This window comes from Rissa tridactyla, chromosome 8 (assembly GCF_028500815.1).
Source record: "Rissa tridactyla isolate bRisTri1 chromosome 8, bRisTri1.patW.cur.20221130, whole genome shotgun sequence".
NCBI lineage: Eukaryota > Metazoa > Chordata > Aves > Charadriiformes > Laridae > Rissa > Rissa tridactyla.
Window position 1 is genome coordinate 24868967 of NC_071473.1, and position 141719 is coordinate 25010685.

Consider the following 141719-nt stretch of genomic DNA (forward strand, 5'->3'; position numbering starts at 1 on the left):
GGCTCCCCTCTGTCACTGCTGGCGCGGTGTAATATTAACTGCGTGATAATCATTCACACCCTGGCTCTTGAGGTGGAGAGCTGACCCAGCAAGCGGGGCAAGCTGACCCAGCCAGCTGCCCGAACCGGCCTGGAAAGGTTTTTACAGTTTTTGCTGGAAACTTGACCATAGGAAGTTCCATCTCAACGTGAGGAGGAACTTCTTTCCTGTGAGGGTGGCAGAGCCCTGGCACAGGCTGCCCAGAGAGGTGGTGGAGTCTCCGTCTCTGGAGACATTCCAAACCCGCCTGGACGCGTTCCTGTGCCACCTGCTCTGGGTGACCCTGCTCTGGCAGGGGGTTGGACTGGGTGATCTCCAGAGGTCCCTTCCAACCCCCACCATTCTGTGAGTCTGCGAAACAGTCGCGTGAACGCCCGCGCCCACAGCAGGATGGACTCCGCACCATGGCTGGGAGGGCAGCGAGTGTGTCTCACAGGCTCCAACCTTTTGGGGCTTCACAGCAACCAGTGGCAGCGCGCTGGTGGGTCTACTGGGCTGCCCTGCCAGCATCCCCCAGGGTGGCCTTTTCTGAGCCCTTTCCCCAAAACCCCCCAGCTCCCGCACTGCCTTTCCCGCTGCCGTCCTCTTTCCCGACTACTCCCAGCCGTCGGCCGCCTGTCAGCTTTATGAAGACGTACCCCAGCGTTTTTCCTTAGGGTGTAATTTGCCCTGACAGCCGCCCTTCGTGCTGTTGTTTTCCCAGCCAGCCGGTAATGGGATTAGCCGTGTGCAAATCCGGAGGTGATGGAAGGCGAGTGGGTGGAGGGGGGGTGTGTGCATGGCCCCCCCGCCGTGGGGTACCCCGTGTTGCCCCGACGACGGCATCTTGTGGGCCTTTTGATGGGATCACGTGCCTGGCAGCTCCCCCCAGCCTCTGCTGGGCTTTTTTTTTTTAAGGCACCTTATAATTTTCTTGTCAAATTAGAGTCCCATTTTGAGCTGGGTTGGGCATATTTTAGAAAACAAATCGTTTTGGCCGAGCGGGCCCTTGACTTGCCCAAGCGCAGGCTGAAATATGAAAAATGAGGGCAATTTTACAGGGCATGCAAGTGTTGCGAAAATAAGGGATTGGGATGCCACCAGCCCCCCACCCCGGGTCGTGCCTTCACCGATGCATCACCCCCCCCCCCCACTGTACAAATGTGCTGGGGGGCTGTGATGTGAGAAGCATGGGACACCCCCCCCCCCCCGGCTTCTCCAGCAAGATGGGGCAGGAGGGGAGCCAGGAGCTGCCGCCCTGGCAGATGGGCTGCTTCGCTACGCGGAAATAGCTGTTTTTTTTTCTTGCTGTGTTAGCAAAACAAACCCAAATCGGCTTATGTTACCCGCCCTGCTAAAATGCCAGTGACTTTTCCAGTCATTGCTTGGATAATTACCAGGGGCCGAGTTGCTTGAGGAGGGTATTTGGGCAGGTGGCGTGTGCCCATGGCTCCGGTATGCCTGGGAGCTCTCGCCTGGAAAACCTGCTCCAAAAGCTTGGGAAACACTTGGAGGGGGGGCCTTTGGGGGCTGCGAGGACCTTGCACCAAATACGCCGCAGACGGACCTGGGGAAGGCGGCGCTGGCTCTGGCCCGTGCTCACTCAGGGACCGGGGAGGGGACTCTGGCCATAACAACACCACCCAAACAAACAAACGGGACAGCCCAGGTTTTTCCGAGGGCTGTTGCTCTGTCATCATCGACGAGTGCTGACGCCTGATGCTCCGGGATGGAGCCTCACACACAGATTCCTATCAGAGGGCACAGACAGCCCAGGCGTGGTCTGCTCGAATAGGGTAAATTAGCCTGGAACAAGGTCTCCAGATAAGATAACGCTGTGGTTTGCTGAGGAGGCTGTTCTCCCATGGTGTTGGCCGGGTTGTATCCCTGGCAGGCTATGAACCTTGCTTTGAAGTGGTGCTTTGCTGGAGACACTGCCTCTGCCCCTCTCCTGTGGCTCTCTGCCCAGCGCCAGAGCTTGCCCGCGGCCCTGGGACACAGTGCCATGGGCAGTGTCCCACTGCAGAGGGACAAGCTGGCCACTGCTCACCGCCACTCTGAAACATCTTGTGGACAGCCATGGTTTTGGCTGCCGGGGGTGGCTGTGGGTGTTAGAAGGGGTGGTGACTCCAAACATGGGGCTGCTGCAGCGTTTCCAGCCGGCTCCCTCCAGCACGGGCCGTCAAGGGCTCAGTTTATTGCCCCGCTGTGGCGCGCTGATGGCTTTCACACACCGGCATTAGGGGTGTTTATGGACTCGCTCCCTGTAAAACCAGCAAGAGGCCGCATCCCACAGGCTCATGAGGTGCCGCCGTGCTCCGGGAGCCCCTGCAGCCCTTCCTCCCTCCCTGCCAGGCTTCTTCACCGTGCTGCCGCGCGTGCCCACCCACTGATGGGATGAGAGCAGGGCGGTGGCGATGAGCAGGATGCGTGCACAGCCCCGGCAGGGCGTAGAAACTGGGGCTACTGACCCATGGCAACCTTCTTCCCAATATTGTCTGGCCGTAATTCCCGGAGGTTTGCACAGCACACCACATGTCGGCTCACCCCTTCGTGAAGCCGACTGGCAGTAGCCCAAGGCGTGAGCATCCCCGCAGCGGCGCTGGCCAGGCTGGACCAGGGGGGCTGGGGAGCCGAGGGGAGGGGGCGGCTGGGCTCTGCTTCAGCTGGGTCGGTCGTCGTGCGGTGCCATGTGGGGTCACGGGCTGCCCTGGCTGGGCCGGGAGCATTCCTGCCGCAGGCTGAGTGGTCCGCAGGGACCGGCCGCAGGGCTGGGCCAGCTGGAGGAGACTTGCAAGAGGCCAGTTCTCAGCTGCCCGCCGGCACAAAACCTGCCTTAAAAGGGAGCGCAGCGAAAGACTGGCTGTCCTAGCCGGGCAGGGGCCTCAAAACAGCCTGGCACCGTGTGGGAGGGGAAGCAGGGCCACCGGAGAGGGGACAGGACATGCCCTGTCCCCCATATTTCATCAGGGTGCCAGCAGTGCCCTGCATGGTGCAGGGAGGGGGTCCAGGCCTGGGCGCCCATGGGGTGCTGCGGCTCGGTGCTGGGGGGGACGCGGTGTGGCTGGAATACAGTGCTTACATGTGCGTGGTGCCTCAGGGTGGGAAGGACGGGGAGGAGGCAGGGCGGAGGCAGCTGCCCTTGCAGGACACCCCTCTCCTCCCACGCTGTGAGACACTGTCTCGGCGTGACTCACACCTCAGCCGGTGGCGGGCTTCCCAGCGATGTCTCCCTGCCACGCTGCTGGACGCCCTACCGAGCCCAGCGGTGTGCCGGAGGGGGTCCCCAGCCTGCGGTGGGGCTGCCGGCAGGTGGGGGTGACACTGGGATGAAGGGCGCAGCGGGGGAGCATCAGCGAGACGCAGGCTCCCGCTGGGAAGGGAAACTGGAGCCAATCTGAGTCATAAAGCAATCCCAGTTGAACCATGAACTGCGCCTCCGGGCACAGCTTGCCACCTCTCCTGCACCCATGGGTGAGCTGTTTGTGCCCTGCGTTTCGGGAGGCAGACGCTAGGCGTCTTGGTGCTGGGTTTCACAAGCCCTCGTGACCTTTGCAGCGCAGCAACGCGCCCTGGGGAGGATTGTTTCATACAAAACAGACCTTTTCGTTTCCTTCTCAGCCAAGCACAAAGGAACAGCGAGTCCTTGCTCCTAATAAAATGACAACAGTCAACGACGTGGATGGGCTGGCTCTTTGGGGTGAGCAGAGCCACGTCCCACACCCACACCATTCCAGAGGTCCTGCAAGAGCGGGGTTACAGCCCTGCGCCTCCCCCCTGCTTCACCTCGTACCCCACACTTCCCCACGGGCAGGAGACACTGCCCGAGGGGCGACTTCCACACTCCCTTGGGAGACAGGGATTTGTGCTCGGAGGGGGTGAGCCCTGGTGGTCAGCGCCCCATAAATCTTCATCTGGGGGTGCAGTTAATCGGCAGATGCCAGTCACACCTCTAGCCCTGCTCACAGCAGGGGTCTCGGCCACCCGCACAGTACAAGCGTGGGCAGGGGGTCGGGGTGCAGGGGGCCAGGGCTGCAGAGAGTGGGGTGCAGGGGGTGTGGGGTGTAAGGGTGCAAAGGGCACGGGGGGTGCAGGTGGAGGGATTGTGGGGGTCAGGATGGAAGGGGGTGCGGGATGGAAGAGGGTCAGGACGGAAGGGGTCCAGGATGAAAGGGGATCAGGATGGAAGAGGGTGCAGGGTGGAAGGGGTGCAGGAAGGAAGGGGGTCAGGACAGAAGGGGTGCAGGGTGGAAGGGGTCCAGGTTGAAAGGGGGTCAGGATGGAAGAGTTGTGGGACAGAAGGGGGTCAGGACAGAAGGGGGTCAGGATGGAAGGGGTGCAGAATAGAAGGGGGTCAGGATGAAAGTGGTGTAGGGTGGAAGGGGGTGAGGGATGGAAGGAGTGCGGGATGGAAGGGGTGCGGGGTCCCTGGGAGCCCTTGCAGGGCTGTGCCCCGGGGCGGCTGCCTCCAACTGCGGGCGGGGCCGCACATCTGGGCGGGGCCGCACATCTGGGCGGGGCGGGCGAGCAGTGACTCCGGCGGGGCCGGCGCCGAGCATCCCACAGCCGGAGCCAGCGGCCAGCCGAGCTGAGCCCAGCCCAGCCGCCAGCATGCCCAAGTGCCCCCGCTGCCAGAAGGAGGTCTACTTCGGTAAGGGCTTCCCGTCCCGTCCCCCCCCCGGGACCGTTGGGCTGCTTAAGCCGGGGTGCCCCGATGCCGCACTCTGCCGGGATTGGGGTCCCCGGCGCACCCTGGTGCTTACAGGTGCCTGTGCACCCCCCAGCGCTGAGGGTTCCTGGGTGCCCCGATGTTGTGCGCCCCAGCGCTGCGAATTCTTGGGGTGCCCCGAAATTCGTGCGCCCCAGCGCTGCGAATTCTTGGGGTGCCCCGAAATTCGCGCGCCCCTGCGCCGTGGGTGCCCCGGGTGGCCATCCCTGTGAATCCAGCCGAGGAGGAGGTGCCCGGCTGCACAGTGTGGGGTGCGGTGGGTACCCCCAGCCTGCAGACGGGGCCACGGCATGGGGCGGGAGCTCAGCCCTGGTTCCTTCCCACAGCATCACCCACAGCCCCCTGTCATTTTGGAGCCCAAAGGCCCGGCCAGTGCAGCTCGCTGCTCTGAAACCCTGGGTGGGCAAGCAAGCACCTTCCCGAGGGCAAATCCTGCCCTCGGGCATGTTGCTGGGTCAGTGGGTTGCCCACATGTTGTCCTGCGTGACTTAGCAGAGTAAGATGACAGCCCTGGGGTGTTATTTTCAAGCCGCCATCGCAGGCTGGCCATGAGCCGCCTTGGGCTGCTTTCTGCTGCTGTGCTTCAGGCAGGTGTCCCTACCCGAAGCTCCAGGTTCCTGCACCTTCTGGTGCCATGGTTCTGCTGTCCTGCCCAGTGATATTTGAGGGGGTCTGAGCCTCTTGCCCTGCCGGCAGCAGGAACAGGCAGGCTCCGGCTGCCAGACCTCCCCGCTTCCCCGGTTTAGCTGCACTGGAAGGGGTTTGCTGGGAGCAGCTTGTACGCACTCCCTGCTTTTTAATTTACTAGAGATGAGGGAGCTGGAACCCGAGTACCGTTGGTGACTTCTGCTCTCTCTGCCTTATTTCCGCTCCGCTTGTGTGCCCGCCCCAGCTTCTGCTTCTGCTCTGCCGAAGAAATGGGGGGCTCGAGCAGAGGGGCTGCTCTCCCTGCCAAAGCACCGTGTCCCTTAATGATGCCCACCCTGGGGGGTGTGTGCGGGGGCTGGGGGGGTGCTGCCTTGGAGGGCTGCTGGGGATGTAGCTCCTGTGGCTGGGGAACATCTCTCGCTGCCTGCAGCCAGGCTTTGAGGTGTGGTTTTTTGGCACAATACAGTTTGTGGCTCCCTCCTGCAACAAAGAATCCTGGGGCACCTCATTTACCCACGTGGCTCAATACCAGGAGCTACCAAGGCGCTGGTGTCAGTGTCTGCTTTTCCCATGTCCCTGCAGATCTGCTTTGATCCCAGTCGGGGTGAGCTGGCTTTGCTGTGCCTACAGGTGCAGCCGTGGCAGCGCGGGGACGGGGCCGTTTGACCAAGGAGGGGTTTGGCCCCAGCCCTTATCAGGCGGCTCTTACGAAACCATCTCTGTTGATGCAGAGGCCAAGGAGGGTTCCAAAGTGGGTGGAGGACCAAGCTCACTGCCTGATTTTTGTGCTTGGAGATAAGGAATGCTGGCAGAGAGGCAGAGCAAGCACCCCGGGGCTCTCGGAGCCTGGTGGTCCTACTCACGCGTTCCTCGGGCTGTTTTTGGCCAAATCGCATTTGTAGAGAGCAGGGGTGAGGAGGAGATGATGCTGAGAGGACTTGGGATGGGGTCTGCAGGGTGACCACCAGCTTTCCAGGGGAATCTCGCCCGGGTGGCGGAGAGCCGGAGGGAGCCCTGCTGCAGCGAGCCTTGGCGGCGCTCCTGCCTGAGTGCTGGGGCAAACACTTGGGCGAGAGGTGGGGAGGCTGAGCTCCTTCCAGAAACCCTGGGATGGGAGGGCCCCACCATGGGCTAGGCGCGGGTTCCTGGACTGCCCGGGGGGGAGGACTCTGCGGCCCCCGCCGGGCTGCGGGCACAGGAGGCTCTTTGTGGCGCTGGGAGATGGCAGCGGGGCTGCCTCGTGACATTTGGGCGCTGCCCCCGCTCCCACCTCTGCAGCCGCCTTGCATAAGCTGTTGTGGACGTATTTGGACTCCAAAGAAGAGGTTCTTCAGGCTGCCGAGGGCCCGCCCCCGGGCCATGTTCTCGGTCCCATTGCTCGACCTCCTTTTGCAGGCATTGGGGACAGTGCTCGGACAGGGTTCCTGTGGAAAGCTCTGCTTTATCACTTAATAAATCCCCAGGAGTGCAGCTGCCAATATGAAGAGCTCATGCATGCGTCTGCAGAAAATACCCTCCTCCCCCGCTGTGCCGCAATTAAAAGCCACCCTGTTCTCCATAAACATGTCACGGCCCCAGCAAACAGCACGTTGCCCTTCCGCGGCCGCCTGAACCCCGGCCAAGCTCCAGCTCCGCTCTGGTTTGCCACAGTGTGTGCAAAATCAGAGCCTTGGCCAGACCGCCGGTGTCTGGAGGGGACTGGTTTGTGTTGGGGCAGAGCATGGCGATGGCTTTTCTTCCCCCAGTCCTTGCCAGCATCCCCCCTTCACCCCTGCAAAAAAAGATTGCTTGGGCTCCAGCGGGCTGGAGAGAGGTTCATCCCCTTGCAGGCTGGTGTTGGAAGGGGAGAGGTTGCCAAATCTTTGGAAGATGGGTAGAAGTTGGTCCATCCGCATGGATGTGGTGGTGTGCAGATCCAGGTACCTGGGTATGTGCATGGTGATGTGTGTGCACAGTGAGCACTTGGGTTTGAAACACATCGCCTGCTGTCCCGGACAAATAGACTTCAGAAAATGCCCCAAAATGTCCTCCCTAGGGTTGGTGGCAGGGAGGCCGACCTGCCAAAACCGAGCTGTTGTGCCCGTTCAGTGCCTCAACTAACCCAGCTCCTTTCTGTGGCAGCCGAGAAGGTGACTTCTCTGGGGAAGGACTGGCACCGGCCTTGCTTGAGATGCGAGAAGTGTAACAAGACCCTGACATCTGGAGGCCATGCAGAGGTGAGGTTTGCTGCCCGGGAGGTCCCTGTCCCCCCCCAGCTAGGGGCTGCAGGGGCGGTGGGGCGGGCAGAGGGCTGTCGGGGACGGTCGGGGCTGATGCTCTTTCCCTCTCCCTGCAGCACGATGGCAAGCCGTACTGCAACCACCCCTGCTATGCCGCCTTGTTCGGGCCCAAAGGTAGGGTTGCTGTGGCTGGGGCTGTGGGAGGGAGGGGAAGGGGGCTCGGGGTTCCCGTCTCTCAGCGAGGTGCACCCCTCTGTGCGCTCGCCATCCCGCAGCGATGCTGACCCCGCTCTCTCCTGCTTCCAGGGTTCGGCCGGGGAGGAGCCGAGAGCCACACGTTCAAGTAACCCTCAGGTTGGTGCCTCCCCTCGGAGCTCCCCTTCTGCCTCTGGCTGCGCGGGCTGGCCGGGGGGCTGTGTGTCCTCCTCCAGGCAAGCGGGGAAGGCAGGCATTCCGCTGCATTGCGCCGGTGCTCGGGAGCAACCTGCTGGGTGCCAGCTCCTCCTCTCCGCCAGCCCCATGCGGCCATCAGCTCTGGCAGCGGACGCCAAAGGCTTTTTGCTTTGTGGCCGGTCGGGAAAGACAGGGTGTGCCCCGGAGCACCGTTATCCCTGGGATGTCTCCGCTCCCAGCCTGACTTCATCTGCTCCTCTCTTCCATCCCTCTCCAGGTCTGATGGCCAGGGTTCCCAGCACAGCCCCCGAAGACAGCGCAAACGCACCCGCGACAGACATGCATTTTTTTTTTTCATTCACTCTATACTAAACTAGCACCTTAAAAGCAATAAGTAACCGAGGCTGGGGCTGGTGTGGAAAGGGGGCTCCGCTCCAGATGGAGCACTGCCAGGTTGGGGGCGTTGGGACGCCCTGCCGGCGAGGAAATTTGGCCGGTATGGCTGAAGGCTGCCTGGAGAGGAGACCGCACCCTTCCAGCCAAAACCCAGCCCTGCTTTTGGCATCCAGCTGTCGTGGCTGGGCCCACAGTTGTATTCTCCGTCTTTAATAAACCCAGACCGAAAGATGCTTCCCCCATGTAGCGGTTGTGCTCTCTGTTAAGGGAGGGGGGTCCTGCGGGACTCGTTTACAAAGCACTTGCCACCTGCTTAAGGACCCCATGTGGCCTCTGTATGGAGCCCCACACTGTGTGGTGACTCCGTGGGCTTTTGCTCCTGGCGTGCATGGGGTCCTGCCCATGGTTGCCCAACCCAGGGGCTGCCCGAGCCACACAGGGCAAGAGCAGCCCCCGGGTGCTGTGGGCACCGGGGCTGAGCATGCCCCAAGGGAAAGGGGTGGTGGGTATCGTGTTGGGGGCTTGTTCTTCCTGGGCTCGGGGGGAAGGTCCTACCCCACCCACGGCCCCGCTGGGTCTGTGTCATGACATTCGCAAGAGCTTAGAGCGGGGTGGCTCCTGCCATGAGCCACCTCGTTGCCTGTAACAGGGTTAGAGCAGAGGCACGCAGAGCTGCTGGGCAAGGGTCTGAGCCTGCTGACCCGCGGTCTCTCCAGCACTCACCAGCCTCCTGGCTCCATCCCGGCCCCTGGCAGTGCCTGCTGGAAAGCCATGCCCGTGGGCAACCCCCAGCTCTTTGCTCCAGCATCTGAGATGGCACTTTGCAGCCCTCGGCTGGGGCAAGGAGGTGGTTGACTGCCACATCAGGAAAACCCGGTGTTTGCTGCTTTTGCTCTCAGCAGCCCCACGGAAAGGCCACATGAGGCGGAGGTTACCGGCGAGGCCGAGCCAGCCTCCCTCGGTAAGAAAAGCGAAGGCGCAGCGTTACAAAGCGAGAGCTGGCTCGCAAGCGCTGTGCTCCTTCGTGTTTCAGCCTCTTTGCCCCGCTGCAAGAACAGAGCCGACAGATGTAAAAGATGTCGGCTTGAGGGATGTTTCTAAAATGGTTTCTTAACCATGTCTTTCCCTAACCTGAACCACCACATTTACATACTCAGAGATACGTCATAACGCACTGGGGTATTTTTGTCTAGGGTTTACACATGCATTTCCTTAGAGACTGCTCTGCATCTAACTGTCACGCTGGCCTTCCTGGGACTTGGCCAAAACCCTCAGGGGTCAGGGGGACATGTCTAATGTCAAAGTCTTCGGTGTCAAAAGCAGCCCGACCTGATAAGCGCCTTAAAACGTCCCGTGTGCCCGCTGCCAAAAGGCTCAGCACCCACGAAGCCCACTTGAGTGGGACGAACTCGCCCAGCCGGCGCTGCCTGGCCTCCCACCCGCTCAGCACAACGCAGGCGGGGGTGTCTGTGGCAAAGGCAAACCCCGGCTACTGCTGTGCGGCCACCGCCGTGCCTCCCAGCTAGCCAGGGCTCGCAGGGCCCCCTGCCCTCCCGCTCCCACCGCTGCCCTTGCCAGCAGCCTCCCCGGGATACCAGCACCCGTGGTGCTGCTCTGATGGTGCCCAGCCCGCCCCCGGGGCACCGGGGACACGGCTCTCCTCCACGAACCCAGCTTCAAAGCAGACTAGTGATACCATCTCGGCAGCCTCCAGCGTGCCAGTGAGATGGCGTTTACCCTCAGCGTTAAAAATAACGGCAAACGCAAGCCTCATCACCCTCTGGGCTTGCATAAGTGTGTCCAGCTGGGAAAGGGACCTGTGAATTGGGCTCCCGGTCTTTCCCAACAGGGCCCTGCACCAGAACTTTTCAGGGGCGGCAAATTCCAGGTGCAAGGGGCCAGGCTAGAAGGGAGGAGCAGGGAACCAGTGAGAGGTACGGAAAAACAGGTTCTGCCTTCTGGCCATCCAGTCCTCCAGCTGAAAGCCCTTTCTGTGGGCAGTGGCTGCAGCTGGGGCAGGAGGCAGGGTGTTGCTGTTCACCATGTGCTTCGGTCCCTGCCACCGATTTGACACGTAGGTGTGGTGGCTGGGGACGGCTCTCCCTGCCCCAGGGTGCACGGAGGGATGTAGGAACTGTGTGAGGTCCAGGTGGCCTCAGGAAACCTGCAAAGAAGCTAAACCCGACCCTGCAGCTGCCCCGCTCTGCGCCGTGCCGGAGGGTCAAAACTGGAGGTCCCTCAAGCAAGTTCTGGGGACAAGCCCTTGGGTATTGATTTCCCCCCAAAAAACTCCTTCTGACTGGTGTATTCCTCTGCCTGCCCTGCAACAGGCACTCCCACTGAGATGGCGTTTAGCCCCAGGACTTGCCATCAGGATACTCCCCTCCGAGTGCGGTGCTCGTACAAGTTGTGCTCTCTGCCTGTTCCGGCCTTGATGCCGCAAGGTTGGGCAGTTCAGGCACGGGACACATCTGCAAGGAGCCTTGGTCAAAGAAAATACATGACAAATCGATTTTTTTTTTAAAAAAAACCCTCACTTTGCTCTTTGGAGAGGAAGCAGGAACAGCTGTATCACATTTGGGTAGGAGATCTGCACCCGAGCCAGGCGCTCCCCTCCGAGGTGCAGGGAGCTCGGCAGCGGCTGGCGTGCCGGGGAGGTGGGCTGTCAGCAAACAGTATTTTCTCCCTTGAACAGTAAATCTCCGCGGCCTGGAGCATGAGCTGCACAGACAGGCAGCAGCGTGGCTTCCAGCGCAAGCTCATCTGCCATGGTCTCGGCTCTGAGTCCCAGTGGGAGCTGGGAATGGGCACAGACGGTCCCTCCCCTCCCAGCGCAGTGATGTCCTGGCTTTGCTGCTCCTGCAACAGGGAAGCTGGTGAGAGCAGGATGCTCAGGGCAAATCCCAGCCTTTTTGGGGAGAAGATGAGGGATGCCGACTTGATGTGCCCTACTGGGTAGTCTTGCAGCAGGGAGGAGAGCCTTGGGGGGTGGCTGGCAGCCCCCACGTCCCTCCTGGTCACCAGCCAGCAGCCACGGGGCTATCGCTGCCATTGCAGGTGGGGTCAGGGCATGGCCCCAGCCCCAAGGTGCCCATCTGGGAAAGCAAAAGGTGCTGGGTGATGTCCAGCATGGTGATGCCCAGCACGAAGGTCCCCAGCTTTGACAACCTGAAACACCAGCATTGCTGATCCCGGGGGAAGGGGCTGTGCTTCCTCTGCCATTATTTCGGAAGCTTGGGCTGAGATCAGTGAAGTTTGCGGATTGCGGGGTGATAGTTGCTATAAACACTTCATCACTGTGACAAAAAAAAAACCCAACACAAACAACATCACCCGTTCCTCCGGCAGCTGGGTGCGGGCGAGCCCAGCGCCCTGGGGAGGGAAGCAGAAGAGGTTTTGGCAAAGGACAGGAAACAGGACGGGTTCAGAAACTAAACTGCTGCTGTTCCCCGCCCCAGCTCTGCGGCTTTCTGTACAGAAGAAAAAAGGAGAGGGGGGCAGAAAGGGGGCCGGGGGGGGTCCTTCAAGCTGATCTGCGAGAGGCGTTGGTGTTGCTTCAGCCCCCAGTGAAGGCAGATTGCAGGAGGGGCGGGTGTGGGTCGCCTCGCCCTGCATCTTCCTCCCATCGCAGATGGGGCAGACCTTAATCCGAAGCAGGGGACAGATGCGTCCCTGAGCCCGCAGCTGGTGAGGGGACGGCTTACTGGAAGCCTTACAGAAGTTGCTGCCCTCAGCATCGCTGCCTAGGGCTGTCCTAGCAGCCGCCGCAGCCCAGGGACAAGGCTGTGTCCTGCCAGCATCGCCGCGGGAGCCATCTGTGGCTCACATCTGGGCTAACACGTGCTGGGGAGCCGGGGGGGAGGGTCTGGTTCAACGCTGTCTCACTGATCTGCTGGTGAGGCCACTGACCCTCCCCTGCCAGCACTGATGGGGACACTGATGTGACACCTTTCGCACTTCCCTTGTGGTGATTTTGCGTCTCACCGGTGCAGACTCCGGTGCCTCGGGGCCATGGCAGCCCTTGTGGCATGGCAGGGGGGATGTCAGTGGTTTGTTTCCCTGATGGTGTGTTTCTGCAAACAAAGCTGTGTCCCCCTCAGGGATGGGCAGGGCTGGGGGAGCGTGGCACGGGGGCTGCGGCTGCAGGGGCTTCCTGCTCTTTTTGCTGTGCGGGGCTCATGGGGTAACTGGGTGGTACCCAGCTCCCCACTCTTTTGGGTACTTTTAAGGCTGATTTGTGTCAAACTCACAGAGTTCTGCTATCTTCTAGCTCGAGAAAGTGTCTGCCCGTCTCCTAACACCTCAGAAATCTGCATTCCTATCCGGGCAATGGCGAGAGGGGGCCGTGCAGCCGATGTCGGGCAGCAGGAGCTCTGCAAGCTCGCGCGGGGAGCGGGGACTTCCCAGCCCAGCCCTGCAAAGCAGCAGGTTGGGGAAGCCCCGTGCCGCCAGCGGAAACAGCTTTGCAGAGGTGGCAAAGAGGGGGTCAAACCTCATTCCTGATGGGGAACAACATCCCCAAGCAAATAGTGAAGCAGCTGAAGGTGCTGAAGGCAGAGGGGCTGTGGGTAAAAGGGAGGTGACCAGAGGCATAACGAGAAGCAGATGAGACCATGAATCATGGTACCGGAGACTGAGGTCTAGCCAGGGAGCAAGGAGAGGAGGGGGTGGGCTGCTCCATCATCACTGCTGCTGCCAATCCAGTGTTGGAGAGGAGCTGGGGACGTTTGCCAGGCTGGCTTTTCCCCAGCAAGGAGCCTGAGAAGAAACGTTGGCATGCAAGTGCTAGAGATGGATTTTACTTCTCTTGCGTTATTTTCAAGGAAACAGGGAGAGTTTCCAAGGGGGAAGATCTTCCCACTGAAGCCTCTGTCTTTCTTCAGTGAGTCTTGGGTTAAAGGCCCAGGGGATAAGAGAGCAGGTGGAGTTTCCCTCCATGCAGAGGAATGTCAACTTGGCTATTTAAGAAAAAAGGAAAGGGTGAAAGTCCCGAGAATGGAGAATTGTATGATGCCAGATCTTTTTTTCTAATCTTTTGCTTATCATACTGAAAGTGCAGATGCTGTTTCAGAGGCCCCGAAACACCAACGCCTCTCTTAAGCATCCAACTGCTGGGACCTGACCTTGAATTTTGGCGCTGCAGCCCCCCCCCCGGCCTATTACAGACTTAATTGACTGTGTCCAGGAAAACCTGCACTAGGGTATTTGTGTAGCCGTTATGGTCCCTCTCGGTGATCCAGTGACCTTCGTGATGTGACTTAGTGTGCCAAAGGTGTGCTGGCCATCCCAGCAATACCAGCACCCCTGCGAGGGTGGTGCCAGGAGGCAGCTCATTGCTCTTCATCAAGGAGATGCCTATTTGCGACCTGACGTGGCTGCTCTGAGCGTGGGGACGGCTGAGCTCCATCAGCAGAGATCCCAGGGTGGCGGGTGAGGAAGGCACCATCCTCTCTCCAGCCAAGGAGGTCTTCTCGGCTGGCGGAGACACGAGCCCACAACGGGTCATCAGCAGCAGATGCTGGGGCTGCTCTGTGCCCGGTGGGAGCTGTGATCCCCGACCCTTCTCCAGGCGGCGTGGGGCTGAGCATCGCTGCCCCACATTTGCCTGTGTTCACTCCTCCGCTCCTTCCTGACAGCATGACATTCTGTACAGAGGTACAGACTGTACCTTTGCCCACTTGGATTAACCCGGCATCCCAGCGAGGGGGGAGCGCGTGTGTATAATAGAGCCGGCAGAGCATTGGGAAGGAGCTGGAAATGTTTGCGATAGGAAGCGGTGCATCCAGCCTGGTCTGCTCAGGGTGTGGAGTGCTACGGCCACCCAAAGCCTCCCTCCACGGGCAAGGGCAGCAGCTGCTCTCTGCTCTGATGGCTGCTCCAATGGCTGCTGCTGGAGAGAAAAGAGGAAGGGAGAGGAGAGGAGAGGAGAGGAGAGGAGAGGAGAGGAGAGGAGAGGAGAGGAGAGGAGAGGAGAGGAGCTGAGCTCCGGCGGCCCTGAGCTGGTGGCGGAGCGTGGGAAGCACCGATGCACAGCCTGGGGGCCCAGCCGGGAGGCAGGCTGGCTCCTGCCTATGCCTTCACGGGGATAAAAGCATTAAAAGAAATAAATAAAATAACAAAAATAAAGAGCAAAGGAGTTGTTTCCCCAGGAGGAGAGCTCACACCTTCCCCTTGGCAGGGTTGTGCCGAGGTGACACCAGGAAGCCGTGCTGCTGCCGGAGCGAGCAGAGATTGCCGTTATTGCATACAATCTGCATGAGGCAATGGGATGCGGCCGTCAGCTCTGGCAACGGCTGCAAACAGCGGGGCCGCCTGTGGCGGCGGGTTGCCATGGCATGGATGCAAACACGCGCCCTTGGCCCTGGCTGAATCACCCGGGGCGGAAATGACCCCAAGTGACACATCGCGCCGACAACGGCTGGCTGCGCGGCATCAGGCGAGCGCGGGGAGCCGACAGAGCCCAAAGCCCAGTGACTTCTCCCCAGGAGGAGCATCCCTGGCCTCTCGGTACCTACCTGGACCTTCCCTTCCCTTTGTGGTACCCACGGCTGCTCCCACTGCTGGGACAACCCGCAGCGTGCTCCTCCTGAAGGTGCCTCCATGGTGGAGCAGAGATGGGAGGCCCAGAGGAGCAGCTGGGCAGGTCAAGCTGATAAGCCATGTCCATCTTGCTTCCCCCTGTCATACAGAGGACCCTGGAGGCTTCCACTGGGTTCCTGTGACATCAAAGGTGCCCACGGTGAACACCAGAGTGTGTGTCAGTCAGTCATTGCTCGTTGCATCGTCAGTCCCCGTGGGATCGGGGATCGGGACAAGGGAAGCGAGGGTGACCTGGATGCAGCAAGGGCTCTGCTCCCAGTGGGATGACATTGCCATCCCTGCTGGGACAGGACGCCGGGTCCATCACACTGTCACCTCCTTCATCTGTGCAGAGCACAAGGTCTATCTCTACAGCAGGAAACCATCGCCTTCCCATCGGCTTCTCCCACCCTGGGAAAACCGCCCAAGCAGCCGGCAGAGCAGATAAGCGGGGCCTCGCATGTCGGGACAGAGCCCCCGCCGTGCCGCGCCAGAGAGCCTGGGATTTGCCGCCTGGCGTCCGACTCTCCCATGGCCGGGTGCCAACCCTCCGCAGCGCCAGGCGTCTTGTGTCAGCTGCGCCCATGGGGCTGTGTGCTGGGGGAGCCACGGGACCGGGAGATGCCGGCCAAAAGGGTGACCAGCCCGGCTCCGGGGCGCCATGGGGCTGGTCCAGCCAGCGGGATGGAGAGGTGTTGTAGGGGCTCTTGGCGTGCCGCGGTGTCCTGCATCCCAGCTGCTGCTCCCACATTGGGTGATGATGCTCGCTGGCCGGGGGACTGGTGCGTTGGCTGGGGCACAGGAGCCCAGAGGCAGGGGTGAAGGGCAGGACCACCCACTCGTGCGTGCACTGGGTGCTGCAGGAGAGCCCTTGTCTCGACGGCGGCAAAGCAGACAGCTGCCCCAGGGAGAAAAGGCCTAGAGAGAGGAATGTGTGTAGGGACAGGGATGGCTTTGAGCAGGGTTTATGGAATGGTCAAGAAAACACAGGAAATTGGCTCCAGATGAAGGTCCTCCTGCCCGGAGACTGCAGCGGGGACGGGGAAATAGAGAAGCAATGTGTCATGGAGGGACCAGACAGCGCCCGATAGCAGCAAGGTACAGAAAGCCGAGAAGGATGCCAAAGACAGCAGAGGATTATCCAGGTCCGATAAGGCACTGAGCAATACAAAAGGACTTTATGGGCTGTTGGGAACCAAAGGCAAGGAACCGTATGGAGATGCCAAACCTGTTAGGAAGGCGAGCAAAGAACTGGATAGAGATCGCTGAGCTAGAGCTGGACAAGGGATAATGAAAATGCTTTCCAGACCATTAGGAAAGAAGGAGGATGTGAGACAACAGCTGCTAGAGAAGATATTTTAAAAATCCTTAAGCCTGGATAACTCACACCCAGGGGTCCTTTCAGGGACGGCTGGAGCAGCAGCCAGGATCTGCGGGACCGGGAGAGCATTAATGCTGTGCTCGGCGTCAGAAAGGGCCGCACTCCCCAGCACCGGGGTGGGAGGCAGGAGGGGCCGGAGGGAACGAGGGCAAACGCAGTTCACGTTAGCAAGTGGGCTTTGCTGAAGGTTTTGTCAGACCGACCAACGCGATTTCTCTCCTCGTTGTGAGCAGCCGCTTGGCTGCAAGAGGCCATTCCGTAGCCAGAAGGAATTTTATGTGGTTTTGTTTTTTCATGGTGTTCAGATGGCTGGGGAAAAAAAAAAGGGAAAAGCATCATGCTAGATTCATCGCTAGCACGTTAAATGGGTTATGAAGTGGTTAATTGGCCAAGAAACCATCAATGGAGGTTTCAAGTGGGTCTTATGTGCAGGCAGGGACAGCCCCATCTCAGGAGGATCCCTGCTGTGCTGGTGGAGGGGACCAGCATCCCTGGTGGTGCTCCCTCCCTACTGCCCGCAGCGGGAATCCACCTTGGGGCCAGGTTTTGGCCATGAAAACCCCAGCCGCGAGATGGGCTCTTCATCTCAGGGACTCAGGCTGCGTCCCAAACGGCAGAACCGTTCCTCCCCTCGCTGCCCTCTCCCAAAGGATGAATCCCTGGCATTGCATCAATTAAGAGCTTATACACCTGGGGACCTGGGCTGCCTGTGTCGCACGCCATGGCATGGAGAGGAAGGTGGGAAGCCTGGGATCGGAGCCGATCCCCTGCTGCCAAAACCCGCTTGGCCCAGAAAAGTTTTCTTGGGCGGATGGCAGCAGAGCCACATTTTTGGAAAAGCCAAAGAGGGGTTTTGCAATAACTCTTTCAGCCAGGCAGGGTGGGGGAAGCTTGGTGGAGGAAGATTTTGGCCGGCCGGGAGCCGCGTGTGTGGCTCGGGGTGACCCTGCCTTGGCAGCCGCGGGTGGCAAGCGGTGACCTGCGCGCGTGCCGTCCCCCTGGGCACTCCCCATTCGGGTGACTTCCCAGGGGAGGCGAGCGGTGAGTTCTCTGCCCCAGGGCATGAGCAGAGGGGGTGTAAACACGGTGAACACCGTCGAGCCGGGAGAAGCCGCGGAGACGGCGGGGGGGGCCGCCCACGCGTGTCGCTCCCCCGGCGGGCGCCGTGCTCCCTCCCAGCCGCCAGGGGGCGCCGCAGCGGGCGGGGCTCAGCGGAAGTGCCCGCCCCGCCCCACGCTCTGCGCATGCGCCCGCCGCGCGCCGGCAGAGGGCGGGAAGCGGCGGCGGAGCGGGATGAGGCGGCGGCAGCAGGAGCAGGAGCAGCAGGGTCAGCAGCCGGGTCGGGGGCTGCCGGCCGCCGTCGGTGCGCTGTGCCGGGCCCTGCCACCCCGCGCCCGACCCGCCCCCGACACCCTCCGCCGCGCCAGGTTCGACCGGCCGCAGGCGGTGAGCGCGCGCCGCCCCGGGGCGGCCTTCGCCGGCGGAGCCCGCTGTTGCCTAGCGGCCACCCCTCCACACACACACTTTCCGCGCCCTCCTGGGGGCACAGGGTGGGGGCAGCCAAGTGGGACTGGGCCCGGGGACAGGGACGGGGGCAACCAAGTGGGACTAGGCCCGGGGACGGGGACAGCTGTGTGGGGCCGGGGCTCGGGTGGGGAGACCTTAGTGTGGGCCCCAGCCGGCACTGCGTTGTGCTACTCCTCAAACTCGCTGCTCTGGACAAGGCATTGTTTTCTGGTGGTTTTAACATCAAGCTTGGTATTTCACCGTGGTCGGCAGCACTTTCCTAGTGGCACCTGAGGTTTTCTTCCCTTTACTGTACACCAGCATGGGTCTTTCTGTGTCAGGGCTTTACAGAGTGATGCTTGCAAGGCCTCCAGCTCACACACAGGGTGCTCCACTCGCTCGGTTAGCTGTTTTAAGCATTTTATGAGTGTTGACTGAAATTCCAACTGTAAGAATCATTGTTTCAGTTTGTCAGCATGCTGTCCCTGTGTGGCCGAGAAATGATTTCCGGTTCCAACAACTCATTGTGTGCTGCCTCTTGTTTGTGAATTTTTGATACGGTCACATCTTTTCAGCGTCTTCAAGTTCTTGTTTGACTATGGACGAGTTGTGCAAGAGGTGACCTGTGCCTTTGTCATTTAGGCAAGCTCAACATCCGCAAATCCATGGGCCCCGATGGGAAGCACCCATGAGTGCTGAGGGAGCTGGCAGATGTTATTGCGAAGCCACTCTCCATCATCTTTGAAAGGTCATGGAGAAAAGGAGAGGTGCCTGAGGACTGGAGGAAAGCCAGTGTAACTCCAGGCTTCAAAAAGGGCAAGAAGGAGGACCCAGGAAGGTACAGGCCAGTCAGCCTCACCTCCATCCCTGGAAAGGTGATGGAACAGTTAATCTGGATGTCATCTTTAAGTATTCGGAGGAAAAGAAGGTTATCGGGAGTGGTCAGCATGGATTCACCAAGGGGAAATCATGCTTGACCAATCCAATAGCCTTCTATGATGGCATGACTGGCTGGGTGGGTGAAGGGAGAGCAGTGGATGTTTTCTACCTCCACTTCAGTAAGGTTTTTGGCACTGTCTCCCATAACATCCCCATAGGTAAGCTTAGGAAGTGTGGGTTAGATGAGTGGACAGTGAGGTGGATTGAGAATTGGCTGAATGGCAGAGCTCAGAGGGTTGTGATCAGCAGCAAAGAGTCTAGCTGGAGGCTTGTAGCTAGCGGTGTTCTCAAGGGGTCAGTACTGCGTCCAGTCTTGTTCAACATATTTATCAGTGACCTGGATGAGGGGACAGAGCGTATCCTTAGCATGTTTGCCGTTGATACCAAACTGAGAGGGCTGGCTGACACACCAGAAGGCTGTGCCGCCATACAGTGAGACCTGGGCAGGCCGGAGAGTTGGGCGGAGAGGAACCATATGAAGTTCAACAAAGGCAAGTGTGGGGTCCTGCACCTAAGGAGGAATAACCACGTGCACTGGTACAGGCTAGGGGTTGACCTGCTGGAAAATAGCTCTGCGGAGAAGGACCTGGGAGTCCTGTTGGACAGCAAGTTGACCCTGAGCCAGCAATGTGCCCTTGTGGCCAAGAAGGCCAAAGGTCTCCTGGGGTGCGTTAAAAAGAGTGTGGCCAGCAGGGCAAGGAAGGTCATCCTCCCCCTCTATTCTGCCCTAGTGGGGCCACATCTGCAGTACTGTGTCCAGTTCTGGGCTCTGCAGTTCAAGAAAGACAAGGAACTACTGGAGAGAGTTCAGTGGAGGGCTATGAAGATGATCAGGGAACTGGAGCATTTCTTATGAGGAAAGACAGACATCTGGGTGTGTTTAGCCTGGAGAAGAGAAGACTGAGAGGGGATCTCAGCAATGCTTATAAATATCTAAAAGGCGGGTGTCAAGAGGATGGGGCTAGACTCTTCTCAGAGGTGCCCAGCAACAGAACAAGAAGCAATGGGCACAAACCTGACCATAGGAAGTTCCATCTCAACGTGAGGAGGAACTTCTTTCCTTTGAGGGTGGCAGAGCCCTGGCACAGGCTGCCCAGAGAGGTGGTGGAGTCTCTGTCTCTGGAGACATTCCAAACCTGCCTGGATGCGTTCCTAGGTGAACCCAGGAACCTAGGTTTCTAGGTGAACCTGCTTTGGCAGAGGGGTTGGACTAGATGATCTGTAGAGGTCCCTATCGTTCTGTGATATGTGGTTATATCAGAGCAGATATATTGGAAGCCATGTTCCTGTATGCCTGTGCCTCAAAGTAGGAGTGCTGTGTCTTGCTGTGCAGCCAGTGTTAGTAGCCCTTCTCTTTTTGAGTGCACCTTACTGTAGGTAGCGTTTGTAAGACAGCTAATACATGAACCTGCCTGATTCAACAGTGTTGGCGAGATGCAGGTGTGCTCCTCCGTGTAACACCTGATGCTCAGATAGGGGCTTAATTGCCTAATTAGGACTAAATATATGGCAGATATTTTGCCTGCTGATCTCCTCCCACCCTCTCTTTCTTTTGCAGAGCCTGGATTTCTGGAGGCTGCTCTACACTCTTCTGAAACAAATCCATGGAGGCAAGTGGACCGAGTCTGATGCCATAGGTAACCTAGTCAGTCTGTCTGTGTGGTTTCCATCTGTCCCGGGAAGATACTGGGACTGGTTTTGTAGCATCTTTTCTTTGGCTGCTTTCTCCCTGTCAGGAATGCTCCGTTTTGAATACCTGTGCCACCAATTTACTGTTATGTCACAGCTGTGCAGGTAGGTTAACTCCTCTTTGGCTTGCTTTGTCCAGGAAACCGGTACGCTCTTGCATCTGCTAGGGACTTTTGTTTCCCTGTGACATTTTACTGCGGGTAAATCTCTGCAATGATCTTATGCATTCGCAGCATCTGCAGAGATAATTGCAGAAATAGATTTATTTTTTGTTTCCCCTTTGATTCCTTCTTTCCCCATTCCATGTATGATGCATGGTTCTGTGGTTAATTTTCTAGCAAGTCCTATGTCAGGGAATATGAACCATAAGGACAGTGTTTCGGATTGGAGTTCTAGGCAAAACAAAAAATAAAGTGTGTCTGAATATCTCTGTGGGCAGGGCCACTATTCCAGAGAGAAGCTGAATGCATGTTGGCTTCTTGCAATGACAGAGCACTATTTACTTCTTAAGTGTGTGTTATTCCGAGTAGGATACGACTCCCCAGACTTTGCTCTTGAAAGCTGTCTGTCTAGAGCCCTTTTGTTGTCAGAGTAAGTTTTGAGAATGAGACTGTCTGTGATGGATAGAAGTCTCCTCAGACTAAAGTCACTTTAAATCCACTTTTGCTTTTAAAAACAAACAAAAAAAACTAAGCAAGATAGCTTTAGACGTTGAAGAGCTGGGAACCCGATGGCTCTGTAAATGGAGTTAAAAGTGGCTAAGCATTGCAGATGATATCTCTCAAGGAGTGTGGAGCAAAACCAGCATAGTTTTGTTGGTAGCTCAGCAGGAAATCAGCATGGTTCTGAGTTACTCACAGGACTGCTATTTTTCATTCAGCTGTTCTTGCTCTTCTTCTCATCCACAATCTGCTGTGTATGGTAGCTTGATTTATTGGCTGTGTCCTACAGCTGCTTTGAGGTGGTCCTGCACAAATGCGGCCTTGTTGAATCCTGGCTGCTCCCATGTTAACTGCTTGTAGCATTTGGAGACGGGATTTCCATGTGCATGTGGCAGGCTGCTGGCTCTAGAGAGAGCAAACCCAGCCTCTGCTGGTAGATTGCAAGGTAGCAATGTGTGGTTCTGCTCAGAACTGCTGAGCTGGTTTTTAAGAAGCTTGTTTAGTCTCAACTCAGTGATTAAAGCTGAGAGTCAAGTTGGATAGCTGTTCAGTTTTTCAAATTGCACTAATTACCTTTGCTTGGCCAAGTGAATGAGTTGTCCGCTGTGAAATGCGATCAGTATTTTACTGCGTGCCTTCTCTGTCCCTGCTCTGGAACGCTTATGGTCTTCATGTATTTATTTCACAGAAATGAAGTGGAAGCCTTGGACATAGGGACTAAATAACTTTCTCAGGTTTGCACAGGATCCTGTAGCACCACAAAAAATTGAAATGGATTCCTCTAATCCATGTCTAGTGCTTTAGTCCATTGATCAGGCATTCCTTTCTTTGTTGTTTTTGTACAGCCTCTTAATTATCTGAGCTAAAACAAGGAGAGCTGCAGTTGCCAGATCCCAGAGGAAGGCTGTGAAGACTCCTTCAGTATGAGGGTTACTGTGTGCATTGGCATAGGAACAGCTTTCTGGAAAAGAGAACCTATACTCAAATGGTCTTGTACCCTTCCTTTTGTTTAGGCTAAAAGATTTTCCAAAGGAAACACAGCTTTGGCCTGTGGTCTGCGTGTGGTGTTGGGGTCAGAGTGGTTCTTCTCACTACTCTGTAGAGCGAGACCTATGTTTCAAGGACTACGTTACAGATATTGGGCCGTTTGCAGTTGTGAGGTGCTAGAAGAAAACAGTGTGTTGCAAGGACAGAATGCTCTTACAGATTTTGCACATGGAAAAGGACAGATTTTCCCAGAAAATTTTTCCTTGATCTGGGAAGTCCTTTTTATCTAGTGGCTTTTGAAGTTGCACCCCAGTGTATATTTCTGTTTTGAGTTAGTAGTTTTCATTAGTCAGTTTTTGATTTGATCTTGTCATGTAGGTGAATTTTAGAGATTAAATTTGCTTTGAATAGGACAGCTACTAGTCTTTCCCTTGTTATTGTTGTGATGTGATGTTTAGAAAAACTTTCTGCATCGTGTTTTTAAATGGTTGATGTATTTTATTGCCTAGCTAGCAAAAAAAGAAAATATTTGAAAAATCACATCTAAAAAGAACCCACACAATTTGACGTTTTAAAATGTAGGAACTATTGCATTCTTGGGAAAAGAAACCAGAAACCCCACCGAAGCCTATCAGTCAGTGGTCATAAAATTCTGCAAATGGCTCTTTCGGTTTCTCATTTTGGAAGAATTTTTTCTTCACACAGCAAAAAACACTTACTGTAAACTTTGCTGGGAAGCCATTAATACACTCCAGCCCCTTAAACATGTCAGAACAATGGGTTTCTCATCAGCAGAATATGAGTCAGTTAGCTGTGTAATAGTACTCTGAGCATAACCTTACCGATGAAGTCGTGATTAGTGGTTTCATGCTGCTCTTTCTTCCCAGAGGCTGAGCGCTGATAGACTTGGTTAAGAACCTAACAACCATACCAGGTAGCAGTGCAGTATGCGTTTAGATAGTTGGAGGAAATGTTTCTTTTCTGGAGTCTCAATTCACTTTTTATAGTATGGGAAAGAGGACTGGAGTGGCAATATATTTTTGTTTGTTTGACAAATGAAGCAGAAAATGTTCTTCTGCAGTAGTAGTTTCCCATAACACCAGTACCTATGCAGGTGTTTCTTGCCTGAGTGCATGAAGTAATGTATTTGTGCCTGTTCTTGGACTTGATTTAGTTCTTTTCCATCTTAGCCTGCCAGGCTAATGCATAACCCTTATTTGAATATCATGTTGTAATTCACTGAAAATATTCTGCAGGATTCACAAAGAGGAAGAACACAGCTTGAGTATAGTTTTAACAGAGCTGAACCCTAAGGTTTATTCACAGCTTGGTCTTACTTGCTGAACGTACTCTTATAAATATGTGCAGGCAGAAGGGGATTAGTTGGAAGGACTGTGAGGGTCTCTCTGTCTATAAATTGCCTAATCCTAATGAAATGTTGTAAGAAGATGTTGTCAAAGAGGAGGTGTTTGAGTGACTGCTATGTTTGAGTTATCTGCTATCTGAGTGATGTTTTTTTCCTCTCTCTCAGCTGCATGTTATGGAGGAATCCATCTTGGTCTTGAGTACCTATTTAGCCTCTACTGCCATTTATCTGAGAACCGTTTCAATGTAAGCAGAGCTTTAGCGATGAGAAAAGCTAAGTGACTTCTCTAAGGTCGTGGAAAGGCTCTTTGAGGCCCAGTTCCAGATCCATGCTTTGACCACTTATCCACAATTCCTGCCTGATACTCACCAATCGTACCCTCTCATGTGAGGACAATGTGTTGCAGGGGGAGTGATGAAATATGGGGAGATAAAGGACTAAACCAACGCAGAAATTCAGGTGGCAAAGTGCTTTGGTGGATCTGGTCCTGAGTGGTATTTCAGGGCAGGGAAATGGTGATAAAGGAAAAAAATACCTGGCTTGCTCTCTGTTCCTTCTCTTTTATGTGTGATTTCTTGGGGAGCACCATGAACTGCAGATGGCAGCATGTGAAGCTTGTTTGCTTTGAAAAAGGAGGAAAGTTATGTACTGATGTTCCTTCCTTTTGGAGTATTTTTGCCTTTACCTGTTCCTTTCTTGACAAATGCACAATGAAAAGGAAAGGGCAACATGAAAACCTAGCTCATGTGAGAATGTTCAAGAGTGATCAAAATGAAATCTCTAATCTGAGTGTTCTCCCTGTGCATGAGGGATTGGAGTGCGTATCTGCAGCAAGATTTTTAGCAAACCATGTGTGTTTCTGCCACCCTGGCATCGTGAAGGGAAGCTGCTTGTTTTTACATTCACAGGTTTCTGCAAAAAGAGCATACAGAGTGATTTAGGGTTTGGGTCTCCTTTTTCTGCCTGTAATGCAGAAGCAAGCTAGGTTTAAAACCAATTGTCCAACTGTCATGCATCTCTGCAGAAGCTCTGCGATGCAAAACACTAGTCCTGCAAAAAATTAGTAGCTCTGCACCATCGTGTCACCTGCTTAATCATGCTTCTGATCTTATTTTTTGTTCTTCAGTCATGGTTAATGTCTTTGTCGGGAATTCATTTGTAGATGTCATGTGGCCAATCATGTATTCTTGCTTCTGTTGCTGAAGATGTGTAGTAATCTGTGTAACAGTTTCAGCTGCATATTTGGCCTGAGGAACACTCTGGAAGTAGGCCTGTCTCCTTAAGGATCCACAGTCTTGTTTCCCTAAATCCTAAAGTTGGTCAAACAGTGCAAACAATACACCTTCCTCTGGTTTGTCAAGGCGCAAAGGGCTTGGTGGCTCTTTATGACTACCAGCTCCTTTCAGCCTCAGCAGAGCTGTAGGAATGTGCTGCTCCTATAGGGTTACCATCACAGGTCAGCTTACAGCTCCTCCCTGTGTCTTGGCTTTGTATTGCTTTTTTGTGGATAAGACTTCTTTCGCATTTTGCAAATCAAGTTAAATCAGCCACTCTTGCCTGTGAGAGTCTCTTGTAACTAACAAATTCCTTTTGAAAGCAACAGGATTTTTTTTTTCTTGTTTTTTGTTTTGAAGTTGGTCATTATGTGGTTTTTGAGCTGCAGCAGTCGATGCCAGACAAATGCTAAAGGGATATTTTTACCACAAGTGGCAAGGAGGAGGCAAATGAGTATGTAATGTGATGAATTGGTATGTTAATTAAGGAAAGCAGTGACAATCCCTGATTGCACGAGGCTTGTACTTCCTGTTATTTTTATGTGTGTGAGTGTCTACCTTTTTTATGAAACTCTATGGAGATACCGAAGCATTACACTGGAAAAGGGGAACAGCTTTCTTCCTTACTTTGTAAGTGGATCAAACTGAGGGTTCCTCTAGCTCCATCCAGCTGTGGCAGCTGTCAAACTGGATGCCCAGGGGAAAGGAAAGAACAAATACAGAAGGATGCTTTCAGGGGGGTATTCTTTCAGCCTCCAGTAACTTACATCTCAGACTTCCCAAACCAGAGAGGATATCTTTGAATTTCATAAACTTCTATGAACTCCTCTTCTGTAAATCCAGTTCCTCCTTGAGCTTGTATAACTCTCAGTGTCCATAGTGGCCAGAAATTACAGAGCTCCTCTGTATGCGTGAAGAACATCTCTTCAACTTGTTTTTATTTGCATGTTTGCTAACTTTGGTGCTCACAGTCGTGTATTGAATGTCGCACAAATAAATTATTCCCTATTCCCCCATTCCACAGCACTTATGGTTTTAAATAGTTTTGGCATTTCTGTTCCCAGTCATCTTCTTGGCCTATGTAATCAGTTGTTACAGTGAAGCTGTTCTGTACTTGTGATTGCACTTGTCCTTTCTCTTTGTTTTTTTCCAAGTCTTCTGTAACCTTTTTGAGACTCAAGAAATAAAATAACACTGTGAACGTGAGATGTGGGGTCACAGTGGATATAAACAACAATATAATATTGTTCCCTGTGATCTGTTTGGTCTCCTTTCTAGGTTTCTCACACTCAGTTTCCTTTTGGATGCATATGAGAACCAAGTGTGATATTGTATTCCTGAGTCCAGTGGTCGGCTCCAAGACCATTGCTATGTCAGTAAAGTTAGGATTGTTTTTTCGCTTGTGTGCATCAATTTTCATTTTTTCTAAAAAGAATTTTATCTTGTTATTTTAAAGCTTGGGCTCATTAGGTTCTGCCATCCTTCACGATCTGCCTGCGTTCCTTACTACTGAGTAATATCACATCAGCACCAAATTTTCTGTCACTGTCACGTTGTCTGTGTGTCATTTTGAGTTGGTTGGACAGCAACTCCTTAGCAGAGAGCCCTCATGTGAAACCACCATTTGTTCCTACACTCTGGTTCTTGTCTGCTAGGCACTTGTCATTGATTCAAGGGCCTCCCCTCTCCCTCCACCACAGTGGCTTAGTTTCTTTGTGCCAGTTGAACTCTAAATGTCCTGCCACTGGGAACTCTAAATGTCCTGCATTGATTGAATCTTCCTTAAATCGCTTGTTGTTGCCTTTGGAGAACTCAAGTAGCTTTTTGAGCAGGACTTTCTTTTAAAACAACTGTTGGTTCTTCCCCAGTATGTATTACTTATCATTGTGCCCCCTAATTATGTTCTTTATTATAGTTTTAACTTAGTACAGAGCTGAGGCTTACTGGTTAGAACCCTTTTTAATAACAATTTTCTCTGTGTTTCCTCAGTATTTTACAGTTCTGTAGTGCCTGTCTAGTAGCTGTCACGTAACATTTGCTGGTGTGAAGGAGTACAGATCAGAGCATTCCTGAGAATTAAATAGTCCATGTGGTCTGGTATGCAGCGTGGTATGCTGCATTATCTCTGCCTGCTCACTGGGCTCAGAGATTTGCAGCAGGCTGTAAAACTCCTATCTCTATATTCCAATTTCATTCAGGAGTAAAGTGACTCAGTGTTTACTAATTTATAGCATGTTTGGTGGCTCATAAAAAATGAATAGGTGAACTGGAGTCCTGTTATAGTGGGGAGGGCTATTTACCTTTTTTGCCTTTGTTAATCTCCCAGAGGCCATTACTGGTCTTGATCTTGACTTTGAATTTCTTCTTTTTCCTTAGCAGTGGTTCCTGTAGATCAGAATGGGGCAGCATAAGGAAGGCTTTTACCCTTTACCTCCTGTCCTTTATCAGTTGTTGATAAAGACTGTAGTCTCCACTGTCCTCCACTAATCATAGGCTTGTTTAAAAATCCTGAGCTCAGAGGAGGCAGCAGTTTCTGGAACTGAATGGGTAAATACATTGAGTAGTGCAGTGTGTTATTCTTCATTGTTTTCTTCTTTTCAGATAACCAAATTAGGTTTGTAAAATCAGCGCTGTGGTACCATGGCTATGGCAGGCCAGAACTCTATCGGCTCCCCTCCGACGGCTCAGCGGGTAGTCGGGAGCTGCTGCTGGCATTTTCCTGGCTATTGCACAGAGTCAGCCTCTTGGAGCAGCTTTTGGCTCGGAACAGAGTAAAGACTGGGGATGAAACCTCTGTGTGCACGGTGAGCATGTTTGTGTCCTTCCATCTTCTCTGTCCGTAAGTAATGTTCTGTGACAGCAGCCGTGTTGCTGCTAGTGTGTAATGTGTGGTACCTCAGTGTATTTACAAATAAATACCTTAGTTCAGCTTTAAAAAAAACTTAAAGGGGCCAGCATCTGGGACCTGTTTTCTTTCCCTTCTCTAAATTTTCTGTGTGCAGGTGATCTGGGTTCCTTCTCTTTCTCAAACTCCCACCCCTTGCTTTTTATTTCCAATATAGGTGAGACCAGTGTGGAGGAGTGCAAGTAAGTAAATTTGATCTCTGTGCGTCTCACTTTTGTGCTTCCAGACTGTAGCATGGGTGGTGCTGCAGTGTGGGCAAACAGGTTTTCTGTGAATGCTGGCTATGTTGACATTGCATAGAGCAAGTAATCCTAAGGCAAATAGTTCTTTTTAAAAACATCAAGAGCTCAAATGGCAGCTACTGCTCTTGGGGTAACTAATGACCTTGTAGCCTCCTTGAGAGCACAGTGGGGTATGTTATTGTTTCCATCAATAAAAAGATGTTAGCACATAGGAAGCCTGCTCTGAAGTAAGCTAAGGATAGCTGTATGTCTGCGTTAGCTGCAATATGTAAGTGATCAAAAGAAAAAAAAAAAAGGCAAAAACCCCCACAAAACCACAGTCTAATAATGTTTGGTAATACCGCTTTTAAATTCCATTCCTTGCATTTAAGAGCGCATGTGCATGTATAAACAGTTGCTCTGGAGGGCAGAGAAGCTCAGGAGAGATGTTGATGTTTTTTTCCATGTTTTATCTCGTTTGTTGCAAATAAACTGTCCCTGCTCTTAACATAGCTGATAACATAGGCTGAATTGAAACTGATCAGTGCAATGTGTTAGTGTGGCCCAGGCCTCTCTGGATGGTTGTGAGTTTTAAGTCATTTTCACCTGGTCAGATGTTAATTACTGGTTAGTTTTGTTCAAAATTACAGGCTCATAGAATTCTCATTTTTTGGCAGAGGATGCTGTAGGTCAGAAACCCTACCTGCTGATATCTTGTAATGTCTAAGACCTCGTGGTCTTCATGGTCATGTATATGTGCTCCCCAACACTGTAGGATGCTTGGTTTTCTAGAAATTTTCTAGGAGACAGCAAAGCAGGAATGCGAGAGTTTGGAAACTTCCTTTTTGGAAGGAAAATACTTGTACAAATGGAAAACAGTTCAAAGGGAAGAGTCACCTTTGTAACAACATCATTAACAGTGTTTTGAGAAAACGGACCCCTCTTGCTAACTACAGCTGTTTGCTGCACAGAATAGGGAGCACAAGAGGCCATTCCTGGTGTACTGGGTGTGTGTGGTGGTGCCTGCCGGTGATGTGGAGGTTGCCTTGAGGCTTTAGGAAAAACATACTTCTGGAGAACATTTCACTTTAAACTTCTCTTTCTTGTTTTTCTTGTATGGTAGCAGATTATTTTTTGTGTCTGTAATTTCTATTACAAAAGAGCAATGAGTGAAGTGCAGCAGCGAGATGAATTCAGGAAATGGGGCAGCACCCGTGTTATTTTCTCGGAAGGTCTTAAGTTTTGCATTTGCCAAAAAGAGCTGAAAGAACTGTGGTAATACAATGTTATCTCTTATGGCCACACAGAGGCACACTAAGAAAATTACTGCTGTGCCTTTCACTGCAATTCTAACCTGCTCTACCTGTCTTTCTCAAAAAGGATGGAATACATATTTCATGTTTTTATCCAATAAAAAAAAATAAAAAACAGTGTTTGGTAAGGTTTACAGGTCTGGATTTTACTTTCTTTTTTTCAGTAGGCCAGAGAAAAGTTTTATAGACTGGGAATTGGAGTTAGCATGTGTATGTAAAGCTCCTTGTATTAACAGCAGCGTTTCTTGTTTGGTGTTCATCTAGCAAGTTTTCATACTCCGATAAAAATAATGTTCATGGGAAAAATGATAGAATGTAGTTACAGCGGAGAATGTGTAAATAGTGTGTTTTGTGATTCTGCATCACAAGAAAGTTAAAAAGAATTGTGAGGGACAGGTTTTATCTTTTATTTGATCAACTAGGCATTACAAAACCATTAAATTCAACCAGTGAGACCCACCCAAATTAAGATTTATGGATGCACAGTTAAGGAGGTAATGGTGAGTGTGAAGGAGAAGGTAGATGGGTTACACACCTCATTTTGAGTAAGTCATCAGTTCCTTGTAAATCACTCATGAAAGCCTGCTGTTTGTTGCATAAAAGTGTTATAGTTTTCTTATTGTTATATATTGTTACTTGATAGCTGTTGTTATTTTATGGGATACCTTCATGTGGCAGAGTCTCTTCATCAGTCAGACAGTGTTCAACAATATAGCCCCTAAAATCCTAGTAAGAAAGGAAGGCGGCGAGGGTGTCTGTCTGATGCCTGACATCTTGTGAGTTAAAGTACAACTTGAACAATTGAAGTGCTGGAATGTTGACTATGGGAATGTTAAATACCAGGCATTTGTGATACTTAAGCTGAAGTGTTGGAAGATGTGTAACAAATTATAAAGGCGTCGCTAAACATGCCAGAGATGTAACATGCCAGTTGTAACTCTCTTCTATTTAAGTAAATTGAAAGAAAAAAGTAAAAGAAGAGGGAAACAGCTTCACTAGAGGAAGATCTGTCTCGAAAAAGAAGTGCTCTTTAAAACAATTGAAATTCACAGCTGAGTAAGAGCTTAAAATCTTCCACTGCGTGGAGTCATTTTTTTTTTTAAATGATTATAAACAGTTGAAAATATTTTCCTGAAATGAAAATGTTGCAAAACAAAAATCCATGAAATAGTATTTGGTTCGGTGCACTGCTGAGATCTCTGCCAAAATCAGCAAAGCATGAAAACCAGTACTGACTGGCGAAGCACATCTGTTGGGCTACTAGTGAGAATAAATGTGAAGAAAATCCTTACCCTTTGTCTTCATCTAAAAAAACAGAGTCTCAAGAACTGTAGGCATAGCTGTTGTTCAAATTTTGACTGAAAAATGGACAGGATCTGTTGTATGAAGAAGAGAGAATGCAGCTAATCCCTAAATTAAGGGTGCAATTGTGTTCTGACTATTCTTTCAGCCGAAGTTTGAAACAAAGCCTACAGGCTGCTAAATTGCTGATAATATGCCAAATACCCAACATATCAAGGGCCAGTTAAATTAATTCCTTTCATTTAATTTCAGATTACCACTCTCTGGCCTTTTCTTCTTTGCAGTTCCTTAGCAACAGTTTTCTTCCCCTGCAAATTGAACACTTCCATCAGCTCTAAAGGATTTCAGGCTGGTTATTTATAGAGGGACAAGGGTATTCATGACACATGATGGACATGGAGCTCAACCGCTGCAAGGAATTCATAATCTTAAGATCCTGAGCCAGGGAAGGCTTCTACATGCTTAATTTTACATGCACTTACATCTTCAGAATTAAAAGTCAAGCAATTATAAACGAAACAGTGATGAAAGCATGATGAAAGGGTTAAGGTGGTAGGAGGTAGTGCTTAATGTGGCTAATGTAATTAAAAAAAATAATCTTGAGGTAATTGTTGGTAAGGCCGGGTATGGTTGGTAGCCTAGAATGGTTATATGGGTTGACTGCTTTTGTGTGCTAGTTAAGAAAATCCTTCAGGGCACCTTGTCTTGTGTGGCCTCCAGCTTGGCTTTTTGGAAGGGCGCTGCCTGCCTGCTGCGGGATGGCCAAGCGAGCAGGACTGGAGGAGCCGCTGCCCTCTCTAGCCTTCCACCCGTGGCTCTCTTCACAGAATCACAGACTGGCCGGGGTTGGAAGGGACCTCTGGAGATCATCTCGTCCAAGCCCCTGCCAGAGCAGGGTCACCCAGAGCAGGTGGCACAGGAACGCGTCCAGGCGGGTTTGGAATGTCTCCAGAGACGGAGACTCCACCACCTCTCTGGGCAGCCTGTGCCAGGGCTCTGCCACCCTCAAAGGAAAGAAGTTCCTCCTCACGTTGAGATGGAACTTCCTATGGTCAAGTTTGTGCCCGTTACCCCTTGTCCTGTCCCTGGGCACCACTGAGAAGAGCCTGGCCCCATCCTCCTGACACCCACCCTTTCAGTATTGATAAGCATTGATAAGATCCCCCCTCAGTCGTCTTTTTTCCAGACTGAAAAGACCCAAATCCCTCAGTCTTTCCTCATAGGAGAGGTGTTCCAGTCCCCTCATCATCTCTGTAGTCCTTTGATGTCCTTTCTCCAGCAGTTTCAGTATATGGACTTTATAAATGGAAGGGGGTGACAGTTAAACAAGCTGCCTGGAGCCTGTGCTGCTGAGCAGGAGAAAGAGGAGGGGAAAGAGGGGATCGATGGTGAATGTCAAATTCTGGTACCTGGCTGCCGCAGTGCCAGTCCCTTCTCTGAATTTAGTGTGCTGATCTGTCAGTAGGTTGGTGACTCCAGAAGCAGTGAGTGAAAGTTCAGACCTTTAGTAATCACTAGTTCCATTAGATCTATAAAGACGTAAATACAATCTGGATTGGGGGGTTCATATTGATTTACAGAAGTGTCTACTTGGGAATTCTCGCCTGTTGTTACTGCCTTAAAGCACTGGGTGATTAATTGGTGGACATTGTCTTCAAAGGCGTTTTATACCCCTTGTGGATTTCTGTCCCAAATATGCACTGCTGTGATGTCCATTTTAACATCCTTTCTGGTTTTGGTGATCATGTACATGCAGATTATTCTCAAGTGCCGTTCATCGATGCCTATTTACACATGAAAATCCTGGAGTACAAAACACATCTGAAAATGAGTGGGTGAAACACTGTACTTCACTGAGCCTGTAAGGCCGACCTGGGGAGTTCTCATATTCTCTCTCTCTCTCTGAGAAGCAGATAATTGTTTGATATAAACCTGCCTTTTTAGCACATTTGGTATTTGACTTAATAATTTTTGCCTTGCTTTTAAAATTTTAGCGATATCATCACAGCTTTCTCCAAATCTATGATGGTTTGTGCAGATAATAGCAGTACTCTGTGAGCGTGTATTCTCTCTGTTTCCAGGGAGGAATACTGCCTGTACTGGTATTATTTCTAGAGATGAAATTAATCTATCTGTGCCCCGTAATTTAATTATGCATGGAGGCTGTTGAGTTTTTTTAGATGGCAGTAGTGATGTTATAGCCCTCATTATCACCAGGACATGTTGTACAAACACTGGTTCTTGGTTCCACTAATTCCCACTGCTTGCTTCTTGCCCTCTGAGTGAAATTGGACGCCCCTCCCCTTTTGGGAATTTACAGTAATCAACAAATAGAGCCATTATGGCTATTATAGTTGGAATTCATGCGTGTCTGTCTGGCATGCCAAAGTGAACTTCGTTTAATTACTTCTGGTGGGGAAAAATGAAACTAAACATGCCTTCTGACTCTTAGGTTTGCAATTTGATTAATCTTTTGTTTGTCACGGTCTAGCTTGGCTCGCTGGCTACTTCCAGTATAGCGTAAGGCTTATGCTTGGTCTAATCTTGTTGTTGAAATGCCTTGTTCTTATAGAAATGTTGAGAGTCACTGCTGTTCCATAAACCATGTTATTAGAGGAAAGTGTTAATGTATCAGCCAAGCTTGATGTTCCCCCCAGCAGAAAACCAGGAAAACTTTGGCACTAGTGTCAGTAAATATAAATTTTCTGGGGTTTTTCCCCTCTTCACCTATTCCAGAGGGGGTGGAGAATGGAATTTTATTAACCTATTGATTCTGACTCAGAAGCATAATTACTTTCCAGATCTTTATGGGCTATATTAGCCTGTCAGTGTTCATTTTTTGATTTCCCTCCCTTGTTCACTGCGCTTACACTTCTATTTTCTTTGTCCTCCTGTCTTCCTACTAACTCTCACCATTTATCTTTTTGCCCTTTTTTGCTACTGTTGTTGCCATACTCAGTAGCTGCCAAGGAATGCTTTTTAAAAAGCTGTCCCTGGAACCGAAACAGAAGGCGCAGGATCCCTAAAGTTTCTCCTGCAGGATTTCCCTCGCCTCATTTTTGGCAGCGAGGAGTGCTGCTTTGCCTGATGTGTTTGGGGGGGGTGCAGCACCCCTCCCCACACCATCTCTGCTGGGGTAGCACCAGGGCCAGACCTCCAGAGCTCACTGGGCTCCTGTGGTCTATTAGCCTCTGCTGCCAGAAACTAAGGGAGAAAAAGGCTTGAATTGTGCTTTTCTGCCTTTTGCACTTTTTAAAGTTGCTTCTGGAATAGGTAACCATTAAACCCTGAAGTGTTAATTTTCATCTTTAGTTACTAATATTGCTTGTAGACTAAAACATATTTTGTGGTCAGAGGTGATTAAATTAGGAATATGTTTTTGCCATACAAGAACTGGAGCACGTTTCACTTTGGACTCTTGAAATATACTTCTTTTGTGTGTGTGTTAAGGCACAAGTTACAGGTGACAGCTGAAATTGTCTCCCTGTCGTTCTGCATGTGCATATATATATGCTATTCCTTCTGATCTTTTGTGTGGTTTGTTTTTTTTTTTCAATTCCATGCTTCGTAATTCGCATGGAACCTTTTTCCCAATGAAAAACAATTCCCTGTGGTGCACTGCTAAATGTGGGGTTAATAACATTTATTTTTGCCCAACACAGTGAATACATTTTTAAGAAGTTTTTTTTTTTTCTTTAGACAGCATGTCAAGGTAGAATGCTCTAAAAGAGGAGTCTGAAATGATCAGAAAGGCTTATAAGTTACTGAGACGCTGTTTCTCCAGTAATGCCTGAACCTGATGTTCCAGCAGATGTCTTCTGGATGGGGTTCTACCCACGGGCTCAAGTGTGAGTTTTCACGTGAGGAGAGGAAGATGGGGACTGGCACGCTAATAAGAAGGTTTAGCATGGTCATACTGATATTTTGTACTTGGAAATCCTGTGCAGGGAGGTCCTTCCCTGTCTGCTGGGGAAACCGAGGGATTTTTAAGATGTTCTATTGCCTCTCCTGCCCTCCAGTGGCAGGGAGCAGCTGGTACCTTTGGCACCTTCTGATTTATCTTTGCTCTGCGGCCTTCTGATTTAAATGAGAACATCCTCTGCTTTTGATGTCCCACTTCAAGTGATCAGGGTTTAGCTGTCGTTGGAGGATCTTTTGAAAGCACTTCTCGTATGAAGACAGGCTGAGAGAGTTGGGGTTGTTCAGCCTGGAGAAGAGAAGGCTCCAGGGAGACCTTAGAGCCCCTTCCAGTACCTGAAGGGGGCTACAGGAAAGACAGAGGGACTGTTTGCAAGGGCATATAGCGATAGAATGAGGGGCAATGGTTTGAAACTAGAGCAGGGTGGGTTTAGATGAGACATCAGGAAGAAGTTCTTTACACTGAGGGTGGTGAGACACTGGCCCAGGTTGCCCAGAGAGGTGGTGGAGGCCCCATCCCTGGAGACATTCAAGGTCAGGTTGGACGAGGCTCTGAGCAACCTGATCTAGTTGAAGATGTCCCTGCTCACTGCAGGGGGGTTGGACTAGATGGCCTTTAGAGGTCCCTTCCAACCCAACACGTTCTATGATTCTATGAAATAAAGTGCTTTTTTCCTCAGGAGGACAAAAGGAGCGTGCAAAGAAGGGCACGGCAGACCTTCTGTGTATGGCAGAGCTCTGCCTCTCCTCTCCTGGAGGGCAGTTACTGTTTGTTCTCCAGTTGGCCTCTTGCCTCCAGGTTTGCTGCTGATATAGCGTGCTGCATCTTTCTCTCTTCACTGCTTACCCCCAGCCCAGCAACTTGACACAGTGGAGCAAAATGGACGCAGGCAAGCTGGGCTGCAGCTGCAGGCGGAGGAAATGCAGTGCAAGGCACTATATGTATTGCATTTCTTGAGCCCTGCAACACGCGTTGCTCTGTGAGTTAAGGTCCACCCTGCCACGGGTTTGGTTTTAGTATATTTGGTTTCCACATTTTGTCTGAATACATGATGTGGTGAGCTTTGGGATTTAAATGTTGTTTTCGATGGAAGCGGTACCCTCGACCTTGCAGCTCCAAAGATGAAGCGCTGCTGCTGGGCTCTGTTAAAGGCATAGTGCTTTTGCTGTATTGCAGAGCTCTCAAGTAACCTCCTGAATGAGCGAGGAGGGGTGGGATAAGGGACTGACTTGCCCTAGTGCCTCAGGGCTGTGGCTACTGCCAGCCAGGCTTGTCTAAACAAGGCAGGGATGGGTAGGAGCTGTGTTCACATTTGCTGTCGTCCTTCAGCACCTTCTTTTTTTCACTCTTTGCCAATCAGATACTAGCAGAGCTCTCGGGAGTGCTGTTGTGAGTAGCAATTTTTACAAAAGGCAGTGAAATTCAAAAGCTAAAAGGCCTTGCGGAATCATAAGATTTTCCTCTTTTTAATTGCTGAATATGCTATGAGCATAACTTCTATGTTGTGAGCACTAGTGTTTGTGGAAAACACATTCTTCTGTGCAATTTTCTGGATATTTAATTGGTATGTGCATCATGTGGGAGAGGGTTCTTACACCATCTATCTTTCCATGTGTGCATCTAATCTGGATCCTACCTTGTCTAGGAGGAAATCCAATTAGTGTTGTTGATGGTGCTGTTAATGAAAATAGCGTTGTCCCTTTCACATTCATCTGTTCAAATTGTTCCTTTTTGCATTTTACCCTCCTGCAGATAGATATATGGCTGTATTAATTAGGAAAGCATGTCTGATGCTGTTATTTCTGGCTATGGTGTTTAATTTTGAAAAAAAAATTACACTCTGTTTAAAGATCGGTAATTACACAGGTTAACATATGTTATGTCACATCAAAACCATTGTCTGAATTATGAGCGGTTCAGAACGAGCCCTCAGTAAAAGCTGCAGAAGCACTTTATTAGCTTGATTTATGTGATTGCTTTGCCTTTCCTGAGTCCTGCAGCGAGGAATTTAGATACATTCTTTCCCACCTTTGTGATACCAGGCTGCATGCTTAGTGTAGGTAAGATTTGGGCAGTACGTGAGAGTACATAGTTTCTCTCTAGACCCAGATTAACTGACGTGAAAGTGAGCAGAGGGGTGGGAGCGTGCGTTAGTGGTTTTTACTGGCGGGTGCTGTATTTTGCTTTGCTCAAGGATTAATGTCAGGGAATTGACTTAATGCATATCCATGAGTTAAACGTGTTTATCCATGTTCCGGTAGGGCTGCTTGTCCACGGGAAGAGCAGCAAGCTGCTTGCTGGCCGTCCAAATACGGATGCAGAGAGCTGATCCTTGGAGAGATTTGGAAGATGTCCTGGGAAAAGCCACAGCGTGCCGGGGCTGAGCCGCTGACGGCTGGGGTCTGTTGTTTACCGACAGGTGGCAGCTCCTTGTTGCAAAAGAGCATCTCTCGGGGAACTATCCCTGCCATTGCCTTGCTTTTACAGCAATGCAGGCAGCACAGGCCTTTTCATTTCCTTTGTGTGTACAGGGCATAGTAAATTTATTAAGGTAAGAATTTATAAGCATTAAGATACCTACATGAATTGGGAAAGTACAGAAAGTGTAGAAGTGTGATGAAGTTGCACAACAAAGGGTTTTCTTTCCAGTACGGCTTGTGGCATATTGCAAGATCGCCACTGAATCTGCAAGGAATTTTGCTTTAAAACAATTTTTGGAGTTTGTTTAATTCAAAGTGTACGAACAGAGCAAGGTCAACTGCGTGCCAGGTCACTGAAATTCTCAAATGGAGCAAGTAGTGCAAAAAATGCTCCCTTCTCACATGTCTACAAACACAAGGATGCTTATGTTGTTCTTTGATAAACTATTTATACGATGACGTACTTGTTTAATTTATCTCCATCCATTGTTGGTAGAACTGCGCTTCGATTTTCAGGAACATGGGATTGCTTTGTATTTCAAGCCAAAAAGAAAAGCTTTATTTCTGTTTTAAAAGTTGAAACTTCTTAATCTTTAATTTCTCTCTAAGCAAGTGGCATGCAAGTTGTTTGCTCAGATGTATGGAACGTGAATGAAAATTGATATATCACCATGCCTTTTTTCACACTGCTTTCTCCCACCCTTTAGTCTTTTCCTCTGAGTACTTTTATATTGAATGTCTTTTTTCAGTTCAGCGTGTTTCGTGAATCTGACTTGTCTGCTCAGAGCACTTGTGGCAGGAGAACTGTGTTGGCTTTTTTTTGCACTTCCTGCATTGTCTAACCACAAATACATTCACACATTTTGAGAACGATCTGGCATCTTTTTTCGTAACAATAGGACTTGAAATAGCCTGGGGATAAATGTTTAGAGCAAAACACATGTGGTGTTGGAGGCTGAATTCTAGGCTGCCTTGCAGAAATTTTAAATATGTGCTCTTAGGACATCAACTGTGTTTAGCTCTGACTAAGCCAGAGATACATTTATAAGCTTGGGGTAGGTTCTGTAGTTTGTGAGCTACCTTAGTTGGGATGGTGATGCGTGGTGTCCTGGAATGTGTATTTATTATGGGGCGTAGCTCGTTATTTGCCTGGATCTTTTACCACAGGAGAGCTGGGTTTAAGTTCTGCCTAAGTGCAGGCAGGCTGATAGCTCTGGAATTGGCACAAAGAGAGTTCATGTAAATATATGCACGTCACCTTCATCAGGGTTGTGCTTACTTTTCTGACCCTTGCCAATAAATGGATATTGAGATCTTCTAACAGCAATACTGTCCGCTTTTAGGGCAGAAAGGCTCATTTGGGGTGAGTGACAGTGGGAGTGGAATTGAGGGGCTTCATTCTAGCTTCTGCTTAAGTTATGCTGATAACAGATGCTCTGTCGAGTCCACATCGTCCAGTTTGACAAGACTAGCTCCGATATCACCAGTGCAATGGGAAGAGACTCTGACACTGCAATGAGGGTATCACTACGTGTTGATGTGGCTTTTGTACTGCAAGCCTCTGGCATTGTTCTGTAGCTGGAGTCCATGCGCCTCCCTTCTCAGAATCAGAGAGAACCATTAATTGCAGCAAATAGCTTACAAGCAAGAAGCTTTTCTGGTAAGTGGCTATGAAATTATCTCTTCCAGAGCTGGTGTGGAGCATTCCAAGCGCGAGGAGGCCATTGAGAGCCCTAGGTAGTTGTTTTGGCTGCTCTCTTTATGACTTCGACTAAATAACATGCACTTCTGTATCTCAGAAGTGAATGTAGGTGTGTACCCATATTGCTGTATAGATTAGATAAATTCACAGTGATATTTAAAGCAAAGGCTGTAGCTTGGGCTGGTATTTTAGTGATTTTTCTCCCACTGGGAGAGCAGTAAATAGTCTTAGATTGTAAAGATGGGACTAGAAATTGAGGTCACAGTATAACATGTAAGACCTTTTATTTTTTTACCTTGTTTACTTTATGCCAGGCTAAGTATTTCGTAGCAAAAGTAAATTTTTTGTGCAGTTTGTGAAATAAATAATAGAGAGATCCTGTTTAAAAAATGCATTGGCTGGCTTCCTTATTTTAATATTAATAAGGCAGGTTTCTACAATAAAATTAGCTCTGCATGGTGTTTGTCACTGTACTGCCAAAGCAATCGAGTCTAATGCCGTTCCCTCCTGAAATGAATCCCCAGGAGAGCAGTATTTGTGCTGTTCTGAACCCTCTAACCAGGGAAGTTGGAATTGAACTGTAAATTATGGAAAATGCAGATTTTAATCTGGGAGTCCCAGGTCTGTCTTTGGCCTTGCAGCTTTCTGGCTGTTTACGTGAAGTGTTTTAATGTTGTTTACACATGCGTTTTCTCTGCTGTAGTGACTAATATCCAATTGCTTGGCTCATCGTGCTTTATGGACAACTTGGCAATCGTATCTTTACAGTTTCATAGTCCAGAAAGCTCTCCTGCTGGGGGCAAGGCAATCTGAACCATGAAGGTGCTTAGCTAGGACTGCAGCGCCCTAGGGCACGGTGGCATTTGATCTAGGGACACGGTGCTGGAGGCATCTGAGGAAAAAGAGTGACATTGCACTTGGCATCAAGGAGATATTGTCTTTTTTATTTTAAAGATGGATCTGTGCCTTTAAAAGGAAAAGCCCTTTACCAGCCCTGCGCCCCTGTGATTTATAGCTTGCATTTATCTGAGCCACAGAGCAAAGGGAAAAAAACTTTTAATCTCGATACCTTTTGTTATGTGACCAGAACAGCATTTTTGTGCTTATAAACAGTATGAACACTCATTCTATTAGAGGTCCTGTCAACTGAGGTGATATTTAGGTTAAAACAAGCACTAGGGGGTTATTTGATCACGGTTATAGATACACCCCTGCTGAAATCTGCATTTAAGGCAAGATTAAGCTCTCTTCGTCTTACAGTTTGCATTTTTAGCAATGCCTTGCATTCAAGCTTTGCCTGCCAACTGAAATCTTTATAAAATTTTATTGAACATGGAAGTCTGTGAAGCAGGGAAGCACATATGTTTAAATACCATCAAGGTCCATGCATGGGTCCAAATATCTGCTTAAGTGTTTTCTTGAAAACAGTAGTGTTTGAAGTAGGCTTTTTAAATTTCCACTTTAACGAAATGTCTTGAGAATCCAACAACTGAAGGACACTTTTAGCTGGCGAACCTGCGTTCTGAATATCGAGGCCTTTGCGGTTCTGTGTTATTTCTACTTCTTATGATATGCTGTAGTAAAAAATGGGGAATTACGGACTGTGTTTATTGTATGTACTTTCTATAGGCTGTATGAAGGTGACAGCTCAGCCTTACTTTAAATGACGTTACTGGCATCATAAGTAAAACAACCCGTGTCTTCCTCCCTTTTTAATTTGCAATCTGCAGGAGTCTTAGCTGAAAACGGAGAGAGAGATCCGTTGTAAATGTGAATGATCTCTTTGTGCAAGAGGCTGGGGAGGCAGAATTCCCTCCTTGTTCCTTGCAAAAGAGACAGGACAGAAATGTCTGTCTTGCTTTATACCATTAGCCAAGCAGAAATTTCATCCAGAAGATGAAGGTGGTACTTGTTGGGTTTTTTTTGTGGGTTTTTTTGTGTTTTTTTTTTTTTCCTGCGGCAGAAGGAAAGTGGGACAGGATGAACAAAAGGAAACTTTTAGCTTCTCCCTTCTTTCCCAATTGCTCTAGAGAAAGGCAAAACAAGGGAAGACAGGTGGTGCAACTGTAGCTGGGAGCGGCTCTGTGGACTCCTGGCCAATGTCAGCTGAATGATTGTTTCTTTTCCTCTATCCTGCAAGAAGGGAAATGCTGGATGGAGAAAAGAAAATATCTGAGTAAGCACAGGCCCACAGTTTTGTCTCTATATAAGGCATTGATTTACAAAATGGGGTCACCAAATACAGCTTGCAGCACTTTTGGGAAGACGCTGGAGGTGCTAAGTCTGTTTTTTATGTTCTTAGACTTATTAGAATCTAGTCAAAACGTGATTCTCCTCACCCCCACCCCCATCTGGGTAAAGAACATGCTTGCTGTGTCAGGAACACTGTGTCTTCCTGGGTATGGAAAATGAAAGACAGGAGAGGAGAGAGCTCAGCACGTCATAGCTGAGAAGCTGATATTTGTTCCAGACTTTCGTACTTGTTTAGGCTGTTCCCAGTCCTGTATTCTAAAAGATTACAATTTCTTTCTACTGCTGGAACTTCCTTCCTTTTTTGGGCATTTTTTTCCTCTTTGGCCTATTTGCCTTGTATGTTCTTCATTGCTGAATGATTTGAAAGTGCTGAAGCTAACTGAAAACATTTTGCTGTTCGGTTCTGCTTTTAGTGTGAAGATGCTCTGCCTAACAGCCAGAAAAGCACAACTGAAATGGCACCTGAATATGCGCTAGGAGACAGAATAGATGTTCGATACCTTCAGTGGCTAAATGGGAGGCTAAGGTTCCAGTGGCGGAGTTTGCATGCTCAGCACCAAGAGCAATGCAAACTTTTGCACAAGGTAAATGATTCTTCTAACTCAGTATGGCATTGTTTATTATTTAAAAGCCTTGTCAGCTAGTGCTAAATGTACAAATTATTCTTGTTTGCTAGTTCTGCATTTTCTGTAGGTAAGGGTGAATTACTCTAAATAGATAACCCCACCTTTCCCCAGGGGGGCAGAACCATGAGAAAAGAAAGTATGCACAGTGTTCGTAAGGGTATAATTGTTGTATAAAAGTCTCTCTTGCAGGTTGACACATTAGTCACTTCTGCAACCATATGCTGTCTCCATTTTTCTCAGAAAACGTCCAGTAGAAGCAACACAGAGCATGCTGGTCCCACAGATAAGAAGTAGTGATTCAGAATTATAAGCTCTTGGAAATGTGGATTCAAAATATTGAACATGGATGTTGGAAGTAATAGCAGCAAAATAAAATGCAGTTTCCCTTTCTGAAGTACTAGGGAACATCTGAGCAGAACACAAAATCTACCTGCTTTTACATCAGGAATCAATAGCGGTCTCTCTATTGCTAAGATTCCAGTTCTGTTCCCATTTATGAACAATGTTAACATGCCTGTCTGAAAATCACAGACATCTGGGAGCATCATGTCTGCATAAGATGGAAACAGCCTGCAGTCCCAAAGTTGATAGTGGCAGTGACTGCAGAGACAAATTTTAAAAAAAAATGGTTCTAAAGATAGTCCTAAAAGTTATTCAGAAATAGGCCCTCTTTCTCCATTCATATCTCTTCAGGTAACTTGTATGGAACCTCTTGGTATTGTACCCAGAACCTTCACAGAAAACCTTTTGAGACTAAGAACAGTTTTGAGAAATTTCTCCTCAAAGAGCAACATTTATCAGAAAGTTGTCAGAATCGGAACAAGAGGGTTTTGAATGAAGATGCCTTCTTGGTTTTAATCCCATGTCTGACAGAGCAATGCTGAAAACTGTAATGAGGTTACGTTTTGCTCTTTACATGAATTGATTGCTAGGGAAGATGCCTGATTGACAGCCCTAGGGAAAAATCAGGTGCTGTGTGTGCAGCATCTAAAATAACTTTTTTGCTTCTCATTGCCTGCTGTGAATGTGCTTTCCTGATCTGGGAACTAAGACAGCAATTCACCATAAGTGCAGGTGCGGTCCTCGGCTTTTGCGCTGAGATTACACACAGTGATGCTATTGGGAGAGGTGGCTTAGTGATATAAAACTCAAATGAAATGATTGGCATCTTCTCCCCTTGATAAGCTACCTCTATTTAAGGTATGCTGATTTTTATAGTGGGTGAAGCAAATATCTCCGTATCTCATCATCAGTTCTCTGATTTATGTAGTACTTGGCAGTAACAAATCATTAGGCAGCTTCAATACCTCAGCTTGCGGTTAATGAGACCAAGGAAGAATTAAGAGCAGGTCGAACCTGGGCCCTCGTGTACAAACATAGACACTCTCAGTGGTCCAGGTCAGGCACTGAAAGGATGAAGAGATGTGCTGCTTGGGCAACATGCTAAACTTGTTGACAGGGGAGATTATGACCCCCTGTGGAGACTGTACTTTGAAATAAACTTGGACTTCTTTTCCCCCCGTGGTTGTCCGAGGAAAAATGTTTGCTAAAGTTATGATTGTTACAGTCAGACAAATACAAGACACGGGTTATGCTGCAGTTCCCTGGACCACGATTTCCAGAATCTGGAAGAATAAGCAGGAGGGAGAATGTTTCTCTGTTCATCCAGTTTCCCAAAGCTACCATTACTATCTTCTCCAACTGTCATAGCTGGACAAAATTGAAAGCGGTAAGCAGTGCTGGTGATGACACTGGCCCAGGTTGCCCAGAGAGGTGGTGGAGGCCCCATCCCTGGAGACATTCAAGGCCAGGCTTGATGAGGCTCTGAGCAACCTGATCTAGTTGAAGATGTCCCTGCTCACTGCAGGGGGGTTGGACTAGATGACCTTTAGAGGTGCTGTCCAACCCAATACATTCTATGATTCTGACTATGCTCTGCAGTGTATGTAGAGGGCTGCCATCATCAATATGATACATAGGAGGATAGATTGGAGCCCCAGCTCCCGCATATATGATCACACATTGATATTATACATACTCAAATACATATGTGCAACTGTAGGAGTTCTGTTCAGAGCTGTAATAAAGTGCAGTGCTCTGATTTATATTTTAGCCTGAATTAAAGGCAGGAAAATTGAAAGGCAAAAGTGACTTTGGAAGGGACTTCATTACAGTGCCACATTAATGTTAACATTTACAGTAACACAAAATATAACATACTTATACAACTTAACAGCTGCATAAACAATAATTGGTATTTCCTGACTCTTTATAGAGAAATTGTGGCTGTGCTGGTGCATTAATTTTAAAACTTTTAAACCAGTCTGCTACGTGTTAGAAGACCGAGCTGACCCAATATGACCTCTATACAAGCTGCTGCTTTTCTCGTATAAACCACAAACACAGTATGCAAGAGGCTAATGAGTGTTATGTTTTTTAATTATGTTGACAGATTTACAGAGGGTTTTCTCTACAAAATGATAATTATGGCTTTTATTCTCTCTGTTTAATAACTTAACAGGTTATGTATCTCAACTGCAGAACAGTCTTATTTACTGCTGATCACGAGCTATAATTTTTGCCAAGTAGCGGCGACACTTCCACAGATTTCGTTCTGTGACTCACACGGGCTCTAAAATACCATATTCTCTATTGGGGGCTTTCTGAGAAAAAAGCATCACACTTGAAAAATATGTTCTTATTCAGGCGATGACTGCTTTTCCACTCTGTATTTTTTAAGTTATGGATGTTGCTACTGGAAGTAAGAATTGTACGTAGAGGATCCAGCAAGAGGCTACCCAGATAGTCAAGGACTAGCTGAGTTGGGCATGACCTCCAAGAAGAGGTTGAGGGAGTTGGGCTTGTTTGTTCTGGTGGAGAGGAGGCTGAGGAGGAGGTTACCTAATGGCTGCCTTCAGCGATTTGGTGGGTGGTTACAAAGATGGTTCCATCGTCTTCGCAGCAGTAGCAGAAGACAAAGGGGAAGGAGCCACTGATGATAGCGTGTAAGGTTCAGGTGTATTAGAAAAAGCTTCTCTGGGATGATGGGTAGCATTGGAGCAGGTCACCAGAGATGCTGAATGGTCTCCATCCTCAGAGGTTTCCAAGACTCACAAAGTGATGTTGGCAATAGTCCTGGTTAGAGCAGGAGGTAGGACTTAGGACCTCCAAAGGTCTTTTCAATTTCTATGATTTTGTGGAAAAAATTCTGAATCACTTGGGTGATCAGGGACATGTACCTTCAGGTTACAAGTGATGACTCATGTCTTAATGAAATAGTACTGTACTGCCTGAAGAAAGGGAAAGGGAGCAGTAGGAGGGAAATATGAGGGGGAAGCAGGCAAAAATTAATGGCTCTTCTTTCTCCAAAGCACACAACTGATAACTTAAAGTGATTGGGCTTCAAGGGCTACCAAGATGATTCGGGGACTGGAACATCTCTTTTATGAAGAAAGGCTGAGGGATTTGGGTCTCTTCAGTCTGGAAAAAAGATCACTGAGGGGGGATCTTATCAATGCTTACCAATACGTAAAGGGTGGGTGTCAGGAGGCTCTTCTCAGTGGTGTCCAGGGACAGGACAAGGGGTAACGGGCACAAACTTGACCATAGGAAGTTCCATCTCAATGTGAGGAGGAACTCCTTTCCTTTGAGGGTGGCAGAGCCCTGGCACAGGCTGCCCAGAGAGGTGGTGAAGTCTCCGTCTCTGGAGACATTCCAAACCCGCCTGGACGCGTTCCTGTGCCACCTGCTCTGGGTGACCCTGCTCTGGCAGGGGGGTTGGACGAGATGATCTCCAGAGGTCCCTTCCAACCCCCGCCATTCTGTGAGTCTGTGATTGCTGGTGTCCCTATCTACCCTGTCCTGCCCGCAGCCACTTCAGGTTGATAGTATGAAGTTCTGCAGTAACCAGTGTAGGTTACTGGAGAGAGAAGCCTCTCTGGGGCTGCAGCCAGTCGTGTTGGGAATTGCTTGTTAGGTGGCCTAACTGGCTGTTCCTCTTTGCTAGCTCTTCTGATGAGCTGCTTTTCAGCGACTTCAGCTCCCAGAAGGCATGTTGAAGCTTACACGTGTCCTGCTGTAGGAGAAAAACTTCCTCAGGGAAATCTTAACTTCTCTGTTGCTGAGGAATTTTGCAGCCTGAGGCTATGAGCTGTTGAATAATATTATAATGGCTTCTCAACACGGACAGGTTGGCCTGCTTTGAAAGTGTAATATAGTAACACCATTATAATTCCCTCGAAATTCTCAGTGGTACATATTTACCTGGTATACCTTCAAATATATGGAAGTGTGAAGGATAAATTACTGTGTTAAGACACACCCTCTTGGTCCTTTCTGTTCAGTTTCTTCCTCTTTCTGTCAAGTGCCAGAGGAATATCTGTCTGCCTGGTTTTTGATCCCTCTTGAATTCATAGGGGAGAGGAGCTGGTTTTATTCAGGCTTTGAATTACCGCTTTGACTTAAAAAATGTGAATGAGAAGCCTTGCATGGTTTCAGAAAAACAGGTGGGAACCTAAGTGGATTAAAACCGGCATTGTTTTTTGGGCCTGTTTAATGCACTCTGCCACAATCAGCCTGTGAAAAGAAATAGCGGAATAAGTGAGTTTCTGCAAAACCGATGGATTTCCCGTGGGTGTTTTCAGCTGCCCTCCATCCACTAAAGACTAGGACAGAAATCACACCTGAAACACAGGAAAGGTTGGATTAGGTTCAGAGGTGAATTCTGTTAAGCAGGTGAACATAAAATTATGGATATGCGTATAAGTTCATAGGACTAAAATTATGTTAAATTGGAGTCTTCATGATAGATGAGGAGTTTAACATAATTGGCAGTATCAGATCATGGTGAAATGACAATAATGGCTGTAATATGCTGGGAGACTGTAATAGGAGGTGTTTTATTCTGTCAGTAAGAATGCAGAGCAGCCCTGGGAAATACCTCCTATGAACAGAATGGTTTCTTGTGCCTCTTCTAAGACAATCAATATGAAATAAGGTATTATTACAGCGCGTTGGTTGTATCTATATATCTGATGTTGTAGTAACAGAGTAAAGGGACAAGGACAGTGTCTTGATCTCTGAATAACAGAGGGCAGAGACTGGTGCTGGGTGATTACCCCATTGTCAGTAATTGATGAGTGAGCTAAACTGCAATTGTTAGATGCATCTGTATCTTGGCATGAAGAATCTATCATGTTACTCTGTAAATTACTACATTGGTTAATTACATCTTTTTTTTTTTTTTTTGGTCTTGAGATATTTGGTTTGAAAAATCTTTGGTTTTTTTCCTGAAGTGAATTTGCCACTAGATCTCAGTAGGCAGTCTTTAATGCGGTAGAAGTTTTTCCTCTAGTGCAGGTGTGAGTGAACTAGGAAACTTTTCATCTTCTCTTAGGTGAATTAGACAGGCTGAGCTCCCTTGCACGGTGCCTAAGCGTTTAGGAATTGGTACTGGGAGCTCCCCAGAAGTGATGCTTTGTGGGTGCTGTGCCTGTACTCTCACGCAAAGGTTGGTGTAAGGTTAAATGAGACCTGCCACCTCCTCAGTCCATCTTGGGGCCGTTCACAACAGCTACACATGCTCTGTCTCTCCCCGGCTCACCTGCTGCTTTTACTTTCATACTGTTTCCCTCCTTAAGCCTTCTCTCATCTTCGGTATGTTGTGGTTATCAGTAACAGATTGTAAAAGCAAAAATACAAATGCTGGATTATTCCAGTTACAAATACTGGATTATTCCAATACCCATCTAGTCTGGTCTCAGGGGAACACCTTATTCCTCTATTGTTACAGCTTTAGAGTATTTGTTTTGAGCTTAAGCTGGTGATGCTGCCGCAACATTCTTTTGAAGACGGGCTGAAATGCGTCGCTGGTGCTGGAGGCCCAAAGGTTTGGCATCCAGAGTTACACAAGAATGCAGCAGGGAGAGGAGAGGCAAGTAGAAAGGAAGAACATTGTGTGGGGAGGTGCTTTTTTATTTTTAAACTCACATAGCTCTGCACATGTGACAGATGGTTGTCACCAGAAGTGAGTTTTGGGAAAGGAACGCTAAAATATTCTGAAGTTTCAAGGAAGGGTTGATAATTACCCAGTGCCTGTCAAGTTTAAAATAGTTGTCAATACCCAAGTGTATGATAAAGTTCATATTAGAATAAAGGAAGAAAAGCAGGAAACATTCTCTGTCTTCTGGCAGAAATATTAATGAAATATGAGCGATTGTCTGACAAATGTGCACTGCTATCTTGTTTGGCAGCTGCAGTTATTACAGTAACAAAGGGATCAGCTCTGAATAGGAGGAATTGCTTTTTATTGTTCCCTTGACTAACTTGGGAAGCTTCTTCGCCAAGTAATTGATGATACCATCACCAGCACAGCTGGGACAAGGTCCCAGTAAGCAAAAGGCAACAATATATAGCAGCAAAAGAGAAACTTACTGTGACTGGGTAGCATTTTCTGCTTTAAAAGAAGAAATCAAAAATTGTGCTGAGGGTATCCTTTACCTCTGTTAAGACTTCTGCTATCTGTGTAAATGTTTTTTCCTTTCGTGGTATGCACAAGAGAGTGTGTAGTGTAAGGAAAAAGGCACTAAGACAGGATGAAGAGAGAAATCTTTCAGTTTTACTGTGACGGCAGCAGTAGCAATTCCTGCATGTGGTTCTGGTAGCACTAGCAGATGGACCATTTTGTGAGATGATTGTGCTGAGTGATCATCATTTCCTGCAGGCTGTTTTAAAAAGGTCTGTTTTGGTGGTAGTAGTTACACTTGTGCTTGTCCATTGGGAATGGGCTTGTAACCGCTGGTTCACATCACCATTTCAATCCACGCAGCCATTTAGAGGGTAGCTAATGATGCTGTTAATGATCTGGCCCTTGTACTGACAAATATCTTTTCATTTAATCTATTCCAGATCCATTTATTCACTAGTGGCTCTCATATGGACCAGATCCTTGGCCATTTTTCTGCCACAGAAACGGATCTCGTTAGGCAACCGGAGAACTACAAGCAGGTAATGCTTCAGCTGTAATTCTTGGATGCATAGTATGCTTTACACAAACATTGCTCAGCAGCTGCACGCTGTGCAACATGTTTTTAACTTGGTTTCCAACAGAAATAAGGGCTTCTATTTTGAATTGTCAGTTTCCTCACTTATAACTTGTATTCAACAAATGGTTTCTTCCAGTTTGATAAAACATAGATGCAAAGGTATTAGGCTAAATTTTGTTAAAAACTGGTAGACAGGGAGTGGGGAGAGACTTGACTGAAAGTGCCACTGAAGAAAAGGCTTGTAGACTAAAACATTCTAGATGGGTTGGCTGACTGCTGTTGTACACTACCAGTAAGCACATCTGGGCCAGGCAGGCAGAGTGTCTGCCTGTGACCTTGCCTGAGTGGGTTGACAGTGAGAACGTGGAGAGATCTGATTCATCTCTCCAGGGGAACCAAAGCACGTATGATGCTAGCATTCACTAGTTCCAGAAATTGTACGAGTTGACTACCTTTTTGGATGGTAGTAAGGGACTTTATTTTTGAGAAGTATTTTAGAAGCATAGAATGGTTGAGGTTGGAAGAGACCTCTGGAGGTCATCTGGTCCAACCCCCCTGCTCAAGCAGAGTCACCTAGAGCAGGCTGCCCATGACCATGGCCAGATAGCTTGCTTTTTTTTTAACATCTCCAAGGATGGAGACTCCACAGCTTCTCTGGGTGATCTGCTTCATGCTCAGTCATTCTCACAGTAAAATAGTGTTTCCTTATGTGTTCAGACAGAACGTCCAAGGACACAACGTTTTTCCTACTGTACTGTTTTAGCCTTAATTATATATTTCTGCTGCTCTCAAATACTCAGTTTTCATAGATGTTTCAGTTTATTATTTGAACTAGTACAATTCACATGTTTTAATGTAATATAATACATTTGTTTTACAAATCAGTTTGTAAAGTTTCATTCTACTTGAAACTGAAACAAGATTGAAATTTTAAGCTCAGCCCTAACAAAATCAATATTTGGCAAATTTCTGCAGTCTATCCAAATCTGTTTACTCAAAGAAGATATTCTTTCTGCTGCTACCTTAAGAACAGAAGTGGTCGTTGTAAATACCGCGTACAAAGATATTCAGAAAAATAGATTTGAAGGTGGGAGATAGTCTTATGTTCAAAACCCCAAAAGTAAAGTGCACGTTAATCTTTCATTACTGAGCATTCCTTGGAGGAACGGCTTACGTCCAGTTTCTTGATAAGGTTCAGCTGTTTAGAACATTTTCCTGGAAAAAGCATTGTTTTTCTAGAGCACATGGCTAAGTCAGCTTGAGATTTTTTTTTTTTTTCCATTTCTGCTTCACAGTCCCTCTCCTATGGTTTGCTCAGCAGCTCGGAACACACAGCAGCACGGTCCTCTGAAGCCTGTACTTTATAGTCTTCCAGAGCTTAGCAAATGTCCAGAAAGGTCTGCTGGGCTGGTACTAGAAACTTCCAGGGGTGTAGAAAGACTTTCCAACTATCTTTTTCCAAAGCCTTACCCTGAATATGTCACTGATCTGTTACAGTAAAGTCTAATGATACTCTACCATAGTCTATTTGGATTTGACTGTGCTATTAATGAATCATTCCAGGAGTTTTCTTTCTTGAGCGCTGTCTGGTTCGGGTGTGCTGTTCAGCGGAGGCTCAGGATAAAATTGAAAGAATCTTTTTGTATTTTAAACATTGTGGTTAGGTAAAGTGCTATAGTAAAGAAGGCTTAGTGGGCAGCTATGTTGCTTAGTTAAAATCTGCGGAGGCTTCATTCCACCTTTTCCAGGCTTAAACAGCAAATAGATGAAACAAGGGACACCCCTCCAAAACAAGGGTGATCACTGACACAGGCAGGGTGGCAGAAGATGTTTTCTTCAAATAAACTGTGGGTGGCCGTGGTCTCCGTCTCCAGTTTCTGGGCTCTAACAGGTGCAATCCCAAACAGGCTCCAGTGCATAAGAAAGTTATTTTCTTATGTCACGTGCTGCTTGGACTGCTCCAAAATTGGAATTGTTTGTCAGCATAATCAGCTTTGAAATTCTTAACCTCCTGAAACTCTTCAAGAAAAGGGGTTCCTCTAAGCCGCTCTCTTGTGCCCGATTCCAAAATAAACAGGAAAAATTTCAGGAAATCATCACAACTCTTTAGTATACATATTTTCGAGAGATTTAAAATTCTTATTGTCATCATTTGAGCCATCTTTGTAGTTTTTGTCTCCCTTCATCCTTATTTTCCAAAAGCAACTTCCAGAAGTCATACGCTCCGTATGTATGAAGAACCTGGTATAATGAGGTGGTATGGACTTGAAAAGGCAAGGCTGTTTCAAGTGTCAGTTTTCTAGATGGATATCATATTCTGTATGCAAAGTGATGTTTCTTTGGAAAATGTAGTAAAACCCCTCTAATTTTCAAATATCTTGATAAGATTAAGTAAATTATGCATATTTGAATAGCTTGGTTTTCAAATATTGGTGCAGATGGCAGCATTTTGCCAAATGTTTTTTTCCCAAAACTGTGAAATAGTTTTTTCTCTTTAAGTAATGTGACATTTCTCTTAATGTTACCTCAAATAACAACCTGCTGCATGGATCAATAAAAAGAGCAAGCACATCAATATGTCTTACTGTAATGCACCCCTCTTGGTGGATGGTGTTATGAATTCCTTCTCATATTAGGCATCCTTCAAAGGGTAGAAATGCAAAGTGGATCGAAGTGTCAAAAATTAGCTATCGCAGAAAGGACATTGGGCTGTTTTTTCTAAAGCCTAGAGTTCATTTTCATCAAAAATATCCCAAGAGATAAGTTGCTCTGACCTGTAATAAAACAAGACATGTTTAGTCTGACAGAAGTGTGATGGGATACAGATAGCTGTGAATTTAAACATCAGTTTAAAAAATGGAAAAAATCATGCTATTCCCTTCCTACAGAAGTTTCACATTAACTTGTTTAAAATGTTCTTCTCTTGGATTTCTGACTATAAACCTCTTTTAGTGCTTTTATGTACAGGGATTTTACTGGACATTATTATTCTTTTATTGTCATAAATGTCTTTGTCAGATTCATAGAGCTGGACGTTTTCCAAGTGTAATAGTTTTAATTATGTTTTTCTCTAGTGAGGCATGATCAAAATTCCAGATTTTCCCACGGTCTGCCTTGGCTGTGGTTATGTATGTGTGCGGCTGGGAGTTGCAGATCACCACCGTGCTTAGTTCCTCTGCCGCCCGGGGGGGTGTCAGTGAATGGGAGGTGATGTTATTTCAGCTGGTGTTCAATTTCCAGTTGAAGCACATGTGCTTGTTCATGTTAGCTCTCGCCCTCTAAAGGTACGTCCTTTCTTTCCCAAGATGCTGTCATGTCGTCTTGAGCATTCCCCGGCTGGAAGAGTGTTGCCTGAGAAATATGCTCGTGGTCATTTTCTCAGCAGAAGCGCCTCGGTCACTCGTGGTGGTTATGGACTCCTTTGCCTGCCAGGTTGTGCTAAAGCGTGCAAATTGGGGACAATTAAAGCATAGCAGCACGCAACAGCCTGTGTATTGCTAGGAGCGTAGATGTTCATTGTGTCTTTTCTTGAAAACCTCTTGTGTGTATCACTTAGAGTGTGCTAGAACATAGTCTAGTGCATCTTGAATGTCTTGTGTTTTGGTATGTTTTCCAAGCTGTGTCAGTACTGCTTGCTTTTAAACAGTCCCTCAGTGACACCGGGGGGCTGCTGTTATTTGCCAGCCCGAAATACCTCTGGGCAGAAATGGTGTTCTGGTCTCTGGCACTGCAGCTAAAATAGTTTAGAAATGGACTGGGGAGAGCATGCAGATGTTGCTAAGGGTAACAAACATCTGCCCCAAACTCTTCAGGGCAGTATGGTCTATCTTGTGAGGGGGCAGGCACATCCCTCTTGCCACTGTCCAGCCTGCTGTAGGTGACCCTGCTCTGGCAGGGGGTTGGACTAGATCATCTCTGAAGGTCCCTTCCACCGCCTACAATTCTGTGATTCTGTGACTGAGGACAGTGGTCGTGATGTGGGAGCAATTGGGTAGTTTTTCATCACTGTGAGCATAATATAATCCCATTCTTGTCTATGAAACCCATTTACCTTAATTCTGCGTTGCAGTGTCACCAGTTCTGATGTTTTACCTCGATCTGAAAAATGTATGTTGCACTTCAGAGTCATTAAATTAACGTTCTCCTCGAATTGTTACCGTATAGAGATCAATGAACTCTGAAGCAAAGCAGCCTAGTCCTTCAGTATCTTCTGTCTCTTCTTATACTGCTTTATAAGTGGAATTAATCTTGCTGGTTTTGTGATTAGCAGAGATGAAAAGCTGTAGTCAGAACTCAGGTCGTTGGTACAACACTGGCAGTGCTGGAGCAATCATTGAAACCGTAATGAGTAAAGATGACACCTTTAAATGCTGGTAGATCAATTTACCGCATGTGACAGCAAATAGCTAATGCAGCTGTCTGCCAGATGGACATGCAGAGAAATTCATAGAACTTGGGCATGAATACCTAATAATTTTGTTTTGGAATTTTATGAAAAATATTTATACCTGCTGATCATTAACACATTTTAAAGCGAATTTCTTTGGCTTAAGGAACTAAGTTCCTTGGTAGCAAGTAAATAAGAGCAAACAAATAGTCAGTCTGACTTTGCGTGCATTATGTGTGGTCAATTCCATGCCCAGAAAAAATTCAGGTGAGCTTTAGCTCTCCAAGCAGCAGGGATTGGGTGGGATGGAATAGGATGGTATGGGCGTAGCATTGATCTGCTTCCTGGACTATTCATCGATCGGGGAAGGAAGCCAATGTGCAGTATGTGTATTGCTTCCTTCGGTCAGATGGGACTCCGTAATTTCTTATTGGGGCATTCAGGGATAAATGATCAAGTTGTAAGATAAGTTGATTGTGGACCCTAAATCTCGTGGCAGTTTCCGTTTAAAACATCTGTCCCAGATGGCTGTTACAGATGGATGACACAACAGGTTTATTCTCTATGAGTAATAGCCCATGGTTTGAATTGATGCAAAACACTAAAGAGCTGCTGTTCTTTTCCAAACAAGTACATTCAAATTGGGAGCATTAGAAACTGATGGGCTTTGAATTTTCAAAAAATGCTGAACATGCATTTACTAGTTACTTTGCATGAAAGTTGAGTCTTCAGTTTGCGTCATGTGCATGCACATGTGGGCTTGTGCATTTCTTGCATAAAGTCATCCTGATCTGCTGAAGTATTTTATACGCATAGGCATATTAAACGGTAAGACCAACCAGTATATTCAGTGCACAAACACCTTGTGAGAGTTTTTGGTCCATTTCCATCCCAGTGACAGCACCACCTCCTGAAATGTATGTGAAGGCAGAGCAGCAAAAGTGAAGTCTGTTATCTAATATAAGTTATTCAGCAGGTTACTGAATAATTGCTTTGGTACTGCATTATCTCCAGAAATGCATCCTAAATTGCTGACTATCTTGGATGAAAATGGAATAACTATGGCAGGATAATTCCAGCTGCTGAGTACCAGGCTATATTTGATGTCCTTGTGCTGGTTGTTTGGGACTTCATGGAGTGTTCCTGGTGGTGACAGATGCTGCAGGCAGGAGCTAAATGAAAATAAACAGTTAAAACCCTGCTGTTAAGCTTGACGCTGTGTCACATTACTGATTTGACACAGACCTGTGCTAGTATGTAGCATTTCTGTAATCAGCCCTGTTATGGTCTTGTGTGGCAGGGGCGAAGGATATGTAGCCTTATTTGAATTTCAAAGAGCCTGCTAGGGGACCATCTGATATTTTATGATGTCCTTCCATCTGTTGTACAAGAAACAGTTGAACTAATACATTTCTCAGAGTGTAGGTACCAATGGAAAAAAAATCCCATTCGTACTATAGTCCGTGATGCTGCTGTGTGGAAAGATGAATTCAGGAAGCAAAAGCTTGTAGTGCGTGCAAATTGCACAAAAAAAGATTTGTTCTTTTTCTGAAAAAAATGACCTTGAGCTTGAAGGACAAGCTGCCTTTATTGGTATAAACTGTTGTAGATTCATTTTCATCTGACATCCTCTGATCCTCATCATCCTCTGATGCTCTGGTAACCAATTCTGTTTGATCTGGTCCTCAGCTTTTTTATGTTCATTGCTTCATTCCCTTGGTAAAAGCCATAGTTCTGTCACTTCTACCATGGAACAGGATCAGTATTTCATGTTATAACTACTGTTCTAATTAAGGACAGCTTTACCTATTTGTCATTGTGTTTCAGTTTCTTGAAAGAAAAAATACTTGAAAATTCTCAAGTGGACCCTGCATAAAAAATACCGCATAAAGTTCAAGAGTAACTGCTCTTGTAAGTATTTGTGAAAATGTGGGGGTTTTGTTTTGGTTTTTTTTTTCCTGTGCGTGTTCTGTCTGAAATCTCTCCTTGGTCAGTCTTGACTCCACAGAAATCTTCATGAAGTTTCATTTTACTAGGTGTTTTGCCAGGCTCTGTGTGAGCTCTTCATAGAAAGATTGGAGCCCAAACTGATTTTCAGGGTGGGGAGAGATTGTGTTGCTAAGAATGAGATTGGAAAGGTGGAGAACGGCCTTTTCCAAAGGCATACAAAGGTCTGTGAGACAGTTCTTGGAGAGCAGTAGGGTAGAAGAGCCAGCCCAGCCCCAAAGGATCTAGACACAATGAGATTTGAGACTTACTCTATGCACTGCCACAATAAACTTAGTTTGAAACAGTAGTGACTCCTGAACCATTTACTAAATCTGCTTACAAGGCTTCAAATGACCAGAATCTTTGGATTCTGGCATTGTTGCACTTTCAGAACAACAAGTAAGCTGGTAGATTCTGTAGCAAGAACAATTTGGGTGTTTTTTTTTTTTTTCCTTTTACAGAACTTTTTAAAGGTACAGGTTTTTCTAACCCAATGCATCAAAATTTTTACCTGTTTTTAAGCAAGTTTGTTTTTCATTAATGATTGCTGCTGGGCGCCTCTTAAATAAGTTCTTTAATGATGAAATGAGAAGAAGTTGTAGAACTTCTGACCTTTAATAAATTTCAGGATTCACCAATGAATTGTATGTTAGACCCATGGACACACATGTTTTGAAAAGGTCAATTATGACAAGTTTTTTCAAATTTGCATAATTACACTCGCCACAGCGCTTTGAATAAAAATAGCAAATGCTATGCCCTTTTAAAGTATTCAGGTTTTCCTGTCTTCCTGTCTTTAACTTGCTTTTACTAAACCATTCTAACAGTATTCATTGAAGAACACGGGGAACATGGACTGACTGTGTTAGGAGCTGCAGGCTGGGAGCAGGAGCAGGACTCTGGACAGGCAGAGGTAAGGGGTAGGATGGACAGTGAAGAGCCTCTTGGCTTTGGCTCACGTTCAGTGAAGTCAGGAGCTGAAAGCGACCCCTGGACAAGGGGCTCGCGTGAGGGCAGCAGGGAGGCAAGGTGGCTCTGATGATGTGAAAGAATTCAGATTATCTGGGGGAAAAGAGACTGAGCGAGGCACTGAAGAGAGGCTGCAGCAGGAGGGGGTGAATATAGACAGAAAGGTCAAGACTAGAGAGGAGAGTTAGTCTGACCCAAAGGTCTGATCCTGCAGATAAGCGATGGGTATCTCTGCTGCTGTAGGAGGAATCTTCAAAAGTATCGTTTTAAAAAAACACAGAAATTAATAGTCTAAATTGGAGTAAGGTGATGCAGTGTAATATTAGTAGTATTACTTTAAGTATGTTTATTAGGATATTTTATCCTAGAACTATTGTATCGCTCAGAGTGCCGAGTGCCGTGTTTCTGAGTCAGAGCTGTGGTGGAGAAAGTGGTTGATGAAGGTGAAGAAGTAGCAGCAAGAATGGGAGACCTGTCAGAAGAGGAAGGAAACCTTAATAGCCCAGGCAGTGGAGCTTAGTTCTGGAGAACTGCAATACTACTCTGCCTTTGAGTTTTCAAGTTCCCCGTGGCAAGGTACTTAAACTAGACTTTCCATGGTGAGCTGCTCGTGGGGTGTTTCCCATTTTTTGTGCATCTAATTTGATGCTCAGGGATCTGATTTGTGGGGCCACGAAGATGCTCTGAGGGCTGGCGCCCCTCTGCTGTGAGGACAGGCTGAGAGAGTTGGGGGTGTTCAGCCTGGAAAAGAGAAGGTTCCGGGGAGACATTATGGCAGCCTTCCAGTACCTAATGGGGGCCTATAGGAGAGATGGGGAGGGACTCTTTATCAGGGAATGTAATGATAGGACAAGGGTTAACGGTTTCAAACTGAAAGAGGGGAGATTTAGATTGCATATTAGGAAGAAATTCTTTCCTGTGAGGGTGGTGAGGCACTGGAAGAGGTTGCCCAGAGAAGCTGTGGCTGCCCCATCCCTGGAGGTGTTCAAGGCCAGGCTGGATGGGGCTTTGAGCAGCCTGGTCTGGTGGGAGGTGTCCCTGCCCAGGGCAGGGGGGTTGGAACTGGGTGATCTTCAAGGTCCCTTCTAACCCCAAACCATTCTATGATTTTATATGATTCTATGAAATATCGAGTGTTCCAAGCTGCTACTGAACTTGGTGTGACCTCTGCTTGGAGCCCCTCAAGAGTTTCAGCAGCGCAGGTAGCATCATCTAGTAATGTCAGATTTAACCCCAGGTGGTGTAGTAGGTCCTTGCAGCACGTGGCTCTGCTGAAGCATTGGGCTGGATCCTGGAGTCAGTATGGTGGTGTGTGTTGATGCAACCTGGGCCAGCTGCCTGGTTTCTTCCACTAGAGCTGAGCAGCCGAGGCAGCATGCTGTGGCTACGTTGGCTCAGGAACTAACTCAATGAAAACTACCCAAAGCATCTCTGCAAGTTGTTGAGTCGCGTTGGGTAGATGTATCGGTGAAGTGCTGTACACTAATTTTTAAATTCTCTGGAAATCCGGTCTCAGAAGTCTCAGTTAAGGCATCCAAAAGAAATGGAAGCATTTAACTTTCATCTCTCTGCTTTCATTTCCCAATTGTAAAGCGACAATAATACTATCATCTCATCTCACATGGGTCATTAGGAAAGATAACTTGTTTATGCGGAAGATAAAAATTCTGTCTTCAGAATGGGATTTGAATGATGTATAGCAAATAAGTCCATGGCTTCCCTCTGAAGAATAGTCAGAATAATATGCAATTTAGAAGGAAAAGGAATAGCTTGTGGATTGAGCAGCAGCCATTCTGTGCCTTTGGTGAGGCAAATTATGAAGGAAAATATTTTGGTCACATAATTCTAGACCTTATACACATGGGATGGTGAAATTCGTGTTGTTTAGGCAACTTGAATTTGTCACTTTTTAACTTTGAATGCTTCAAGTTTCCAAACCTTAGCAGTTATCGTACTAGATTGTGCATTAAAAGTGTAAAACATACTTACTGCCATGTGCTCTGGACAACGCTGCCAGGCAGAGCCAATGCTTTTTTTTTTTCCCCCCTGTTAAATTACTTAATGTTCTATGTTGTTCCAGCCGCAGTTACTTTAGACATTTTACATGCACGGTAGTCAGACTGGTGAGAACTAACACGGGAGCTGACATACTAACACTGCAGAGCAGATCTGGTAACATATTGAATTATATATGGGGCTCCAGCACCTAAGTGCAGCAGGCCTGGAGGCTCACACGAGGAAGCTTGAGGGAGCTGAGTGTTCCAGAGTACTTGGTTTTTTGATGGTGGTTGTTCAAAGAAGAAAGAATGGAGGCTCCGCGGATGCATTTAATATGAAGGTCACCTGCAGGCTCAAACGAAATATAGCCTCTGTGCTGGTGTATGATGAGCAGGATGAGAAGCGCGGCAGGGACACTTGCCTCGTCTGAGCTGGCTTTCTGACCCTGTCCGAGAGTCCTGCCCTGTCCTACACTACTCATTTCCCTTTGGTGTCCTGATATTGATATATAAGCTGAACAACGGTGCGAAAACTGGCTTTAAATGCCCATGGGTTATGTTGTTTGAAAGACTTTTTTTTTTTTTAAATTTTTTTTTTCCTTTCTAGATGCCTAGTTTAGTCTTTTGGTGGTCACGTCAGGAGCAGAGTGCCTGCTGTGGTGCTGTGCACAGTGGAATCTGCTACACTGCGATGGGTAGAGGCTCAGAGTCTGCGGGGAGGATGAGCTGTACGGGGAAACCCACATTTTCCTTGTGCGTCAGGATGTTCAGTACAGTATATTAAAGCGTTTTGGTCCTCCTAGCGGGACTGCCTAGATCACCTTGAAAATCCAAAATACTTACTACTGCTGTTTTTTCCAGGAGAAGGCTCTGTTGGTTTGAAGCTTGGTACATTGAAGGTTATTGAAATTGGAAAAAGCTGTTGTATTTGGTTTCTTCTGGCTATGTACATGGGAACCCCTCCTTACAATTACTGGAGCAGCAGTGGATACTGTCTTACAAATGGGGTGATTTGGTTGTTGTTATGTATTTCCTGTCGAGTAGGAGAGTGGCTACTGAGAAAACAATTTAAAAATGAAATAAAAAAACCTCTCAGTGATTCAGATATCATTTTTCCTTTTCACATTTCATCACAAGGGAAGAATAAGCACGAAGAAAGCAAAGAAACTGTCAGTGACAGCGTGTGCTGCCCACCCTGTGCTGCGTGTCAGGAACGAAGAATTTTATTCCTTCCTTTTTTTAATGATTCCCTCTACAGAAGGAGGAGGTAGGCTGCCATGTCATTTTTCCTTCCGAAACACTGTAGGCAATTGGGTTTTCAGTTCTTTTGCTGACATTCATCACATAAAACGTGGTTTGCTACAGTAGTTACTGAAACCTGTTGGAAAGAGTGGATCAGCTACTCATTTGCAAAAATGAGGCAGAGCAGATGCCTGAACCCTTGTCATCCGTGTAAAATCAGGAAGAATTACAGAGGTCAAATGGCTTCAAAGCTGCTTTTAGACAGTGTCTACTTGTAGCTGAGTTCCTGATCCTTCTTAGGGAAGTGAAAGGCTCTGTCCATCTGTGCACTGCAGAAGCAAGAGCAAGCAAATTGTGCAAGATAACGTACATTGGTGTTTCTAAGGCAGATTCGAGTCAATTTTAGAAGGGAAGACTTTGAAAAAAAATTAAATGACTTGCCTTTGGATGCTTTGTGTGGTCTCCTGTTGGGGCAGACAGCGGACCAGTTGTCTTGGGTGAGGAATTCCTCTCCTAACTTCTCTGTTCGTCCTCGTTTTACCCCCCTCCAGATGCAGTGGGGCTCGGCTTCCAGATCCTGTCTGGAAAATGGACGAGGACTATCCAGAGCTAAGAAGCAGCTGGAAGTCGGGGTGGAAGTTTGGGGTTGATGACAGGAGAAGGGATGAATGGGTACCCGTGGGAGAGTTAATTTAGGGAGGTTGGAGAGGCTAGAAATGTATAGAGTGACTCTTCCTCATGCTGTAGAAAGAAAGAAGCCTCTGCAGGAGCTAAACTGCTTTAAATCTCAAAGAATGAATATGATCAAAACAGTCTCCTCTGTTTCTCCTTCCCTGCAACTGTCTGTGGCGTCAGATGGTTTTCTGCTCATCTGATGCCTGCTGTTACTGTCTGGTTCAGTTCCGCCTGCTCCAGGACAAGCACTTTCCACCTCCGCAGTCCCCTCAGATCCTGCCAGTGGTTCCCTTTCAAAGCAGTCTTGGAGCATCCCATCCCAGAAGGAGGCAAAGACATGTAATTAAAGAGCTTTCAGAAAGGTGGATAGGGACAGAGAATGTGCTTGTGTTTATGTATCATTAGTGGAAAGTCCTTATATCCTTATAGCTAAGTTAGTTAAGGGAAGGCTGGGTAAGGGAGTGATAATGTGATTGGAAAATTATTTGGGCCACTGAACTCAAAATGGTGTCTGGTTGTTAGTGGCGTCCCTCTGGGATCAGCTTTTGGGCCAGTACTGCGTAACATCTTATTCGTGGCATGAATGATGGGATGGAGCACACCACCAGCAAGTGTGCGGACAATGCCAAATTGGGAATAGTAGGGAATAATAATACACTGGAGGGCAGCGCTGCCATTCAGGGGGACCGAGATGGGCTGGAGAAATGAGCTGAGAGGGAGCCTTAGGAAGCTCAGTAAAAGCTAGTGCAAAGGCCTGAATAACCCCTTGCAATGGTACAGACTGGGAGCTGACTGCTTAATAAGCAGCTTTCCAAAAAAAAACCAACTAACCCCTGGGGGTCTAAGTGGATAAAAAGTTGCCTAGGAGCCAGTAGTGTGCCCAGGCAGCAAAGGCTGACTCCATCCCGGGCTGTTTTAGCAGGAATGCAGCCGGCAGGGCCAAGGAAGGGATCTTCTCCCTCTGCCCGGCGCTTGCGAGACTGAGTGCAAGGTGTCCAGTTTGGGCTCACCAGCACAATGGCAGTAGCAAACAGGAGCAAGTCCAGTAAGGAGGTGGCCACGGCTGGAGCCACGGACCAGGATCTTCTCAAAGGTGCGCTGGGACAGGAGAAGGGGTAACAGACACCAGTTGGAATGTGAGCAATCCTGTCCAGATATAAGGGGAAAAAATGGCCATGAGGATGGTCAAACTCTGGAACCAGATCCTGGAGAAAGGGTGATGTCTGTTGTTGATGCTGGAGAGAGCCCTGAGCACCTTGCTTTCAGCAGGAGATTGGATTATGGACCTCCAGAGGTCCCTTCCCACCTACGTGGTTCTGCTCCGCAGATGACAACGTTGATGTGAGACTAGCTTCTTCAGCTGACAAGCACTGACTTGTCACCCAGCCGTGAATCATTTAGTTGTTGAACTCTGTACCCGATTTCACCTTCCCAGTGCCCCTTCTTGGGAAGGATGCTTTATTTCTTGATTACTGCAGACAGTTTTAGTGCTAAAATATTTCTTCAGATATTTTTCAAGCAAGGTGGCCTCTGGCTGCAATTAGTGTCCCATTGGAAGAACTGGCAGCATTATATGGCAACACTAAAGCAAATCATTCTACCTCATGGCATTATTACCTTGATCTGAAAATTTCCCCAGGCTGCAATTTGTCACTAATATTGCCTTCAGCTAAACTTATCCATACAAAAAAAAAAGGAGTTAATAGAGCTGCAGTTCTGGAGTTGCCATCACCACTTTTTTGGGATGAGTTATTACTTAGTACATTTTATTGACCAAGCATGTAGAGTTCTTGGTCCTTGAAAAATGATGCAGTGGTTTATCACGGGCTCCATAAATTGTTGGACTGTGTAGCAGCAATATCTTAGTCTCCTACGCCATAAGAAAGGAAGGTATCTCTGAACCACAGTAGATACATACTGCACTGAAGCAGGAACTGCGCTGTGTGGCTTGACTGCTATGAACACTTGGTTGTGATTGCCAGTGACAGAAAAGCTGATAGGATGATACTGAGTTTCACTGCTGCTTTTGTGCTTTTGCTTGTTTTATGCCGTACTTAACATAATTTGAATGCTGTGACAGTGACAATGACAGTGACATACTATAATGTAATTCCACCTGAGACAATGCAGCTGGAATTAATAAGTTGGAGAGACAAGGCTGAGGTGTTTTGTCATCTGTTGGCATTGGATAATTTTTTTTGGTGGAAGTGCTAAATGTCCCCGGGGTGGGAGCAAACTGCCCCAGCTCAGGTGATGCTTTGGGCCAGCACAGGGAGCCCTGTGGTCCCATACAGTGCTACGGAAAAGGTTGTACCAGCATCATGTCTGTAAGCTGAACGATGAAATTCCCATTTATCAGCTGGGGCAGTTGAGGCTGGTGTGGGAGGTGTGTCTTGTCTCCAAAATACCCTGGTCATGCTGCCTCTTAACCTTCCTTGGTAGGAGGCTTCAGAGTGAGAGTCGCTTACTTGCTGCCCTTCTTTGGTGATGGAATCTGAAAGGGTCTCATTGGTCCAGCCTGGTGGATCTTAACTGGGGTATTGGGCCCTGAAGGAACAAATTAAATCTCAGGAAAGAAACGTTAAGGTGAGGAGCTTTAAAACTCGTATCTCGTCTCTTGAATTGTGCCGTGAAGCTCACAGTAGCCACTAGAGAGGGCAGAGCATCTTTGTTGTTGTTTTCATCCAAAGGAGAAATCAGTTATCAGCTTCTAACAGAAAAGGGACTTCAGGCTTGTCACTCTTGTGCCAAAATACGGCTAGTGATGAAGGCTGATCCTGAAGTGCCCCGGAGCTGTGATGATCTTGTGATCCTTCGCTGGGACCTCCATTGTCCTGCATCCACCGATGCATCAAAAAGACCCATCCGGAAAGCCAAGCACAACAGGACCACTGTGTTCTCTAGCCTCATGCTAGTTAAAGAAGCAAATGCCAGTTAAATTCATATATTGCAATGGTTTTGGTCACAACTAAACTGTTGGTGGAAAACTGAACTGAACTGAAATCTGTTGTTTAGAGGTGAGAACGCAGCTCAGATTGGGAGGACACTGCTAGAGGGTTTTTTTATAGCCTTGCAAAATTAAACTTCGTGTGCAATTGGCCCATAATGTTAACTCAGCTCTACTGGCAGGTATTCTTGGTTTTCTTAAGTAGCCGAGAAAATAGAGTTATAAAATAAGCTGTTACTCATGCTTTGCAAGTGGTTTTGGATTTGTGGTTCTTTTTAAGTGTGTTTGTCGCTTAATTTAAAGGACTGTGTTAAGAGACTAGCAAGAGAAGTGAATTGACATCAGGGAGACTGTAGCAGACTTTAAATTAGTAGTTTCTCTAGTCAATAGTGCATAATTTAAAATGTATGAAAATATCTGCATGCGTGATAGGCTATGATGGCTTGTCAAAGAAGAGCTAGGCTGGGAGAAACCGTATTCATCTCAAGTTGGCAAGCGTAGACTAATCCGCATATCGACGTTCTTAAACTAACATGAACATCTGTGATACATCTGTGTGCTGTTGAGTCTCCGATGGTGAAAGCCCCTCTTCTTTATGTTTCTTCTTCTGTCTTTCGGTGAGAGGTACATTTTATTTAACATTAGTATTTATTAGTGCTTAGAGGTTGGGTTTCACCGTACAGAGAGACCTGGACAGGCTAGAGAGTTGGGCAAAGAGGAACCTTATGAAATTCAATAAGGGCAAGTGTAGGGTGCTGCACCTGGGGAGGAATAACCCCCTGCACCAGTACAGGTTGGGGGCTGACCTGCTGGAGAGCAGCTCAGCTGAAAGAGACTTGGGAGTCCTGGTGGACAACAGGATGACCATGAGCCAGCAATGTGCCCTCGTGGCCAAGAAGGCCAATGGCATCCTGGGGTGCACCAAGAAGAGTGTGGCCAGCAGGTCGAGGGAGGTCATCCTCCCCCTCTACTCTGCCCTGGTGAGGCCACATTTGGAGTACTGTGTCCAGTTCTGGGCTCCCTGGTTCAAGAAGGACAGGGAACTGCTGGAGAGGGGACAGCAAAGGGCTACCAAGATGATGAAGGGACTGGAAAACCTCTCTCATGAAGAAAGGCTGAGGGATTTGGGTCTCTTCAGTCTGGAAAAAAGACGGCTGAGGGGGGATCTTATCAATGCTTATCAATACATAAAGGGTGGGTGTCAGGGGGATGGGGCCAGGCTCTTCTCAGTGGTGCCCAGGGACAGGACAAGGGGTAACGGGCACAAACTTGACCATAGGAAGTTCCATCTCAACGTGAGGAGGAACTTCTTTCCTTTGAGGGTGGCAGAGCCCTGGCACAGGCTGCCCAGAGAGGTGGTGGAGTCTCTGCCTCTGGAGACATTCCAAACCCGCCTGGACGTGTTCCTGTGCCACCTGCTCTGGGTGACCCTGCTCTGGCAGGGGCTTGGACTGGATGATCTCCAGAGGTCCCTTCCAACCCCGGCCAGTCTGTGATTCTGTTGCTGTGGATGCTGTAGAAGCCAGTCCTAGTCATGATGTACACCTCTTGGTGCCCTGGGAGCGCAGGTGAAGCCAGGTAGCTCCGTCCTGGATGAGCTGTCCCTTGAAGCAGAGCTGGGGAAGCCCTGGATGTCAGTCCTAGGTTAAGGACCACCTGGTCCTCACAGGTCAGTAGGGAAAGAAGATGACAGGGAGCTAGCAGGCACCCATGGGAAGGTCTGTGCGAGGAAGGCACCTCCCTTGTGCCTCCGAGCCCCGGTTCTCGCCGGGAGCAGACAGAGAGGGAAGAGGAGGCGTGGGAACCTTACATGGCCTTTGGGACTGGCAGCCTGTGGTCTGCTCAGTTGAGAACAGATGAACCTATACGGAAAAGAGTTTAAGAGATCACTTGTGCTACATAGTCCTTTGTTTTGAAGAGAAAGTACTGAAGCTCAAGGGAAGGAAAAAAGGCAGCCTCTTGGCTTAGTAGGTGTTTGCATTACAGGATGATTTTTATTTATTTTTTTTTAGAAAGAAGCATTTCTTTAGCTTTGGATAAGGATAGTGTTTTTGTCTATTCACTGCCAAATGCAGGATAAGGATGTCAAGGAAGGATACAGTAGGTGGATATAATAAGCTGGTGGCAAGGATGGATGGGATAATAAAGGGGGGAGGGTAAAACCTAAAGGGTTTGTTCCCTGCTGAAGTCAGTAGTCACAACACACCCAGAGGAAAGGAGATGCTCCTCCTGTGACTGGCACTTCTTCATGGTGTGGAAACATACAGAAACCAGGATATTGGTACTGTTCAGAAGCGTGGCATCAATTCTCAATTCCGATGAGTTTAAAAAGCGAAGTAGAAATTGCTTGTTTCTGTTGATTTCTATGTGTGTTTTTTTGTCCTGGTAAAAATACAGTAAAATAGGAAAGTATATGGGGCGGGGGGGGAGGGGCGGGATGAAAAAACTTGAGTGTGGATAATGCTTTGTTCTGTGTACAGAAACAGTATGAATAAAAGCAGATGCATAATGATCTTTTTCGACATCAGCTACGCGGGGGTTCTGGTTGGCAGTACAAAATATGAACAGCTGTCAGGCAGTACCGTCATACAATTTGGTGCTTTCCTTTGAAATCCTCTGGCTGAGATTTCTCTAAAGTAAATTGTGATTTTTTTGGTACCTACTGGATGCGCTTTGACTGAGGACTAAGCGTACTGCCCAAAAATTTGGCTCTTCAGGTATGCCAAGTTAGGCACCCAAATTTAGTGGTACCTTTGTGGAAGAAAATATGTACCTTTTCCATTCTCATACATCTTGACCTTGGCTGTTAAAGTATAAAACTCACCCTTCAGTCTTCTTTTTCCTGATCTTTTTTCCTGTTTTAATATGTGTTATTTCCACCGGGGGGGGGAAGAAGTGGTCTGTTCACTGACCTGTTCCTCTGCGAATGAATGTCACTGTTAGTACATCTCTGTTCATTGCCTATCAATGGGAAAGCTGCAGTACGATTCTTATGTGCCAAATGCCTCACTTTGTTTGCTTTGAATTCCATTTTCTTTCAGTGTCATTTTAAACAGCTGTTTTCTAAATCCCTCCATAAATAGCAATTACATTTTATAAGGATGATCTTTGTCACTTAAGTTTTTAACTAGTGGTTTGATTCCCTGCTCTCCGCAATGTAAACCTGAGATAGCCGAACTGAAGTTTGAGCTGTGGTGGTATAAAACTGGTGTTGGTGAGTGGAAAAGTCACGTATTTTATTACAGGTGTTGGAGGTTTTGTGCACATCTAGAATTACACTTCTCCACCCAAAGCTGCTGTGTTTTGTATTGTATGTATTTTACCTTCTGCAAAAGATCCAAGTCCTGTTTTCCCTTACAGTCCGCACCACAAAAAAATACCGTTACAATTCCAAAAGAGATGACGCTTAGCAGACATAGAAATACCTGCTTCTGGAGCCACAGAGGGCCTTTCCCTGTCCCTGCTAGCGTTTTGGTCAAGGTCCCTGTGGTGGCCATGGCTGGTAGTGGGAGAAGTTCTCAACCACTTCCGTCATCCAGGAGCCTTTCTGATCCACCTGCCTTGTGATGGTTGGGCTGCAGCGTTTCTCCTGCTCTATCACAACCCTCAGCGATATTTCACAGGCAGAGGAATGACTTGAGCAGATCTTTATTTGCCTGGTGGCTAGAGGCTGCTTATTGGTCTGTTGGTTTTTGCTCTTCGGCTGCTTGTACATCGCACTACTCCAGCGTGACTTTCTAGTTTTCAGGCCTATTTATTTTTGCTTCAGCCTTCAAGGGATATTTGGGAATGTCTTAAACCAGCTTTGCTTCTGAAGGGATCACAATGTGGAACTGAATCTTGGAGCGCTGAGCGCATCCACCTACAGTGGTGTTTTTTGTCCCAGCCTTGGATGTTTATGATAGCAACATTTTCTCGTTTTTTTTTTTTTTTTTTTGAGGGGGGGGTTGGTGTCTCAAAACTTAGCCCTGCTAATGTGCAATTTGGGCAGTATGTGCCATTTAAAACCAAATGTCATCCAGCTAACAGCCTGCCTGCCGAGAGGCTCTCATTTTCAAGGTTTGCTTATTTTTTTTGGTAAGGGAGTTTTGACTTGATAGCAGAGATGCTGTGCTGTAAATTGTTTATTTCACCTGGTGCTTGGTTAGTCTCTGAAGCCTTAATCCCAGTTATGGTTTACTACTGGTAATGTAAATTGTGTAAGCTTTTCATGTGTATTCATCCCTTTCTTTGCATTTTTTGGAAGGAACTTCTCTGCTTTGCTTCTCTCCTGCGCTTCTTAGATATTGAGCAGTAGTATCCAGATTACCAAAATTGAAGTTGAATAAAGCCTTTTTTATTAAATGAATCAAAGTATGAAATAGTCTCTTGATACTTTCCCCGTATAAGCTTTCATACGAAGCCAACCCTGTCTCAAACCTTGAGTCGCACCTGAGATATTGGCATTTGGAGTGAGGTTGGCAGTGATCTGGAGTCCAAGGCAAGTTTTCTATCTACAGTCACACATGAATACGTGATGAATCAGCAGTATTTTGCCTCTGAGCCAAGAAACATAATTTATTGCTGAAAGGCCTTTTTTTGTGTGTCTAACAATAGGATAATTTTCTGAATATTTAGGCAGAGTAATTTTTGATTAAAAATACTTTTGCACTGATATGGTAGTTGAATTATGATCTGTGGGCATCAGAGATTAAATACTTGTTGCGGGGAGCTCTCTGGAACTCAGCCTGTGAAAAGGATGCATTATGCTGCAAATTATTAAATATTGATTTTTGTAAGAGTCTGCAAGCATCAATGAATTTAGCAATATGCTAGTAAATAATATGAAAAAGATTAATATCTCAACAGAAAAAGTAATTACAAATATGTTTAAATAATGATTTTGGTGTGAGTTAGATTTGTGGATACCAAAGAGGACTCAACTTTAGCCTCTTGTTGAGTATCCAAAGCCACCTAGAAGATGTTGTCACCTAGGACTTGTGCAGTTTCCCCAAGTTTCCTGAGTTCCATGACCCGCATTGGATGCAGGGTGTTTGGCTTTGGAGGTCACAGCCGCCTGTCAGAGGGTTGTTCAGCCTGGAGAAGAGAAGGCTCTGCGGAGACCTTAGAGCCCCTTCTAGTCCCTAAAGGGGGCCTGCAGGAAAGATGGGGAGGGACTCTGGATCAGGGAATGGAGCAATAGGACGAGGGGTAACGGTTTCAAACTGAAAGAGGGGAGATTTAGATTAGATATTAGGAATAAGTTCTCTCCTGTGAGGGTGGTGAGGCGGTGGAAGAGGTTGCCCAGAGAAGCTGTGGCTGCCCCATCCCTGGAGGTGTTCAAGGCCAGGCTGGATGGGGCTTTGAGCAGCCTGGTCTGGTGGGAGGTGTCCCTGCGCAGGGCAGAGCATTGGAGCTAGATAATCCTTAAAGTCCCTTCTAACCCAAACCATTCTATGATTTTATATGATTCTATGATTCTTTACAGAGTTCGTGTTCTTCTGCACCACTCTGAGGTTTCCTGGCAGCCTGCTCTGAGACAGCTCAGTTAAACACAGTTTAGCCTGTATAGCAAAGCTGTTGCTTGCAAGGCGTTTGCACCAGTGAAGGTTTCTTTACAATGGTTTAGAGAAGTTGTTACTGCAAAGTGTTTGCTCTCAGCATTCATTATGGAATTACTTCTCCACAGAGATGAGCAATTTGAATTTGTCATTACTTTTTTCTCTCAGTGTAAGTATTTTAGAACAATAACTTCCTCCAGAAGAATGAAGGAAATGGATTTCATTGTCTTAATTTTATGTGGAGAGGAAGACAATTTTCATATGTTATCCCTAAGCATCACTTTGATATCCATATGAGGCTCATTTTTGACTTGCCACTTCACGTTCATGAGACAAAATTAGTGCTTTTCTGCGGATGTTAGTCTTTAAATTTCATTAGGAGGCATGTCAGCATCTGGGTCCTTAGGTCAAGGACAGCTTTAGTTGTAGCTTGTGAGTTTGTCTTACATCTTGAGAGATTTGTGTAGCAGCAGAAGTGGAACTGCTTCTCACATATAAAGGCATCTGTGTGAACTGTTGTTGGTACTAAATAAGAAAAGGTACTGTGTTTGGGGAAAATGCAGAGGCACAATTTGGGCTTTGGTTTCCACAATTGCAAATAGAGCTGAAATACCAGCCGTGGCATGACTGTGATGAGCGACCCAAGAAAACACGTGCCCTTGATCTCTTCATGACGAAATGCAAAGTTTAGTTAAAGAACAATAAATGCTCGTGAGAAGCTTGAGTAGAGGATGCGGTTGAGGGAAAGAAGCTGGCTGATATAGACAGCTGTTCATTTGCTAAGTGCAGGTATGTCTGGATGAAAAGCTGTCACCTCTGGGTCATGTGGAGACTCTCCTTGTGACCAAATTCATGGCGTGCAGACATACAGTCTGTTGTCCTGTCCCTGCCTTGAACATTTATTTGTTTTTATGGTTTTTGCTAAGGTATCCTGGGCTTCATCAAAAGAAGCATGGCCAGCAGGTTGAGGGAGGTGATTCTCCCCCTCTACTCCGCTCTGGTGAGATCCCACCTGCAGTACTGCGTCCAGCTCTGGAGTCCTCAGCACAAGAAGGACATGGACCTGTTGGAACGGGTCCAGAGGAGGCCACGAAGTGATCAGAGGGCTGGAGCCCCTCTGCTGTGAGGACAGGCTGAGAGAGTTGGGGGTGTTCAGCCTGGAGAAGGCTCTGGGGAGACCTTAGAGGCCCTTCCAGTCCCTAAAGGGGGCTACAGGAAAGATGGGGAGGGACTCTTTATCAGGGAGTAGAGTGCTAAGACAAGGGGCAACAGTTTCAAACTGAAGGAGGGGAGATTTAGATTGGATATTAGGAAGAAATTCTTTCCTGTGAGGGTGGTGAGGCACTGGAAGAGGTTGCCCAGAGAAGCTGTGGCTGCCCCATCCCTGGAGGTGTTCAAGGCCAGGCTGGATGGGGCTTTGAGCAGCCTGGTCTGGTGGGAGGTGTCCCTAGGAGGACAGGTTGGAGGGAGGTTGGAACTAGATGGTCTTTAAGGTTCTTTCTAACTTGAACCATTCTATGATATTTGTAGTACATTAGTTTTTATTGCGTTTTGCTTTATTCTCCCTGCTGCGATAACACCAGAGTCTTTCAAGACCCATGTAAGGGATGGCAGAGGATATTGGCATCCAGGACCAGTGCCTTCAGTCCCTCGGGGCAGAAACGCAAATGTTGGCTCTTCTAGCCAGCCTAACGCTGTCACGGCAGCTAGGTTGAAAACTGTCCTCCTAGGATGAGCGGCGTAGTCATCCCATTACTCATTTACGGCTGAAATGATCTAGCACGCAGTTGCTGGCCTGATATTTCTGAGGGTGGTAATACCTTAGTGAATGGTGAGGATGCGATAAGTAGGTGAATCAGACGAATGTTTTCAAATGAGCTGTTCAAGTTTTACATGACTAATGGAGCAGTTTTAAAAAAAATAAAAAAGGCAACAAAAAAAACCCAAATGCAAAAGATCCTGAAAGGCTTGAGCTTAGGAGACAGCTCAGGAAGCTTTGATTGTTGTTCAGGTCAGTTAACTCCGAACCTGTAAATGATCTGTTGGTGAAGTTTCATGACCATATCCTTGCACTTGTGAAAGCAAGTGGCATATGACTTTTTTTAACATTCAGGATCTAGTGAGACTAAAACTAAAGATGACGACTGTTTTTACTAAGATTTTTTTTTCGAACGCTTCAGCTGAAAAGCTCCCCATTCCAACCTTCAGCCCTCTTTAACTGTCACAAGACATGTTCTCTACTGCAATCACTCACAGCTCATGACTGTATTATAAAGCTAGTTTAAAATCAAGTAACTTAGCTGTTGCCTGAATATTTAATCAACTTTTTGGCTGGGTTTTATTGCCAGCATCAGATCACATAATGTAAGCTGTTTGTGCCATAGATATACCTATGAAAAAAAAAGGAGAAAAGAAAAAAGGAGACAGAAACTCATTCTTCCACCTTTCATATACCAGCTGAGCTTGAAACTAGCAAAGTCGTTAAGCATAATGCCAAGTGTCAGTTGTGCGAACAAATGTGTGATAATTGTATTTTGGATCCAGCAGTGTTTTAGAGCAAACTGCTCATAATTTCCAGCAGTTACTCTCGCAAAGTGCGTTCCTTTCTTTGAGTTCTTGATCTTAAAGTTCTATCTGCAGAATAAAATTGCAAAGTCAACTCATGCTTTGCAGTTACTTAAATTATATGTTATGTAGTAAGTAACTAAAGCCAACAAAGACAGCAGTAGATAGTTGTCTGTATCAAGTAGGTTTAGCTGGTACTGATCTGGTCCTTATCATTGTCTTTGAGACCGTATACTGTTTGTGTGTCATCTTAAAAAGTTGCCTTTGGCATCAGACTGTTGATAAAATAATTCATTTCAAATATATGGCCAGTACTGACATTTTTAAAGATGGTAAGCTCTGATTTATACCTAATTTGTTCATCTATCATTCTTTCTAAGAACTTTTGTTGTACTGATATATAAATACTTAGTCTTGGAATGTCTCTTTCTCCATATATGTGTGTGTATACATGCATGTTATATATATTTATGAAAAATGTATAATTTGTACAGCTAAAACATAATATCTCTCCTTCAGGTGCTCTCAGGTAAAGGGAGGGATTCCTCGTGCAGCAGATCAGACAATTTATAAAATGCATAACGTTTTTAGAGGGAGTTCTTCCATGCTATTTCAGAACATCAGAGATCATCTCAGTTTGAGTGATGCAAATAAGGGATGAAAGGTTTTTGGGGAGGAGGCAGAGAGAACTGGAGATACTGGAGTTCTGAGTTTTGCACAGGTGTGGGAGCAGCATGGGAAGGAGATATGTTGGACTAATCAAAGTACCTGCATATCGCAGTTGGAGTCATTACTGTTGAATTGAGGAGACCCAGTCCAAGACCAATGGTGTAAGTTTTAGCTGACAGAAGGCTATACATGGCCTGGAAGAGAAGAAGGTGTTTAGATCTTACAGCCTTGATAAATGTGAGTGAATGGGTAGATGAAAAAAATACTCTTGGAGAAACATAGCTTATTTTGGTAGTCAAGAAGCATAGAAGATTTGAAGATGGTCACGTATCTAGGCGTTAATATATCAGAATTACGGCTCTTTGATCCCTCAAAACAATATGGAAACTCACATTTCAAAAGCTGATGGTGTTTGTATATTTGGGGTGAGGAATAAATTGTTGATGCTGGGAAAGGTGTTTCACATCACATTTCTGCAGCTGGTTGTACAATGTTCTTGTAAAGTAACCCAGTGTTGTCCCCTGTACTACTGACACTTCAGACCAAACACACATTTCATTTAGTCCACAAGTGACCAATGTTACCTGATTTTCTTTCCTTTGTCTCCTTTCCTGTAGCTATTACAGCTTCTGGACTCTGAAACCATGCAACTCGAAGCCTATCTGGAGTGGAAGCAACTGGAACCAGTTTATTGGCAGTGGATGGTAATGAATCAAACTGATCTTGAAGGGTGCAGCTTTCTTGACTCTAACAAATAGCTGGCCACTTCCAAAGGCCCCTTGCCACAAAAATAAATGCTGCAAACCAACTGTTCAACAGCACTTGAGAAAAAGGAAAAAACCTTTGGTAAAGTAAGGCATGTTTTCTTAGTTCTCCTTCGTCCCTCTATTTTCTTCTGTAAGACTTGCCCAGCTGAGCTGAGGAATTGCAGGGCAGAGTGGCAGAATTTCAGATAGTTAACACAAATGAAAACGTCTGATCTTCATCTCTTTAATGTTTTTTAAACATAGCAGTCGTACAATTGCTTAAAATTAAATGGCTTTTCAGAAGAGGGGCCTCTAAGCTTTATTGCAGACTTGAGAACAACTAAATTTGCAAGCAGCTGATATTGAAAACAACTTCATTTTTCCCAGACAAATAGTGTGTTGCAATTGCCGATTTCCCCTTGAACTGTGTTGAATGATCATAAGAAAATCAATAAGCCTTTCTTTGTGCATCTTACAATTTCTCAAGTGAGTGTAAACGGTACCATCCATCTCAATTCTCTCTACAACTTTTGCCCTTTCACAGTTGCTGAAAATAATTCTTTAGAGCACCACGTTAGCTGTATGACTTCACAAAATTTTGAGAATCAGTGAGCTGACTGTTAATTGCCTATATGCTGCCTTCTATATTAAAAGCAAGGCAAAGGAGTGTAAAATTACCTCACCTGTCTTGAAGAGTACTTCCATTGCAGAGCCATTAAAATTGCTATTCCTTCTGTAATGGTTTTTGCTTTACGTGTCTACTATCTTACGGTTGTTTGGAAAGCATCAACACTATCAGAAGCCTGGCTCCAAATACGCAAAATGTAACTGCAAGTGTTACGGCATTTCAGTGTATCCACCAAAACCTTTGCCTGTGACATGATGACCAGTGTGGGGAGTATTGCGAGTGTTAATGTGCTTCCTGGAGTTAAACCCTAAAGAAATACTTGCAAAAAACCTGACCAGCACATCTTTTTACATTGTTCAACAGGCTGGATGGTGAATTTGCCTTTTTCTTTTGTTTTGCTGAAGATGGTGGTTGTTCCCGGGTGCTGTGGGATGTATGGGATTCAGATGTACTTTGAGGATACAGTAGTTTTCTCTTTCCACTTAGCATGTGTTTTGCATTGCTGATCTGATGGATGGGATGATTCTTGCAAAGCTACTGCCAGGTCTTCCTGAGGGCTGTGGGCAGGAGCATTTGGGGTTGTTCAGCCTGGAGAAGAGAAGGCTCCGGGGAGACCTTAGAGCCCCTTCCAGTACCTAAACGGGGGCTACAGGAAAGATGGGGAGGGACTCTTTACTGGGGAGTGGAGCGATAGGACGAGGGGGAACTGTTTTAAACTGAAAGAGGGGAGATTTAGATTAGATATTAGGAAGAAGTTCTTTACACTGAGTGTGGTGAGGCACTGGCCTAGGTTGCCCAGAGAAGCTGTGGCTGCCCCATCCCTGAAGGTGTTCAAGGCCAGGCTGGATGGGGCTTTGAGCAGCCTGGTCTGGTGGGAGGTGTCCCTGCCCACGGCATGGAGGTGGAACTAAGTGATCTTCAAGGTCCCTTCCAACCCGAACCATTCTATGCTTCTATAACTACAGCAACTGGAGTGACTGCAGTAATGTCACTTTAAAGTTCTGTCATGTAATAAATTTCAAATTAAAAACCAAACAAACCAATCAAAACCAACAAACCCCAAAAAGCTTTGGTTTATTTCCATGCAGTTTCTTAGCCTGTCGGTGCCCAGAACATCCCTGCATTGTCATGAGATGGACCTTTGGGCAATATGAGCTGCTGGCCTCAGTGCTGCTTGTGCCAGTTTGCAATGCTGATGCTCGCTGAGAAAGGAGGTTTTGTAGGGTGTCTTTTGCCATTCTGAGCTATCTTACAAAGTTTTTCCTTGTATGAGCCTAAGAATCCCTTGCTGTGAGTTAAGCCAAGTTTTTTAACCTACCTGCAGAGAAGAAAAAGTGGGGGAAAAAAAAAATTCCCATCCTCTTTATAGCAATCTTTTATGTAAGTCAACGCCGTTAGCATGTCCCTGCCTTCCCAGCCCCGTTTCTAGGTTAAACAAAATTGGTTCTCTCAATGTCTCCTTGTAGACCATTCATTCAAACTTCTGATGGTTGCTGCTGCTCCCATGTGGGACTTTCCCTCCCATTTGTCTGTGTTTAACTTCAGGTACCTCACCTGTATGTCAGTGTTAGTCAGTGCTCATCTATCATGGAGACTTGTGTTTGTGCTTTCTAAAATGGTACTTGACTTTGACAGTATGACATTGGTGACCTCTGGGTTTCTGAGTTCCCTTCCAGCAGTGTTGCTGCTGAGCCAGTAATTATACATTTGGTTTTTCCTTGCCCATGTGTAGACCTCAGCTGAACTCAGTTCAGCTCAACTGCTGAATTTCCTCTTGCTGTTTTCAAATTACTTCTCCAATTTCTAAAGATAATTTTGAATGCGAATTATGTCTTTAAAAGAGATTATGACCTCTCCTATTTCTTCTTAATAACAATATGGAAATAAATATTTAATACGCTTTGAGTGAGGAGGGCTGGGCCTTTTAGTTGTGCTCTGCTACCCTGGCTTGAAAACCTTTTCTACAGGATCTGTGCACTATGGTGTATAGGTACATGCATTTCAAGAACTCTGAAATTATTTGGTTATTTTTTGAGTATTTCAAATAACAGTTGCTGCTCCAAAGCAGTTGCAGAAGTAATTATGGAACCAGCTAGGTGCCCACGGTCAAGCAGAGCTGACAGAGCTCCTGAACAGCCTGGAGCAGGGATCTCTTGGGGTTCCTCAACTTGTAGAGTTTTACATGGGCACAAGTGGTCCTGTGGGTGTAACAACTTACTGTGCCATATAGCAGATGGGGCTGTCCTGAACAGTGTAAGCATGTGTCTCCTCCTTAGTCATCACTTTGTTACAATAAGCCAAAGTGCATCCAACCTCGGAGTTTGAGGGGAAGGGGCATATCTAGAGCTTCTGCAGTACAGGTGATCTCTGTCCCGTGAACGTTACTTTATGCTTTAGTGCAGCTCACAGTATGCAGCGCTTTCTAACATAAGCTAGTTTAGTAGCATAAGTTTTCTGTTAACGTAGAAATATGTTATAGTGAACTGAGGAGGTTATCTCTTAAAATAGCTCTGAAATTGTGGAGCAACTGTATACTGAGATGGCAGCAGTGAATTCCTAGTGATGAATTACCAGGAAGATGTGGAGGGGGAAACCATTTTAGCTCCTGCTGAAAAGTAACTCTTATTGTTTCTCCTTTAGGAAACTGTGCTAGATAATATGGCTGAAGAGGGAAAAATGTGCGAGTCCCAGGACGCTCACGTGGAGAAAAGCGGGCTGTCAAAGGCAACCTCATGCTGCCCCTGGGCTGACGGTCTGACTGGGCAAATCGACAGGTTATCCAGAGATCTAATGACTCTCCACGACCAACTGCATAAGCTTGTAACCCACCGAAAGGCTGCGTGGTGTGAGAAGGTAAGCCTTTGGGTGGCGTTCTTGATCATTAGTGGCTTTTAAGATCCTATATTTTTCAGCTACGGCCCATCCTAGCGCAGCCTCCCTGTTGCTGCTCTGTGTCAGCCTTGCTGCGATCTTGATTTCAGATCTACAGTTACTTGTCTGTTTATGCCCACAGCATGCCAGGTGATCCTTCAAACACAAAGTAGGCATCTGTGTCACGGAGAGGCAGCATGCTGAAACAAAATAAATGTTCTTTTGGAAGGGAAGGCATCAAAGGATAGGGGTTGCAGAGGAGAGAAGAGAAGAGGAGGCAATCATGGCAGCCCCTGGAGGGGACAGAGGCAGCAGGTTGAACACATCAGTAGTGGTTATAATGAGAAAAATAAAGATAGGTATTTGCAAGGAAAGGAGGGTAGGAGAGGCCAGAGCTTGTCATCTTTCACTGAGTTAGTAGTCTTTGAAATGTCTGATGGGGGAAGGAAAAAGAAGGATTCGAAACCTGTGAAGTGAGAGAAGGGACTGAGCACAAGATTTGGTGGAAGAACAGACTGGCTGTGGGAGGCTGGCTGCGGAGGAGAGCAGGTGATATGAAGGAAGTGTACATGGTATTCGCTGACATAGGGATGGGGAGACACTGGGAAGCACCCGGAGGGGGTGGTGGGGCATAAGGTAAAGGAGCTGTTAATGTAGATGTAGAAGGTGAATCTGAATATTTACACGCTGGCACAAGGAGAAGATATGATGAAGATGCAGGCATAAAAACTGGTAATTTTTTTCAGGCATCGAGAGGAAAGAAAGATACCAGAGAATCTATGAAATCTGTGGATGGAGAAAAAGTGAAAGAAACAGTTGGGGTACATAGAGCACTAACAAAAACGCTGTATTGCTATTCTGTGTCTGTGTTAACTCAGGAGAGAGGATTTTTTTGCTTGTTTGCTTGGGGTTTTTTTTGTTTTGGTTTTTTGGTTGGTTCTTTTTTTTTTTTTTTTTTTAGTTCAAAGTGTTGAAGGACAGGATTATAGATCAGCTAACAAAATGAAAAGTTGCAGGTTGTCAGATCAAGAGGTTATTTGCCCAAGAGTTCAGAAGGGTCTGGCTTGGAAAAAGCGTGTGGGGAGCTGATCACTCTCTGTTCCTTTGAGGATAAGGAACTAGTCAGGATCAGTTGGATGGAGACAGGCACAAGGAGCTCCTGCTTCACACAGAGTATGGAACTTCTTCCCACAAGGTACTCTGGATATAAGCAGTGTACATGGGTTCAAAATCTGTTGGACACGTTCTTGGAAGAATAAACCCATCAAGGAATATTAAATATATAGATATGAGTTACAAGCTTAGGAAGTTGCAGGAGTAAAAATTGTTGCATGCTGGGGGCATATTCTGAGCAAGTATCTCTTGTATATTTGCCTTTGTCTTACAGTCTTCTCTAGGCACTTGCTGTCGATTACTGTCAGTGATGGAGTACTGTACTGGGCAGGTCTCTAGTGTCATCAGATTTGGTTGGTTTTTATGGCAAAAGAGACATGACTGTCGCAGGACAACTCAGGCCTTGAATTCTAAAAATAGAATTTCCGGTGCATGATTTCCAAAGCAAGATATGCTCTGACTCCTCTTAAATATAACAATATATATGCTGTTAAATATTATAGAATCATTTAGTTTGCAAAAGACCTTTAAAATCATTGAGTCCAACTGTTAACCTAATACTGCCAAGTCCACCACTAAACCATGTCCCTAAGCACCACATCTACCCATCTTTTAAATACCTCCAGGGGTGGTGATTCAACCGCTTCCCTGTGCAGCCTATTACAATGTTTGATAACCCTTTCAGTGAAGAATTTTTTCCTAATATCCATCCTAAAGCTCCCCTGGCACAACTTGAGGCCATTTCTTCTTGTCCTATCACTTGTTACTTGGGAGAAGAGACCAACCCCCATCTTGCTACAATCTTCTAGACCTCTAGACCCTTCAGCCAGCTTTGTTGCTTTTCTTTAGATATGCTCCAGCACCTCAATGTCTTTCTTGTAGTGAGGGGCCTAAAACTGAACACAGTACTCAAGGTGCGGCCTCACCAGTGCCAAGTACAGGGGGACAATTGCTTCCCTAGTCCTGCTGGCCACACTGTTTGTGGTACAAGCCAGGATGCTGTTGGCCGCCTTGGCCACCTGGGCTCACTGCTGGCCGTCGTCCTTTTCTGCCAGGCAGCTCTCCAGCCACTCTTCCCCAATCCTGTAGCGCTGCATGGGGTTGTTTTGACCCAAGTGCAGGACCTGGCACTTGGCCTTGTTGAACCTCAGACCATTGGCCTTGGGACATTGACTCAGCCTGTCCAGATCCCTCTGTAGGGGCTTCCTACCTTCAAGCAGATCAATGCTCCTGCCCAACATGGTGTCATCTGCAAATTTACTGAGGGTGCACTCAATCCCCTCGTCCAGGTCATTGATAAAGATATTAAAAGAACTGGCCCCAATAGTGAGCCCTGGGGAACACCACTTGTTACCAGCTGCCAACTGGATTTAACTCCATGCACCACAACTCTTTGGGCCTGGCCATCCAGCCAGTTTTTTTACACAACGAAGAGTATGCCCCTCCAAGCCATAAGCAGCCAGTTTCTCTAGGAGAATGCTGTGGGAAATGGTGTCAATGGCTTTACTAAAGTCTAGGTAGACAACATCTACAGCCTCCCTCATCCCCTAAGTGGGTCGCCTTGTCATAGAAGGAGATCAGGTTTGTCAAGCAGGACCTGCCTTTCATAAACCCATGTTGAGTGGGCCTGATCACCTGGTTGTCCTGTACGTGCCACGTGATGGCACTCAAGATGATCTGCTCCATAACCTTCCCAGGTATCAAGGTCAGACCGACAGGCCTGTAGTTCCCTGGACCCTCCTTTTGTCCCTTCTTGTAGATGGGTGTCACGTTTGCTAACTTCCAGTCAGCTGGGACCTCCCCGGTTAGCTAGGACTGCTGGTAAATGATGGAAAGGGTCTTTATGAGCACTTCCACCAGCTCCTTCAGTACCCTTGGGTGGAGATCCCACCCAGCTCCATAGACTTGTGTGTGTCTAAGGAGTGTAGCAGCTCACTAACCATTTCTTCTTGGATTATGGGAGCTTCATTCTGCTCCCTGTCTTCCAGCTCAGGGGGCTGGGAACTCAGGGAACAACTGGTCTTACTATTAAAGACGGAGGCAAAGAAGGCATTAAGTACCTCAGCCTTACTCTTTGTCACTGTGTTTCCCCCTGCATCCAGTAAAGGATGGAGAATCTCCGTAGCCCTCTTTTTGTTGCTAATGTATTTGTAGAAACATTTTTTTATTGTCTTTTACGGCAGTGACCAGATTAAGTTCTAGTTGGGCTCTGACCCTTCAGATTTTCTCCCTGCATAGCCTCACGACATCCTTGTAGTCCTGCTGAGTTGCCTGCCTCTTCTTCCAAAGGTCATAAACTCTCCTTTTTTTCCTGTTTTTTTTGTTGGGTTTTTTTTTACGTTAAGTGTTGTAGAATAATCACACTGAATCTTTTTTTTATGCTGAAATCTGGAAATGAAGTCCAGAAAGATTTACCGATGAATTCTTCGTTGTACTTTGAAATATTCAAATTGGATTTGAACGACGGCTGGTCAAGTTCCAGTGTTCCTGAGATTCAGTGAATGTCATGTGAGTTTACAACTGTGGGAAACAAATGGAGTGCATCTTTGTGCGCTGTTAAAAGGATGGTTTATCACAAGTGCCTCCTCTTCTACATGCCCTGGAACAGAATTGTTTTGCAATGCTGCACGACAATGGTTTTTTGGAATGCTGGGGGTCAGATGACTCTCCATCAATCCTCTTTATATCAACCCTTCTTTTGAATAGTGTTGCTACTTATGTGATGCTTTCCACCTGTAGCCTGCTTTCCCCCCCCCCCCCCCCCCATTTAGGATGCTTGCTGAGTGCAGGCTCCTCTATCAAATGTATGTTTCTGCCCCCTTCAGTCTTTTCCCTGGAGAAATAAGCTTATCAAATCTTTTCTTCTGTGGTTTTTTTTTTATTTTAGTCAAACAAAGAGAAGATATAGCGGCAGGTAAAGTGGTCATTATCTCTAACTTTTTATCTTGCGATACCGAGACATCTGGAAGTTATCTTGGCTCTCACAGGCGTGCCCGGCTGGGGGACGGTGCAGTTTATTATAGCTCTTGTGCCCACTACCTTGTACTTCATGGAAAATGTGATAATCCAGAGTAATTATGTCTGTTGTTACCAGTAGGCCTAATGTCTGTGCCAGGCAACTGAGTAGAAACTGTTCTGAAGAAAAGAATTAAGGGCACACGCTGAAATGTGATGTGCTGGGGAGGAGGCAGCACAGTTTTTGCAGAGAGGAATCAGGAATCTAAAATCTCCTGGAGCTCTTTAAATGGAACAGTGAGCGTCTGGGCAAGGGAGTTGGATTGACGTTGCTTAATTGCATTTACAAATGGCATTTGATAAAGTCTCTGAAAAGATTCTCAACACAAATAACCTGCCCACATGGCCGTCTTTCCTCTGACCCTGGAGCAGGAAGCGGCGAGGAGGCGGCTGTGGTCAGTTTGCGGAGGCGGTGGCCAATACCGGCCTGGGGACGATGCTCTGGGAAAGGTGGTGCATAGCGAGGTGCCCAGGTTGAGATGAGGCTAAATCCCCGAGAGCACACATGAAGGACAGCAGCAAAAGATGACTGAGGGCCCTTGTGCTGAGTGGTGAAGTGGTAAAATGTCAGATAAAATTAGATGGAGAGAGATAAATCCATCAAAATGTATCTGAAGGGAGACTCATAATTTTACATGTGTGTTTTTTCTGTCACCTGAATGAGCTTTTAGGGTTATAATGGTAGTTCCATGGCAATGTGAGTGGTCAAAAATAGCAAACTAAATCCTAAGAATTGTTAGGAAAGCGAAAGAAAGCAAAACTTAAAATATTCCTGGAATGCTGTGTGGAGTTCTGGTCCCAGTCCTAACTCAAAAAAACCCAAAAGATGTGGTTGAGCTGAAAAGCACAGTGAGGGGAAGTGATGATGGCCCAAGCTGTGAAAGTGTTTCTCTGCAAGGGGAATTTAATTAGGCTGGGTCTCCTGGCACTAGAAGAGGAGAGAATGAAGAGGGGTATCGCACTGGAGCAGGAGGAGACACTTTTTACTGTTCTTCTGATGCTCCTTTGTTCTCATGATGGGTGAACCTAAAGGAAATTACTGGACAAATTAATGAAGAAAAAAACCAATTGTTAAGCAAGAAATATGAAAAATATTCTCTGGTCAGGAAAGTCCTTCAGCTGCAAACTACTGGAGTTTAGGAAGTTGTATCTTCCAGTGAGGGTGTTGTTTTATATATACATATACATACATACATATACACATATACATAATCTGTTCCTAAACTTATTCCCTAGCTATTTGCTATTGACGAGATTGGAGACAGTGCTGGGTTAGATGGAGCTTTGCTATAACAAGGTACAGTTGCTCTTTCTTTACAGCCAGTTTTGAGCATCGTGTTTCAGGAGAGAAATTGGGGAGAGCCAGAATAGAAAAATTAAAATCATCCTAAGTCTGGAACGTAAGGTCTTCATCTTAAAAAATGGAAGGACTAAGGTGAAGTATATGAGTCTTTGAATATGAAGAAGTTTTCTGTGGAGGAAGGATTTTTTTTTTCATTTTTTTCCCCATGTCCTCAGTGAATGCGACAAGAAAGGGTGTAAAATGTAACACAGAAATTCTAATTAGGTACTAAGGAAATAAAATTTCTAATGCCCAGGGCAGAGAAACATCGGAGTAGGTCTCCTGGGAAGCTGCGAAGTCTCCATCCTTGGACCCTGCACAAACCAGGTTAGGCGAATATCAGTCAGAGACGGCTGAAGAGGAGTTGGACCTGCTCTAAGACTGTGGATTGGGCTTGAAAACCTGTTGAAGTCTGTTTCACTTATGAAAAATGTGTGATTTATGTATTTAAAGCTATGTAGAGGTATTTCAGGTCTGTTAAAAGTCATCGCTACGCCACTGTGTCTGGTTTGTACCGCTAAACACAACTGCTTGTTATTCAGGATGGGATTTTGGAGGCAATGTGTCTATTTGTTGCAAGTTTGATCATTTGCCCACTGTGATTTCGGTAGCTAAAACTATTGATCTTAAATCTTTCAAAATTAACTTATTTTTCCTGTTTTCTTTCATTTGTGTCTTTGGTTTTGTTCTTTTCTTTTGTTTGTTTCTGCCTGCCCCCGGTTCTTTGCTTATGTGTTTGGAATGACCCTGAAACCATTTCCCCTTTCAAGGATATTCGCTAGAAGACATCTGAATGTTGCCATGGGATTTGGGTGATTTGTGAAACCCTGATTAATATGCCATTTTAACTGATACCCATCTCTAGGCAGCAGCGTGTTCAGAATCTTGGAGGAGAAGATCTGAATATGGGGCTTTCTTACTGTTGGCTTTGTTCTTTTCCATGCAATACTGGGCAAATAATCGTCACTTCTTCAGTGACATTTTGGGGATTTGTAAGTGATGAAAAAGTTCAGTGAAATGCTTAGGCTTTAAAAATGTTTCTCCTCTTGGAAACAAACTTTACTGTAAAAGACGAAAACTGCTAATTCCAGAAGAGAACTTGTTTGTTTGTTTGCTTTTTTGTTTTCTGAATATTTCATCTTACCTACTCCTCTACTTGAGAGGGGATTTTATTCCAGGCTGTTTTAAACATTTGGCATCCACAAGCTGGAGTACAGAATATTTTGACTCCAAATGTTGGTTTTTTTTTTTTCAGTTTTAATCACATAAACGCTCACACCATACTGAGCTTTTGTTGAACCTTGGGATATTGTATCTTGGGATCCTCTGTGTTCACTAGCATTTTAAAGCAAGCCAGACTCCTTTAAGATGGTGATATGATGGGATGGAGCTTGCTCATGCATACACCTCTGAAGCATGTCCTGGAAAGACTTAGTGGAATTAATCTGAGCTCGAACATGCTCCTTCCACATTGAAGTCCTCTCCAGAAATACTGGTGGCAGTTCTTGCACCCTTGGCTCACATTGCGCCTGAGTTGAGGCTTCAGAGGTTCTAATCCCCGTCCCATATTAGATTTCCTTAGTGACAGTGGAAGAGCACACCAAAACCTGCATTTTGTCTTTGTTTCCGTATTTTTCTCCTGATCGGTCACCTCCTCTTCCATTCAGTAACCCCCAAACCGTTGCACCCACAGCCTCGATGGGGTGGGAGAATGCGGGGCTGCCTGTTTCAGAAGAGATGCCCTTTGGATTCATAGTGTGTTGGGGAAGGGCTGTATGGGAGAGGGATGTTCTGTTTTTTCTCGCTGGGGAGAGGGGAGGTGCAGGGGTGGTCAGTGGTGGTGGCAGGAGTGACCTGGGGCACTCCATCAAGTGGCGATGGCGTGGGCTGAAATGCAGAGAGGCTTCAGCTCCATCCCAAGAGTCCTGTGATTCACTCGAAATTTTTGCCACCACCAGCTCATCACCGCTGGAGACCTTGTAGAGTCTAGTAAAAGGAGATTTTTTTGTTTATTTTTTTTCCCAAGAATCATACATTTATAAAAGACCGAATGTTTTTTGATGCACTTTGATTTAAGGCTTTGCTATTTGAAGTACGGAAGCAGCTCCAGAGGCTGATGCTGGAACATAGTTCTACATCCCTATGGGTTTGGGTGGGGGTTTTTTGGTGTTTGTTTTTCTGACCGAGCTTGAGTTGAACTTTGAGTAGATAAAGAAGTGCGCTTCCAAAGTTCTTCTGGAAGCCCCATAATGAATTGGAGGAGGTGGATGAGGAGCGGTGTGTACCTGTGTAGCCACTGCCGGTGCGTGGTGGCTGTGCTGCGTGTGCGGCTAACCTGCGTGGAAATAAAGTGCATTGCAGGTATGTGGATGGAGAAAATACTAAAGTCTTATTATTTGTTACACCATGTGAGGGCAGACAGTAAGGCCTGGCTGCTGGCGTGCCGCGTTCCCTCCTCCACCAGTGCAGGGCCGAGTTGTGTTTCTGCTGCGTTAAACCCAGAGCTTGTGGCAAAGGGGCAGCTGAGCTCTGGCTGGAGAACTCTCTGAAGGCTTGGCAAAAGCTTTTTCTTTTTTTTAAAGCAAACCATTCACGTTTCGTCTTTGCTATTTCTGCTGTTTATTCTAGTTCTCTGGGCTTCCTGCTAATATAAAGATGTTAGTATAGCAAGAAGTTAATTATCCAGGCTGTCTGGGGCGCAGGAAGTGGAGGAGTGGTAGGGAATGGTTCGGTGCCGGCGTATTTCCTCAGTCAGCACATTCCCTTCCCCTGCCCCTTCCCCGGTCCCAGTGCATTTCTCTCTTCCACTTTGTGTTTGCAAACCTCCATCTGGAGTGCCGAGCAGCTGTCAGTGAAGCTTTTCATGCAAAAAGAAATTGAAGAACTAGCAAGGCCACAAGAGCAGCTTTTGGAAATGCATGGTTGGCTGGGCCCAGATGCCTGGGTCGGGGGAAGAAACCCAGAGAGATCAACAGAAACATCCATCAAAGGGAGCAATGGAGGACATGGACAGGAGGATGGCAAGGAGGGACAAGGCTAATGGCTTTTATGTGTCATTCTTATTTAGTTAAATGCAGGATTAAATTTGCTGCTGATGGAATTGCCATGTTATTAGATTTAGGTTATTAGAAAGCATGGATCCGCTGTAAGCGGTAGGAAGGAAGATCCTAATGTGTGTTTTCACTTTTTGCTCGTGTATTTTCTTGCATTCTTGTATTTGTCACTCAGCAATATTCCTAGCAGGAGATCTGAGGCTGCTTGTTTGTGGCCATGGAGGCTGTGGTAGATCCAAGTGATGGTTCCTGGAGGGCAGTGTGCTCTCTCTTGTGTTGGAAGGAGGACAGAAACCACCTCTGTGCCTCGGTTCTCCTCTTAACAGCAGGATCTGACTTTTGCGTTAGACCTGAAGCCCCTGGCTAGCCTTGTTTAAGGCTGGCGCGCGTGTGGAAAGTTACTGCAGATAAGCAGAGCAGGGAGATTTTTGAAAGAATCTTGCTCGCTTCTGAGTACTCTGCGCAGGTTGGTCAGACTTGAATAGTCAATGTTAAGCTTGCAGCATACAAAGAGATGAAAAAGATAAGTATTTATTCTTCGTTTGCAGATGCAACTTGCTCTGCAGATTGCTGAATGAGTGCTGAACTGTGTGAGAGACAAAGAGACTCCGTGTACCAGTTGCTAAATCAGCAGACTGATTTCAAACACACAAAAAAAACCTGACTGAAAATAAATTACCCGGCCTGACATTTTTCATGGGGCTTATATATTCTAAAAGACTCCAGCTCCTTAGGGAAGAGTGAAACATTAAAAACTTGAGTGCTGTCTCCTGTTTTGTGTGCAGAACTCTGGGGTTTGAAGTAAGCGTGGGTGAAAGTTTTTCTTGCTTCCCAAAAGATGCTGTTTTCCCTTCCTTTGCTGAAACGCGGAATGTTTGCTCAGGTGACAGGATCAGTTAAAGTATAATCAATAACCAGTGTTAATATTTTACTCGCATTATTTGCCAAGATGTTGGATACCGACCAAGGCAATGAAACATGTAGTAAATGCAGCTGAAGAATTACACTCCAATAAATTTTAGATGAGCTTTATTTAACAATAAACTGTAAAAAAACCCCATTCCGATGAGAGAATGTGAATGTGTTTTGTAGCCATTGTAAATGTTTTAGTGCATTTTTAAGAAATAATTGTAGTACTTATGTTCTCACAGTTAAAACACACAGTAATACATGGACGAAGACTAGGAATGCCTGTAGGGCTCTGATGTGCAAGGTACCTAAGATTGCAGCTTCCAACACCACCTTTATCTTTCGAAGGGGAAGAGCTTGGAGGCTGATGGGTGGGATTTGGGGTACCTGTGACCACGAGGTTGCTGGATTTTGAGATTCTTGCAAATGGTGAGCTGCTGCAACAAACGTTATCCTCCACGAGGGCAATATCTCGGGGACATAGCTAATTCTGGCTGGCAGAAACCATATTAAACGCCATAGCCAGTGGCTGTATTTTGGAGCAGCTCTACCTGAAACACTATTAGTGTGTTTTACTGACCCTTTCAGGTGGGTTTTGGGGACAGTAACTTCCAGGAGGTGTCTGGCTTGCCTTATAGCTCAGGGCAGACTGTCGGGATGGGTTCCTCCTCCACCAGCAGGAGTTACAAGTGTCGCGTACTTTGCAGTAGATTAGAAGGACTGTTTGCGTTCATGCATTCAAAGCTTAACTTTGAGTGTCCTTTTTTCTTAAAACCTTGGCCTTGTTCTCTCAGCTGTCTGCCCTGAAATCAAGCGTACTTGATCATAAGAAAAAAAGTATCCAACTCGTTTCTGTGTCTTTGTCCCTTGTGCCCGTAGAAGAGCTGACATAAATCTGTAATTTAATATTGTCACATCTCTTCTTCCCAGCCAGAAATGCATCTAAATAAAGCTTAAGTACACTTCTGAGCTCAGAACTCACTACTTTTAACTCTTTATCTTATCGCCTCTCTCAAAATCATGAGAGCTGTTTGATTTTTTTTTTCCCTTTGCAGACAAGGTGTAGGGCCCAGCCTTTGACTGCTGCAAGAGTCATGATGGCTGTTCAAGTAGCTTTCCATCCACCTACAGCTGCCCCTCGCTATCAAAACTGGGAGCTAATAAGAGAAACCACTAAATGCATTTTAAACTTTTAAAGCGGCTTTAGAAAAATGTCTGCTTTTTCACTGAAACGCTGAAAATGTTGTACATAGATGAAGCTTCACCTGGGATTTAAAGTTCATTTGCCTGATGCCATCGGTGGGGACAGGCTGGGTTGCCGGAGTGACCTTTGCTGCTGTGGATGCACTGCTCCTGGCTCCCGCAAAAGCAGAGAAGAGCTGCAGGGCTGGGAGCTGGCGGATGTTCTGCTGTCGTCATGGCAAAGCCCCTGGAGGGGACAAGGGAGTATTTTCTAACTGAAAACCAAACCAGTTTGGAGGTGAAGAAACTCACTAAAAGTCATATGGGTTTGTTGGGGTTTTTTTCTGCGTTTTTTTCATTTTCCTTGTAATTTTTGCATAAGAAAGACTTTTTTCTAAAAAATTTTGTGACTAAGGTGGTAATATCTTCCTCTCATCTGCATATTCTAGGAGTGGGTTTTATAAACATTCCTTTTGGTTTTGGCCTACATTGCTTGCATTTGTTTCACATGCCGTTCTCCCAAAGCAGGATAATACAGAGAAGCGCAAGTCACAAGCAGCACAGGTTCTAAAGCAGCTGCTTTCCTGTTGCACGGTGATAAAGCTCTGCTTAAAACAAAGTGGAGTCCTCCAAGCTTCTGCAAGTCACTTAGATCTGAGATGGTATCTTGTATCATCAGTGTTTGTCTCTGCTGCCCCAGATAAAAGTTTGGAAGAACAAATTGAAAAATAAGTGAGCAATTTATTATACGAAGCAATACTTGTCTGTTGCCTTCCTTTGTAATTTGTAGTTGTCAGGGTCTTTTTTCAAAGTAGCACTGCAGCCTTTTTGCAAGTGTCTAAATTACTTACACTGACATACTCTGGTTTTCGTATCATATATTTTCAGTATGTGCCTATTACTACGTTAATTTGTGTGATCTTCTAATTGAATTCAAGGATTTTGAAAAGTCTAGAGAGAAAACTGTAGTTAAAAAGAAATGCATTATAAAAGGCCAGGCTGTTAGAAGGGTATTTTTTTAATTACTATAAAATGCTGGAGATTTATAATTTGGAGAAGGAAATAGGTGTTTGTCACTTAATCCCTGTGGCACACATTCAGAATTGTGTGGCATATGGGACTTCCACAAGTCTGAGCTGTCTCTCCTTGTAGTAGGTGGTAAAGAAGCTGCAAGTTTGATGCTCTGGCCTGGAGCTGCCCCACCTTCTGGAGAGCAGCAGGACCATGGTGGGTGTCAGTCTTGCTTATCTTCTTGGGAAGCAGCTGAAGAGTTTCTAGATGAGCTCCTGGCTCTGGAGCATGGTGATTCTGGACGTCATGTGGTACGCTCTTGCTGATGCTTCATGTCTGCTCTTTTTATGCTGGAATCACTGGCATCCTCTTTAGCTGAACAGAGGTGATGCAGAAATTGATGATTTCTTCAAAGACCATTTATTATTTTAAGAGTGTAATGATAGGATGAGGGGTAACGATCTCAAACTGAAAGAAGGAGGTTGTGGATGCCCCATCCCTGGAGGTGTTCAAGGCCAGGCCGGATGGGGCTTTGAGCAGCCTGGTCTGGTGGGAGGTGTCCCTGCCCAGGGCAGGGCGGTGGAACTAGATTATCTTTGGGTTGGAACTAGTCCCTTCCAACCCAAACCATTCTGTGATTCTTCTGCTTCTGCCCACAGAGTAGCTGCAATAGAAAAATCACATTACGTTTTGGAGTCCCGTCTAGTTTTTTTTTCTTTGAGTTCACTTGTTCTCCTCAAAAGTTAACCTCTGGAAAAGCAAATTACTTATGTCAAAAACTCAGGAACAGAGAGTTCAGAAAATATACATACAACAGAAAACTTTTTTGTAGCTTTATGGAAGAGGGATGTATCTCACGAGGCTTTCGGCAAAGCTGCCTTCATTCTGGGCTGTTTGCCACAGGTATGTCCTTCAGCAATCCAACCCAAAGGCTGTCCTTGAAGCAACTGCCTCTTCGTGCATCTGTTCAACTGCAGGATCCAGGGCAGCTCCATTGCAGGAGGAAAGCTGGGTGAAGCCCTTACTGTAAGCAAGCCTGCTCCCATGGGCTCACTGCACAGCAATCACAGAGTTCAGTTGCTTTTAGGCCTAAGAGGATTAATTTGCCTTTTGCTTTGCCTGTATAATAGATACTTATATGCTCAGCAAACAGGTGATGCTTTTATCAGGCGTCTGCTTTTGGGTTTCTTGTTGATATTTGGAGGTATACTTTCTATTTTTCTGGTAAAGACCCCGAAAAATCTTAATGTTGTTCTTTCCTGTTTTCTTAATCCTGTATCCTTTTTCCTTTGTCTTAAGGTAAACTGACTTTTCTGACTCCTGTCAATGTGGTATTTAGATACCTGAGTCTAAATACAGACTTATTTGATTATCTTAAAAAAACAAAAACAACAACAACAAAAAAAAAAAAACACAAAGAAAAAAAAAAACAAACCAACCCAACAGAAACATTACCCATTCAGACAAGATCAGGTCACTCCTCTTTATGAAATTATCTCATTCAAATGCTTTCATTAACTTCTGGCTTTCCATTACTGTGCTTTCTCACCATCTAAAAGCTTTCCGTCGGAGAGCAGCATGGATGTCGTTCTGAAAGCTTGCGAAGTTCTTTGCAGTATTCAGTGTCTAATAAAAGGCAGCACAGAGCAGCAGTGCCCTGCCAGACCGCGCTAGCTGTTCTCCTCGCATGCAGCTATGTGCGTTCCTGGTATTAAAACTATATTTTTAGACTCTCCTCAGAGGACTCCTCCCCCCAGCTAAAAGATGGCCTTCTATTCCTAGATAAAATAGGTTGCCTCTCTGTGGCTTCCCTGTCAATTTGTTTTGGACTGACAATAGGTGTGCCTGGGAGCTAGCATTTGAATAGTGAATGTCTTGCTTAAAATGCATAAGATGGAGATGCACATATTCCTCTCTAATTGCAGAAAATTGCAAATCCGGGCAAAATTTGGAATGCAGCTGCTTGTATAATTACATCTTCTGTCAGTTGCTGTAGCTCAGCTTTACAACCCTTCTAAAACGTCTTCATAGTTTATGGTGCAAATAATGCCTCCATTAATATTAATTTGGATCACCCCTTTCATTTATTCACCTCCAATTCCAAAGGCCTGAGATTTTTTTCCTCTTACTGAACTAATAACGAGTGGTAGAAATTAGTAATTATATTAAGGTGAAGTTTTGCTTTAGCAGTTGTAATTATTGTTAAGCCAAAAGAAACTATTTTGAGTTCCTTGCCGGGATTTGGGTTTAGCGAGAAATAGCAATGGATGTACCTCCAACCAGTTTGCTCTGCCTGCAGCATCGGGCTTTGGGTATGTGCAAACCTCTCTATTTCATACCTTTATGAAATAAAGGGAATGGTAACGGGTCATGGAAAAGTTGTTAGGTTATTGGCAATTAAGTGTTGCTATCTGCTGCTGGTCGTTAAATGACGGTTAAGACGTAGATCACAATTCAGAGCTTAATGAAATGTGTTGGCCCCACTTAAATCACCATCACAATTGGGAAATGGTTGAAAGGTTGGGAAGGATTCAAGGAGGGGTAACGAAGGAATTATTCGGTCTGGTTTTTTTTGAGAGGTGAGAAAAGTGTAGTTTAACTAAGGCAAAGTTATAGCCGGATCATGTGCTGCAAGTTCTTAGAAGTTGAGTTTTGAGAGTATGACTTCAGGTGAAAGGTGGTGTAAGAAGACCCAGTAGCTGAGGGGCAACTCACCGAACAAGGGCATATTTTAAACCATAAATGTGTTTCACTTCTGAGATATCACAGTGACAGGGTAGTTTCTTGATCTGCTGGAGCCTGTGTTTAAAAAACCAAAAGTTTGTGTTTCTAGAAGAGACCCCGTAGCTTACCAAAATGGAGTAGAACATTGCAGAAATTACTCGGTGAGATACTGTAGCCTGTGCCTTGTGGTAGGTTTGACTAATCAAACAGTTTATTATGACTTGAAATCCATAAATGCATGAACATCGGTATTAAAAGGCCTGTTTCAGAAGAACATCAAGTCTCTGTGTACAATCAAGGATCTCACAAGGAGAAAGAAACCTCATTTAGGCAGGACAGTGTGGGAAGTGTTCAGCTATTAAACCAGAAAATGATGGTTTCCAGCGGTTTTAACTGGTTACTCTTCGGTGTGTAGAAATTGCTGCAGAAAATTAAAAACCTTGAAAGCTTACAGCAAAGAAGCTTGATTCAATGAGACAAGTTTTATAGAGCTGCAGTACTGACTCTATAACTTTCTTAGAGGTTTGAAATTACATTTGGGCAAGTTACTATAAGACATGAATTCGAAATTAGAGTAAGATTTTTTTTTATAGTAAAACACCTGCTTACTCAGTGTTGCAGTGATTCCAGAACAGCTGATTGCAGATACTGCTTTTGCTTTAACTCAGGGTTGGTTTTTTTGTTTGGTTTTTTTTGTTTGTTTGTTTGTTTTTTTGTATAAGCAGCAAATGCCTTTAGATGTTTTTCTGAAGGTTGGGGGTCTGATTTTCTTGGAATTCACTGTTCAGCAAATGTTTGAACTTCATAGGCTCTGCAGGCTCCTGCCCTCCTGCAATTTTGCCCAAAAGTAGGAGCTACAGGATTTGATTTTCCATCACTTATGCATTCACAGCATCCCTTGAAACGGTGCCTTTCTCTGCTTCTCTGAGGCTGAATGGGTCACTGTCTGTAGCTAAGGAAGGGGGAAGCATTTGTCGTACACTTAACCATGAGTGTTCAAAAACAAAAAAGCAAACATTTTTGTTAAAAGAAACTGCCCCCCTAGCCAAATTATTACTTGATTATTGTTAAAGTGTAAAGCCCTCACCGTACTTATGTGTGAAAAAGGTTTTATTTTTATGCCTCTGGGGACACGCGGGCGCACAAAACACTTGGGTTATTCCCAACTGTTCTGTACAGAAAGCAGTGACAAATGCGGAGAGCGACGGTGTTGGCTTGCTCGGTTCTTGTTCTCTCGAGCGATGTTTGAGAGGAGCTCTGCTTGGGCATCTTCTTTTGCAGACAGACCATGGTGCGTGTTTTTCCGTGCTGCTCTATGTACCGCAAGGCACAGAATGCCTATTGTGTAGCCAGGAAATTCTTGTAGAGAAGCACAAAGAGGTTGTGGGTGGGAATTGTGGAATCCCTGTGACTGTTTTTATTGGATTCCACTTTTATTTAATACTTACAGGTCTTTCTGTTATGCTTATAATGGACTCTGCTCCTCATCCTTCTATGTTATTGATCCTTTGGCTTATTATTTCCTTTTGCTCTCTTTCCTTTTGTACTTCGTGCTGTTTTTTCAGTGCTGACAAGGAGGGCTTTCTTAAAAGTAGCCTGCAAATCCTCCTCTATCCTGTTTTCTGTATCCCAGATAGACTGTCAGCTGGGATTGCAGCTCTGCAAGGTTCTTCTTGGGGGATAGGAGGGGGTGGTGGAATAAACACTAGATAGAAACCATAAGACAGCAAAGGGTATAAATAATTACCATTTATGAAGTGTTTTTCAGGCTTGTACTGATTAAAGACAAGTGTTTGCGAGGTTCAGCCCCCTGACTGATCTGGATTCCAGTCTGGAAAACTGAAAACTCCTAAACTAACCTTAATTTGTCATGCCTGGTTTCCAGCACTCAGCTGCCAGGATTTCTGCACAGCATCCACGCCGGCAGTCTCCGAGCGATGCCAGTATCACTGTGCTTATCCCGCTTTCATTTTTTGCTCACAGATCTTTCTCTATAATTAATGCTTGTCTGTTGAATGCGAGTCTGCTCAGTGTACATGGAGACCGAGAGCTCTGGGCAGCTCCTCTAATCTGGGGAAAGCCTCTTGGGGCCCGTGCTTGGGATATTGCAATGTGCTGGGGGGCTGTTCGGAGCCAGGTGCTGGCTGACCCGGCAGGTCTTTTCTATTTCTGTGATCTGGCCCCTTATTAATCATCTATTTCTAAGCCTGTAATATTTCACTTCACCTCTTCCAACTCCCCACGTACAGGGGCCCATCGTAGACGTGATAGCTTTAAAATAAAGCTCGGAAATGAGCTTCCTTCAGGAATAAAAAATTCTGCAAGTCAAATGCTCTTTGATATTTTCAGAGGAACTAGATGAGTTTATGAAAGGTGTTGGGTGATTATGCCCCGATAGCAAAGGCAGTATGACTTGGTGGCTTGGATATTGCGTCCGTTCAGATTTCCTAATTTCCTTTCGCTCCCCAACCCAAAAAGACAAGATCTGAGATGTTTCTGTTTGTTCCTCGTGCCATGGAGGACAAAGGAGCAGGCTGCACTGCGTCTTCCAGCAAAGGCAGGCACCGTGGTTCGTAGCACCTGTACAGAATGGCAAGAATCATTTGTATTTCCTGCTGTACGCACATGGGGTCTTCTCCCTATTCCTGAGAGAAATACAAGAGAGAACGAGGGGACAGATAGGACTGGAGGCAGAAAATGTGCCATTTCGAGGCTTGTGCAGTTTTTTTTTTTTCTGAACAATACTGTTATTACAGCCATTTCTGCAAAACTCCTAGAATAATTTGAAGAGATTGCGTTTTAAAAATAGTGACGTGATTCTGGTCTTTATCATCCGCTTCAAAAGGAGCTCCCACAATTTGGTTTGCTGCTCCTTCCTTGAAGCTGCCAACAACGCGATCACAACATGGAAATGCTCCTATGCCTCCCCCCACTCTCTCTTCCTCAAAATAGGTGTTTAGACCTTTCGTTAATGCTGTGTTTTAAACTTCATCTCTAGTGAGCGGCTTCATTCAAGTAAGTAACTGAGAGGCAGAGCGTTCATTTACTTGCCGAAGCTTTCAGGTTGCCATGTGAAGTTTTAACAAGCTGAAATGTTGACTTTCCAGCATTTGGAAGATTGTCACTTTTGTTAGGTCATTACTGGAAATGCTTTAAATAACGCGAGGTGGTTGTCTAGATCTCTTAGCATCTCTTTGGGATGTCTTGCGTGTTGGTAAAATTCTCTCCAAATACCTTCACATCCAGCTAGCTTCTTAGCAGAGAAAGAATCATTTTGTGCATCGTTTTTGCCGCACTTCTCATTAGCGAGCTGTTAAAACTCTGAGACAGATCAGCCTCTCGGGGTTGTTTCTGTGCCACACGGAATGACAGACAAAGCTCTGGGAAGCTCATTACCAACAAGGTGCAGGCAAGTGTGAGAGGGAGCTGAGGAAACCACAGCAGTAATTGTGAAGGGCTGGAAGGTCTCCTCTTTGAGGAGACATCAAATGAGCTAAATGTATAGGTCACCCAAGCAGTTGATAGAAGTAGACCCCCACAAGATGGGCAGCTGAAAGACTGGGACTGTCCAGATGACACGTAGCCCAGAAGAGGTGAATTTGGGTATTACTGTTCTGGCCTCAAAACAGTGGAACACGCAAAGAAACTGGACGGCAGCTTATTTAAAACGGGCAACGCATTACCTTTTCCACGATTTGCCGGCTGAACTCAGGGCTAGAAAATTTATTCAAAGCCAGAGGGCTCGCAGGACTGAAAACAGCCGAGAGTGCTGTCTGGATGAAAAGGACAGCCAGTGGTACCTAAGGTTAGAAGACATTTCAGAGAAGGTAGGGGTGAGGAAGTCTTGGGGGAGTTGTTCATGTGTGTAGGTGTTTCAGGCTTGAGGTCTCTCCTGTGCATCAGTGCATGAGTTAATCCACCATGGTGGGGACCGAGGCAAGCCTTCCGCTCAGCCTGTTTGTTGGATGTGCCTCGCCTCTTTGCCCTGTTCCAACTCTGGTCTGGCCCAGCCTCTTCTGTTTTGGCTTGGCCATTTTCCTCAATCGGGCCTCCACCTGGATGTTTTTGGGAACGTAGCATCAGTTGTGGTGCTGTCCCTTTCCACGCTTGATGGATGTCCCGCCTGGCTTAGTTCCACCGCTTCAGCAACTAGAGGCCACCTGTCCCTGCCCGCCCTCATGCTGAAGAGATTTGTTTTATTCTAGTGCTTATTCCTTTGCGTATTCCTGTCTGTGTGCACTGCAGCCCTCTGCACTGTGACACTTTGGGGAGGGCAGCGCAAGCTGTTGGTCACTTCAGCCCCTTTTCAGTCTGTGATCTAGGATGCAATGCTCCTGTCTGCAACTACACCAGCTCATTGGCTACTCCTTAGAACATGAGAATTATTACACTTTTCCCTTTAGCTTTTACTTTTTAATCCCTTTTGAAAAACTATAGTGCTTTTTTTGAAAACTTATTTTAAAGGAGACCATCTAGCACTTAGGGCAGTTTGGCTACTATCCTGTCCCAAACAGCGGTCAGTGACACAGTGAGGAGAAGAGCTAGAAAGAGCCCAGCAGGAGTGCTTGCCTCCGTGTGCGTTTGTGGCGTCTGTCCATCTGCAGCCCTCGTAGGGCTGGTGAGGACACTTAGAACCATAGACTGTGTTGGGTTGGAATGGACCTCTAAAGGCCATCCAGTCCAACCCCCCTGCAGTGAGCAGGGACATCTTCAACTAGATCAGGTTGCTCAGAGCCTCATCAAGCCTGGCCTTGAATGTCTCCAGGGATGGGGCCTCCACCACCTCTCTGGGCAACCTGGGCCAGTGTCTCACCACCCTCAGTGTAAAGAACTTCTTCCTAATGTCTCATCTAAACCTGCCCTGCTCTAGTTTCAAACCATTGCCCCTCGTCCCATCGCTACATGCCCTTGCAAACAGCCCCTCCCCATCCTTCCTGTAGCCCCCTTCAGGGACTGGAAGGGGCTCTAAGGTCTCCCCGAAGCCTTCTCTTCTCCAGGCTGAACAACCCCAACTCTCTCACTCCTGTCTTCACAGCAGAGGGGCTTCAGCCCTCAGATCATCTTTGTGGCCCTCCTCTGGACCCACTCCAACAAGTCCATGCCCTTCTTGTGCTGAGGGCTCCAGAGCTGGACACAGTACTCCAGTGCCACAGAAAGTTCCTGCTAGTTCATCATGGTTTTGGGAGTGTGAAACCTTGTAGGGTATGTTGACTCTGGAGCATGCAGAGGGACAGCACGGGGATGTGGACTCAGTTACGGTGTGTGAGCACCTGCTGTGTTGTGCTGTTGTGAAGAGCTAACCAGATGAGCGCTGCCCCAGAGCGGGATGTATGTCAGTTTGAAGATGCTGATCCCTCATCAGCTGATTCCCTCTACGTTCGGCATCGCTTTTCTCCAAATGCACCGCGTCCCTTTGGGATGAGGTTGGTTCTGTAGAAGTGGAAACAATTATTATCATGTTGTATTTATTCGGTGAGGATGTGCGGCAGTTGTCAGACAGCGCTACGTACCTAATTGGGAATTCAACTTCCAGCTGGTAGATTGAGACTGAAAGGCAGAGCTGTGGGATAGAGACGGGCAGACACAAAATGCTGAGGCTCCTAATTCTTTTACAATATGTTTGTTTAATAGAAAGTGCTCTGCTGGGATTGTTTTGCTGCATAGAGTAATCATTGTGTGCTGACTAATGAGAGACATCAAGCTGTTAAAGAGCATCAATTAACCATTCACAAGGAGGTTATTGAGCTTTGTCACAAGCATTCAGGATGTGAAGAGTAAAGAATATTACTCAAAGGTAACCCTCAGAGATTTTTAGCTATTAAAATCTACAGACCGCAACAAGAGTATTTGTGGACATACATACGGTGGCAGAGCTTGCCGGGAAGAACAGTGCAACATAAGAACTCGAGCTAGCTTTCCAATTCCAGATTGGGCTGATAGGAAATAAATAGTGCTTTGCTAAACTTGTTCTCTTATTTCATATTCATTATTTTGAACATTTCCCCTGTTAAATTTATCTGATGTTGTCCCAGGAAATATTGGTCCCCTTAACAGAAGATGATGTGTGCGGTGCCCTTCTGATACTCAGATTTTGTTGGACTTCTGCTTCCCTGACTGCGGAACTGTAAGGCTGTTGTCCTTGTCCTTACAGCTGCTCGTGCTTCAGTATAGTAATTCCTATTCCTGTTTTCGCTATGAGTTAGAGCTCAATGCACTTAGTGCTGAGAGGAGCATGCTCTTCACCCAGTGCCTTGCACAATGGGTAATAAAATTCTCCAGTTTTGTCACCGGTGGAGAGTATGAAAACCTATGTTTCCTTAGGAATCCTTTTATACAGCCCTACTATTCTGCCTGAGTTTAATGCAAAAAATAAATAACATTTTGTGGGCTCTGTTTGCCGAGTGATTTTGTTCTTTGTAAGTAATGGGAAATTTTTCCCATCCTGGATTCCAGTGTTAAATCCACTTTGTGCAAACATCATTTTCCATTTATTCATTGGCAGTGGGGAGACCAGATAACATTGAATTTATTTTTTTCAGTTTTGTTTCTTCTATAGTGGCATTAGAGAATTGGACCTCAGATATTCTTTTAGCCAACAGCAAGAGATGTCCTGGGATTCCTTGGGGATTATGATAAAGAGGGTCCCTTGGTTCTTGGACAAGGGCAAAGACAGACTGCTCTCGGCTTCAACTCTCTCTATTCAAATGCCTTAATCAACGGAGGTCTCCTTTAACAGATGGTTCTGCATCAATAAAGCCTTTAATGTGTTAGGAAAAATTTACTCCTTTCCTGATTTGATTGATTTTTTTGAGCGGAGTCGGGGCGGGGAGGAGGGGAGAGGATTGGAGAAGATTAATTACTTGGCTGGAAAACACATGAAGATATTCTGATGAAAGACTTGGGGTGAGTGAGTGGTGAAGCCCTGGTGAAGTTGGTGTCAGCGGGGAGTTTAACTGTGACTGCAGCCCTCGTGCCTGCAGCATTTTTCACTGTAAGAGAATGTCATCTGAGCCCCTGTATGTCAAAAGCTTCTGAATTTGTTTCAGTACTAAAACTTTCCCTACTGATCTACGGAAAAAATCCTTTTTGTCTCCAGATATGGCAGCTGGTTTGACCCTGAGCAGTTGGAGCTTGGCAGCGGCAAAGGCAGGGGGGATCTTTGGTACTTCAGGACTCTTGTCCTTGCAGCTGCTGCTTTGAGCTCTGACTGATCTCTGGTGCTTCAGAGAGATGCCAAAACATCCCTGACTTTACAGGGAACTCGTCAAAGCCCTCATATGCGAGGTACCAATATCATAATGCAGATCTGCAGATTTAAAACCCCAAGGAGTTGTTCAGCTTCACCCGTGGCCAGAGAAGGGGAGGGGTTGCAGAACAATTCAAGGCTGGAAGGGAGTATCATTAGCACGGAGCTTGACCTGAGCTGAGCTTTGGCCAAAGGATTCATCCCTGGAGCTGCAATGAACCATTTCATGGTTTATTATCCTCGCAGTATGAAACAATGTCTTATTCTGAAGCTGAGTATCCAACTCAAATTTTCATCCGTTTGATCTTTGCATGGCTATGTCGGCAAAGTCTGGTCTCTCACTGCTTTCTTTTAGGATCTAAAACAGATTATATATCTGTCTCCATGAATGAACTAGTTTGAGTTCTTGAAGTTCCACCCTATACGGCTTGTTTTCTGGGCTGTGAGTCACGGGTGACCTGCCTTTGAATCCTGTTCTCTCTTTTCCTGTGTTTTTTGAAGCATGAGCTTCAAGAACTGCGCACGGGTTCCAGGAGAGCTCTGGGACTTGCACAGGTTGCAGAGGCAGCGTTGCTTTTCTGAGACTTCGCTGCTTTTTGGCTGAGCTGATTTTGGCAGCTTGTTGCCGTAGCAGAAACAGAAAGCGCCATTGGGCCAAGAACCGTTTCCCTGAAGGCCTGAGCACCGGGAACCTCTCCTTACGGATATTTCCCCCACTAATGACTACATTTTGAGATGAGTCACTGTATTCATGTTTAATCCACTAGTAAAATTGGCAAGGCAATTACCATCTTGCAAGTTCTTCAAATCAAATTGTTAGAGAACATTAAATCAAATGCTTTGGAGCAATCCCAGTTTATATACAATTGCTTTTATAATCCAGACTGTGATTCTGTCACGAGAAAAGCTTTGTTTTATTGGGCCTGTCTTCAGTGAAGGTGTGCTGCTTGGTATTCGTTTTGGTTTTAGCCTCTACTTTTTTGTCTCTGCTCCATTATTTTCCTTTTCCTATTTGTTTACCCCATAATGAGAACTGAGAATTAAGGGAATTTCTAGCTTACAGTTGTCATCCCTACTTCTTAGCATTGCCAAGTGCAGAAAGCATTTGCAAACTGAATGAATATTGTTATTCACGGGGCAATTAATGTGTTATGACAATGGGGTGGCTTAAAAGCACAGCGGTGATGGAGGTTGCTCTGCTGGGTCTCCCTTTTTGCTCGACAAACCGTCGACTCCTTGGGAAGAGGGAAGCACACAGAGCCCTTGTGTATTAGTAATCGCTGGAGGGCTTGGTGGGCTGTGAGTCTGCAAACTAGTAACTACAGGCAGCTTTTTGGTCACTGAGGCTGCTGCCTGTTAGAAAGCAGGTGTCAGCGTAATTCAGTTTTCACTGCCACACACTTCATAGGGTCATAGACTGTGTTGGGTTGGAAGGGACCTCTAAAGGCCATCCAGTCCAACCCCCCTGCAGTGAGCAGGGACATCTTCAACTAGATCAGGTTGCTCAGAGCCTCATCAAGCCTGGCCTTGAATGTCTCCAGGGATGGGGCCTCCACCACTTCTCTGGGCAACCTGGGCCAGTGTCTCACCACCCTCAGTGTAAAGAACTTCTTCCTAATGTCTCATCTAAACCTGCCCTGCTCTAGTTTCAAACCATTGCCCCTCGTCCTATCGCTACATGCCCTTGCAAACAGCCCCTCCCCATCCTTCCTGTAGCCCCCTTCAGGGACTGGAAGGGGCTCTAAGGTCTCCCCGGAGCCTTCTCTTCTCCAGGCTGAACAACCCCAACCCTCTCAGCCTGTCCTCACAGGAGAGGGGCTCCAGCCCACTTAGGTTTACATTCACAGTTGGCTCTCTTCTCTTTGGTACATCCTAGTCCAAACATAATGTTTTGTGTTGTTTCCTGGTGGGAGGAATTTTTCATAGAAATTGCCGTGGTTTAGCCTCAGATGGCAACAAAGAACCACGTGTCGCTCGCTCGTGCCTTCCAAACACAGGAAGAATCGTAAGAAAAGGCAAGACTCTTGGGTTGAGACAAAGGCAGTTTAATAGAACAGCAAAGGGAACAGGCAAACAACAACAACAACAACAACAACAACAACACGGATAGGGGAATATACAAACGCGATTACGGAACCGCCGCTCCCCCCGCCGCTCGCCGCTCGCCGGCCGGACCCGGGCCGCCCCAGCCCGCTTTTAAGCAGCAACTTCCTGCCCCCTCCCCCGGCAGCTCAGGGTGGGCGTGGCTCACATGGCATGGAATACCAGGAAAAGTTAACCCTATCCCCACCGGAACCAGGACATTATCCACCCCTTATTCCATACCATCTATGCCATGCCCAGCAGGTTCCAATGAATTGCCACCACTTTCCCCTGTTATATATATATATATATACACAGATATAATACCCTTAGTTTATGGGTCATCCCTCCAAAGTGTCCGTTGAGTTCTTTTAATCCACGGCTTTGGGCTCCATCTGTTAGAACAGTCTCTCAGGGCAGGTGAGATGCTGGGTGGTGCTGGTCTGTTGCATGCTGTATTTTTCGGAGCTTGTGACTGGTGCACCTGGTGTAGCTCATGCACGCAGTCTGTAGGCTGAAGATGTAGATCTTGAGGAAACTGCTATAACAGCACACAATCTGATTCATTGGCTATTCTCGCCCAAAATCAGATCTCCATGAGGTACACATCGGACTTCCCCATCCTTCCGCATCACCCACCAAGTGCACCCAGGTCCTTGGGCAAAAGCAATCCCACGGATGGGTTTGCCTTTGCCTGAGGCAGGACTAACCCAGACTGTCTTCCCTAGCATATTCTTCATGTGCACTACGGGGACTTTATCCCCTTCTACAGTACGTGGAAGTTTTGATTGGGCAGGGCCAGCCCGATTGTTAGATCCCCTGGTGTTAACTAGCCAGGTAGCTTTTGCTAAATGCGTATCCCAGTGTTTGAAAGTCCCACCACCCATTGCTCTCAGTGTAGTTTTTAACAGTCCATTGTATCGTTCTATCTTCCCAGAGGCTGGGGCGTGATAGGGGATGTGATACACCCACTCGATACCATGCTCTTTGGCCCAGGTGTCTATGAGGCTGTTTCGGAAATGAGTCCCATTGTCCGACTCAATTCTCTCTGGGGTACCATGTCGCCACAGGACTTGCTTTTCAAGGCCCAGGATAGTGTTCCGGGCAGTGGCATGGGGCACAGGGTATGTTTCCAGCCATCCAGTGGTTGCTTCCACCATTGTGAGCACATAGCGCTTGCCTTGACGGGTTTGTGGCAGCGTGATATAATCAATCTGCCAGGCCTCCCCATATTTGTATTTCAGCCATCGCCCTCCATACCAAAGAGGCTTCAAACGCTTGGCTTGTTTGATCGCAGCGCATGTCTCACATTCATGGATGACCTGTGCAATAGTGTCCATGGTCAAGTCCACCCCTCGGTCACGAGCCCATCTATATGTCGCATCTCTCCCTTGATGGCCTGAGGAGTCATGGGCCCACCGAGCTATGAATAGTTCACCCTTATGTTGCCAGTCCAGATCCACCTGAGCCACTTCAATCCTAGCGGCCCGATCCACCTGCTGGTTGTTCTGATGTTCCTCCGTGGCCCGATTCTTTGGTACGTGGGCATCTACATGGCGTACTTTCACAACCAGATTCTCTATCCGGGCAGCAATATCTTGCCATAGGTCAGCAGCCCAGATGGGTTTGCCTCTGCGCTGCCAGTTGCCCTGCTTCCACTGCTGTAACCATCCCCACAGAGCATTTGCCACCATCCATGAGTCAGTGTAGAGATAAAGTACTGGCCATTTTTCTCGCTCAGCAATGTCCAAAGCCAGCTGAATAGCCTTCACCTCTGCAAACTGGCTCGATTCACCCTGTCCCTCACTGGCTTCTGCAACCCGTCGTGTAGGACTCCACACAGCAGCCTTCCACTTTCGATGCTTTCCCACAATACGGCAGGACCCATCAGTGAACAGGGCATATTTCTTCTCATTTTCTGGCAGTTTATTATATGGTGGGGCCTCTTCTGCACGCGTCACCTCCTCCTCTGGTGACATTCCGAAATCCTTGCCTTCTGGCCAGTCCATGATCACTTCCAGAATTCCCGGGCGACTGGGGTTTCCCATTCGAGTTCGCTGCGTGATCAGTGCAATCCACTTACTCCATGTAGCATCGGTTGCATGATGTGTGGTGGGGACCCTTTCTTTGAACATCCAACCCAGCACCGGCAGTCGAGGTGCTAAGAGGAGCTGTGCTTCTGTACCAACCACTTCCGAAGCAGCTCGAACCCCTTCATATGCTGCCAATATCTCTTTTTCTGTTGGAGTGTAGCGGGCTTCGGATCCTCTGTATCCACGACTCCAAAACCCTAGGGGTCGACCTCGAGTCTCCCCTGGTGCTTTCTGCCAGAGGCTCCAGGTAGGGCCGTTCTCCCCGGCTGCGGTGTAGAGCACATTTTTAACATCTTGTCCTGCCCGGACTGGCCCCAGGGCCACTGCATGGACTATTTCCTGTTTGATTTGTTCAAAAGCTTGTCGTTGCTCAGGACCCCATTTAAAATCATTCTTCTTCCGGGTTACTTGATACAGAGGGCTTACAATTTGACTGTAATCTGGGATATGCATTCTCCAAAAACCCACAATACCTAAGAAAGCCTGTGTTTCCTTTTTACTAGTTGGTGGAGACATAGCTGCTATTTTGTTGATCACATCCATTGGAATCTGACGGCGTCCATCTTGCCATTTTATTCCTAAAAACTGGATCTCCTGCGCAGGTCCCTTGACCTTACTTCGCTTTATAGCAAAACCAGCGTTCAGAAGGATTTGGACTATTTTACTCCCTTTCTCAAAAACTTCTTCTGCTGTGTTTCCCCATACAATGATGTCATCAATGTACTGCAGATGTTCTGGAGCTTCACCCTGTTCCAGTGCAGTCTGGATCAGTCCATGGCAAATGGTGGGGCTGTGTTTCCACCCCTGGGGCAGTCGATTCCAGGTGTATTGGATGCCCCTCCAAGTGAAAGCAAACTGTGGCCTGCACTCTGCTGCCAAAGGGATTGAGAAAAATGCATTCGCTATATCAATCGTGGCATACCACTTGGCTGCCTTGGACTCCAGTTCGTACTGGAGTTCTAGCATGTCCGGCACAGCAGCACTCAGCGGTGGCGTGACTTCATTCAGACCACGATAGTCTACAGTTAGCCTCCACTCTCCATTAGATTTTCGCACCGGCCATATGGGACTGTTAAAGGGTGAGCGAGTCTTGCTGATCACTCCTTGAACCTCTAGTTGACGAATCAGCTCATGGATGGGAATCAGAGAGTCTCGGTTAGTGCGATACTGCCGCCGATGCACCGTTGTGGTAGCAATCGGCACCTGTTGTTCTTTGACCCTCAACAACCCCACAACAGAAGAATCCTCTGAGAGACCAGGCAAGGCAGACAACTGTTTAACTTCCTCTGTCTCCAAAGCAGCTATGCCAAAGGCCCAGCGGTACCCTTTTGGGTCCTTAAAATACCCTCTCCTGAGGTAATCTATACCAAGGATGCATGGAGCCTCTGGGCCAGTCACAATGGGATGCTTTTGCCACTCATTCCCAGTTAGGCTCACTTCTGCCTCCAGTACAGTCAACTCTTGGGATCCCCCTGTCACCCCAGAAATACAAATGGGTTCTGCCCCTCTATAGCTTGATGGTATTAAAGTACACTGCGCACCCGTGTCCACTAGAGCCTTATACTCCTGTGGGTCTGATGTGCCAGGCCATCGAATCCACACCGTCCAATAAACCCGGTTATCCCTTTCCTCCACCTGGCCGGAGGCAGGGCCCCCCTAATACTGGTCATAGTATCCATTACTCACTTCTTGCATAAATGACTTGGAAGTTCCTTCAAGAGGATCAGAAGCAAGATCAAGCCTTCTGCTTTGTCTGGGGAACGGCCCACTGGAAACTGGGGCGGCACTTTTCCTGGAGGGATCCCCTTTTGTGGTTGTCCTTCCTTGCAACTCCTGTACCCGTGTCCGCAGGATCGAAGTAGGTTGTCCGTCCCACTTCCTCATATCCTCTCCGTGGTCCCGCAGGTAGAACCACAGGGTGCCTCGTGGTGTGTACCCTCTGTACTCTCTCTCTTGAGTGGGGAAATGCCTGCTTCTAATAGCTGAGATGCTGGCCCGTGCAGGTGGGGAGTAGGACATATTCTCTTCAAGTTGCTGGACCTTCCGCGACAGTTTCTCCACAGCTGAGACAAGGGGGGAAGAGAGACTTTCTTCATATCGCCGGAGCCGGCCAGCTACCTCATCCACCGTTGGTCCCTCTTCACCTTTCCATTCCATTACTGCCAGGGAGTTGGCATATGATGATGGTGCGCTCCGTACAAACTTCCGCCACATGGGCCTTGTGCATCGCACCTCATCAGGGTCTGTGGGTAAGTCTGCATTGTCCAAGTCATAATAAATCATCTCCCGCACGGCTAATTCTCTCAGGTACTGGATACCTCTTTCCGTGGTAGTCCACTTGCTTGGCTGACATACAACATCCTCGCTGAAGGGGTACCTCTCCCTCACGCCTAACAGGAGTCGTTTCCAGAGGCTGAGGGCTTGGGTCTTTTTCCCGATCGCCTTGTCAATGCCGCCTTCCCTAGACAGGGATCCCAGCTGCCTGGCCTCCCTACCCTCTAATTCCAGGCTACTGGCCCCATTATCCCAGCACCGGAGCAGCCAGGTGACAATGTGCTCGCCTGAAAGTCGGCTAAAATCTTTTCGCATATCCCGCAGCTCACTCAAGGATAGGGATCGAGTAATTATCTCTGGTTCTGCCTCTTCCTCCTGCTCTCGTGATGGCCCTGGTTCATCATCATCTCTTACTAAGCGAACTGATTTCTTTGTGTACTTCTTCTTCTGTATGGGGGCAACTGATACTGGCATGGGTTGGTTCCCTGGTTCAGTGGCAGTGGCTACCACGGGGGTTGCAGTAGCCGCAGTGTCTGTCGCAAGGATTGCAGTAGCCGCAGTGTCTGTCGCAAGGATTGCAGTAGCCGCAGGGGCCGCCGCAGGGGCTGCAGCAGCCGCAGGGGCCGCCGCAGGGGCCGCCGCAGGGGCTGCAGCAGCCGCAGGGGCCGCCGCAGGGGCTGCAGCAGGGGCTGCAGCAGCCGCAGGGGCCGCCGCAGGGGCCGCCGCAGGGGCCGCCGCAGGGGCTGCAGCAGGGGCTGCAGCAGGGGCTGCAGGGGCCGCCGCAGGTCTGGTTTCCATCTCTTCCCCTTGAGGGTGCTGCATAATTCTGAGCAGTGCCTGGTAGATACTGGCCAGGGCCCAGCACAGCGCGGTGAGTTGTGCCTCTCTAGAATAGCCACAGCATTTTCCCTTCAAATATTCTACCACTTTATCAGGGTCCTGTAATTGTTCAGGGGTGAAGTCCCAGACCATTGGAGGTGAGTAGTTCTCTAGGTACCTGCCCATGCTCTCCCACATGCCATGCCACCCCTGACTATCCAGCCTCGGAGCAGATCTCCGGGTGGTAGTCTTAAATAGTCGCTTAACCCAAAACAAGACCTGGAACGTATTCAGGAGACATAGCACTACGAACACGCTAGTTTGAGTATCCCAAGGATATTCAAAATTCTCAAAAGCTGTCATACCTGACCCGAAGGAGAAAAGGGAGGCAAAAGGGCTGGGGAAATTATTAACAAATTCTGAGAGACGGTGTCCAATGTACGGACAGGACAGCAAAACCGCATAAACACCCCAAAATAGCCGTCTGAACAGTGATGTTATCATATCATAAACAGATATCGCACAGGACAGCAGAATGATAATCCTCATCCCTGTTCCAGACATGGTAAACAGCATCGCAGGGAGTACATAAGCCATATAGGAATTTATGTAACACAGCCATGAGAACAAACCAAGCAACATGATGACCAGTGACTACTTACCTAATAAAATAAATGCATACAAAAAAAAACCAAAACCGTTTTTTCCACGTTCTAGTTGGATTCTGTCGTTATCTCAACCCTTCGAGCCCCACGTTGGGCGCCAAAAGGACTGCCGTGGTTTAGCCTCAGATGGCAACAAAGAACCACGTGTCGCTCGCTCGTGCCTTCCAAACACAGGAAGAATCGTAAGAAAAGGCAAGACTCTTGGGTTGAGACAAAGGCAGTTTAATAGAACAGCAAAGGGAACAGGCAAACAACAACAACAACAACAACAACAACAACAACACGGATAGGGGAATATACAAACGCGATTACGGAACCGCCGCTCCCCCCGCCGCTCGCCGCTCGCCGGCCGGACCCGGGCCGCCCCAGCCCGCTTTTAAGCAGCAACTTCCTGCCCCCTCCCCCGGCAGCTCAGGGTGGGCGTGGCTCACATGGCATGGAATACCAGGAAAAGTTAACCCTATCCCCACCGGAACCAGGACAGAAATCTACCCTACTCTTTTTTTTTTTTAACCCTTTCTTTCTTCTCTCTACAGGTGAAAACAAGAGAGGAAGAACTAGAGAAGGAGGGCTTCTCTGCTGCTGCTAGAAAGATACAGGAAAGCGTTGAACTGAAACTGCTAGATCTTATATCCCTTTGTGCTCCTGAAAAAAAGAAAATGCACGGTTCGTGCAGACTGGTGTTCAGAAGCAAACATCCTGCCAGCAAAACGGGCTTCGACGGGTGTGTATCCAAGGAGCCTGTTTCAGCTGTCAGCGCTGCAGAGGTGATCAGGGACCTGCAGCTGAGAGAGGCCAGCCTGGGGAGAGAGCTGAAGCAGCTGCAGGAGGAGTGCCGGCGGAGGCTGGATGAAATTGCGGAAGGCTTGGATCGAGTGATTTGCATCCCCCCTTGAAGAGATAAAGCTGGACTGAGAAGAGCGAAGGAACAGACTGACTGGATCAGAACACATTGTGCAGCTTGGTGTGGGGGAGCGCGAGGTGAGGAACCAAATGTGATTTCTAATTTTTAAGCCTGAGAATCGTAACTTGTTACTGCTTTGTGGCTTGCACTGGGGCCATAACCTCGGTGATGTTTTTCTGCAGCCCCTTTATTGCTAACCTTGCCAATTAAATTCTGCAGCAGGCCTTGGTGGGAGCGTGCGTAAATCTCCCTGTTATCTTTTGGATTTCCAGTTCTTCTGCCAAGCACTGGGCTCTTTCACAGCGCTCAGCTGCTAGGCACAGCATACTTGGAGGCTGCACACTGAAGTACTAATTGCATTCAATATTTTCTAGCAAATGAAAGAGTTCATTAGTCAGAATAATCCAGGTATTGGAGAACATGCAAAGAACCAAAGCTTAGAGAGATTGGAAACGTTCAAGAAAGTGTGCTGTTTTAATTCAGCTGGTTTGCGTATTTGTGGCAGCTATAATGCAGTCACCGTGAGGAAAAATAAATGCCTAATAATAAATAAAGTAGTACACTGATTTCATTTATTGGTGCGATGCACTTGAAATAATTGGGTTCTCAAAGAGAACAAACTAGAAGCCCATTCCACCGAGTTATGAGTCACGATGAGATAACTTATGGATCTGCTATAGGAAGTTTCTGTAAAATAGAAATATGACCTTAACTTCTAAGCTTGAGGAGTCTCCAGGCTCTGTCTCTGGAGGCTTCTTCCCTTGGAACATGCAAATGTTTTTCACTTGGCATTCATTTCCCACCCTTTCCTGTTTTGCTTTCACCAAGGAATATTTTTATGTTCTAGTTGTACACTTTCAGGAATAAATAAATTAAAAAAAAAAAAACAAACCTGTTTGCTTTTCATTTGTGAATTGCTATGAGCAATGGCCTTTCCTTCATCTGGATTTCTGTCTGCTACCCCAGCTTGGTGGTGTCGCTGCTTCCCAGCTGCTCTTGGCTCACTCAGCTTTCCAAACGTGAGGAACCTTTCCGGACCTCTTCCCAGGCATCTGTACGGTTGCTGCCCTGCAGGGGGACCATGTGCAGGTGGGAGTGGGGGGACAAAGCTCAGGTCTCCTGGTTTCTGCTGCACAGACTAAACTTCAGATGCTTCCAGCCCCTGCTCATCTGCACCACCCGTGTGGGTTCCCACGCAGGTTTTGCAGGAGTGAGCGGCAACGCAAACGGCAGCGTAGAGCCATGCAGGGAGGGCTGTTTGCCCCAGTTTCACCCAGTGGAACGCAGCATTGCTGGTAGGCCGGGAGTACCCAAGCTCAGTTTAATACGGGCCAAGTTACAGACCGCCTTTCCTCTGCGTGGACCTGGTGGCTTCTCCGAGGACCAAGCTTGAGCAAGGCTGGTGGGAAATGCAATTCTCAGCTGGAGACCTCAACTCCAGTCAACCCTACATGGACAGGAGAGCCCACAGGAGCGGGGTGTTTGTTGTGCGTTGACCGAGGCTGTCAGTCACAACCAGTGGGCTCCATCCGTGAGCTCCATCTCTGGGGCAAGTGGCCCCACGCTGCAGCTGCTCCTGGGAGAATAGCCCTGTCCTTCAAAAGCCTATCCACATCGCTCTGCTCTTCAAACCATCGCTGTCGGTGCAGGGTACCAAGCACTGAACTGTTCTGAGCCGGTACAACTTTGGGAGGATGTTGGCTCCAGGACTGCCGAACTTCAGTGCACAAGAGGACTTACTCAGACACAGGTTTCACAGAAAATTATTCATGAATGGGAAAGAAAAAGTATATCCTAGAACTAACAAGAGTGGCAGCACCAGTCTATCTCTCTCTGAGCATTTTATATCCTCCTTCGGCTTTTATACAAGGGAATTTTCATACTGCATGGCATTTAGGTTTAAAACATTGCCCTCAAAAGATCCTTTGTTCTCCTGGGATGTTTGACAGGGAAGGGCAGGCAAACATTCTTGAGGGTGGCGGGAGCATTCGGATTCAGGTGTGGGTCTAGCTCATGCCTTGCTGTGGCTTCTCAGGGTTGCCTTAATGCTGAATGCCACCATGTCTGATGCTGCCGTCCACTTGAACGTCCCACTCGCTCGTGGGATGGCTTATTTCCTACGTCACCGCTCGGCGCTTCGTGTGGTGTTCACCCAAGGATCCCGTTTCAGCAGAGACCACAACTGGCAGTGCCTTTCCCCTCCTTGACCCTGAGGAATGATTTTTTTCTCTCTGGTGAAATGTAAAAGTGATGGCCCTCGGCGTGTCTCTGTGTGTGTGTGTGAAGTATAAAAGTGCTCACAGTGAATTGCAGACAGCTGCATTTACTGCGTGGCACAAATCACTGCGCCAAGGTGGCCGTACTATGAATGAGAAGCCATCAAGGAGAACCAGCGGGTTGGAGCTGGCGCTGCTGGTCCCAGCGTCTGCATCGAGAGGAGTTGCAGCTGAGAGCAGCTTGAAAGAAGATCGCCTCTCCAGCCGTGGTGCCGTGCTGGTGCTGCGCACTTCAGACACCTCGTGTGAAGACCACAGGCAAGTGTAGTTTTTATTTTCTGGCACCAATTTCCCACTGCTTTTTGTTTCGGGGACCAATTAGCAGATACTCTGCAGCCCCCGTTGAAGGTGAGCAGGGCGTTCTGAGCTGGCAGCATTTTTAAAACCAATAGCTCTTCTCAGCAGCAGCACGGAGAGCACAAAGCAGGAGGTACTTTAAGGGCTTGATGCTCTTACACGTCAAATTTTGGAGAGTGGTTTTCCTGGGAAGGCTGCCTTTTAAAAATCATAGCACCTCTGCAGGAGCCGGACGCAAAGGGACTGAGCTGTGGTCATGCCTTGGTGACTGGTCACAGCTTTTGATTGCGTTTGAGGCATCCAATGCGTCTGAAATACAGATGCTTTCTGGTCCCTGTGAGCTTGGTGAGGCATCGGCTCTCTGTGGTACTGCTGGGAGATGCCGTATGATAAACATCACTTAAAAGCTTAAGAAAACCTTCCCTGGATTAACACCAGCTGCAATCACAGACTCACAGAATGGTGGGGGTTGGAAGGGACCTCTGGAGATCATCTCGTCCAAGCCCCTGCCAGAGCAGGGTCACCCAGAGCAGGTGGCACAGGAACGCATCCAGGCGGGTTTGGAATGTCTCCAGAGACGGAGACTCCACCACCTCTCTGGGCAGCCTGTGCCAGGGCTCTGCCACCCTCACAGGAAAGCCAAGTTCCTCCTCACGTTGAGATGGAACTTCCTATGGTCAAGTTTGTGCCCGTTACCCCTTGTCCTGTCCCCGGGCACCACTGAGAAGAGCCTGGCCCCATCCTCCTGACACCCACCCTTTCAGTATTGATAAGCATGGATAAGATCCCCCCTCGGTCGTCTTTTTTCCGGACTGAAAAGACCCAAATCCCTCAGCCTTTCTTCATGAGAGAGGTGTTCCAGTCCCCTCAGCATCTTGGTAGCCCTTGAAGGCGGGAATGTGAATTGGATGACTGCAGTCACACTTAACAGGCTATAGCCTAGGAACAAATAGGTGTTTGTCAGCTCATACTGTTACTGTGGCATGTGAAGCATTCTCCTGTCCTTGTTTAGGCTGACTTCTGTCACCCCGCTACCATACCCGCTGGTTTTAAAGGCTGCAATGACCTTCTTGTTCAGCAGTGGCTTGGCCCCATGTCAGCAGTCAAAGATCATAGAATGGCTTGGATTGGAAGGGACCTTGAGGACCATCCAGTTCCACCCCCCTGCCCTGGGCAGGGACACCTCCCACCAGACCAGGCTGCTCAAAGCCCCATCCAGCCTGGCCTTGAACACCTCCAGGGATGGGGCAGCCACAGCTTCCCTGGGCAACCTGTTCCAGTGCCTCAGCACCCTCACAGGAAAGAATTGCTTCCTGATATCCAATCTAAATCTCCCCTCTTTCAGTTTAAAACCCTGAAGATGCTGCAGAGGGAGGAATGGCTGCCCTGGGAGACATGTGGCAACCAGCAGCCAAATGACTGGCTGGTCTCTGGCAGATGCTGTGACAGGCGGGAGATGACTCAGGCGGTACGTTTCATCCACGGGCTCGGTAAATGTTAAGTATTACTTCACACCAACTGGAGAGTGTTGTAAACAACCCACTACGGGCTGAAAAGCAGAGACACAAGCTGTGAAGTGGTTTGTCCTTTGCCATGTCACCACGCTGGGTGTCCGTTTCCCTGGGAAAAGCAGGAACCTGCCCTTAAATTGTTGATGGAGTTGGCCAGAGAAGGGTGGGAATCGGCTGGAGAAGCTGGGAAAGAGGGAGCCACACGTGGTGGGGGAACTCGCGTGGTGGGGGAACGGTGGTGGTGAAGCTGCCCGAACATCTGGAATAGACAGTTTCGGTTTTTGGTTTTTAGAAGTGGCTGCAACAGCAGTTCTCCCTGTTTGGTGCATCCTAACGGGAGCTGGTTTGGTTTGGGTTTGGATCCAGGGTTTCTAAGTGATCTCGGGAAGACAGGAGCATTTTAGAGGTGATGGCCCATGCTGGAAAAGCGGGAAACCGGGGTTGAATCGACACCTGCCAGAGACGCTGCATGCAGTTGCGGGGTGCTCCTGGCAGAGCTTGGGCAGGAAAGGGCTGTCCCAGACGTTCACCTGGTGAGAGCTCAGAGCAAAAGCCAGTCTGTAGGAAGCCCCCACCGCAGTGACCCTCCTCTTGGGGGCTGGGAGCGCGTGGCCTTCTGCTTCGTGCTCTGTTAACGCTTCATGGAAGACGGGCTGAGTTACTGCCGCAGTGTGGAAACCACGCTCCCTTTGGTGATGGATGGCTTCCAAGCGTAGCTTTAAGAGAAGCTTTTCCAGGACTTCTGTGTCCGTAGTTTCTGGTAGGCCAGCACGGAGCTGTTTATAGAAGAGCCCAGTTTAACCCATTTCTCTGATGTAACCGGTGCTTGCCTTCCAAACATCTTGCGAGGAAAACAGAATTGGCCAGAAATATTTAATTGGCTGATAACTCCGGCTTGTGCTGTGGAGCTAGAAATACTCCTCCCCAAATAACTGAGCAGCCATCAGCTTGCAGTCAAAACAGGAGGTTTGCTTTGCAAAAGGCAAGCAAGGCATCTGCAGTCGCTGCTCCTGACAGCACCGCGTCTGCTGGTAAACAAGGGCTGCAACCTGTGTTTAAAAATAAGAGCTGCTGGGAGTAGTGATTTCCAGCATCGAGTGTTTTGGGTTCCCTGGGGGATTCCTCCACCGGCTCCTGTGGGAGGATGGGCTGCTAATGGCTGGAGTGGGCTTGGTGGGGGTTCACACATGCCCCATCCCTGGAGGTGTTCAAGGCCAGGCTGGATGGGGCTTTGAGCAGCCTGGTCTGGTGGGAGGTGTCCCTGCCCAGGGCAGGGGGTTGGAACTGGGTGATCTTTAAGGTGCCTTCCAACCCGAACCATTCTGTGATTCTACGTCTGTGCCTTGGGCAGCCCCCAGCAGCCGGGGAAAGCATCCCCCTGTGGCTGCCGGGGGGGCTGAGAGGGACAGCAGGAAGGGAGGGCAGAGGCATGGCCCCCGCAGCCGGGCTGGGATGAAGCCGTGTTTTTATTCAGCATTAAGTATGGCTAAGAAATATTTGAGCATTAGCTTTCTAGCGTGGCTGGCTGCCTCAAAGACAAGCAAGCAAGGAACTGGCTGGGGTGGCTGCCCAGGCAGGCTCTCAGCCCCCACCAACTCGCTGCTTCTCCCATCTGACCTTATTAACGCAGCCTGGTGGTTTTGCAGGACGCCTCCTTTGCCTCGCAGCAGCCCACGGCCGCTCTGGAGGCAGCGGAGCTGCGGAACCCCTGGAAGGACGGAATGGCTCAGCGGAGCACGATGGGAGCGGGATGCAGGGGTGGGGTGAGCAACCCTGCCTGCCCTTGGGCTTGTCTCGCAAGGAGCCACCAAATGCCCTTCGTGCTACAAATACAAATCCAAGGTAAAAAAAGCTCCTATTTGCTGCTAGTCTGACTGCTCCGCTGGCAAAGTCTTCCCAGCGTTTTGGGGGCAAGTAAAGGGTTTTGCTTAATCATAGACACCTTCAAGGCCAGGCTCGATGAGGCTCTGAGCAACCTGATCTAGTTGAAGATGTCCCTGCTCACTGCAGGGGGGTTGGACTAGATGGCCTTCCAACCCAACACAGTCTATGATTCTAAGATTCTGTGCCTGCCTTTTGTAATTTTGGGGATTTTCAGCTTCCCTGGGCTGTCCCCTGGTGGGTGCAGGGGCTGCGCTAACAGCCAGGTCCCGGGAGGATGCAGAGCACAAGGGGTCTGGCCACAGAAAGAGTTTTTCTCGGGATGCTTTGATGTGAAGGCTCCCTATGGACTCAGGTTGGCCACGGAGCGTAGCAGGGGGGAGTTGGTGGGACCACCAGCCCTCCCCTTCTCCTGTTGCTGTCCCCCTCCTCATCCCTTGCTAGGGATTCACCATTCTGCGATTCCATGAGGGATGAAGGGCAGGGATGCAAGCACAGAAATCGCAGCCTCTTGCGCTGGTCCAGCCCCACCCAGGCCCCTGTAACGACTGGGCTTCTCTGGGCTGCACTGTTAGTGCTGTCAAACACCCGCTCCTCACTGACTCACAGACTGGTGGGGGTTGGAAGGGACCTCTGGAGATCATCTCGTCCAAGCCCCTGCCAGAGCAGGGTCACCCAGAGCAGGTGGCACAGGAACGCGTCCAGGCGGGTTTGGAATGTCTCCAGAGACGGAGACTCCACCACCTCTCTGGGCAGCCTGTGCCAGGGCTCTGCCACCCTCAAAGGAAAGAAGTTCCTCCTCACGTTGAGATGGAACTTCCTATGGTCAAGTTTGTGCCCGTTACCCCTTGTCCTGTCGCTGGGCACCACTGAGAAGAGCCTGGCCCCATCCTCCTGACACCCACCCTTTCAGTATTGATAAGCATTGATAAGATCCCCCCTCAGTCGTCTTTTCTCCAGACTAAAAAGACCCAAATCCCTCAGTCTTTCCTCATAGGAGAGGTGTTCCAGTCCCCTCATCATCTTGGTAGCCCTTTGCTGTGCCCTGTACAGAATCCTGCCGGGGGCTTGGCGGGCAGCAGGGGTAAGGCTTGGGCTGATGGTGAGCTCCGAAGCGCAGCTCATCCCCTGTTTGGCATAAGGTGGTTCGGGACCCCGGGATCGGGATTAGCCCCTGGGTGTGAGCTGGGAGCAGAGGGTCCTGCCTGGGGTGTGGGACGAGCGAGGTGTGGATAAGACAGGAGCTGGGGGACATTCCCTCTGTGCCAGTGCTTCATGGCCCTGAGACACAGCATTAATTCAGGCCCTCTGAGTAAATGAGCTTTCTAATTAGCTTCTGTTAAAGGATTTTTTTGATTAATATTAAAAATGCTAATATGTATTTTATAATGCTAACCGCCTGCGAGGAGCCCATGCTATCACCCTTGATTAACGCCAGCTTTCACGCTGCTGACAGAGCACCGTCTCTCTTTACAAACCCATTTTCGAAAGGAAAACACGCTGTAAAGCCCCCAGCCGAGGGTCGGGGCTGGCCGCGGGGCTCGGGGACGTGTCCTGGCCAAGGCTGCGTGCCTGTCCCCCTGCCTGCTGGCTGCCACCGCGAGGGGACAGGGCCGGGTGGCCGGGCTGCCCCGTGCGCAGTGACGTCCCCTATGAATCCCCAGCTTCCCGCAGGTTTCTGGGCGCGCATTTATTTCAGGCTCTTCCAGGTTTCCATTCGCATCCTCCCTTCTTCATTGCCACCCTCGCGAGGCCGAGGCCCGCAACGAAAGGCGTCGTAACAATAAAGCTCAATTGCAAGTTATTTACTCGGCATCGTTGCGTCTGCCAAACAGCGATATTAATTTTGTCTCTCAATGAAGGGAATATTCTGCTGATTAGCCACGGGGGCAGCATTTGTTCTAGAAAGCAGCCTTTAATGGGCCTTTAGATCATGCTGTAATTCATAGCACTAAGTCAAGAAGAGCTTTTCATTGACGCGCTCGGGGTCTGCACCTCCCGGCACCGGCGCCGCGGCCGGGAGATGGTGGACAGGACAGGCACAAGCCGGCGTTGCCACTGAAGGTCCGATGGCCACGATTTGGGCCGTAAGTGCTGCAGGGAAGGAGGGGTGTGCGGGATGGGAAGGGCAGGACCACAGCAGGGAGGGACGGCGTCACGCCGAGCTGCCATCCCCGCGAGGGTACTCGGCTCTGCTGTGGCCCTGGGAGCTGCAATGGGGACAGGGTGGGCTCACAGGGCTTGGAAACCCCCCAGGGAGGCCATCGCAGAGCCCAGGGGGCTGGAGACCGTGCTTTCTGCCGGAGCACACCTCTGCCCACCAGCGACGGCCATGCTCCAGCCCCTGCGGCCGGCAGGGATGGGAAAGGGAATGATGGATGGTCTCACTGCTCAGCTGGGATTTTTCACTTGCCTGCGTTTAATTTTGTTTGGAGGTGACAGTGTATTTTTTTAAAAAAAAGTATCTTTCTTGTACACTTCAAGAGAAAAACCCAGGGGTGAGGTCTCCTGGTGCTGGCGGTGCTTAACACAGTGGTGCCGCGCGTAGTTAATGTGGGTCACACCGAGCCTGCGCCGAGGAGCTGGTGGGGGTATTCCCTCCCATTTTGGCTACAGCTCAGCATTTCTGCCCGTGCTGCTGCTGCTCTGGAAGGCGAGCCCCGGCTAGACGTGTGTGCTTGGCCCTGGGGGGCATCTCCAAGGGCAGCCCCCCGTGGGTCTGGAGCCGGCCAGCAGCTCCCTGCCCTCCCCACCGGCAGCGCTGCGCATCGCTCCCCTTTCCCGCCACCATTTTCCCAAGCACAGCGACGTGTCGCTGGGCTTTAAGCTCCATTTTTCCAATGGGGACCCTATGGAGCAGCGGGGGTGCCTGTGGTGGAGCCGCCTTTCCCAGGGATCCCCCCCAGGAACACTTTGAAGAGGCCGCCCGGGGGTCCCAGTTGGATTTCCCAGGTGGGAGCTGAATTTCCCTTTGCCGGCTGCATCGTGGGGAGGCAAATGCCCCAGGCAGCGCTGAGGGAGCAGATGGGATTGAATTTCTAAGGGCAAAGATGCTTTTTAAAATATTTTTTTTTCTTGCATCAGTTGCTCAGAAATTGTTTGTCTCGAAAGAAATGGGTTAGAACAGAGGAAGAAACAGGGATTTTGCTGTTTTGGCTGCAGGGGCTCTGTATGCTAATAAATTATCAAAGGGGCCTGAGTCCCCATAAGAGTCACAGAGTCACAGAATGGCGGGGGTTGGAAGGGACCTCTGGAGATCATTCAGTCCAAGCCCCTGCCAGAGCAGGGTCACCCAGAGCAGGTGGCACAGGAACGCGTCCAGGCGGGTTTGGAATGTCTCCAGAGACGGAGACTCCACCACCTCTCTGGGCAGCCTGTGCCAGGGCTCTGCCACCCTCACAGGAAAGAAGTTCCTCCTCACGTTGAGATGGAACTTCCTATGGTCAAGTTTGTGCCCGTTATCCCTTGTCCTGTCGCTGGGCACCACTGAGAAGAGCCTGGCCCCATCCTCCTGATACCCACCCTTTCAGTATTGATAAGCGTTGATAAGATGCCCCCTCGCTCATCTTTTTTCCAGACTAAAAGTCCTACTGGAAGAGATGCTCTGTCTGCTGCTCATCCCCTCCATTGGAGCATCTGGCTGTGGGGACAGGGCTTCTCCCAGTTTCCCTCGGCTCAAGTAGCAACCCCAGCGAGAAACAGCAAGGAGGACGTCACCAGGCTGTAGCTCCTTCTCTTTTCACTGGTTGCTTGGGGATGGGAACCGAGGTGTGTGCCACAGTCCTGGACAGTGATATGTTGAGCGAGGTGAAGCCGGGTGGACCTGGAGACCCTGCCAAGGGGGCTATGTGGCCAAGGGAGGATGCTACAGGGTGCTCCAGGGCTCCATCTACCCGCTTCATGCCCTGCCAGCCCGACCTGGTGAGGATGGACCTGCCCCCCAGCCTGGCTGTGGCCATCTCATCCCTTCTTCTTCCAGGGACCAGCCAGCAGCCGCATCTGGGGTGAGCTTAGGGGGGTTCTGGTGCCCGGCACGTGGCCTGGAAGGGTGGCTGGCAATGGGGCTGCTCCCAAATACCCCTCAGGCACCCGGGGAGGAGGTTACTTTCAGGCAGCAGCTTGCTAAATCCGCGGTGGAACCATTTCAGCTTCGCTCAGTGGGAGCGTTGCGGTGTGCTGTAGGGATTTTCCCCAGCTATTTCCGAAGAACTGCCACGACCTAGTCCTTGAGGTGAACCTTATCTTCACAAACTTATTATTTCATAAAATATTCCTTTAATTGTCTGAAGGTTTCACGCAGTTTCAAGTGTGTTTCTTTGTGGGAAGTTCACATAGTTAGGAATGCTTATCTGATAACGTAAGACCTGTTTATCTGATGACTTAAGACCTTTCTCCACGTACAAAATCCCCACGAATCCACGTACAATTCCCAGGTGGAGTCACGCATCATTATGCCCATTTGTTTTTGAAGAGACGATACAGAATCTGTACCCAAAATTAGGTGGTGCCAGCCCGTCCGCCTAACGCACTGGTGCAAGTTCAGCTTGCTGGTTCACCAGCCTCCTGAAAAAAATCTGTATTTAATTCCGCATCCCGCTTCACATGGCTGAGAGAGATTGTAACTTAGAAATTATTTCAGATGGGGGCTAAAGTATTTAATCGTTTCAGTCTCCAAAATATTCACTGGAGGGTCTTCTAGATAACATCCCCAAAATGCGGTCCGGTAATACGTGATCGAATAATGGAGTGGGCTATTTTCAGGGCTTTTTTTGGGGATATTGCTGACGTTTGTGCATCCCTCCTGGTCTTACACTCCACGCACAGGAAGGGAAAATCCACGGCATCTCTGCCAGAGCTGCACATCCCCGGTGCCCTTTGCCTTTAGAAATAAACTGCTGAAGGATAAAAGGGAATTAGGGGCCTAATGAAAAGGATTATTTTTCCACAGGACGGGCCGTGCGCGGTCATCCCCGTTCCACGGAGCGGAGCGTCTCCAAGCCTCGCTGAGTGTCAAATGAAACGGGCTAATGAAATGGATTAGGATCTTAATAGCACATTTGATTAGTGGAGCTCTCACCTCCGGGCGCTCTCTCGTGCGTGTTAATGGGCGCTGCGGGGGATGGCTGCCTAAATGAGGCTATTAACGGGGAAGAGCTGATGCAGGCTCCCCACCATCCTCGACCGCAGCCCAAGCCCCCTGGCAGCCTGTGGGGAAAAAGTGCACTTTTGTGTAGAAAAGAAAAGAAAACAAAATAATGATAATAATAATAATAATGTATTTACTTGTTGGGGAAAATAAAATGACCGGTCTGTCCTTAACTTCAAGGACATAGCTCCTTTTTTTGGTGTTGGGTGGGGATTTATGAGTAGAGCTGCGGTGTTAAACGGATTCGTGGAGCCCCAGAAGAACGTACGGTGGTAATTCCTAAGTACTGGCGCACCACCCGTCCTCCCCAGCGGCTGGACGTCGCCGAGGTCTCGGGCATGGGAAGGAACGCCTCTGTGTTAGCAGTGCCTTCTGCTGTAATTAATGTTACCTAGAGCGGTGCAAGGGTGAAATCAGTGTCTTTCACTAATTAACATGATTACGCACAGTCAGTGCCCGCTCTCGTAGTCGTCCTCAAGGGCCTGGAGGAGGATGCAGAGGTGGGGGTTGGGGGCTGCTGTGGGGAGGAAGGGACCTCTGCTGCCCTGCCTGCAGGTTGGGCGATGGAGGGTTAAATGCGGCACAGGGATGCGAACACCGGTGTCCTCCCGGCTGCATCTGGGGCGCCCGAATAATTCCCTGACATATTTGCATAATGTTTCTTATTTCAGTGTCAGGCAGTAAATAATACAGAGCTGTAAATAGCTAGGATGCTGTAGGGGAGCCGGGAGTTATAAATTGCTGATGCAATAAGCCATCGTGCTATCTTAAAGAAGGGAATTAAAATATATAAATGAATAAGCAAACAGAGCAGGCCTGGTTTGGTTTGGTTTTTTCCTTTTTTCCCCGATGGCTACAGGATCCATCAGATCACGGAGGAAAGGAGTCTGCAAGGGGTCAGCCCTGCACATGGATGCTGCCTGCTGAGAGCGAGGGTTTCTTTGTCCCATCCGGTGAGTTGCCTCTTGCCCTTTTTATGGTATTTGTCACTTAAAAGCAAAATAGATTACTAGCTAACCCCCTGACTGCCCTTCGCATCGGCTGTTGTAGCAAAGTGCCTTCTCCCCAGAGTTTTCGCTTGGTCTGAAGTTGGATGAATTCTGCAGAATTATGTACGGAGGGGACAATCAGCATCCCCCGCCTGGGACACCCGCTGTGCTGTAGGATGGTTGCGGGTGCGATGCTCCTCTCTGCTGCGCCAACAGGATGGAAGGTGTCTGGGCTGCCCTTCAAGGTTCCGAGGAAATCGCAAAATTTAAGAAGTGGCTCTTCTTTTTTTTTTTTTTTTTTTTTTTTTTGCAGAGGCAGATGCCACCGGTCCATGGTCCCCAGCTTTGGGTGCCCAGGGTCCCGTCCTGGCTGTGCAGCATCTCCTCCTGCAATGAGGATGCACCAGCCTTGCTGAAGCAAGAGCAGCCCTTCAGGCACTAACCAGGCAGCTCAAACAGGTACAAAACAGCTCTCAAGGAGCCTCAGAAAATTAGGATTCATAGTAAAAGCGGGTTGGAGCTGAAATGGCCCCTCTGTGCCCGCATCCGAGCCCAGGAGAAAGTCCCCAGCTGTCCTCCTCCAGCCCTGCCTGGCATCCCTGCAGGTGAAGGACACGTTTTGGCATCTGCCCGGGATGTTAGGTACAGATCTCTGGGGCCTGGCAATTGTTTCAGTAATTTGGCTTGCTGTTCGTAACGCAATTAGTCATTGGAGTAACGTTTGCAGTGCCTGATGTCACCGCCGTTGCCATGGCGATGGGCAGATTCCCGAAGCAGGCAGGAGGACTGTGCGTGCCTGTGTGTGCGCACACGTGGGGAGCCGTGGCACAGGGACCATGGGAGAGCTACCAGCCCCGGGCCAGAGCCCCGGCAGTGTCTGAGCCATCGCACCAGCAGCTCCCGCCCTGCTGGTGCTTTAACCCTTGTGCCCCGACACTTGCCAGTGCACTGCTTTTCCACAGGGCATTGCAGCTTGGAGGTGGCATTCCCGCTCCATCCCGGGTGATGCTGTCCCTGGAGAAGCTGCGAGTCCCTCTGCTTGTTGGCCCGGAGGTGGTGGCACGGGGCCATCCCGAAGCAGAATGGTCCCGGTCCCTTCGGTCCCCTGCCCCTTGCTGACTGCTGAATGTTGCATGGGAAAATTGTGGCAGGGGAGGGAATAAACCCGGAGCGGTGACATTTCCCACGGGAGTGTTTCCCAGGTGCGAACATCTGCAGGAGGGACGCCCCGTGCTCTGCAGCGGCAGTCTGAGAGCAGAGGGAAGTGACAAGCTGCTTATCAATGACAAATGTCATTAGAAATGATGTGAGATACAAGGTCAGGTGAATTATGGCCCCACCTGTATCATATTTAAGTGTGCCAGCTTTGTAAGGCTATTTATTCTACTTTTCACCCAAAGTGCTAGGTTAGCAGAGAACTGACACCTCCCTGTCCCGAGCTTGCAAGACTCCAGGTGTCGCCCAGGAGACACCAGCTCCTGCTGGGACGGGAGCAGAGCCAGGCTGAGCCTCAAGCTGCAGAAACAGCAGCAAAAGCTCCAGGTGAGGAGCCGAGGGCGAGCAAAGGAGCGTGGCTGCATCCCTGCTTCGCAGAGAAGAGCCGCCTGGCCTCTCTCTTTCCTAGGGACCTCTTTCCAGCCTGGTTGTAGAATCATAGAACGGTTCGGGTTGGAAGGGACCTTAAAGATCACCCAGTTCCACCCCCTGCCCTGGGCAGGGACACCTCCCACCAGACCAGGCTGCTCAAAGCCCCATCCAGCCTGGCCTTGAACACCTCCAGGGATGGGGCAGCCACAGCTTCTCTGGGCAACCTCTTCCAGTGCCTCACCACCCTCACAGGAAAGAATTTCTTCCTGATATCCAATCTAAATCTCCCCTCTTTCAGTTTAAAACCGTTACCCCTCGTCCTACCATGGTCAGTTCCTGTTCCCCGGTTCCCAGCCTGCGTTAGGGATTCGGGAAACCCATTGGAGCCCGTTTGCATCCCAGCAAGTTGTGATGGGCAGGGCGGCCACTTTTTTCACCCGCCTGAGCAGCGAGATCTAATCCATGTTGAGGGCAAACGTAGCGAGCTGGTGGAGAGCGTCTGTCGGGGAGGTAGAATGAAGGTGGGGGGGCGGAGCGTAATGCAATTGCTTCGTTTGAAGCAATTAGAGCGGAGCAAAACCATGTTTTTCTAAAGGGGCTCGGTATCGGTAAGTGATGCACGGCTGTTTTTTTGTAAGCGCAGAGTCGAAAAGCAATTTTCCCATGCGTTAGGGGCAGCGCAAAGGTCTAACTCGTTTGCGGCGGGGGCCGCGGTGGGAATTTTGGGTCTGCATTGGAATGAGCGGCTCTAGTTTCCTGGTGAATTTAGAAACAGGCTATGGGTGGTGGCTGGTGGGGGGCAGCGGGCAGCTCCCAGTGATTGCCAGGCTCTCGATGACACTTGACACAGCTCGGGTCACAGCGATCCTGCCTTGGCAGCATTTCTGCTGGCGGGTTTTTGGACCGTCCTGTCCTCCTGGGGCATCTTCTTGCCTGGAAAACTGCTGCCAGGGAAGGATGGAAGGGGGACACTGGTGCCCACCGGGGATGCAGCATGAGATGCTGAGGGATGTCACTGGGTGGTACTTAAGTCAGCTCTTGGGAGAAAGGTTGTAAAGAAAGCTGGAAGTTAATCCCATTAATCCAGCCTCGGGATCAAGGCTAGGAGAAGGCAGCATGAATTCAATCCGCGGATCAGGAGATAGCAGCAAGAACAAAACGGCATGGAAGCGCTGCTGTTTCTTCTGGCTCTTTAGAGATGGGGCCAAGGCAACTGATATCCCAGCCGAGGAAACTGCTACCCCAGCGGAGGCCTTTTTCCTGGCAAAGATTAAGTGCAGGAGTCAGAGAGGATTTAAGCTGTGCCGAAAAGCGCCCGATAGCCCAAGGTGGTTTTATACCTGGAGAGAAGAGAAGAAGAATAAAAATGAGGAACAAGGTAATTAATGCTAAAAAATGGGCTGAAAGGCTGAGCCGATCATTTGCGTGGGAATGGTTTGTACCCAGTAAGGTCACAGACATGACCAGCTGCCCAGAAAGCCACCACCGCCCCCCCGAGGCATGACGGTGGGAGCTGCACCCCTAAATCCATGCTGGGGGGCAGACATGTGATGGAGACCCAGCCTTGGAGAGCTGTGGCCGGCAGCTTGGTGGCCTTGTCTGGTGGGGCTGAGCCACACGGTGGTGGCTGCCCTTTCCCAAGTGCGCGCAGAATTATTTGGCGAGGGGCGTTGGGGTTTGCAGGCAATGGAGGGCTGGGTAAGCAGGTGGAGGGAGGTCATCCTCCCCCTCTACTCTGCCCTGTGAGGCCACATCTGGAGTGCTGGGTCCAGTTCTGGGCTCCCCAGTTCAAGAAGGACAGGGAACTGCTGGAGACGGGACAGCAAAGGGCTACCAAGATGACAAGGGGACTGGAACACCTCTCTCATGAAGAAAGGCTGAGGGATTTGGGTCTTTTCAGTCTGGAAAAAAGACGACCGAGGGGGGATCTTATCAACGCTTATCAATACTGAAAGGGTGGGTGTCAGGAGGATGGGGCCAGGCTCTTCTCAGTGGTGCCCAGGGACAGGACAAGGGGTAACGGGCACAAACTTGACCATAGGAAGTTCCATCTCAACGTGAGGAGGAACTTCTTTCCTTTGAGGGTGGCAGAGCCCTGGCACAGGCTGCCCAGAGAGGTGGTGGAGTCTCCGTCTCTGGAGACATTCCAAACCCGCCTGGACGCGTTCCTGTGCCACCTGCTCTGGGTGACCCTGCTCTGGCAGGGGCTTGGACGAGATGATCTCCAGAGGTCCCTTCCAACCCCCGCCATTCTGTGAGTCTGTGATTCTGTAAGGAGCTCACCGTGCACAAATCAGGCTTCTCCGTGGTGAAAACCAGAGGTGAATTTCTGGCGAGCATCAGGGAGGCCATCACAGAGCGAGACCATTAGGTAGGAAAGAAAATGGGAAGCAAAGTGCTTCTTTTTTGGGGGCCTTTTCTGTGGGCACCCTGTGTGGGACAAGGGCTTAGACTGACAGCACGAGAGGCTTCGCGTCTCTAGGACGGCCGCGTCTTGTGCTATTTATGCAACCTCTCTTGCTCTCATCCCGGAGCGCCTACGCCGACAGTGCAGCTTTAAAAGTCACAGGCTGTGAGATTAATTGGCCTGTCAATTCTTTTTCCAGCAAATGAACTATCCAGAGAGTCTTTTCCAAGGTCCTCTTGTCAGTGGGCAGAAATGTCATTTCAATATTTGGGGAGAAATATAGACGGGACCTGTGTGAAACAGAATTTATATCTTTCTTGCTCTGTTTTAAAGCCAAAGCTAATTGGAGCAAGCCGTATTGGCCAAGGAGCCAATTTGATTGGTTTGAGTTACTCCATAGCTGCAGGGTGAGCTGAGCCATCGATGCAAGAGTTTTCCTGTGGAATGAGGGAAAGAGACAAGAACTCTTCGAGACCGAAGGAGGAGTGGGCTCTCTGGTGTCTAATATACTTTAAACTCAAGTCAAAATTTTTCTCAGTAGTGGAGTGCGAATACACCAGCCAACCCTTTCTTAACGCCTGCTTTCGTGAGCCTGCTGTTGTGTCCCCCCCAACGAAAAGTGCTCGCTGCTCACCTAGGACCTTGTCAGTGTTTGGGGGTGAGTGGCCTGGTGGGGCTTTGTGCTGAAAGGGGGGGCTTTGGCTCCCCTCCCTTCCCATCACCGCCAGAGCATAGAATCACAGAATGGTTCAGGTTGGAAGGGACCTTAAAGATCACCTTATTCCACCCCCCTGCCCTGGGCAGGGACACCTCCCACCAGACCAGGCTGCTCAAAGCCCCATCCAGCCTGGCCTTGAACACCTCCAGGGATGGGGCAGCCACAGCTTCTCTGGGCAACCTCTTCCAGTGCCTCACCACCCTCACAGGAAAGAATTTCTTCCCAATACCTAATCTAAATCTCCCCTCTTTCAGTGTAAAACTGCTGCCCCTTGTCCTATCACTACGCTCCCTGATCCAGAGTCCCTCCCCATCCTTCCTGTAGCCCCCTTCAGGTACTGGAAGGGCCTCTAAGGTCTCCCCAGAGCCTTCTCTTCTCCAGGCTGAACACCCCCAACTCTCTCAGCCTGTCCTCACAGCAGAGGGGCTCCAGCCTTCTGAGCATCTTCGTGACCTCCTCTGGACCCGCTCCAACAGGTCCATGTCCTTCTTATGTTGGGAGTCCAAGAGCTGGACGCAGTACTCCAGGTGGGGTCTCACCAGAGCGGAGTAGAGGGGCAGAATCACCTCCCTCGCCCTGCTGGCCACGCTTCTTTTGATGCAGCCCAGCATGTGGTTGGCTTTCTGGGCTGCAAGCACACATTGCCAGCTCATGTTGAGCTTCTCATCCACCATCATTCACCCGCAAGTCCCTCTCGTCAGGGCTGCTCTCAATCCATTCTCCGCCCAGCCTGTATTTGTGCCTGGGATTGCCATGACGCAGGTGCAGGACCTTGCACTTGGCCTGGTTGAACGTCATGAGGTTTCCCACAGGCCCACCTCTCAAGCCTGTCCAGGTCCTCTGGATGGCATCCCTCCATCAGTACCTGAGCCCGGCAGTCAGCATGGCCCGTCACGTTCAGTCTGTTAATAGCTAACTAGAAATTAAGCTTTATGAGCCTAAATGCAGTTGCGTTTTTCAACAGCCCACTAACCTTTTCCTCTTGAATCTTTGCTTATGTCTTAAAAATCCACTTTCGGTATAAGACTGTCAGATTTAATCCTTTTTAAATATCCTTTTCCCCGGTGAGGCAGCAAGATTTCCCAGGCAGCCCTGAAACTTGCAGATAAGATTTTACTGGAATAAGACATCCGGATGAAATGAAGTCTCTATTTAAAGCAGCCTTTTGGGGGGTATCCCACTTTGTCCGTGTTTGTCTACAACTTTTAAGCATCTGTTTTCTAACAGGACAGCTCATTTAAAGTTGGCTGGACAAAAATTAAAGCTCTTTCTGCTTTGCAGCTGAGAGTCCTGAACCCTGGTGCTAAGGTGGGCTGGGAAGCCCCTGGGTCTCTCGGCCATCCATCCCCGTGGGGAGGCTTCGTGCCCGTCACACAGCTCCAGAGGGCTCTGCTGGCATCCCCTGGGCTTTTCCTTGCTGATGAAGACCACAAGGAGCCAGAGGAAGGGACTTACAGCCCAGTTGTACCAGCAGCCTCTGTTGGTGAATGAGCCCGTGCTGGTCACCATCATCTCCTTCCCCAGCCCCACCAGGTGAGCCACGCCGGTCCCCCTTTTTTATCGCCATGAAACGCATCCCCTTACTACGAAAGTCTGGAGTGTGCGTTAATCCCGAGCTCTAGGACTGATAATTGCTCTGAGCATCACTAGGCACGTTGGAGGGACCACACGTGGCACGATGGGGCGGCTGGGTGAAGCCACTGTCAGCAGCACAAGAAGGGGAGCAGCCCGGGCAGGCAAGGCTGGTCTGCGCTAATTAGAGAGAGCAGAGCACCGTACACTGACAGGCTTTTCCCTCTCACCTGCGCACCCCCGTACGCCCTGCAGAGGGGCTCCAGCCCTGGGCTGGGGCCAGGACTGCTGTGGTGACAGGGAGGGGGACAAGCCGGTGGGGTGGGGGGACATCTGTGTCCTGCATGGGCTCAGGTGACGGGGCCGTGACAGCAGAAAACCAGGCAGAGGCAGCCAGCCGCAAACGGCTCTCGCAGTCGGTGGAACTGCGAGCTGGGGGGGGTGGGTATTTTTCAAGGATGAAAAGGTTTGCTTTTGTGTGGGGCTTTTTTTGTTTTTATTTTTGTTTGGGTTTTTTTTAATGAATTTTATGGCCAATTAAGCGTGTAACCGCCTGCTTCTGGTTCACTAAAAATAGCCGTAAACGCAACGCTTAAACAAGCGGCGAGCAGGTATGCGGGCGTATTTCAGGGACGGCATCGCCATTTAGGGATGCAGACCGCGGTTAAATTAAAAGCTTAATGGCTGCGATTAAACTTCCAGCAGGAACGATTTCCTTGCTGAGCTTTAACCCGGCAGCAAACTCTGCGGTGCCAGCATTTCCATAGCAGCCAGGAGGTACAAAGGCAAAGCCCAGCACGAGCCCGGCTCGTTGCCAGAGGGTCAACCTCTTGCCTCTTGGCCAGTTGATGGGATTAAACAAAGACCCTTGGCAGCTATTCCAGCCGGCATTTCTGGTGCCTCTCAGGGCTTGCTCGGATACTTTTCTCTGCAGAAAGGGTGCCAGTCAGGTATGGGTGGCAGGGTTGCCGCATTGCCAAAGGTCTTTTGCAACCTGCATTTCTGGGGTTGGAAGAAACAGAGACCTCCCAGTGGTGTCTCCTTTAACTCAGCAGCGAGTGGTTTATCCCAATTAGTCCTCATCCCTAGGGAACACAAGAAATAGGCTCTCTGGAACGATTAGTGTGAGACGCCAAGGTTTATTTAACAAACCACACTCACCCACAGAGATGGAAACCTTCCGGGGTGTTGCATGGGGAGCTGCAGCAAGGCCCCACAGCACCCCACGGCCCCGCAAGACAAAGTCCTAGTGAGCGGGAGGTTGACATTTTGACTCTTATTTCATATTTCAGCCCCCCTCGGCAGGTTGGTGCTGCCCCATTCAACATGGGGAGAAGTTCAGACGTGCCTCCAGGTGACGGCGGCTGAGGGATGCCCAACGGGGGGGAGAAGCCAGTCTCAGGTGTCCATGCCCGGTCCTGGTCCTTGCTCTTGCAGGATGCATCTTCTTTGCACAGAGAGCTTGCTCTGTTGAGTTTGGGGACAATCAGGATGCGTTTTCACCATCACCTGGGTTTGGCCTGTCCTGGGCCAAGGTTTGACTCAGACCACGCCATGGTGTTCAGCCCCCAGGTATGGCCACACAACTGGGGACCAGGGGACATGTTTCGGTGGGGTAGCGAGACCTCAGCTGCAGCCACCCCTGCAGCACGAGGACGAGCCAGCAGGGCGCAAAAGCCAAGCAGCTGTGTCAACCCCCTCTCAGGCTGAAGCCAACTCTCTATATTCAGTGGGAAGACAAAAAAAAAAAAAAAAGGGAAAAAAAAAAAAAGGAGGATCCAGCTAATCAGGCAGGAGCAAACCTCTTTTTTGGCCTCGGTACCGGACCCCACAGGTCCCATGGGACAGTCACTGAGAATATCTTTGCTCAGCCAGGCAGGCATGGGGATGTCCTGGGGGAGCAGGACAGCTGGTGAGTCTCGGATTACACCAGCTGGTTTTGGGTAGAGGAACACAGCAAAGGAAGCGAAAGCCATTTTTCTGCTCCCCTTTAAAAAAACAGGGCCGCTGACAGTGAGCTCGGCTGTAAAGCACTTTGCTGTCCAAGGATGAAAATTGCTAGATGAAAGCTTTGTATATTATTTTTGCCTCAAGTACGACTGCTATCATTTAAAATGATCTTTAGTGCCCGCTTTTGACATCTTCTTTTCAGCCTCGCAGACTTATTTTCATTGGCCGGAAGAGTAAATCTGGCCATTTCTGAGACAAAACAATTTTTTGTGGTAGAAATTGCGGCGAGGTCAAAATTAAGGCTAATACGATATTGTTTGCAACCCTTAGACGGAAATGGCGTTCAGATGAAAACAAACATAACGAGGGGCCAAGAAAACAGCCAGAAAGTTACAGCACCAAACCGCTGTATTTTTTTCATTTACAGCAGCAGCGCTCCCTTTGAGCTGGCCATAAATTTAGAAGTCTTTAAGAAGAGGAAGGGAGAACAAGTCAAAGAAAAAAATAAAAGGATCAACCGAAACAAGGGAATGAAAAGCAGGAGATAATTACACCTTCATCGCCATGGCACTGGCAGGGTTTGGGAAACGAACGCCACTCGTTAGCTCCTTGGGATCAAAATGGCGAGATCTAAACCAAAAGTGAAACATGACGGAGTCGTTTCGGGCCGATTGACAAAGCCGGCAACCCAAGAGATGACCCCGCCGCAATTAGGAGGTGATGTCCTCAGCCCTGCCTGGAAGAGCGCTCCGGGGAGAGGTGACAGATCTGCTTTTTGATGCTTAGCTGAACCTGAAAAAAAAAAAAAAAAAAAAAAAATCAGGGCAGAGGGTTTCCGTGGTGCTTTCTTCCAGAAAGCTTCCATGGGCGAAAGGGCAGTGAAATATTGAGCAGTCACTTTCCAGAGCAGTGGCTTCCCTCGGACGAGCATCATCCCTGCCTGGAGGAGGGTGGGCCAGCAGCGATGCTCCTGAAGCAGCCATGGGCTGCTTCAGGAGCATCGCTGCTGGCCCACCCTCCTCCAGGCAGGGATGCTGCTGCTCAGCTGAACCAGCTGGGCTTTCCCCAGGGCACTTTGTCTCTGTAGACCCGAGAGCCTTCTTCATTTACCCCTTGAAGCAGAAGTTGAGCTCAGGTCCAGCGAGTCAACGTCAAGGCCATAAGCTGGTGCCTGAGAGCCCGCACGCCGAGGCTGGGGTGGACTGGGGAGCGCTGGGCACACGGCTGCTGTCGCCACCACCGCGTGTGTCCCCCCCGCCCCCGGGAGAACAGCCCTGCAAAAGCCGTGGGGAGCAGAGGGAAGGAGGGTGGTGGCATCACCATGGCTTGGTCCCCATCCATCCCTGTATGGTGTCAGACCTACAGTTTCCATCCGTTTTCAGCCAGGGGAAGGCGGCGCCGGTCTGGTTCAGCTGCTAAACATGGAATCGCCTGGTAGGTCAGCCAATTTTAAAATACGCCTCTTTAGTGCGAATAGAAAAGCGAGCATCCGTCATCTTCAGCCGGTATAAACGCAAGCCCTCCTTCTTTCAATCATTCCCGCCTGCCCCTTCCCCATTGCGAGCCTTTCCTGCCCGCAGGAGGATCCGCTTTCTCTTTTCTAACTCCCTTTAAATTCTCCTCCTTGAAATAGCAGCGTCTGTACCAACACTGAAAACCTTCTTATTACTTTGCTTCTCGCCCCAATTCCCGGTGCTTCTCGGACACCTTTCCCTTCCTTGTTTGCCAATTATTGTTTTCTTATTTTTAAGAACCGCCAGGCTAAACTTCTGGCAAAATTTTTCCTTCCCTGTTTCTTAAACACTTCCTAAAGAGCTCTTTAACTTTCCCTTCGCAATTGTTTAATTATTATTTTTTCCGCCCAGTCGGTTTTGCTGGTAATTTCCCCTGATTTATGTTAGCCCTTTTGAAACCCGGTAGCTGTATTACTGGCTGGGGCTGTAATCAGCTCGTGGTCACTACTCCCTAAGCAATTACCACTTCTTCAGCAATTAAATCATTGCGGCAACACGGCATCCTCTTGCTGCCAGGCTTCACAGTATCTCTATCGGGAAATGGCCATGTGAACCCTTGGAAAACTCACCGTGGTCACCCCCATCCGTGGTGGAGGGAGGTTTCCCCACAGCATCACCCCGCGGGAGGGAGGATGCTGGGACCCGGTCCCCATTTCTGCTTTAACTCAGCAGACCTTTTTTTTTTCCTTCTTTCTTTTTATTTGCCAAAAAAAAAAGAAATAAGAAAAAAAAAATCCTAAATTGCCTGATGATGCCACGTGAATGGATTTTTTTTTTTTTTTCTTTTTTTTTAACAACAACCTTCTCCCGGGGTGCCCCCAGCAGATAGTCCTTGAGGCTTTCAGGCACATTTAATGCCAATTGTGTCTTGTCACGGCACAAGGCAGTAACACAGCGAGGACAGGAAATACTTCCCGGCTGCTGTATAATTCTCCTACCACTATAAAACAAGCGGACGGGCCCTGTTTGCCCTTTTACCCTGGATCAGCTGCAATCCCCGACATCGGCTCCTGCCCTGATACGGCACAGAATGGCTGTTAAGTATTTTTCCTGCAAGAAGAGCGATTTATAGCTCAGGGATTTAGTGACATCTTTGTTCTTGTTAAATCATCTCTTTCTCACCTAAAGGTGTAGGACTTGGTGTCTTTCTGACAAGGAAAAAAAAATAATTTGCTTTTTGTCTTTCTTTATTCCACTGACATCTTACAAGGCCCTTTATTTCTGTGGCATCTTCAGCACAGACTTCTGTGCTGAGCAGCCCGGGGAGGACCTGCTCCTCGGAGCCGAGGGGGACACAAAGTCTGGTCCCTTCAGCCCAGTTTTCCCCGCCGACATGCTCAGACCCCTTCAAGGCTGGGGATGGCAGGGGAAGGACCCAAATTACCTTGGGGTTTTTGTTTGTTTGTTTGTTTGTTTGTTTGTTTTTTTACAGCATTTCTTCTTTCACGATGGCTGCCGTGGCCGGATCCACCAGCTCAGGTCGGAACACGCGGCAGCGTTGGGACATGGCTGGGAGGGCTGGGGTTCACCTGCAGCCAAGCTCAAGAGGTGAAGTAAAGCCTCACTGTCCCGACTCTGCTTTGGGCAAACCCCTGGGCAGAAGAAATCCTCCCTTTATAGCTAAAGACAGCCTCAGCCAGCCCTGGGGATGCTCCCCTGACAGGTAACGAGCTGAGCCTGTCTCCAGCCTCTGCAGCCCTCACCTGCAAAACCCAAAAAATTAAAATATAGCCTGCTTTGCCTTCTGTCTCAATTGCAATTGACCTTTAGTGCCAAGAACCATATAAATCTGTATTTATTTTTTTTCTGCCTTGTCCTCGTACCAGCCCCAGACCAGAGGGTTTTAGCCCCAACCCTTTGCCCTGGTTCCCCTTGTCCTGCCACCTGTATGTGCCCCTGTGGAGGGCTCACGGTGGCCCTGCGAGAGCGTAGAGGGGTTACTGCTGCTTCCCTCTGCGCTGTGACGGCCGGCAGGATCACCGTCATATTTCACACGCAGCTCAGTCTGTATTTGCCGGGTTTCGCGCTATATATTTTCATTACTGGAAAGAGCTGAGGGCTAAGGACACTTAAACTGTAATAAATACATAAATTGTTGCTGAAGACTCCCGAACACCGTGATGGAGGCCTGGGGAAGACACAATTACCTTACAGTGTAATTGAGGCCCTCGGAGAGGTCACTTTATTTCCATAGCCCTTAATTTTTTATGAAGAATGGTTCCTAATATGTGCCTGACAAAGATGCTCGTATAGTGTTGCTAAGTGAGAATATGAGAAAAGGGAGGGAATGCGATTACGGGGCTGCAGAGTGACAGGACATCTTTCACCGCACCGCTGCTGATGCCCCCTTCCCCCGTGCCAAACACACACTGGGGACAAAATTGGGGGAGGGGGAGCAGGCTGGCTGTGGGGAGCTGGATTTCTCCCCCCGCCGCGCAAAAGGATCCTGGCAGCGTGACCGAACCTTGTATGGCCAACTTTGGGGACCCTAACTCTTCCCTGCTGGCCTGGTGGGGCTGTGAGGAGGAGCGGGTGGACCCATGGCATTGGGCAGGTGCCCCACGGGGGACACCAGCGGGCGGTGGGTGCCCCTGGGGTGGTGGTGGGGAGGCAGCCTGGCAGAGCCAGCTCCTGGCGGCGGCATATGCTGTCCCAGAGGGTCCCTTCAAACCTTCCAAACTACTAATTACTACAACCTGGAATGCATTTATTGCTAATTTGTGAGCGGGGAGAGAGGGAGGGGAAGAGGACAAGCGAGTGAGTGACAGCCCAGCATGGGGGAGGGCGAACATGTATTGCCCCAGGCTTGCGGACAAACGCGGTGTTGCCCCACGGAGCCAAGCAATGGCACCTTACGTTTTGGTGGGGGCAAAGGCGCTGGCAGGGGTTTGCGCCCCTGGAGGGGGACACACGGTGCTGTGGGGACTCCATGCCCAGCTCAACTCCGCGGGCACCGGGGGGAAACCTCGTCCCTTGCACCTTCAGAAGCTGCTTTTGCGGTGGCGCCTGATCTGCTGCATACACTCTTTGCGACCACAAGTTATTTGGCTTTGAAATGGAGCTGGGCATCCGGATGGAAGGGGCTGCCAGCTCAATTTTCAGAAATTTATTGTCCCCAATGAATTATATGGCCCGCTTTGGTTGCAGGCTTTTATCTTCGCCTGCTCCTCGTTTGGCTGTAAATCTCTGTCTGGGAGTTTTGACTCGTGGGGTACCATATAATTTGGTTCTGTGCATTCATTAGCGCTTTCTGATATCACAGTAAAACCTTTTTTTTTTCTTTTTTTTTTTTTTTTGTGTAAAAAAGTGGCTATTCATTTTTCCGCAGTAAGTGCAAAAGACAACCAACGTTACCCATAAAAATAGCAGTTTATTTCAGCAGCGAGCGTCTCCGTGGGAAGCAAAAGCATCGTTGCCAGGCCAGCTGCTCGCCGTGGTTAGAAAGCGGCCTCTTACAAGGGAAAAGCAAAGTCCTGAGCGGGTGCTGCTCTGTCCCTGTGCAAAGGGGATGGCTGGTGTCGGCTCTGAGAGCACCCTTGTGACCCCCATCCCTGGGGACCCTGGTGGCCCGAGGCCGAGCGGGAGCAGGAGCAGCGGCACGTCGGGAAGCGGCAGCGCAGGAGCCGAGCTCTTCTCAAACCAGCGCGAAAGGACATCTTTTGTTTGTTCTTCCTCTCCTCAGCCTGAATAAACACAATACGGTGTGTCTTCAGGCTTTTCTTCGCACTGTTTGTTGTCATTTCCTCCCCCCCCCCCGCCCCACGCCATAACAAGTGCTTTCCATTTTATCCCCGCTAATAAATGACAGACTCTATTACTGGGCTCATTAGGGGGGCAACTGGCTGATATTCTCCGGCATGGACCGACGCCGCGCTCCTCCTTCAGCGGCACTGTTGGATGCTGCCGGCGCAGGGTCCCGGCGGCTCCCGGGATGCGGGCAGCCCCTCTGCTCCCCAGCCGCAATTAGGCATTCAGAGGAGGTTCATATCGGAGGATGTAATTCCATTCCCACACGTTCCCTGGAGAAATGAGAGTTAAACAATGAAAAGATTGATTTTCCAATGAATGCCAATTTGTTTTCTAACCAGAATATCAAATTACAGAGGGCTGGGAGGAGGGGAGCATGGCACAGTGCAAGAGGGGACTTGTTTTAAATGGGCAAACAATTAATTCCCAGCTTCATTACAACGATTGTAAGCAAGGGTACATGAAACAGTAAATGCATTTAATTTGGAGCCTAGCATTTCCCCTGATGAGATCAGGAGCTTCAATATGCTCTCGCCATCGGTGAAGCTTCCCTTCCCCTGCAAAATTTAATTACCTCTTCATTACTTCAGGAAATTGATGTGAGGCTGACAGGAGGCTGGAAACTTCACACGACGCTCCCCGGATCACTTTCCCCCACCCTGCTCCACGGGGCTGGATGGGACGTGGCAGCCCCCCGGGCTTGTCTCCCTGTCTGCAGGGAGAAGTGTACCCTCGTGTTCGTGGCAGCTTCGTGGGGATGGAGACCTTGGCATGGACCAGGGCTGGATGTCCCAGGCTGCTGGCTCCCTGGCTTACCTTGACGTGGTGTCTGGCAGTGCACGGGATGGGGGTCCTGGGGGTAACGGCAGAAGCTGGAGCACAGGACAGGGACCCTACACAGATGCTACCCTGCAAATGGGCACGGGGAAGGTGGTGCCCATCCTGGAGCTGCTCTCTGCTCCACGAGAGCAGCTCGGTGTCTCTTGCTGCAGCTCCTGAGGACGCCGGTCACCTGCGTCACTGCTTGGGAGAAGCTCTTCACGGCTTGTGGGCCTGGGAGAAATCAGCAGGATCGGGGCAGAATAAAGAAATTCATCCAGGCAAATCCAAGTGACTTTCCAGGTAATTACCTAAGGATATTAGGAAAACTTTTTGCACTGAAAGGGTTATTAAGCATTGGAACAGGCTGCCCAGGGAAGTGGTTGAGGCACCATCCCTGGAGGTATTTAAAAGCCGGGCAGACACAGTGCTTAGAGATATGGTTTAGTGATGGGTTTTGTCAGATTTAGGTTGATGATTGGACTTGATGATGTGAAAGGATTCTGTGATTCTATGACATGGCTGCCCCATCCCTGGAGGTGTTCAAGGCCAGGCTGGATGGGGCGTTGAGCAGCCTGGTGTAGTAGGAGGTGTCCCGGCCCAGGGCAGGGGGTTGGAACTAGATGATCTTCTAACCTGAACCATTCTATGATTCTATGACTAACTGAGAGGAGAAGAGCAGATATAACCCCACAGTCTCCAGGAGAAGCTTTTTTCTTCCCATGCTGCTCTCCTCTCCTGAGTCCTTGCACATCTCACGTGTCGCGAGGTCAGGTACGACCGTGGCAGGTTTGGACCTGGCTGATAAGACGGGCTCAGAGGGCGATGCTGAGCGGGGATGCCAGCATCATGGTGGCACCAGCCACCCCCAGACACAAAACCCTGCCGATGGCTGGTAAGGATCCAGCTGCCGGGGACTGCTCCCCAGCAGGGAGAACCCAGGTCCTGCTCCCAAAGCTGGCAGCACCCCACGGGGACACACCGACCCCCTGGCACCAGTCAGCAGGAGCCGGTTTCGTCCCAGCAAGGGTAAGGAGAGCGGGGTCCCCATGCTGGGGTGCTGATTAATGGTTTTCAGGGGTGGGCAAAGTGCAGGCAGCTCTGCCATGCCCTCCCTACAAAACCCCGGCACCGCCCCCAGCGCTCCTGAGGTGCTTTCCCTGCAAACCCAGCTCCAAACAGAGCTGTCAGCAGTGCCCGTGCGATAACAGATTTCCTCGGCGGTACCGGTAAACAAGTGCCTTGGAAACTGAAAAACACAGTTGTAGCTGTCTCCTGCTCTCCTAAGGAGAATGGAGCATGGCCCCCCCATCGCCAAACTCCCCCATTCCAACCCGCCCAGCCGCTTTTTCCGAAAAGTCCCCAGACAGCTCAATCCGCTGGTGAAAATGCAGGCGTGATGTGGCCCTGGATGGGGCCGATGGCTGGAATCCTCCCCCTGGGTCCTCCCATGCTCCCCAGCAGGGACCAGCACGCGTGGCACACCTCAGCCCGGCTCGCCGTTACCTGCCCACGTCTTTTAAGACAGATGATGTGTTTTTATGGGCTGCCATAAAAGTGCAACGAAACTCCCACAAATCAGGCAAAACTGCCACTTCCCCGGAACGATCCTTTCTTCTCTCCACAGCGGGGACCTGCGCGGGGGCCATTAGCAGCCCTCCGGGGAGATGCCGGCGATGCTGGGGAAGCTGCCAAAGCAAACAACCCACCACGGGGAGCCTCCTGGAGAGGTCCCAGCACGGTGGCTCTCCCAGCAGACGCAGTTTCCCGGGAATGACTAAGCACTGCCGGCAGCCTCGCTGCTCCGCAGGAGCACCCGGGCACTGGGAGACCCTTTGGACAAGGTTTGGTCTCCTACAAACTCATCCTTGTCCTGCAGACTGACCCTCTGGCTTCCAGACTACCCCTCCCATTAAAATATATTTTGGTTATGTAAAGTAAGAGGAAAAAAAGGCACAGTGATTTGGAGGGGGGGGGTTGGAAATTGCCTGGGCGCAGGGGCCAGGAGGGGGGAAGGGCTGTTGGGGGAAAGGGGATTTTCAAAATTATTTTGTTTTGCTGCAAAGCAAATGGTGAAATTGCAGACCTGCCTCCTGCAATGCTTGCCCTGGCTCCCCCCATCTTTGCTTTTATCTTCCGACCCCCACAGGCATGTCGAAACCCTCAAATCTGAGCCTAGCACGGTATATGATTCAGCAAGAATATCACGGCACCTTTTAGGTATGAAATTAATGGTGTGTAATTAGCATGGCGACAACGAGGAGTTATTTAATAATTCACCTCTTCTTATGAATTATTTGGTGTGTGCTTAACTTGGGGGCTGATTTAGCACAGAACACCCCCCAGGAGCTCTCTTGGGGCATCCTCCGGCTGCTGCTTGAGCTGGACCCTGCTCCCCCCGAGCTCCCTGAGGACCAGGGGGGCAGCACCGGGGAGCTCTGAGCTGCTTTTAGGGCTCCCCAAATGTCTCCCCAAACGCAAATCCTTTAAAACATGGGGGGAGGGGAAAAAATAATTAAATCTCATTTCAGTCAACATCACCGCCGCAAGAGACTTCTGCTTCTGTGGACGGAGCAGAGACCTGTCATCCGCTCGCCCGTGTTTATGGCTTGAGCCTCCATTTGCTCTTGTTAACTCTAAGTTACTAAATTTTACCAGGAAGGCAGTAAATCAGCCTCAGCCCTTCAAAGCACGGCACATTGTCTGCAGGCTGGGTTCGTTCTCACAGAGGGTCCGAGCTCAGCTCTTGGAATAAATGAGTTTTGGCGTAGCCAGGGAGCCATCTGTCCTGCCAAGCTCAAAACCCTGGGGGAAACGTGGCCCTAGAGATTCCCGGGTGCTGCCTGCCAATGCCAGCCATCATCTTGCTCGCAGCCTGGCCGCGGCACGTCTTCCCCGCCCAGCCTTCAAGGTGCCTGAGGCTCTACCAGCCACCAGCATCTCCTCTTCATCCCTATTCCTTTTGACACCAGCTTCCCGGTGAGATGCTGACACGAGCAGGCCCATCTCCGATTGTTTTTCTCGCTGTGGGTTTTTTTTTTTCACCTGGCCTGGTTAGAAACCCGTGTCAAGGCTCATCTTCTCTGAAGCAGAGCAGCTTCTCCTGCGGGGCTCGAGCGCAGCGTTAAAATCATCACCAATTACTGGCTCAGCAACACCAGGCCTATTTCTACGGCTGACCACATCCTCTCCCCGTCCCCCATTAGATAGTTGGCTCAAAAGAGTTTGCCTCCATCAGAAACCCTGAGCCTTGGGGTTGCCGCAGGCCACGGGCAATCACTGCTTTGCACACCCAGGTCTGGTGTCCCTTGCTGGAGGCCACCATGCCAGGCAGCAGAGGCAGGTATCCCTCACCCCACCTGCTTTTTCCCATTTTCACTGCGCACACAGAATTTCTGTGCAGGCTGAACCTCAGATTCAAGCTCTTGATGGTGGTCGGAGCCACTGAGACACCGAAGGCAAGTCACTGACACCCATTGATGGCCACCGTTTTGCTCCATCGGCATCACCATCCTCATCGCATTACCTGCCTCACTTCTAAGCGCTGCTTGTCTAGTTGGAGAGTTACGCCTTCCAGTTGAGTTTTTGGAGGATATTTGTAACGCTTGCTGGCTTCTTCCCTCCTCCCTGGCCCTGGCTCCATGATCATTTCTCCCCAACACTCTCTGTGGTGAGGGAAGGAGGCTGTGCCAGGGCGGTGCTGCTTGCACGTGCCTTAAGCCGCTTGGTTGCCACATGGCTCATCCTGATCTAGTTAAAGATGTCCCTGCTCACTGCAGGGGGTGGCACTAGATGGCCTTTACAGGTCCCTTCCAACCCAACACATTCCATGATTCTACGATTCTATGATCCTCAGCCAGCCCATGAAAACCTCAGCATCTCCAGCCCCTCCAGGACCTGGCTGCAGCTCCACAGAGGTGGCTGAAGCAGTTTCCATCCTCACATCCATCTCCCCCTACACACATCATCTGACTTCAGCCCTGCACGTAAATCCGATGTACTGAGGACTGACTCTGTCATGGTTTTGGAAGCTGCTCCCAGACCCTTCCCTCCTGCAGGACATTCCTCATCCCCGGCCTTTGCTGCTGCCGAAGTAGCGAGGGAGCGTGTCCATCACACTTGTACCTGCCTGAAGATCCAGCCTGGCAGAAGCAGCTCAATGCTTCAATCACAAATAACTTTAAATTCATAGCTTTTTTTTTTTTCCCTGTGCGTGTGTTATTCAGCAAAACCCCCACAGTTTTTCATTGCATAAGTCTATTGGCACAAAGCAATTGACACGCTTCAGCCTTTGCTCGGCCTGGCTGGACCCCGTGGAGGAGACAAGTTTGGAGCGTGGAAATGCTCTTCTGGCCGGCAGTGGGGTGGCCAGCACTGCACGGCGGATGCGTGCTGGGAATGCACAGCTCTGAAGTCCCCGTGATATCCTGAGCAGCTTCCGTCTCTCATACGGACGTGACTCACCTGCACAGCACACCAAAACCGGCTCAATCTGTTCCCGGGGTTCCCTCGTCCAGGTGTCTCTCCATTTTTGGAACTTTTACAGGGATTGCAGGGGGACCATTCACCTCCTGGCCTTGCAGAGAGAGATGCGTTGGACATTTACACCTGGATATCATTTCTGACCAATATATTTTCTTTTTCAGCTATGTTTTAATTAAATGAATTTTCCTTTCATTTTGTCTCCTTTGGCTGATCAAGAACAGCAGTGAAAATCGAGATAAACGCAAGAGGAAAAGGTCATTTGCAAAGAAATAATTTTATTTTTTCCCCTTCTTTCCCACTGGCAAGGACTCAAGCAACCACCCACAGGCTGGTTTCAATTTGAATTTCACCAAGTGCCAGTGAAGTGCCTCCTCCTCCCCCTGAAGCACTGCTTTTGCCGCTCCAGCCGGCGCCGGTGCGGCGCTAAGCACATCCCAAGGTGGGATGCTGCTTCGGGGTGAGGCACGTGGTCCCAGGCGGGCACCCCGGAGCCGCCACAGCAAACCTCAACTCTTGTTATATTTTGCTCCGTTATCTGATACAACACCCACACGTAGCACCTGTGAGTAATTCTCTAAATACCCACAGCCACATTGATTTTCAATATTCTGAAGTACGTCTCCTGTCCGTCTCTCTCCGAGGGAGAGCGGAGAGGAATGCGTCCCGCGAGAGTGAAGAGTGGCTAAATCCACTCTGAGGGCAATTAGCTCTTCTCCCCTGCTCGCCCTTTCTCAGCCCGCACTGCCGTACCATGACGGTTCTGCTCCCCTAATTTCTGCCCCGCCATCCCATTTCTTTCCTTCAGGGCTTCCTCCCAGCAGCATCCCTGCAAATGGCTCTCCAGGCAGGTGTGGCTCCTCGACAGCGTTAAGTTACAATAAGCTTTTCATAGCTAATAAATGGAGAAGGTTTTCTTTTCTTCCCCCTCCCTACCCCCCCGCCTTCTGAAAGCCTTTTCCTGTTGTTCCCTTCCTCCTGAATTTATGTCCCGGTGGCTGTAATAAATTGCAATGGAAATATTGCTCCGTATTTCCAGGAACTAATCAAGCGTGATTGTGCAGCAGCAAAAAGCCACGGCAGCTGCTCGGAGGAGTAAATCCCGAGGGAGGATGGAGCCGTGCTGCCCAGAGCCTGCCCCTGCCCGGCCGGGAGAGCGGGATGGATGGAGGGGGAAGGCCGTCTCGTCCTTCCCCCACCGGTGGGGATTGATGAAAACCAGCACTTTTAAAAGTGAAATTGAGAAATTGAGAAAAAAAAGGCTACCTCTCATTTCACAGAATCACAGAATGGCGGGGTTTGGAAGGGACCTCTGGAGATCATCCAGTCCAAGCCCCTGCCAGAGCAGGGTCACCCAGAGCAGGTGGCACAGGAACGCGTCCAGGCGGGTTTGGAATGTCTCCAGAGACGGAGACTCCACCACCTCTCTGGGCAGCCTGTGCCAGGGCTCTGCCACCCTCAAAGGTAAGAAGCTCCTCCTCACGTTGAGATGTTTTTTACCCATTTATTTGTTGGAGCTGGTTGCGGTTCAGGCTTGGCATAAGTAGGGGAAGTCGTCCCGTGGAGAGCCTCCCAGCAGAGTTTGCGAGCAGGGAGCTGCTAACATCAACACCGAGATAAAACGATGTGGGGAGTTATGTACATTGGTGTCAATCAAGTTTCCCTTTGGTGCTTCTCTCCCTGCAGGGGGGTGCAATAAATCACGTGCATTTTCTGAGTGCAGTCCCGTGCTGCCTGGCCTTGGAGGCAGAAGACGAAGCCGGAGCATCACTTCCCTGCAGCTGGAGTAAACCAGCAAATCCAGCCATGTCTGAGCCGACCCAAGGTCCTGTACAGCCGAAAAGAAGCTTTAAAATGTCCTGGGGAAGCAGCAGCGATTCGGCTCGCTGTGTCTAAATCCAGCATCATGTATTATGTATTTCTCACCAGAGTTTGCATGAGATCAGGGAGATCGCATCCATCAACAGCCCGCTCTTTGAGGAACGCTGCGGTGAAGCCTGAGCGCAGTGGCAACGGCTGGCGGCCGGGTTGGGGCAGGGCATGGCTTGAGGGCAGAAGGAGCAGAGGAAGAGGAGGAAGAGGAGAACCTACCCCAAAGCTCTGGGCCGTCCCCGCTGCGAATCCATTGCAGCCTGGACGCGGAGATGCTTCCCCGGGCTCAAGGCGCAGAGCTGCATCCCTGCGACTTCGCAATTCTTTATTTATACAATCTTCCCTATACACTCGTATTTACACACGCAAATAAAAGCGAGGCAGCGACCCACTGCTTTATGAAAAAAATCAGGCCCACTTTAACTGATTTCGTGCCTGCTAAGTACATTTCAGGATACAGACTTAGGACTGCTTCGCATCTCTCTCTTTGAGAAGTACAGCACTTTCCTGGGCCACAGCAAATTGTCTTCCCTCCAGCTTCCCCTTTGCCAGGGGGGAATGAATTTCACAGCTTTTTTTTTTTTTTTTTTTTTCCCTTTCTTCCCAGCTCGTTATTCTAAGCATTTCCCGTTAGGTGTCTGATTAGTGTTTCCCAGGCTGTGTTGTGCTAGAAGATCTGCTTCTGACGTGGGCTGCGGCAGGCAGAAGAGAAATCCATCGCGTTTCAGATTGAGATAACAGTTTAATCTGATCCACGCTTGGGAAAGAAAAATCTGCCAGGGAATGTCTGGGTCCCCAAAGGCAGTGTATGAGACAGAAGCGCTGCTGGCTCCTGTACTCATCCCTGCGGAGAGGTGACCCGTTCTCAAAAGAAAGCACTGGGAGGTCTTACTTGATGGCCATTTTTCAAGCTATCTTTAACCCTGCGATAAGCCCCCCCCGAGCCGGCTCTGTGACATGAAAGAAGACCGAAATCAAAGCTTTCCCTGTCTTTGCGGAGGACTTGATGCTTGACACAGAGAAACCCCTGGGCATTCACAAAGGCCGCAGGAGGAGCAGCAGGAGTGGCTTGTCCTCGAGAGGAAAATCAGCCTGTGGGTTGGGAGACCACGCATCGAAACAGGGGAAGGACTCACGCCCCCCCAATGCCACACCAACACTCCCTGCTTGTCATAAGCACTACACACCTACGACAGCCTTGAAACCTCCAAGTCAGATTCAATTTAAGGTGAGGTTAGCCTAGAGCAGCCAAAAGATCTGTTCATGGTTGTAGGCGAAAGTTTTTAAGCCTATTCTTTCTTTTTTTTTCTCCTACCGGCTGTAGTTATATAGAAAAACTAAACAAAAAAGAAGCAAGCAAAGTTTCTGATTAATCATTTTTTATGTTTAAGAAGAAACGCTTTAGTTCTGAGTTCTGAAAACAGAGACCTTCCGTGCTGGGCAAACAGAGTCACCCAGCAGCAATGGAGGGAATAATAAAGGGAGAGGAGCAGAGCCTGTTTTCTCCCCGATGTCCTTGACGGGCTCTGCGTCTCCTGGGCCATCAGCCACTGCTTGGCTGGCCACTGTCCTCCTCCCCGAGACTGCGGCTGGAGGCTGGTGTCCAGTGAGCCAGCTCCTTGGCAAGGTGTGGGGACAGTCCCTGGCCATCCATGGACGCTCCCTCTGAGAAACCCTGCACTGGGCATTGCTCAGACACACCCCCCCTCCCGAGCATCGTTTGCTTGTTCCAGGCAGCTTAGCAAGAGGTTTTACCCCTAGCTACACCCTGGTCCTTTAGAGTCGCCAAAATCTGGCTTTGAAATGCTGCGTGATGGAACAGCTTGCCTGGAGTTGTGGTGGAGCGTCTGAGGGTCAATTATGCTCCCTGCATAAAAACATTAGGGTATTCTGTCCTTAATCTTTTTTATGGCTTTGCCTGCTAGATTTAAGAGCCCTGTGTATAAACAAGCCCTTAAATAAATAGGCCTGGAAGTATAATCTCCTCACATAGATTCTTACAAAATTGCGTTCAAACCATCTCAATCTTCCGACAAACTAAATGGATTGAGACCATTAGGCTTCTCCCTGTAAAGTGGCTTTTAGAGATGACCCTTCTCCGAGCTCTCCCCGTTTTCTTACATGTGCTTTTAGATGTGTAGGCAAGTCAGTAAGTGCCAATACCAACCCATATCCCTGCTTAGCTTTTTCCTTTTTATTCGTCCAAGGATCTCATCAGTCCATTTGTGCACAGCATTACACTCCTCATGAGCACTCATAATTCCTCTGCGTCCCGACAGTGTCTTCATCCACAACTGCACAGCACTTTGGAAGAATTACGCTGTATTTGCTACCTGGCTGGTCATCGCACTCCTTGGTCATTAATAAAAGCCTGCATGATCAATGCCCCATTGAATCACAAGTGTGATATTTTTAGAGGGATAACCCTCTCAGAGAGGTTTTGGAGCTAACCTACGCTCACCCAAGTACCAGCTAGAAGCCGTGAGCTTCTTATTCCTGACCTGGACAAAGTGCTGCTTCCACCCTTGGAGTCTTTTTCGCATTAGAGAAGTTGTAGCTGAGCCATGGTTGGAAGAGGGGTCGGGCACATGATTTATGATATAAGTATAGTCCATTGTAACTCCAGCTGGCAACTTCATAAGCCGGACATAACTCATTTTTCCATCTTGTGGCTGCTGGGAGAGCTATTTAAAGAGGAAGTGATTGCACCGGGAGAAAACAAACGGGAATGTACAAGCAAAAACCCATGTGAGGCACTCTGACAGTTCAGGAGGGGCAGGAGAAAGGCAGCACAGAGTCCTGGG

The 141719-nt window shown here is 48.4% G+C and overlaps 2 protein-coding genes across 3 annotated transcripts; both read left to right on the forward strand.

Annotated features, from left to right (window-relative positions):
* Window positions 1-4545: 4545 nt before the first annotated feature.
* CRIP1 (cysteine rich protein 1) lies at window positions 4546-8640 on the forward strand. Its single transcript, XM_054210571.1, has 5 exons — window positions 4546-4669; window positions 7517-7611; window positions 7731-7788; window positions 7921-7968; window positions 8285-8640. The coding sequence occupies exons 1-4, from the start codon at window positions 4630-4632 to the stop codon at window positions 7959-7961; spliced, it is 234 nt and encodes a 77-aa protein (XP_054066546.1). The 5' UTR covers window positions 4546-4629; the 3' UTR covers window positions 7962-7968; window positions 8285-8640.
* Window positions 8641-17640: 9000 nt separating this feature from the next.
* TEDC1 (tubulin epsilon and delta complex 1) lies at window positions 17641-106994 on the forward strand. Of its 2 annotated transcripts, XM_054210567.1 has the most exons (8): window positions 17641-17809; window positions 20367-20445; window positions 27388-27590; window positions 41235-41405; window positions 48354-48452; window positions 72088-72174; window positions 75485-75697; window positions 105780-106994. In XM_054210567.1, the coding sequence occupies exons 1-8, from the start codon at window positions 17657-17659 to the stop codon at window positions 106137-106139; spliced, it is 1365 nt and encodes a 454-aa protein (XP_054066542.1). In that variant the 5' UTR covers window positions 17641-17656; the 3' UTR covers window positions 106140-106994. The 2 variants fall into 2 exon arrangements, with proteins under 2 accessions (XP_054066542.1, XP_054066543.1); XM_054210568.1 differs by lacking the exon at window positions 41235-41405.
* Window positions 106995-141719: the final 34725 nt, after the last annotated feature.

Excerpts from the sequence above, each read along its gene's own strand:
- CRIP1 (XM_054210571.1), top strand. The coding sequence starts at position 4,630 with ATGCCCAAGTGCCCCCGCTGCCAGAAGGAGGTCTACTTCG. Across the intron at positions 4,670-7,516 it reads CCAGAAGGAGGTCTACTTCG|CCGAGAAGGTGACTTCTCTG; the intron begins GTAAGGGCTTCC and ends TTTCTGTGGCAG. Across the intron at positions 7,789-7,920 it reads CGCCTTGTTCGGGCCCAAAG|GGTTCGGCCGGGGAGGAGCC; the intron begins GTAGGGTTGCTG and ends TCCTGCTTCCAG.
- TEDC1 (XM_054210567.1), top strand. The coding sequence starts at position 17,657 with ATGAGGCGGCGGCAGCAGGAGCAGGAGCAGCAGGGTCAGCAGCCGGGT. Across the intron at positions 72,175-75,484 it reads CAGTTTATTGGCAGTGGATG|GAAACTGTGCTAGATAATAT; the intron begins GTAATGAATCAA and ends TTTCTCCTTTAG. Across the intron at positions 75,698-105,779 it reads AGGCTGCGTGGTGTGAGAAG|GTGAAAACAAGAGAGGAAGA; the intron begins GTAAGCCTTTGG and ends TTCTCTCTACAG.